At 41.3% G+C, this 144,179-nt stretch overlaps 2 protein-coding genes across 2 annotated transcripts; one reads left to right on the top strand and one right to left on the bottom strand.

Moving 5' to 3' along the window:
* Positions 1-79,503: 79,503 nt before the first annotated feature.
* IFTAP (intraflagellar transport associated protein) lies at positions 79,504-135,580 on the bottom strand. The gene is given in 8 exon segments (XM_087854754.1): positions 79,504-82,295; positions 82,297-82,407; positions 83,424-83,563; positions 94,437-94,503; positions 96,075-96,146; positions 97,772-97,929; positions 118,987-119,142; positions 135,448-135,580. Coding segments are annotated over 7 exon segments (837 nt in total). The 5' UTR covers positions 119,120-119,142; positions 135,448-135,580; the 3' UTR covers positions 79,504-82,139.
* A 339-nt stretch (positions 135,581-135,919) lies between these two features.
* Positions 135,920-137,712, top strand: RAG2 (recombination activating 2). Its single transcript, XM_045808683.2, has one exon. It carries the CDS (start codon positions 135,920-135,922, stop codon positions 137,501-137,503), a length of 1,584 nt encoding a protein of 527 aa, XP_045664639.2. The 3' UTR covers positions 137,504-137,712.
* The last annotated feature ends 6,467 nt before the right edge of the window (positions 137,713-144,179 follow it).

Here is a 144,179-nt window from a genome sequence, read left to right as displayed (position 1 = left end):
CAATACCCCCACCAACCACAACTTACCAACAGGGTATAGAATATGTGTGCTGCTGTTATATCACCATGCCTATTAGATACTATCAGTCTAGGATATATTAGAGTGGTCTGGTCTTCGAAGATCTGTTTCCAAAACCTGAATGCACCTGGGTGGATTGAATATGTCACTACCCCCCAAAGCTTCTAATTTAAACATTAATATAGCTTCCTACCATTTTTAGGGTGAGGATCAGTCTTCACCAGGACTTTCAGAACCTTCTAGAGTCTGGCAACCGAGGCAGTTAAGGAATCTTAGTTACTCACAACAGACCCACTCTCACTGGACAAGGCAGGAAATGGATGTACAGGAGGGAGATTCAGTCAAAGAACATCTGGGAGAGACGAGGAGGAGGCTCCACAGCAGCAAAGAACAGCCAGCTCGCCCAGACTGCCCCACAAAGTCCTCCTTGACATCACCCCTCACATGCAGACTGCCCAGTTCACCCCTGCCTTGCTGAGCCTGGACCCTAGAACTTCCTCCGGCGCTGCTCCTGAAAGCTGCTGCCACTGCGGCCACACTCACCAGAGAATGGATGCTGCTGACAGCCACAACCTCACCTTGCTCTCCTCTGAAAAATCGCACTGGGGTGGTGCCCCTGACGGCTCGAGCTTAGAACATGGCTGTGTCCCAGCTGCATGGGACGTGGGAAATGGGAATTCTGATGTCTCCTTTAAGAAGGCAGAGTGAGTAGCGTGGAAAATTCCCTCGATGTAGAAAAGATGACCAAAGAGCATGGACAATTACAAACTTGACAAATGCCCATTTGCTGCACTGTGAAACACTCCAGCTTCGCCTGCCCTCATCCTTAGCACTCCAGGCTTCTCTCAATTACTCAAAACATGACCATACCTCCTTTAGTAGAATAATCCCCACCCCCCAGGGATGTTGCAAGCTAGTCCCTGAAATCTGTGAACATATTGCCTCCCAGGCCAAGAGCAACTCTGCAGATGTAATTAAGTTAAGGACCCTGAGATGCAGAGGGTATCCTAGATTATCCCGGTGGGCCCAGTGTAATCACAATGGAAGCGGGAGGGTCAGAATCCAAAGACGTGACAAGCTGTGATAACAAGCAGAGACTGGAGGGACCACGAGGAGGGGCTGTGAGCTAGGAAACACAGGCGGCCTCTGGGAGCTGGGAAACACAAGGCACGGACTCCCGCTGGAGCTCCTAGAGGAGAGCAGCCCCACCAGCACTTTGACGTTACCCCATGACAACCATTTCATACTTCTTACATCCAGACTTAAATAAGAAATTTGTATCATCGTTTCAAGCCACTGAGCTTGTGGTAATTTGTTACAACAGCCATAAGAAACTAACACACTCCTGCCATGGCACACGAGGTCCCCTCTGTCCGGAGCACCTTCCCTCAGCTCCCCCTACTCTGTATCTCAGCTCCTTTATCCCTCGGGGAAACTGCCCCTAGCCTCCCAGACTAGGTCAAGTTCCCCAATGTCCTTTCTTACAGCCCATGAACTTGTACCTTACAGCACTTACCGCAATTATGATTTTATGTTGGAGTTACTATTTAATTCTCCTCTCACCAGGCTGTAAGCTATCTAAGGACAAGGACACATCTGGTTTTGCTCACCACTGCATCCCCATCACCTGGCACACAACAGGTGCTCAAGTAGTATATGCTGAAAAGATGGACGGATCTAGCACACATGCTGTCAACCTGGCAGCAAAGCATTTATCTTGGCTTCAGAAGCTGCTTATTCAGAAAAAACAAATCTAGACATAGCTTCTAAAAGTAACATGGCAAAGAGTAAGCATTCAAGAAACACTGGATGGACGGACACATGGATGTATGTAGCCAGGGATGCATGGATGGCTGCGTGGACAGACAGAAGGATGGACTGCCCTAACAACCACATGGACATTTATGAATGTTGCTGGAGGATTTATTTTACAAGAATAACATTTTGATCAATAATTGCCCAGATTATAAAACAACGAAGTCATGGAGATATAATGTGCAGACATGGTGACTACAGTTTATAATACTATTATTGCATATTTGAAAGAAACTAGGAGAGTGGATCTTGAAAGTTCTCACAAGAAAAAAATTTTGCGAGTATGTATGGAGATGGCTGTTAACTAGACCTACTGTAGTGATCATTCTATAATATATACAAATATCAAATAGGTAGGATGTACACCTGAACTAATATAATGTTGTATGACAATCAGACTTGAAAAAAAAATAGATGCTATCCTTAAAACATGACCTTGAATACTAAATGATACTCCACTCCTGAATTGCTCTCCCAGCCTGTCATTCACTCACTGAACTCAGAAAACCGTTACTGAACTCCTAGCATGTAGTAAGCATTTCAGAGACACCAAGAAAAACAAGACAAAAAGCTCCCGACCAGTGAAATCACAACAACACAGTCTTCTAGGGCAACATGTCTCATCCTTCCCTTCATTTAATCCTCACATACCCTATAAAAGAGATCATTTCCTGCCTTTGCATCAGGTTGACAGCCCAGCCTCGTGGACGCCCTGCTCTGGCTCCACTCAGATGGAGAAAGCGGGATATACAGGATGTTATCAGTTGGCATTTTCCAAACACTCTTCTAACAGGGATATAAAATTGTGACTCACTTCGTAAAGAAGCCTTGCCCTTTCCTAACAAAAGGACTGTTTTGCCTTATAGTCCTTGAGTGTCTGTATCACAGGATCCTTAGCTCTTTCTAGAACTTTCCTTTGCTGGCAGCTACCACTCTACGAAACTGAGATACAAATATTGTCTTTTGTGCCCTTCTCTCTCCTCTAGTCCCCCTCCTGATGCTTGTCTGCGCCTGTGCCCAGACACGTGATCTATATTTCACTCCTGGGGGGCTTAGGGAATTCTCAAGGGTTATGACTAACAGTCTCTTAGGTGTTCATCCTTAAATTTTCTAAGATGTCACCAAACATTAAAGTTCTTCAAAGTTAAAAGAAATGAATGGCTAAGGATGAAAATTTAGGCATGATGCCCGATGAAGAGAAAAATACATTTAAAGGCAGTAAGTCTTCCTCAGTGCCTCAAATTATCTCCCAAAGGTGACCACCACTTCCAGGCACATCGATGCACTGTCCACGTCCCTAGGAAGCCCAAGGCTGAGCTCAGCTCTTGGCAAAGAGGAAAGACACAATGGGGCACATGCTAGGAGCTTAATTACTAACTGGTGACTTGCTAGTGACAGAGATATATGCAAGCAAAAACTAAGAGCACAGGAGAAGGGCAGGGTGTGGCACTTTGAACCCCCACCCAGAGCCACATCTCGTACTGGCGGATTTTGTGAGCAGCTGTGGCCTTGAGCTCTGCGGGCTCAGCCTGGCTTAGGGTGCTGGGGCTGGAAAGAGTGGCCAGCTCCAGAGGCCGTCCTCCAAGTTCCTGGAATGCTTTATTTTCTTTTCAGGGCTTTTATAGCCAGATATTGAAGATACAGTGTGAAAATGAGACTCTATCATTTTAACAAGGCCTTTTTAAATCTGGAAGGAACAGCCCCATCGATCAAGAAATTATTCTCATTAGTCACTTTCTACCCTATTGCCTCAGGATTATGCTAGGCTGCCAGCAGAGATGTAGGGCCACAATTAATAAAATATTATTACAGATAAAGGCTGCAACCACAGCGGGCACAATTAAGATTCACACACAAGCGTGTGCACATACCCTTCCCCTCAGCATCTCCAGACTCCACAGGAACCCTCCATGTCTCCAAAACTAATCCAAAGGAGATTTTAAGCCCACTACTGGTTTGAATGTGTGAAATCATCTTAGCAACCCTTTTACGAAAGAGACCCAGAAGACACCAGCTGAGTATGATAAATCAGAAACAGCACAATGTGTAAGGACCTTGGGCTCAGAAATTAGACAGAAATGGGTCTGCATTGGGTGTCTCCATTTACAAGCTGTGTGACCTTGGATGAACTACTTGACTTCTCTGGGCCCTGGTTTTCTAATCACTGCAACAGGGATAATCATACTTACTTTGGACAGCCGTGGTGGAGGTTAGAGAAAAATGTATTTAAAACACATATCCCAGTGCCTGTCACTTAATAAATGGTAGCAATTACTACTGGTAATAACGAGCACTGGGGAAAAATGAACATAGCTGTGCTTACTCCTCTCCCTCTCTGCCCCTCTCCCTTCCCCCCATCCTCCCTCCCTCCCTCCCTTCCTCCATTTCCTCTCTCTCCCCCTGAAGTTGTACCTACCACTGTCCTACTGCTATTTTTCCCTCCAGATGCCTACATGACCAGTCAGTCTCTCAAGAAGAATTTATCAACTCGGACCAGGTGCTGAGCAATAAACTAGGTCATGTTCAAGACACCATTATTACTGTTGTCAGCAATAACTGATTTCAGCTTTCTGACATAAATTTGGCTGTTTTGTGTCCTACTGCCATCAGGGAGCAATCTTACAATGGGGATCCTTCCCTCCCTAATGGAAACATTTGGGGGAAGTGGGAGGGCATCACTACAAAGTGGGCATAGAACAGAACAGCTGGAAGTGGCCTCCCTAATTGGCAGCTTCCCGTATTATGACAGGTTTGAGGCAGATTATGACAACAAAAAGGACACATGCAGGAAGTGACAGACAGCACTTCCTTGGATGGAAGCTTCTGCAGGATTCCAGATGTAGCCACTCCCTTTAACCTGCGTGTTCATAGCAGCTCCAAAGTACCCTTCTCAGGGACCTCCAGGGCCATAGATCTTTGTCAGTTTGGCTGCCAGGTCCAGCTCTACAGAGGCACCTGGGGAAGACAAGACAGCTAACGAGAGCAGGACAATCAAGGGGAAAGACAGCTGGGCTGGGGGCCAAGCGGCCTAGGGTCTGGCTCCCATCCTGCCACCAGGGGAACTTCTGACAAGTCCTCATCCCACTGAAGGTTGCAGTTTCCTGCCAGCAGAAAGGCTGTCCTGAGCTCTTCACCGCTCTATGAGAGGAATGCTGTCATGGGTGCTCACTTCGCTTACCTGTAGTTTCTACTTTCTCTACACTGATATATATATATATATATATATATATATATATATATATATATATATCAAGGGGGGGTTGGAGGGGTAAATGTAATGTCCGAGGGTTCTTCTGATATCACTCAGGTCTTATCCACCCTTGAACTAATACACACACATACACACACACACACACACACACACACACACTTGAGAGGTGGAGAGATAGAAAAATAACTAAAATACTAAACTAATATTTTTTAAAGATTGATTGATTGAGTTTAAAGGGGGGAGGGGCAGAGGGAGAAGGAGAGAAGCAGACTCCTCACTGAGCGCAGAGCCTGATGGGGGCTCAATCTCATGACCCCGAGATCATGACCTGGGCCGAAATCAAGAGTCGCCCACTCAACCAACAGAGCCACCCACGTGCCCCCTAAACTAATATTAATTAGGTACTTCCTATATGTCAAGCACTGTGTTAGATGCTTACATTCATTATCACATTTAATCCTGCCAACATTGCTGAGGAAGAGCTGACTGGACAAACCTGCTGTTTGCTGCCGGCATTCATTTCCCCCTGCCTCCTGGTAACAGTGCTCTTACTGACCCATGAGAAACCAAGATGGCTACATGCCTCGCCATCTTACCCCAAATGGTTTTGTGGCATTGGCCTCAGCCCCAGCAGCAAAAGTAGATCTTGATTGGCTTCATTGGTCAGTATATGAATCCTGCCCTCACCACAGTGACTACTTCAGGGGCAGATGAGACCTGAGCAGTACAGTCAGAAACCTCAGGAAATTTGCCAGGGATGTGGAGATACGGTCTCCTTCTACCCTGTGGGACTTGAACATAAGTGTGTGGCCCTATTATGTGCTGTCAGACATTTTGGACACATTCTTCCAAGAGCAACTGCTGAAGAAATAGAGCCAAGAAATAAAGAGTGACAAAACCAGGGATTTGAGATGCTAGATCAAGCCTTGCCTGAAGATACGTTTACTCTTGGAATTTACTGTTTAAACAATTTGATTTGAATTGTTCAGTTTCATGCAACCAAAAGTATCCTTTCTCAATGTTATTATTATCCCATTTTACACATTACAAACCTGAGTCTTAATGAGGCCAAACAACTTGCCTTTGGTCACACAGTAAGGAGGTATCAGAAACATCACCTGAATCCAGGTCCATTTGGGTTCAAAATTCCAAGCTTTTTAAGCACTCCACTCTGACACTATGAAGTAGTAGAAACTAAAAACACCTTGAAAGTGAAAATGTTTACAGAATGCAACTTTTTAAAATTTCAGGAGTAGGTTCAGAATTGTAACCTCAAACCCCAACTGAAATCAGTTTTCACAACAAGAAACCTACCCATCACACTGATCTCATTTGGCTGTTCAACAATGACCATCAAACACTGGGCAGCCCCCACTCCAGTGTCCTGGTCACTGTTGCAAACAGATGTTATCCTGCCCAACCTGGCCCCTCCACTCTCAGCATGTTCCCATCTTCTTAGTCACTAAGAAATCGAAGACACTGGGTATTATACCCCTCAGTTTTCCTCTTAAAATCCATGCTGGCTGCCCCTCACCTATCAAGTAAAATCGAAGTTCCTGGTCTGATCAACATTCATTATTAGCCTGCAACTCATGCAAACCTAACGCTCATATTTTAAGCTAAAAGGAAGTTTTGTCTCATACAACTGGGAAATCCAAAAACCAATCTTCTGGAGAGCTGGATCCAGGGACTTCAACAACATTACTGGATTCTGTCTGTCTCCCTCCATCTCACATCTTGTCTTCACCCCACAGGCAGACTCTCTCCAAGGGGGACCCAGCCAGTGGCCACAGACCCACCCCCTTTCCAGTCCATCTGCTGCAGAGGAAAGAAAGCATCTCTTACTCAGTGAACATATATCAATCTCAGAGAAGACTTCAACTGGTCTTCTCCCTGCTGTGTGCCCCCCCCAAACCAATCACTATGGTGGGCAGAAGTGGGACGTCGTTACTGACAGTGCCATCAGGGCCTCACAGAGTTGGACATTCGCCAAGAGCCAGAAAATGGGCAAAAGAATTACAGAGTGATTAAACAAAAGTCTACTGGGACCTCAATCTCCTCCGCTATCCTGACAATCTCATCTTCAACCCTCAAGATGGGCATCGTGGAGATGTTAAACATCACACAGTCTCCCCTAAGTTACGTTAGTTCTCATCCATCCATGTTTTGGCATATACTATCCACTGCAGGGAGCCCCTCCAGTGCCTGGGGAATGCCCAGTTGAGATTTTTTCCTCCAAGAAGCCTTCTCTGATTTCCAATGAAAAGTAATCATTCCCTCTTTGGGGGCACCTTTGTCCCTGGCACGTGCTCTCATTGTTGCGCTTCCCACACCACAGTCTAATATTTTTCTTACATGTCTGTTTCCCAACAGACTCTAATGTCTGTGGAGACAGAGACTGTGATATCCATCTTATTCCCAAAACGAAGCAAAATTACCCACACAGAAGAGGCACTTATTGTTTGCTAAATGAATAAGTGAATTAATTAATTAACAATGAATAACTCCCCTTGGGGAAAAAATTAGCATGGTTGAAGATAAGGAACACTGGACTGGGAACTAGGGAATCTAACTCCTCAACTAGTTCTTCACTTACTGATTATGAGGCCTCGAACGAGTCATTTACTACTGCTGACTATTCTGTGCCTCATTTTTTTTAAAATTTTATTTATTTGACAGAGAGGAAGAGATAAAGAGGGAGAGAGAGAGAGCACACAGACAAGGGGAGGGGCAGAGGGAGAAGCAGACTCCCCACTGAGCAGGGAGCCCCACAACATGGTGCCCTCGATCCCAGGACCCTGAGATCCTGACCTGAGCCAAAGGCAGACACTCAACCGACGGAGCCACCTGGGTGTCCTGTCGGTGCCTCATTTTTAACACAGAATAATAAGATGAGATCATCTTCATAGGATCTAAGGATCAGGATGCCACCAAGGAAAAGGACAACTTGTGAAAACTTTCAGGGAATATTAGTGACTTACAGAATCTCCCTCATGAGGGTGAATAGATTCCTTCAAAAATTTAGGTAGTACTGGGTGGTAGGAGTAAATGGATGTTTGTTTTTTTGTTTTTTTGTTTTTTCTTTTTCATTTTAATTGTCACTACTTTCTAAACTTTCTACACTGCCTATGCATTCCTTCTGTGGAAACACTTTCTGAAGAGTAAGGTAATCAGTGAAAAAATTACCTGCCTGGCAAAATAGAAATACCATGAGATATTCAGCAAAAAAGAAGGCTCTTCCCATCAGGACATGTTAATTTGTGGTAGGCTGAATAACAACCCCTTCCCCAATATGTCCACATCCTAATGCTCAGAAGGCGTAAGCCTTACCTTCTACGGCAAAAGGAATTTTGCAGAAGTGAGTAAGGATCTTGAGAGGGAGAGATTTTCCGGGATCAGCTGGAGGAGCCCGAAACAACCAGAGGAGTCCTTGTAAGAGGGGCACAGGACTGGTCCAAGTGAGAGGAAGAGACAAAGTGATGCTAGCCGCACAGACTGCAGGGACGCACTCTGAAGATGGAGAGGGAGGCCACAAGTCAAGGAACACAAGTGGCTCCTAGAAGCTGGAAAAGGCCTGGAAACATGGTCTCCTTCTTAGAACTTCCACAGGGAACTCATTTGACATCAGCTCAGTGAGACTGATTTCAGACTTCTGAACTCCAGAACAGTAAGAGTGCAAACTTAATTTTAAAATAAGCATTTCTTTTATTTTTAAATAAATGTTATTTAACCTGCTAAATTAGTGGTAATTTGTGATGGCAGCCATGGAAAATTCATATGTCACTCTAGACAAAAAGACTAACCAAAAAAAGAGAAAAAAAAGGAAAAATTATCGCTATTTTCCAAATTTGGGAAAGGTGAGAAAGCTGAGCTCTTCAACTATATAAGGGATGAAAGGAAGGAGGATGAACGTCAGTACTTTCATTCTCTCAGCAAAGTGATGTGGGGAAGAACTGGACCAAAATGAAGCCAGAGAAATCCTGATTGGACATAAAGAGGAGCCTGCTACTAGTCAAAGTTGGTAAGAACTAGAATGCATTTCCAAAGGTGATCGTGCAAAAATTTCTTTAATGGGCTTCTTGAAGGAGAGCCCCTAACTGGCAACAGTTAGGAATTTAATTAGATTTGCTGGAAGGCAAAATGGTGCCCCTGGGCACACAGTGCAGTTAGAAAAGGCTACAAGTGTGGGACTTCCGCTGGGAGGGCTGGGGAGCCAGGGATGCCTGTGGTTTGAGTAGATATGTTTCTAGCACAGGCATGGAATCCAAGGGCTTGCATAAAGCTGACCTGGCTTGTGGTTAGGAGAGGAAGTACCAGCTACGAGAAAATGACCACAACCAAGACCAGGGAGAGTTTAGGATGGTTTGGAGGGACATCCATAACTTATTCAGACGTCTGAGTACATCCATGTGTCAAGAACAAGCAGTTCAGTGTGAGCCCATGAACAGTGTCCTATTAGTCAAGCACTTGGGCTTTGAGGTCAGACAGTCCTGAATTTGAATGTCAATTCTGTCACTTCCTCACTATGTGACCTTTAGCAAGTTACAGCTACATGCTTCAATTTCCTCCCCAGCATATACTAAGTACTTATTCCATTAGGCTTAAATGAGATATTACACATAAAGTAGAATGCCTAGAAAACAGTAAGCCTTCATTAAAGAAATAGTTACTATCTTTTTTAGTTAGGTGTGGTCAGACCCAGCGGTGAGTTAGAGCAAAGTAAGCAGACAAGAGTGTCGGGAGTGTAACATTAAAGGCCCAGCACAGCAGAGGAGTCCACAAAGCAAAGAGAGACCCCAGGGCCAGGAAACAGGCAAGTGAGCAGCACCAAAACTGCAGCACCCACTTCAAAGCACCAGAGTCCTGGGAGGACTCGCATTTGAAGCACTTTGCAGTATCACCTACAGCTGCCCTCGGCTTGGAAGAACAAGGTGGGGATTGAGAAGCAACTTGCTAAGGAAACGAGTAGACCCAGTGCCGAAATGAGGCTGTTCTGAGGGCTTCCCAGGCTTTCTCATTCCGCTTTCATCTCTTTACCAGGAATGGCAAGTACGTGACTTTCATGCCATCATTTCCTCTCTTCCAACGCTCGCTCTTTTAACAAATATTTATGTGCTGTGTGTGCAAGGACCTAGCAGTAAATGCAACACCCATAAACAAATCCCTGCCCTAACAGACTCTATAATCTAGTCTCACAGCAGACGTCACTCATCAATGAGTGGCATACTGTCCTTGTGAGCCCCAAAGCCCCTTCAAGTCCTTCTCAGTGCAATCCAGCTCTCCAAAGAGCCACTGCCAATCAATTAGAGTTGGGACTTAAGACGAAAACTCACTCGCATTCCAGCTTTGAGCTTCTGTGATTGCTGGATAGACACACTGATCCCTTCACAGGGGTATGTCATTGTCCCACAGCCTGGTGCTGACAGGGAAATGACACCCCAAAAACAACAACAACCAGTGTAGACGTTGAGAATCTGATGAAATGACTGTTTTGACTACTAGCACTAAAATGGTCTTGCATATTTCACTGGTTATTACACTGATCTAGGCTGAACTGATGAGGGCTTTCTATGTCACCATCCCCATTTTGTCCATTGCATTTATGATGTCTGATTTTATAGCTCCAAACCCAGCCTTCATTCCACTACTTCACCTCCCCCCAAACACACACACACACACACACACACGAGCTTCAGCAAGGAGAAAGACAGAATGGGTGTACACATGTACAGCTGGTGGCCACATGACATCATGGGAAATCATCCATGATTCGGTGGAGTCAGTGGGGCCAGCTTCTAGACACAGCTCTCCCACTGACTCACTGTGTGGCTTGTAGATATTTTCTCATCTGAAAATGGGAGTAATAAAATTCTTGCCATCATAATTTTGCAGCTTGTCTCACAGAGTTCCTTCAAGACTCCAATATGTTACAAATCCAGACTTCTAACGGCCCTGGTAACACTCAGGTGCTAGGAGGAAGTAAGTCACCTCCCGCCTCCTCACTGAACCAGAGGGACCAGGTGCACTTCAATGGTCACTATCCAGGTGGACGCTGAGCATCCCCCAAAGACAGCCCATTAAGGATCTGTTTGTCTTATGGCATCAGAGGGAAAGACTGGGCCAAAGAACATTTTAACATCCCTCTCAATCTATGAAGAGGTAGGTCCACTATTAAGCCACAGAAAAGTAAAAGAGCAGCGTGGTTCCTGGACAGCAGATCATAGGAAGTAAATCTGTGACCCCATGGTTCTACTTCCTTGTGAAACCAGCTCTCAAGCTGAGAACCTCTGACACCACAATACATGCCCCAACCTCCATGTGAGGATGCAATTCTGTTTCAGAGAGGAGGGGTAAGGCAAGGAGGCTGGCCTGGACCACGGCTTCCTGACACTCACTCCACGTCCAGACAAGCAGACCTGCCATTTGATTTTGCTCCTCTGTCTTATCTTTTCCCTCTTAGGCTTAATAAGAAACTGTTTCCCAATTAAGCCAGAAGGCAAAATAGAATAATATAAAAATACAGTGGCCACTAGCCACGAGTGGCTATTTAAATTAAATTTAAATCGAATAAAATTAGGTATTTTCTCAGTTGTACAGCTCAGTAGCCATATGTGGTTAATCACTGGACAGCACTGGTCTAGACCCCCCAGGAGTAGTGAATGTAATACATATGTATTTCAATTGCTTTACAATGAGCTATGTTTTTATTAGAAAAATCGGTGAAAATAAGGAAGACACTCCCCAGGCACAACAAGAAATATTGTTTAAAGGGAAGTGAAATTTTAGGAGAAAATACCAACAAAACAGATTAGGAGAAAACTGTTAATATGCTTCATAAATTAACCTAAGTGCTAGGAAAACCTTAACAACAGATCATTCAAGGTAAAGAAATTAAATGACAACAAAATGTATGAGATGATCATCAGCATATCAATAATTAGAAAAATGAAAATAAAAGCAATGAGATAATTTACATGAAGCCAGCCAGTTACCAACGTGGTTTTTACCAGGTGATGACATTTTTACAAAGTAGTATATATTTATATGGGATCATGCACATAAAATGTGAGATAGATTTAGAAATTGACATTTTTTTCCAAAAACAAAGGCTTAAAGTGTTTTACAAATTTTCTTGTTATGCTTTCAAAGGATGACCATGCTTTATTTTCCTTTATCATCAATATTATTTCTGTATTAAACCTCTTCTTCACAGCCAACAAAATCGAAAGGAACAAGTCTGCTAAGCTTCTTCAAGAGCTTCTTAAAGCTTCTTAAAAAGAATGTGGGATAGTTAGCATGCATGAATGTTCTGCTGGGGTGTTTTTCTTCTTTTTCTCTGGACTTTCACATCCCGTCCAAGTTGCACACACCCACTTGCCTATGAGAACATACTTGGTGGGCCGCCTGGGTGGCTCAGTCATTAAGCGTCTGCCTTCGGCTCAGGGCGTGATCCCGGCATTCTGGGATCGAGCCCCACATCAGGCTCCTCCACTGGGAGCCTGCTTCTTCCTCTCCCACTCCCTCTGCTTGTGTTCCCTCTCTCGCTGGCTGTCTCTATCTCTGTCGAATAAATAAATAAAATCTAAAAATAAATAAATAAATAAGAGAACATACTTGAACTTGGTTGAGAAAAATAGTATATTTTTGATTCATGGAATTGATGAGTCCAAAAATGGGTCTCACTTCAGGTTCAGTTGGATCCAGAGGATCAACTATATCTTCAAGGCTTTTTCTTTCCAATCCTGCATCAGTTTCCTACTGGGAATGTTGGAGCATTCTCTCCAACAATGATCTTCCTGTACACAGTCAGGAGGAAGATCACCAATGCCCCATTTCCCAGTACCCCTGTTTAGCAATCCCAGTGGAAAGGGAGATTTTTATCTCCTACCTTCCATAGATTAATTCTAGGTATACAGTCTGTTTGGTCCTACGATCTCCTGCCCCCACACTAGGACCATTTAATTTCCAGGGCAAGACTGTCCTATCACACAACACCAGGGGGCACCATTCACATTCAAGTCTAGATCAGTGGTGGCATTTGGAGTTGCTACAGTTGTGCTGCATGGTGACCCTGTTCCCAAGGATAGGCTATTATGAACCTGCATCATATAGTACCCCTGTGTCCAGGAGGGCAGACTATGTTTCCAGAAGAAAGCAAATGATGGGAAAACATTCTAGAGAGCCAAAATAAACCCATAATCCACCTCAATGTATCACCCCAGAGTGAGAAGAAATGAAAATTCCACACCAACCCCCCCTATGCCTTGTGTCTGTGAGTAGGATGGGGCAGGGGAGGTAGACACCGCACTCTCTCAACCCTCAGAAGAAATCAGTATGTGTCTGCGAGATACTACAATGAGGAGTCACCTTTCCTTTAAGGAAACAAGCACACACACACACACACACACACACACACACATACACACACACGAAAAACCTTCCGCTGATTTGTGATACAAATGACAAAATGCAGCCCACCTCTTGAAATATGGCTAATGTCTGCTTCAGAAGCCACTTTCAGTCCTGAGAACATTTTTTAAAGAGTAAAACTCTAGAAATAAGGCACAAAGACTGGCTCATGTTCACAACATCTCACCTTTTCCAATTCTCAACTCTGATGGACTCCTGGGTTTCAGGATGTGCACTCGAGAACCTGTGAATTAACCCATGCCAACCCACTCCAGGGGCTGCCCTGGCAGGCCACTGGGGAGGCAGCCGGGCAAGTACAGGCCACATCAGTGCAGCTGCTCCCTCTGACCCGCACAGTCAGCCCCTCCCGCTGCCCCCAGCTCACCCACAGAGCTGCCGGAAGAGGTCGGCAGGCAGGGTGGGGGCAGGCACCCTCCTGCGCTTCCCATCACCTGCAGCCCATCGCTCTGCAGTTAAACAGTGTCTTGTCTTTGCTCCTCTTTGCATGGTGCAAAGAAACACCTGAAGCATGTGTTTAAAAATACAGCTTCCTGGGGCTCCTCTCAGGCTTCATCATACAAACATCTGGGGGCAGAGGCCCAAGAATCTGTATTTGTGCTTAGTCCTCTAAGTTGATTTTGATGCAGGGCAAAGAACCGCTGTGATCACGCCTTTGCTTGGCCCTTGTTTGAGACTCAGGCATTATGAACAGAAAATAAAATCTCAGAGCCACTCTAAGCCAGGCGTCCCTCCGGGAACTCTTTGCTGACTTATATCACTATTTCCTGCTGGGACCATTTACACTCTCCGAGCCTACTGCAAGCAACAGTCACTGAGTAACTGAGTAACACAGCTTTTGTTTATGTGGGCTGTACCTACTGATGTGTAAAATATTAGCAATGAAAATGGAGACACTTTAAAATATTCAATAAACTCTTTACATGTTCACATTAATAAGATATTTTCTAAAAAATAACTGTACTTTCCAGAATTTAAAAAAAAAAAGGGTGAGAAGAGTGACACTGACATTCTCAGAAATCTTTTTAACATGTGGTTTAATAGAAGACAGCTGGCTTCTTATATTTGCTTTTACATTTAATCTGTTGCTATATCATACATCATGTTGCCTCCAGAAAACGACACTGGACACTCATGAGAGAATGAGATCAAGAAAAGCAAATAATGGTTTAGTATTATTAGGAAAATAAGTTTGACCTTATGAAGACCCTTTTGAAAGGTCTTCAGGGTCCCCCGGTAGTCCCCCGATCACACTGTGAGGACCCCTGGTCTAGCCCATTCCACACCACATCCCCTTCACCTTCACACACATGCTCATTTTTCTAATTTCAGTGTTTGTATATTTTAATGTCTTTTTAATTTTTACAAATGTTTGACTTGTTTCCCTAATCACGTGTGTGTGTGTATGTATGAAATCATTAGCTTTCAGAAACAGAAAGCTACTCAAGCTAGTTCAAACCAAGGAAGATTTCTGGTGAAGTTACAAGGAAATTTCCCAAAATGCCACGTGAGAGGTGCAGCTAGGTCCCCACTGTGTTTCTTCCTAGACTTCATGGCTCTGCAGGTGGGTCTACTCTCCATTTTGGTGTCCTCTGCAAGGCTCTTACTCTCTCAAAGGTAGGTTTGGGTTACCATAAGGTTATCTCTGATGAACCTTAGAGTTCCAAGTCTAACAACTTACTAGCGAATCTTGATTTTAAAATCCTAGATGAGAAAATTTGATTGGCCCACTGCGAAGAAGTTCCCAGAAGGAGTGGTGTAGCATTTCTGATGTTTTATTTATATCCATAGAGGAAAAAGCCCACATTGAGGACCACACAAGCAACCAAATGGTTCTCAGTTCAAAGGTGGTCTAATTAGAGCTCATAAACCAGGCTTATTGGCGCATTGGGCAGTCCTGCTCAGGTTGTGTAGTTTCACATAGAACAGAGTATGTGTGGCAGAGAGGTAACGGGCATCCCTAACACAGACTACCAGCACTGTTCAGTAGAAATATCATGTGAGCCATGTATGTAATTTAGAAATTTTTCATAGTCACATTTAAGAAGCAAAAATAAACTAGTGAAATTAATTTTAACATATCTTAACCCAACATACCCAAAATATTATTTCAACATGTAATCAGTATTAAAAAAAAAGCAATAATGAGAAATTTTACATCCTTTTCTACTACAGTCTTCAAAATCAGTGTGTATAAAATACATCCTCAGTGGTACACTAAAGTTTTCATCAGAATTACTTGGATCTGTATTTAGAGATCACAAAATTTATGATCAAAAAAGCAAACCCATGTACCCAAGATGTTCCAGACATACTTAGAACTTCCCTGGTAGCTGAATCAAATACCAGTTTTAAATGTTTAATTAATCATAACATAATGCAATTAAATTAAAAATTCAGTTTTTCAGCTGCATTAGCCACAATTCGAGTGCTCGGTAGCCACACGTGAGTAGGGGCTACATTCATACACAGCAGGTGTAGGCTGAGTGCCAGTGCCTGGTCTCTTCCATTCTTTCATCCCTCCCACAGCTGGCAGAGACCTGCCTGGCAGGTATGCCCAACAAGCACTGGGGATGGAAGCTGTCCAAGCAAGAACCGCTCGAGTCTAATTGAGGAAGGACCCTTAAAAGCTGCATGTCAATGATTTTCTTCAACAAATCACATCATTTTAAATTCATTAAAGAACCTTGTTAGTTAAAGGACTCCTACTGTGATTTAACTCATTTATCAAATAAATCACCTCTCAGTCATTCATGTAAAAAAAAAAATTCTTATATCAAGTTTAACCAAGGCACAGACATACAAAAAAACCAACTGAAGGCCACGCAACAAGTGAGTAACCCGAGAGGCCATAAGTCACATTCTCCACCCTCATGAAGCTGAAGTGAGTTTTTGCAAAAGTCCTAGACAACCTGAAACAAAAAGGTGCAATTTCTGGTTCTGGTGGCTGATACTGGCTCCACTGCAGTATGCAGGTCCCGCGCCCGCCGTGAGTGGGGCTGGAAATCATGAACAAAGGTTGGTAAGTGAGCTAACAGCCTTAAGCTCTTTCCAACAGATGGCACTGTAATCAAAAGGACTGCTCCATGATGCCACAAATCAGATTTCCACAAGGATTTCTGAAATCTGATGCCTTTACATCTGCCCATTATATTCGGAAGCTGGCCTATTATATGTAGCCCATTTTGACTGAAGTGAATTATTTAAAGCCTCCCTTTGCTCAATCAAATAAACACCTGAATGTTTAGTGATAGCCAAACAAGCTGTTCCTTTGTTCCTTCCTTCATTCATTTATTCATCAAACCCTCCTTGAGTGCTATCAAATGGCAGGTGCCAAGCCAGCAGGCTAGAGACACAAAGAAAAATAAGAAAAGAGCCTGCCTGTAGGAGTGCACAACCAGTTAGGAAAATCAGACATACACATAAATAACTACAAAATGGTGAGATTTAGTACTGTGAGAGAGAGGCAGTTCTGTCGGGAAGATGGAGACGAGAACTGAGGAAGGTTTGTGCATAGAGATACCCTTGAGATAGGCAAGGAAGGTAGAGAGCCATCGCCAGACAGAAGTAAGAGGGGAGTGGAAAATGGACATCCCTGCAATGGTTACAAGAGACAAAGTCTCCTACGTGGTCTTCCTGCCTCCACCTGGACCCACCGTGATCCAGTTACCAGCCACACAGCTACAGGCATGATCCTTGTAAAATGTCCATCAGATTCCATCACCCCTGATCTCAAACTTCCAATAGCTTCCTCACACACCTGGAATAAAATTCAAAGTCCTTGCCATGGTCTAAGGACCTCACATGATGGGTCCCTGCTATATTAGAGACCTCCTCCCTTCCTTCCATGTTCCCCAGGCTCATCATTTCAGCCACACTGGCCTCCTCGATGGTCTTCAAACATGCCAGGCAAGCTCCCATCTCAGGGCCTTCATTCAGTGCCTTCTTGAGCAATCCTACATAAAAGAGAACTCTCCTCACATTCTGGCCCCTTGCTCTGCTTTATTTCTCAACACAGGACTCAGGACTATGACATTAGATCACATATTTAGCTATTCACCTGTGTACCGTCTGCCTTCTCCCTTAGAATGTAAGCACCATGAGGGCAAGAGCTTGTTCACAGTGGTATCACCAGCACCCAGCAGATGCCTGGCACAAGGCAGGCTGCCCAAAAGAATTTATAGAACGAATAAATAATTGAATGAGGTGAAGGAAAATATGCACATTTCAAAATGTTGCAAATACCCCACATGATTAGTACATGGGTGGGGAAAGTGGCAGGTAGGAGCAGCTAGGAAGGGATAGGTGTCAGTGACCTGGTCATGAAGGGCCCAGAACTCCTGGCTAAGGGTTAGCACTATATTCTGACAACAGAGAGCCAGTAGAGCTTGTGAAGGAAGAGGATGACACAATCACACAAGCTGCCATATGGTGGGGAGGGACTGTAGGCAGAGGCATCCAGTTTGCTCATCTGTAAAATGGACATAACGACATCATCCTGGTCCGCGGCTACCGTGATGACTGAGGAAGCTGATGCATCCAAAACACGGAGCACAGTACCCAGCAAGAGGAAGCTACCGATAAATGGTATCCATTACCACACGGAGGAGGGAAACTTGGAGGATGATGCCCCCACTTCCGCTCAGGTGACTGACTGCTTGAAGCGTGGTGCCTTTGATCCTGATAGGATCTACAGAAAGAAAAACTCATTTCTGGGAACAGAGAATAAATCCTATTTTGGGCAAGCGCAGTTTGAAATAGCTGTGGGATATCCAGGTGAGATCCGGTAGGCAGTCTGATATAAAGGTCTCCAGCTCAAAAAGGAAGTTTAAACCAAAGATAAAGATTCAGAGAAATCCTTTACCTTATGAGCAATTGTCCTGGTCGCTTATAAGCAAACCCTGAATCCAAAGTACTCAAAGGAAACTCACCAGAGTAAAAAGCCCCAACAAGAAATCATCTTATTGAGCTGAAAAGCAAACTACTGTTACAGGAATTGACTCCAATTCTGAGCCTCTCAGTAACTCCTGCAAACGTTCACAGAGCCCTCTTTTGCATTTCCTCCAGGCACAGGGAAAAGAGTTTCAGGCACTCAGGCTTTTACACATCCTTTTCCAAGGCCTTCTCCGCTTTCCTATTTTCCAATGTGCCCCTGTAAGAAAGAGCTGAATAAGCTCCGAGAGTCTAAACATTACAGCTAAGAGACCTCTTAGCTTTGAAGGCACTTTTTTTTCTGCGCTGAATGATGTTTAAAACTACTGCTGCTTCAAGAATCTGAGCACACACGCATGACAAATGGTCTAAGGTGCAGAGGGGATGGGAGTCTGTATCGAGTTCCCTGGGGCTACAGGTTTAAGAAGACCAGGAAGAGCAGAGATGGAGGCGGCTCTGGAGCTGGTGCAGAAAAAAGCGGCTTGACTCTGTGCCACCGAAAGGACAATGGCTCTAGGGCCACATATGCATGTGTGCATTCACTCAGTCATTCAACAAACAGCTACTTAGTACCAAAACTATGTGCCTCCTGCAGGGGAAGCAACAGTAACCGAGACAGACCTGCTCTCTCATGGAGCTTTGTGCCTCATCTCCTGCTTCCCAGACCCGCAGGGATACCTAAAACACAGATACTCCTTGTACTTTCTTCATTTTCATTCTTTCAGTCAACAAAGATTTATGGAGGGTGCTGTGCTGTCTCTGGGGTTACAGTGTTGGCTGGGATTTGACAGTTACAATTCACCTTAAACAACACGGTGAGATAAATACAGCATGCCAGGAGTGGTTGCAGGAAGGGCCCTGTGATAGAATAAGTTTCCACAAATTTTTTTGAGATTGCAAACCCCCTCAGTGAAAGAAAATGCCTCTGTCCCCTCCCCTTGAATCTGGCTGGTTCTGGGACTGTGCTGACCGGTAGAATATGCCAGAAAGGGTGCTTCACCTAGGCTTTAAAGAAGTGGCAGTATCCTCTCTGGGAATGCTTGCTCTAGGGGAAGCCAGCTGCCATGTGATGGGCCTGGCTGGCCTCAGACTGCCGTGCTGTGAGGGAGCCCAGGCTAACTATGTGAAGAGGCTGTGGGGAGAGAGAGGCCCAGTGAGCTCCTGTTCTTTAGCCATTCCAGCCAGGTGACAACACTTAAGTGAAGAAGCTATCTTGGATATTTCATGTGGGATGGTACTTTGGTCTGAATGTTTCTCTCTCTTAAAATCCCTATCTTGAAATCCCAATGCCCAATGTGACGGTATTAGGAGGAGCGCCTTTGGGAGGTGCTTAGGTTATAAGGGTGGAGCTCTCATGCATGAAATTAGCATTCTTATGAAAAAGACCTCACAAAGCTCCCTAGTCCTTTCCACCAAGTCAGGACACAGCAAGAAGGAAGCAGCTATGAACCAGGAAGAAGACCTTCTCTGGACCTCGCAGGCACCCTGAACTTGGACTTCCAGCCTCGGGAACTGTGAGAAATGACTGTGTGTGTAAGCTGATCAGTCTGTGGTACTTTGTTACAGCATCCCAAATGGACTAAAACAGATGAAAGTGCCTCTCCGAGGACGGGGCATTTAGTCTGACACCAGAGGGATGAGAAAGATTTTAACATACAAGAACCAAGGGGAAGCACATTCCAGGCAGTGGAAAGAGACATTTGAGATCCAGATTTGGGGAAGTTCTCGAGGCGTTCAGGGCGCTGGGATTCAACCTGTGCGGCAGAAGCACAGGGAGCAAGGTCAAGAGCTAAAGACTGGACTGACAAGAGGACAGGGACAGATCGGGAAGGCCTTGTCAGCCATGGCAAGGTATTTGAGTTGTGTTCTAAGTAGAAAGGGAACGCCTTGAACAATTCTAAACATAAAAACAACATAAGCTATATTAAATTTTTCAGAGGATCCCTGTGGCTGGTAGGCTAGTTTTGTGGGTACCAGCTCCATGCCTTTGATCACTGCTATAGTTCAGTATTGAGAATAGTATATACAGAAGGTGTTCGAAACACAAATGTTAAATGAATGCCTTAATAAGAATAGACTGGAGAGGCTAAGAGTAAATAAAGGGAGACCAGCAGGGAAGCCATGCAATAATCCAGGTAAAAGACAGTGGCCATGGCTGAAAAGAAGAGGGAAGTGTTGAGAAACAGCCAGAGGTAGAAGAGTCTTCAAGACTCAAGTTCAGGCTCTGAGATGCATCAGTTCTATGACCTTGAGCAAATCAAACTCCCCGTGCTTCTAATTCTTCACCTGTAGAAGCTTCTCCATATAAAAATCTCTAATTCACATTGGTGTAAGAATCTCATGAAAACATATAAGGAAAGCACTTGGTCAAACTCTGTGTTGCAAACTCATGTGAACAGGCAGAACTATTATTACTCCATTCTTTGCCTAATGGCCTGATGGATTCATCAGAAACACAGTCACTGGTTTTCACCACATCTCCTAGTTTTCTAGAGTAGTGAGTACATGAGCCCAACCCATCTGGTCTCTGAAGCTGGCACCATGATTCCATGAGCCACGCCAACTCCTGAAGCTCCTCACCATGGTCAGGAGAAGCCCCTTTAGAGCTTCCATTTAGAGCAGCAGTGCTCAAGTTTTAGCATGCATCAGAAGCTCCTGGAAGGCTTGTTAAAATCTGGACTGTTGAACCTCACCTCTAGAGCTTTTGATGCGGTCAATCTGGAAAAAGAACCAGAACTGGCATTTCTAACTAGTGCCCAGGTGAAGTCAACTTTGAGAACTGCCTTAGGTGAGCATATACTCAATTGCCTTTTCTGCTTGGAGGGTCTCCTATTCTTCCCAGATGAGATTCCCAGGAAAATTCAAGAACCAAAAGAAAAATTTTGCCCAAGTTTCCTCCATATTTCTTTCTTTTTTTTTTTTTTTAAGATTTTATTTATTTATTTGAAAGAGAGAGAGATCGAGACAAAGCATTAGTGGCAGGGGGGAGGGGGGAGAGAAGCAGACCTGCTGAGCAGGGAGCCCAATGCAGGACTCGATCCCAGAATCCTTGCATCATGACCTGAGCCAAAAGCAGATGCCCAACCAGCTGAGCCACCAGGCGCCCTCCTCCATATTTCTTATTATGAGATTAGTTATTCTTGTTTTAAACAACTGGTATGTTTTAAAAGCATGAAGCCACCATGCCTGGCTTCAAAACTGTGTTGCGTGACCTTGGCCTAGTACCTACCTTCAAAAATCAATGTGGGTATTAAAAGTTAATACATGCAAAGCACTGAGAGCCGCAGCTGGCATCCAGTAAGCACTTGATAAATGCTAGCTGTTAGCATTATTATTCCAAAGTGTGACTCATGTAATTGGTTGTTTTATGGTTTTCACATAAAAACCGATAGAAAGTTCAGCTTCACCTCTGAAAAATGTATAGGACTGCACAGCAAGCATTTCAGGAACAAACCTCACTCCCAGCTTCATCTCACTTTCTAACCTACATTTTTCTTAGGATTCCGTTTCCTCACTTTGCTTTGTCTTATTGAATTATCATATGATTCTCTATACCACGTTCTTAAACAAGGTGAATCCTGTGCATAAAAAAAATAGTTCTCCATTCATTTACGCAGCTTCTTCATAAATAATCAAGGTGTTTCAGGTTCAAGATCCCTACACCCCAACTTCTTTGGCAATCTGGTCATTATTGTTTCACATTTTCAAGCATCATAAGCCCCCAGTAATAAACCAGACATGAGGCACAAACATAAAAATACAGGCATGTACACTTATCCTCCCAACCAACTTTCTGTCCTTTTGATTCTTGCAATGATGGAGAGTGTGCCACCCAGCTTTCGTTACCTTTCTCTTATGAAGACATGATTGACCTTCCACTGATAAAACAGTCTTTCCGTTGTTTTTATGGCATTCACTCATTCAAGAAGTAGCTGAGTGTCTAATACATGTCACACATTGTGCAGGGCATTAGGCAGGTGATAGTGCTTAAGACACTATCTGTCCTCACGGAATTCAGAATGTGAAGAGCAGACCCATAAACAGGTAGGCTATTACCATACTGCAAGACACACGCTATGAATAAAGGTCAGCGACACTTGCTGAACACTGGCTACATGCCAGGCACTGTGGTGTGCATTTTCACGAATGATCTCTTTTATCCTCACGCTGACCCTATGAAGCAAACACTGCCATTTCCCTCACTTTGTAGCTGAGGACATGGAAGCACAGAGACTACAAGGTCGTACTGTAAGAGGCAGAGACAGACTTCAAAGTCAGGCAGTCTAACCTCAGGGTCTGCACCCTGAATCTCTCTATTATGCTGCTTTTCTGCAATGTAACATAAACAACAATTGGACGAATAAAGGTTTGAGGGAACTTTGGACCCAGTAATGCAAAGAAGTAGCACTGGACAGAGAAATCTAATTAGCAAGAAGAGAGAGGGCAGGACCCCTGGCAAAGCAGGTTAGGTGGCAGAATTAGGGAGCATTCCTTGGCATGGAAGCATAGGTTGAGGAAGGCTGAGTAAGTGGCCTCTGGTAATGACCCGTAGAGCCTTTGGAGGCTGACCACTGTAGCAAACTGCAGTACCAGCCCCCGGGAGACCAGTGGGCCCCACACGGGTAACCGTTTTATGTAAGGTTCAAAATCAGCACTTTCCATGGAGTTCATTGACAGAGCAAGGACTGTAAGACCTAAGGCCTAAAGAGGCACTCACTTCCAGGCCTCACACGTGAAAGAAGAGAATGGATTTTGCAGACAGGCATTGTCTGAGACTTCAGTGTCTATGGTATTCTATGCTATAATGCTGGACTTGTGACAGATATTAATTATCTTCCAAGTCTAGATTAGGGTCCTGTTCCAGCTACCTATTGCTACATAACCTACCACCCCAAAGCTAAGTAGTAAAATAGCCACCATTTTATGAAGCTCACAAGTTTGCAAGTTAGGACTTTGTGCACACCAGAGCTGGAACGGCTTTGGGGTAGCTTGAATAACTGGAGATGGCCAGAAGATTTGCCTGGGGCCACATGTCTGAGGCCATGGTTCTGGATTCCAGTTGAATTCCTAGGTTCTGTTCTGCATCGTACAACCTAAGTTTAAAATACCATAGACAGCTTCTTCGCTCAGTATTGGCACTTAGCAGAATGGCTGAATAGTCAGAGCTCACCTGGCAGCTCTCGCCCCAGAGCCTCTCTGCGTGGGCCTGGACTTCCTCACAGCATGGCAGTCTCAGAGCACCCAGACTCCCTACATGGCAGCCGGCTCCCCTTAGAGCAAACATTCCAAAAGAGACTCTGCTACTTCTGTAAAGCCTTGGTGAGGCATCACGTCTGCCATACTGCACTGGTCAACACAATCTCAGAACCGAGCCAGATGCAAAGGGAGGGGAAAGAGACACTTCCTATCAATGGGCAAGAGGGTCAAAGAATTTGTGGACAAATTTACTTCATCACAGGACCCTTCCTACAGACTTCACTGGTACATTGCACTTGTCTCACCATGACCTGTAAACTAAATTGTAACTGCCAATCTTAGCATTATAACCCCAGAGGCCAGCACAACACCCTCAAAAAAGTTCTGCTGAATGAACAAATGAATGGATGACAATTAAGAGGGTTTGCCTTATATTTTAGATATCCCAAGGATCCTGAGAAACAGAAAACAAACTACCCAGAAATATTACTTGAATGAAATCACTAACATTTTACCCAGGAAGGTGCCACAGAAATGTGTATTTATACTTATACAAGTATAATAGACACATTTTTGTACAGATAAATATGGTGGTTTTGTAGCTGCATGAGAAAACAAAAATAATTGTACTATAATTGAGTAACTCATTGTTCATATAGTGCTTGCCATGTGCCCAACGTCATACTAAGCCCTTCACAAGGATTACCTCAGTACAGGAAGCTGAGCTCTGTTTTAGACCGAACTGACACCCTATCCCTAAATTCACAGGTCGAAGTCCTCATCCCCACTACCCCAGAATGTGACCCTAACTGGAGATAGGTTCTTTAGAGAGGTAACCACGTTAAGACGAGGTCATTATGTGGGCCCTAATCCAACATGACTGGTGAAAAGGAAAGTATGACATAGAGGGAAGACCATGTGAAGACACCCACCTACAAGCCACAAGAGAGACCTCAGAGAAAACCAACCCTGCCAACACCTTGAGCTCTGACTTCTACCCTCCAGACCTGTGAGAAAATTAATTTCCAGTGGTGAGACCACCCAGTCTGTGGCACTTGGTTACTGCAGCCCTACCAGACTAATCCACGGTCCCCGAAGCCAGGGGCAGTACCACCATCAAGCAGGATGGGACCTCACCTCACTCTCTGCTGAATGCCTTGGGAATGAAGGGAGGGTTGTGGTTCTTCCCTAGAAGCAGAAGAGAGGACCGTGGCGTGCAGAAGGAGATACTGGACAATAAAAAGAACCTCAGAGAGCCATCTAAGCTGTCAGAGCAGAGGGAGACAAGAAAGCACTCCCAAAACATCAGAGGGTACCTGTGAGCTGAGAACTAGATGACTTGAGGACATTGAGTTTTTTTCCAGCATAATGGGGAATGCTGCCAATAAAACTTGCTTCTACAAAAGAAATAACTTCACGGTTCCACCTTGGAGTGTCAAGTGCCAGAAAGCCAACCCTGCCTTGATATGGGCTCAGGGAGGCTTGACCTTCCCCTGCCACCACCGGCCCTGTGATGGACCACATGAAGCAGGTGATTCCACTCCAAAGGGGAGGTGGAGGGGAAGCTGACGGTAGCAAAGGAATATTGAATCAGGTTCCTGTGGCTGCTGTGACAAATTACAACAAATACGGTGGCTGAAATACGGAAATGTATTCTCTCACTGGGCTGGAGGCCAAAAGTCCTCAGTATCACTGGGCTGAAATCAAGATATAGGACCTCTGGAGCCTCTAGAGAATCTGTCCCTTGAGTCTTCGGCCAATGATGGCTGTTGGCATTCTTTGATTTATGGCTGCATCACTCCAATCTCTGCCTCTCAGTCACATTGCCTCCTCCCCTCCTGTCTCTAGGTCAAATCTCTCCCTGCCTCTCCCTTACCAGGACACTTATGATGGCATCTAGGACCCACCCAGTAATCGAGGATAATCTCCTCATATCAAAGTCCTTAACTTCATCACATCAGCAAAGACCCTTTCTCCATTTGTAATGTATTTTACAAATATAAAAAAATACATATTTTATAACACAATCCATTTGTAACCCTAAGACAATATTTACAGGTTCCAGGTAGGAACCTGATATCTTTGGGGGCCATTATTCAGCCTACTACAGACATTCTCCACTTCTGCCTGGCAAACAATATTCCACCAGCTCTGGAAAAGCCACTTTTGAAGCTGGTTGGGATGCCCTTCTTGACACATTTCTCTATCTGCATATATGTTTGGCGGAACACCAAAATGCTAATTTTCCTAATGATATGATTCTAAACATCTTTCACTCATATTACATCTTCCACCTTTTAATTATTTATCACTGGCAAGTGGGCTCTAGGATGCAGCTCACTGTGTATACCAAACACGCTCAGGTATGCAAAGAGTTGCAACTTTTAATAAAGGTTTGCAGAGAGTTGCAACTTCTTCTTATGTTCGAATTCTCTGCAGGCTCCTCCTGAAATACACAGAAACTCAAGAGGAAGAGTGAAGGTCAGTCTGGCACTCCAAAGCCTGAAGCAGCAGGACGGAGAGAACACCGTAGGTGTAATTTTTAGGGCATCAAGATGTGTCAGAGGGTGCTATGTCCATTTTACCAAAGCTAGCAACTACGCCCTCAAGTAACTTCTTCCCCCTTATGGATCTGGCTGAGGCTGTTCAAAAGAGGAACTCGCAGGAGAAAGGAAGAAGTCATTCTCAGGACACAGTGGACAGACTTGGTGACAGTCAGATGCAGACAGAGGTGACTGGCAACCTCCCAGCTTCCAGCTCCTCTTTCTCACTCCCCCCCCAAACAAGAGTAGCCCCCGGCCAACCCCCAGAGGCAGCAGCTCCCCGATTTCTCTACTGGCCTCCTTCGCTGGGTCACTTCAGCAGCCAACATGCATCGGCCGTGTGATGTCCTGCAAGCTGCGACCTGCTCATCTGCCTCTATCAGGTTCTGTGACTGCTTCCCTGGTTCTCCGACCCTCCCCCCTCCACACTTTCACTTCCTCAGCACCTCCCACACTGTGTCAGCTCCAACTGCTGTGGTCAACCCCTTGTTCCCACAATACTTTTAGTGGCCCAACTGATACACAGGAGATGGCTTTTTCCAACCACAACTCAGCTTGTCAGTTAATGAACAAGTAGTATTTCTCAAAGTTTAGTCCAAGACCCTCCTACACTGGAAATACCTGAAGAGCTTTGTTTTTATAAAGATTTTATTCAACCACTTGACAGAGAAAGAGAGAGAGCGAGCACAAGAGGGAGAGCAGCATGCAGAGGGAGAGGGAGAAGCAGGCTGCCCGCTGAGGAGAGAGCCCAGTGCAGGGCTGGATCCCAGGACCCCAGGATCACGATCTGAGCCAAAGGCAGACGCTTAACCAACTGAGCCACCCAGGCACCCCAAGAGCTTTTTTTTTTTTTTAAGATTTACTTATTTTAGAGAGAGGAAGAGAGAGAGAGCATGGTGGGGAGGGGCAGAGGGAGATGAGAGAGAAACTCAAGCAGACTCCGCACTGACACGGGGCTCGATCTCACAACCCTGAGATCAAAACCTGAGCCAAAACCAAGAGTCTGCCGATTAATAGACTACCCCATGCAGGTGCCCTACCTGAAGAGCTTTTTAAAAATACAAATTCCTGGGGCGCCTGGGTGGTGCAGTTGATTAAGCATCTGACTCTTGATTTCAGCTCAGGTTGCGATCTCAGCCTTGTGAGTTCAAGCCCCGAGTCAGGCGCCATGCTCAGTGTGGAGTCTGTTTGAGATTCTCCCTCTCCCTCTGCCCCTCCTGCTGCTTGCACTCCCTCTCTCTCCCAAATAAATAAATAAAACTTTTTAAAAAATACATATTCCTAGGCTCCCCTTTAGACCCAAGACTCAAAATCTTAGTCACAGGGCCCGGGATTCTGCATTGTAAGAAGTATGCCAGGTGGCTCTTGGGCACCTACAAGTTAGAACAATTATGTTATTGCTCAGATTAAAAATTTTTGAGATCACTGAAAACAGTAGTTCAGTGTACCTATACTAATGGTATATGCGAAGAAATATTATGTTGCACTAAAATTTTAGGTTGCATTTTCACAACTTATATTTTATAAGGCATATTACTGTCATTGATGAGAGGCCCCCAAATCTCCACCTTTTCGTAGGGAGCTAAGGCCTGGTGTAGTCCTAAGCGCAACAGTCTATTTCCTTATTCATGGAACCATCACTGGCCACTTGTCATGTGCTACAGACCGTATGAAGACCAGGAGATAATTAAGAGCCTCTCTTGTCCTCGTGGAGTGTACGCTCCAGTATGGGAAATGTAAATTTGATACCATCTCACATTTATGAGATGCTTACTATGTGACCATTTACATGCATTGCTTCATTAACAACCCTTTAACAAGTCAGACTCTTACTAAAGTCATTCTCCAGGCAAGAAAATTGAGCTTAACAAGCTGAAGCCCCAATGTCAATAACCCCCAACTCCTAACCTCTGTGCCTTCCTGCATCCTGCAGAATAATGTAAGCTGGGCACGATTTACAGGCACCTCAGGTGTGAGGGCTGAAGAGTAAATCAGAATGGCAGAAACCATAAAGTGAGGAGGAACAATTTAAACCATAAAGTGATTTTGGAACAATCTTGAAATCACCCATATCTCTTCCACCGCTTGGGATTTGATAGTTAGAAGGCAGAATTATTTCAATGCCCTACAAATCTGTAGATAAATGCTTGATTCCTTTTGTTAGGAGAGAGAGAGAGCTCTGTTAAGATGTCCTGACAATCCTCTCTGTTCCCCTATTGTATGTAAAAGTTACTTTAGATATTCAGAAACCTGATGCCAGCCTTGACTGTAGAAGGCCTGAGGCAGTAGGAATCTGGAGGAACTATTTGCCTTGCTTATCTAGGTTTTGATATGAAAACTCTTCCCATTAGGGAAGAAAGGTTTTGTCCTGCCGAGAAGGTACTTCTGTGATTGCTATAAACCTGGTCCAAAGCTCGAAACATTACACTGCTCTCTCCCTTGGAGGCTCTTGACATTCTGATAATAAAAATTGCCAGTTATTATGAAAAGGCTTTTTCCTTGTATGAGAGGTTACTCTGGAAACTCCAGTCAGCCATGGCTGTGAGAAGGCTCTCGTCGGGACTGTAGGAATAATCATGAGGTGTTAACTAAGGTTTCCAATCGTGGCACCCAGATTCCAGTCGTAGCTGCTACGCTCCTTTGGAGCTGCTTGAGACTCCCACACTGCCAAATTCCCAGGAGTGTCCTCAGAACCCACGACACACAGCACACCCGGGCCCTTCCTAGCTGAGCTTCTCCTATTTCCCATTAACAAAACAAGTACCTTTGGAACAAAATATTTGGTGCAAGAGACCCAGATTCCCTGTTTCCCTGCCAAACACCTTAGTATAAAGTTGGTTACACAGTCCTGATCTCCACCTGGTTCCACCCTCTGACAGCTGGATCTTACCCTTTCTTGTAGATCTCCAGTGCTGGTCTTGTTCATTTGTTCCTTTTTTTAATTGAGAGCATCCTGGAATATTATTGATCTAGACTGCTCCTCCCAGTATCAAACACTGTCTGAAACATGCCAAAGATGGCAACAGCCTTCACATCCTGAGCCTTATCCTCACTCAGTGTGACCATGCTGGAGAGTCCCATGAGACTCCGGCATTTCAGCGGGCACATATTCCCAGAATCTCCTCTTTCCCCTTCATCTTTCTTTCCCATTTCATTCTCATATGCCTTTGCTGGAAATACATTAGTCCCTTTCAGTGAATGTTTGACATTTTAACTAAAAGAATTCAAAGTAGGGTCTTTGCTATGAACAGAATTGTGCCCACCCCCCAACAAAGTTCATATGCTCAACTCAAATGTGACTCTACTTGGAGATAAGGCTTTTAGGAGGTTAAAGGTTAAACTTCCTAAGGTTTAAGGTTAAAATTCCTAAGGTTAAATAAGGACTTAATCCAATAAGATTGGTGGCCTTAGTAGAGGAAGTCGTGTCTCTGTCTTTCCATGTACAGGCCCCAAGGAAAGGCCATGTGAGTGTACAGAAAAGGCAGCCAACTGCAAGCCAGGAAGACAGGTCTCACCAGAACTCAACCCTGATCTCAGACTTCCAGCATGCAGAACTGCGCAAAATTAATTTCTGTGGTTTAAGCCACCCAGTCATGATATTCTGTTATGGTAGCCCAAGCTGACTAAGACAGTCTTATTCTAAACTACAGTAAATTAGGCTGACAAAATATACCTTGATGGGGGCTATAATACAAACCAATATCATTCAGTGTTGAACTAACCCAGCACTGAGGGTAGGAAATCTTTCCAGAAGAAATGATGTCTTAAAGCTGAATCTTAAAGGATAAAAGGGTAGAAAGTGTCTTCAAAGAAGTGGCCTTGAGTGTGCATAACTCAGAGGATGAGAGAGACCATGGTTTCACTAAGCACTACAAGTACTTCAATATGGCAGAAGAGGAGAGTGGAAAGAACCGAGTGGCCAAAAGTGGGACTGACGATATTAGCAGGGATAGGTTGAGAAGGCTTTTCTGGCCATGTAAAGAAATCTGCAGGGGTGCCTGGGTGGCTCAGTTGTTAAGCATCTGCCTTTGGCTCAGGGTGTGATCCTGACGTTCTAGGATCAAGCCCCGCATCAGGCTCCTCCGCTGGCAGCCTGCTTCTTCTTCTCCCACTCCCCCTGCCTGTGTTCCCTCTCTCGCTGGCTGTCTCTCTCTCTCTCTCTCTGTCAAATAAATAAATAAAATCTTTTTTTAAAAAATCTGCAATTTATTTTGAAAGCAAAGAGATACCACCTGAGGATTTTTAAACAAAGGACTCACAAAATAGGAAGTATATTTTAGAAAGGTCATGGGAATAAGCAGCATGAACATGTCAGGGGTGCCTTCGGCAACAGCAACAGTACTAATTCAACTAATATTTATTAAGGACTTATTATAGGCCAGGAGCTTTTCTAGATACCAGGGATAGAGAAGTGAACAAAACAGACCAAAAAACAAAAAAAAACAAAAAACATCCTGCTTTCATAGCACCTGAGTATGGAAATACAATTCATAAATAAAGAAATATATAATGTGTCAGATAGCAACCAGAGTCCCGGATAAGTGTGGGTGAGCAGGTTATGGAGAGAAGAACTTGCTAGTAAAATGGCATTTGAGCAGAGACCTAAAGGAAGTGAGGAATAGACTGGTAGAACCTGAGGTCAGACCACCTCAGGAAAAAGAATAGTAAGAAAAAGGGCCTGAGGTACAAGAAGGCACATCCCAGAAATAGGAGACCATGACGGAGGCGGGGAAAGGTGCAGAACTGATGCCAGAGAGGCCAGCTCATGTGGCTTCTTGGGATATACTCAAAACCCTCAATTCTTGGGCTGCCAGAGCATTGCTAAGGCCCATGAAAAAGGACACAGATTATAAATTCCGTCCCATCTCTATGCCACACTTTGGACCCAAAAGCAGCTCTCCTTGGATCCAAAGTCTCTCTTGAACAGTTCTGCCAGCTACTGACCACAGTCCCTCCACCAGATTTCTCACAACAGGTAAGTTTTCATTCCTACTCCACTAACCAGAGGAATTTAAACCCAATCCAAGGAGTCCAAAGGAAACTAGTACTAAACCATCACTTCATTTATCATGCTCCTTGTTTTTCCTGCCCTCAACCAAAATTCCTCCTTCCTTTCCCACATCCACACCCGCGAGTCTGTAAATGCCTGAGAATACAAATACTTAGAAGAAAAAATGGAATTAGCCACACCAATGGTTTTCACACACCTCCCCATGAACCGTGCCAGGAGGTGAATTTTCACTAAATCCTTAGGGAAGTAAGAAAAAAAAAAAAGTGAAATAGAATGGGTTTTCATGAAATTAAACTTAGTCCACTTAAATTTAGTTTGGGGGATCTGTTTTGATTAGCTATTCTATCGACCACCAAATACCTTAGCTTGTAATACAATAAAAGAATATTTCTTACTGTGCTGACAATTACGCTATTGTCTTTCTTCTCAAAACCCACCTTTTCATATTCAGCTTAATGGTGCTCAGCAAGCCACATTCTTTTTCCAGCTGTGTCCTAGAGGTTTTGCCAGGAGAGAGCACCGCAAGGAGATTGCAAGACTGGTCGAGGACTAAGGGACCAGCTCTCTCGTGGACTGGTTTTGTTTTTTCGTCTGCGTTTTTGTGGGTTGTTTTGTTTTGCTACAACTACTAATGCTACCTGAGCACCAGTTCCTTACCTGCAGGCTGCACTCGATTCTGGAAGCAGCTGATTCCAGTTTCCACTTTGTTTCCGTCTTTCCCAAAATGAGCCTCATCAAGCTCCCAGAGATGTGGACGCCGCTTCACCGACCAATGTCCCCGCCTTGGGCTCTGAGTTTCAGCTCTGCGCTGGCTGACGTGGAGCCCAGTGAGATGTTCTGGCTCGGCAGTGGCCGTCTAGGCGCACAGGCTCCTGCCACCCTGAGACTTTGCCACCACTAGGGCTTCGGGGCCTCTGCGGAACGCTCAGCATCTGCCGCACACGTGCGGAGGGTGGCGGTGGATTTCCGGTGCAGGACAGCACGCGCTGAACCTCACTTCCGCCTCGGCCCGTGGTCCACCTGCAGGGCAGCTGGGAAAGGTAGTCCAGCTTTTGTGGCGGGCGCCGCAATGTCCTTCCTACACTTGCTGTGAAAACCTCCTTTCGTGAATTAGGGTGCTAGTAGAAGGTAGGTTTTCGTATCGGTAAAATAAGAGGTTATGTCTCCCAAGCCCCGGCGTGCAGTAAGTCAGTGAAATCCACAAGGTTGAGAACCACCCTCCCGGGATAACACCCGCTCTCACTTGCCTTATTTATGCTCACAGAGAGGATCTGTTTACTTTTATTTCCAAGTTTTACTCTTCCTTCCTGAACACAGGGATGCATAAAACTTCTCTCCCATGGTATGGAAAATCTACAATCATAGGTCATCCTTGATTTCTAACATCAGGGTTATAATTGTTCTTTAGTGAACTAGTATATTAAAGGTTCCAGATGAGTGTTGAAACTGGGACAGCATTGGCCAAATTCGTTGAGCTCCCTAGAAGAAATTTTCTATTTAAAAAAAGAAGAAGAAGAATACAGAGTTTAGAAGAGGCTCTAAGTTCTGTACTCGTTTCTACCTTTTGTTAAACTTGCTTTCCAACTGGTTAAGTTAATGTACTTACACTTGGCTCTTTCATTAATCTTTGCAAATTATGGAATGTTTTGCATAAATCTCCACCTACCCATAAATTGCTGTTGAATCCATATTAAGTAAGATCACTGTAAAGATATAGGTCATCTGACCTTTAGAAGGTGACACTGATTACAAGGCCCTAAGGATATCAACCTCATGCCTACAAAATGAAAACAAATTTCATCTTCAGTGCTATTTCTATTTTTTTTAATAATTGAACCAGAAGTGTTCAGGGTGAACAGACAGAACCCTTAATTAATGCAGGAAGAATGTTTTAAACTCAAGCCAGGACTGCGGGAGGTAAAGAGGCAATTAATAGTCTGTCTCTCTCTCTCTCTGTCTCTCTCTCCCTCTCTCTCTCTTTATATTCATAACAAAAACATTTAAGAGGAAAAGCATTATGCCAGCAGGGTTTTTTAAAGACAACTACTTTTTTTTTTTCTTTTTCTGTAACTCTTGCACATCCAGGATGAGCTAGACTGTGACTGACTATTGCTGGAAAATCTTAAGTTTCAACCACCTCGTGAACATCGAAACCATTGCATTAAAGACCTCCAGAAGCCTACTGCTCTTCCATTTTCCCTCTTTTCTTCAAGAAGGCGTCAACATTCACCAAGTCACTGGAGCTAAAAAAACTTAGAATTGTTGTTGGCAGCTTCTTGTGTATGATATCAGTGCACGTGGCATTGCATTGTATGTATTTATTATTACCCTCGCCTCTCCTTCCAGCTACTTAAACACAGGAACCCTCCCTTTCTTGTTTTTGGATCTCTAGTGTTTAGCATGGTGTTCACACAGAGCAAATACCAAGTAAATGAATTTTAGTTCTTCCTCTTCCCTTCCTCTTTATTTTTGGTCACCAAGTCCTGCTCATTTTTTTCTCTGAAATGTCTCTTGAATCTATCCTCTCCCCCCAACATCTACACCCCTGTCACTCTCACTTGGACTTTCCAGAATCTTCCATTGACTATTCTCTCTGACTCCAGGCTCACCCCCTCCTTCTCCTGCCCTCCCATAGAGGTGCCAAGTTACCATTCTCAAACACAAGTCTACTCTAGTTGTCCTTTTGTCTAATACCTTCAATTGTTCCCTAGCACCTGGTATGGGGTCCAAATTTCTTAGCATAATTCTCAACACAGCTTCCCTGCCCAAATTCATTTCCAGAGACTTGCCCCCGTGTGTCCTAAGCTCGTGCCATTCCAAACAACTCATCATTTAATCAAGATATACTCCTTTAGGGCTCTGTGTTTTGCTCTTTTCCCTTTTCCATTTAAAATGCCTTTTCTACTCTCCTCAGAAAGTTCCTATTCATCCATCAATGCTTAGAGATTCTGTTCTTCCACTAAAGTTTGTGCCTCTCAAAGGTAGGGACCGTGTCTAATTTATCATTGTACTCCTGGTGCCTAATACAGTTTCTGAAACCCTCGGCATCAACAACTCTTTGTGAATAGTAATTGCCAACCAGTACCTAGGATTCTTTAGTGTCCCGATATCCTAATTGGTATCTTCACTTCTATAACGGCTGCATTCCTGCTCTTCAGAACAGCTCCCCAAACATATTATTTTAGTACAAACTGGAAACCCTCCAGAACCTCTGCTCAAAGTCACAGACATGATACCATCCCTTTTTAAGTAGCTGAAGAAAGTGGATTTACTTATTTGAAAAAAAAAATAGCTGGTGTGATAAATCTGAGACAGCACAAAGGTAGTCCCTTTTTGCTAAAGATGATTATGATAATCTCATCTTGACTAAGTAATTTTCAAATCACTTCTATATACATTATCTTACTTGATGACATATTGACATGGCCGGGTAATAGTCAAATTCATTAGCAAGGAGTCATTTGGACTTTGGCATCAAAATGACAGAATCTAGCCCCAGCGCCTCCTCCTACTAAATATTTGGCCTTGGGAACATTACTTAACCTCCTTAAGCCTCCTTAAACCCGTGTTTCCTCACCAGCAAACATCAAGATAATGACAATAAAAATAATTATTGTTTGTTCAAGGAAGTTCTTTTGTTGTTTTTTTGACAAAATTGCATACATTTAAGGTATACAACTTGATGTTTTGATATGCGTGTACATTGTGAAATAATCACCACAATCAAGCTAATTGCCATGTCCACTACTTCACATGGTTACCCTTGGTGTGTGTGTGTGAGTGTGTGCATGGGGGATTGAGAACACCTAAGGTCGACTTAGCAAATTTCAAGTACACAGCACAGTATTGTTGCAGTCACCATGCCTACACCAAGCACCAAAAAAGAATTATCCAGGGGTGCCTGAGTGGCTCAGTTGTTAAGCGTCTGCCTTCGGCTCAGGCAGTGATCCCAGGGTCCTGGGATCGAGCCCCGCATCAGGCTCCCTGCTCCACTGGGAGCCTGCTTCTTCCTCTCCCACTCCCCCTGCTTGTGTTCCCTCTCTCACTGGCTCTCTCTCTCTCTCTGTCAAATAAATAAATAAAATCTTTAAAAAAAATAAATAAAAAGAATTATCCACTTCTCTACAGCTGCAGTAGGAAAACAAAGGGGGGAGCAGAGGTAGCAACAAAATAAGAGTATAGGTATGAAGGCAACTTACAAGTCAAAGGTACTTCAGAAATGAATGGAGGTGCTGTGACAGAAGCAGGAATTTCTGGAAGGGTGGCACATTACTGGCATTTAATTGTCCTGTTCCCAGTATTGGGACTGCTCATTTTCCTCCTTGACAATCAGCCCAATCCTATGGAAAAATGAATAGGGCCCTAGACTGTGTTTTCTTGTGGACACAAATCACATGATAATCATGTCTGTGTCCACATAGGAAACCAGCACGATACAGGAAAACCCTCCCAAATCCAGCCTTCCTCACTCCATCCCCCTAGGATCCCTAAAGTGGGCTCCCTCTTCGAATTCAACTGCCTTCTGTGTTTGACTATTTGACCTATTTTCTCCCCTCCAGACCACATGGATTCTACTTCCCTTCCTCATGGTTTTACTGAAAGCCAATTAACGACAACTGTCCCTTAAAATAGCAGATTAATTAAAAGAAAAGTTGTTGCTACAGGCATATCATATGTCAAGTGAAGATCCCTTTTCAGGAAAGCTCTATAGCATGCTGTCCAATAGAACTTTCTGCAAGGATATTATCTTCTCTGTCCGGTATGACAGCCACTAGACACATGTGCATATCGGGCTTTTGAAATATGCCTACTGCAACTAAGGAAAGAGATTTTTCTATTCAATTTACTTTTAATAAATTTAAATAGTCACATTTAGGGAGTGACTACCATATTGGACAGAGCAACTCTATAGACTATTACCCACTTCTACTAATCAATGCAGTATAGACTACTCAAAATTGAGGATCTGATCTCCTAAGACAAAAGAAGTCAACTCGGAGGAGGCCGGTCCTCTGAAGGCATGATGACATGTAGATCTATAGCCCAAAACCAAATATTTCTGAAATTTGCTTTCAGAAGAACAGGAAGGCCTGACTCTCAAATTGGCCCCGTGCCGCATTATCATTATTCAGTTCAAGCGTGTAAAACAATTACTCCTCTATCAGTTTTACAGAAAGATGAACATTTCAGTGGCAGGAGAAGTCCAGAATTGACTGCTGCAATCACAACAAGTCCCTAAAGAAGAAATTAAACATCAAGTATCACCCAAGGAAAAGCAAAATAATTTCTCTGTTCTTTCTCCTTCACAGAAACGTATCCCCAGGCATGCATTGGCCTGGGAACTGGAGTGATTTGCTTTCCTATGAAGATCAATTTGCTAGGGAAGAGAGGAAGGTGACAAGCTACACAAGACAGGTAAAGAGCAAATGCCAAAGCTTTGTGAGAAGGCAAGTGCATGCAAAGGAATGTGGGGCTTGGATCTTGAGAACAATAGAAAGCCCTTGGACTACACGGAGCAGGAAGAGCACGGCCTTCCATTTTTTTTAAAGATAAGCTGGTAGTTTGATGAAATGTCTCATTTTTCAGCTCATAAAAGATGATGCCCAGAAGTCACCTAAGGGCTTAAATAGACCAAGGAGGACTCCACAGCTTCATCCCTATAGAACTTCAGGCTGCCAACCCCTCCAGGAAAGACTACATTCAAAACCTATTTTGGAAGCGCCGCAAACATGATCAAGTCCTCACACACTCTGCCAAATGACCATCTGTCTTTACACTTGCCCGTCCTGCGTGACGCACCCCAGAGTCCACAGGGGTCAGGCTTGAACTGGACCGCTACCCAGCGCCATCCTGTTGTCACATAGGAAAAACTAGTATTACTGGAATTTATACGTTTTTAAGAGAAGCTGAAAACATGAGGCTTTTTTCTTTTAAGATTTTATTTATTTATTTGAGAGAGAGCGTGCACATAAGCAGGAAGAGGGGCAGAGGGAGAGGGAGAAGCAGACTCCCCACTGAGCAGGGAGCCCAGACATGGGGCTGGATCCCAGGACCCCGGGATCAATGACCTGAGCCGAAGGCAGACACTTAACCGACTGAGCCACCCAGGCACCCCTTAAATTAAATCTCTACTTTTAAATGTTTCACTCATGTTTGTTGTTTTTTTTTTTAGAAGACCAACTGGGCCAAACAAAATCTCTCACAGTCCGCACTTACCCCATCAGCCACCAGTTTGTGACTTTATCTCGGGGTGGCACCTGCATGGCCTTCATCTATCCATGCATTAATCACCCCTGACTGATAGCCTTTCCCACTGAGTCTGAATGCACCCTCAGAATCCATCTCAACACAGTCCTCCAAGGGAGAGGATGTTCTAAGATATTCAGAGCTGTGGCAGTTGAAACTTATCTGCCATGTATATTCTAGCAGTGACCAATGTGACTCCACAGAAACGTGAAGACATCACAAAATGCCCTCAACGTCCCTCTCCTGCCCTCTCTTCAGGAGAAATTGCCTTGCGGCATGCTCACACAAAGGCCAGACTCTCTTGGTGCCTGTTTCTGTTAGCGCATATCGTGTTCCGGAGCCTACAAACGATGTACTCCCATTTCTTTTGCAGCCTGTCTCTACTCCTGACCTTTTAAACGCCACTGCAGCTCAGCTAAGTCAACATCTTTTTCTTCTTCTACTCAATCTTGGCCTTCACCTCTCCTCGAAACTTTTTTTTTTTTTTTTTTTTGTAAATCTCTACAGCATTTCCTTAAACACCTCGTCCTGATTAAAAGCAAGACCTGGACACTTTTCTCTGCATAATTCTCTAATGTGATAATAATTGATGGAAAAGACTTTTCATACACTGACCTCAGAACTCAAGTGCAGTGAGAAGAATCTGCAAGGCCATGCTCTTCCTGCAAAGCGACTCGCCTTGTTTTCACCTGCGTTTCAATAAATGGAAGAAAGAGTTCCCATTCATTCCAATTAGTTAAAAAAAAAATCATTTTCTCATGTAAAATTAAAGCTTAGCAGGAACCTCTCTTTGGGAAGACATGAAGCCGAACACTTTTAATTTAAGCCAAACAAGCGCATTAAGAAGATGTATTTCTCTAGAGCTGTAGTCCTTCAGGGTCCTTGAATGCCAGTTATTGGCTTACTTTTTAGCCCAAGTAAAAGATCTTTTTGCTGCTGTCTTTAAGGATCACCATTAAGAAAAGCAGCAGCAGTTACCGCATTATTGAGTTTTCTTTGTCAGGGGAAGAGGGAGCAGGAATTATAGTCTCAGATCCTGGACGGCGGTGGCATTAGTTCGCTGGGGCCACCGTAACCAAGTATCACAGATGGAGTGCCTTAAATAGCAGGAGTTTATTTTCTCACAATTCTGGAGGCTAGAGGTTCAAGATCAAAATATCAGGAGATGTGGTTTCTCCTGAGGGTCTTTCTCTTCGACTCGAGGATGGTTGCCTTCTCCCTGTGTCTTCATGTGGTCTCCCCTCTGTGTGCGTCTGTCCTACTCCTTTCTACTTACAAGGACACCAGATGCAGTGGAGTGGGGTCCACCCAAACGATTTCATTTTAACTTAATTATCTCTTTAAAGACCCTATCTCCAAATACTGTCACGTTGTGATATAGTGAGAATCAGGATTTCAATATATGAATTTGCAGGGGATGGGGGGAACACAATTCAACCCATAATGGGGATCCTGAGGATAATGTATATTAGAGCAGAGTGTGTGTTTAGTGACGAGCAATAGAAACAAATTCCTGCCAGTAAGTAGCCTGAGCAGCAGCAACAAAAGAAAGAAAGAAAAAACTCTAAGGTAAGAATATAATCATGACTCAAGAAGGGACAGGAACCAAAAACGGAAAAAATCTCAAAACTTGTCCCCCTCCACTCCTTCTGGTAGTAGTTTTCTTCTCTGTCCACATACGTCCTTTTCCCTCTTCTCATTCCACAGGATAGAAAATGGTCCGTAGGCTTCTAAGCCTACACGAGACAGATTTTACCATTTATCCAGATGAACTGGCTAGAAAAACCAGCCCCGATTTCCAGGGGAGAGACTCTGATTGCACCAGCTTGGGTCAGGTGTTCACCATGGTCCAATTACGATGACCCGGCGATGTGGTCACCTGTTTCAAACGTGGCTGTTCTGGGCTTACCACTGTGAACTGGAGTGATCTTGATAGGAAAAGGGGGCGGGGACGTAGGGGTATGCGATCATGGCAGATGCTCTAACACTTGTCGCTGCGTGGGTAAGGATGTTTGTCGCCTGTCCCACTCTTTTTTGCCAGACCCAAGTGCGTATTGCTCCCCTGCTAGCTAGCCTAGCTAGCTATTTCTCCTCTTGACATGTAGACAAGAGGTAACCATAGCAACTGGTTGTACAGGTAATTGCTATAAAACATTGCCCAGGGGTTAGAAAGCCATGGAGAAACTGATCCCTACATTCGACCAGGGCATTAGTTCACAGCTAAGGTGAGTTTCTTGGCTCCAGAACAATCAATGTTTTACCTTTTAAAAAAAAAGAAAAGTGTGTGTGCCACAATTCTGTCTGAAAGCTCAGGCATTGAAGTAGACCCAGGAGATGCAATTTCAAACAAGACTCACCTTTTCATTTTCCAGGTCTGTGACTTGGTTAGGTCTCAGTGCCTCTAATCTTCTTTGTTATCTTGGCTTCAGCTGCCCACCATTTCCAGAAGCAGGCTGACGGGGAACGACCCAAGTTTAATAACACCACCCTTAGATCTAAAAAGACAACATTCCTTTAAATGTGGTCAGTTCACCCCCGAAAGGACCAGCCAGCCTGTTAGGCATCCCAGAACCTGGGATGATCTCCCTCTTCATTAATTGGCTCTCACCTGGAACTCACAGACACAAGAACAATATCCTTCCCTCTCTTTCTCTCTTCTAAACTAAATATAGAATTGCAATGACTCACTTTGGAATTGTTGAGATAAAGAAACAGACATAACCTAGGGTTTTAAGAGCTCAGCTCCTCTCTTACCAATAGTTTGAGAGATGGCTCAGAAAGGAGCATGTCGAGGTTCAAAGCCCTGCTCTACCACTTACTAGCTCTACCTTAGACAAGTTATTAACCTCTCCGAGCTTCACTTTCCTCACAGAGCTGTCATGCTCATTAAATGAGCTACTGAACCTAAACTGTTTAGAGTTATGCAATTTATTGCTATTACTAATACTACTGTTATAATATCAAACATGGCCTGAAGGGATGACTAGGGTCAGTCTCAGACAAAACACAGGGACATTCCTTCTGCATTCCCTACTCAGGGTGCTCTGCTCTCCTGCCTCCTGCCTCCTTTTGTTTTCTTCATCATCCCCAGCACCCAAGCATCTGGGAGCCTCCTACAAACCTCCCCATCACTACCCACCCCGAACTCACTCGGAAGGTAGCAGCACTCTCTGAGAGTCAAGTCTGAGAGGCAGTTCCATTTTCTCTGAGAAAAATACCTTCACTATTTTCTGTTTCCTTTTTTTTTTTTTAGAGCTTTTTTCTTTTTCTCCCACAGTGTGCACACATCTATAGCCAATGGAGTTATGCCAATTGTACCGAGCAGTAAGATGCCAATCTCCTTGAGCTGCCCCTGCCCTCTATACTCACGCAGCTGAGTTTGGACCCTCTCATCTCTCATGGACCATGACATCAGCCTTCCTACTTGGTCACATTATCAATACTTTAGCCAATCCACTGTCCATCGTGGTAGGAGTGAGCTGGACAGTAGGTAGTCAGGGCCAGGGTCCCCAACAAGAAAATATACAGTCAGGACAGTTAAGATAAAACAGCACTGACATCCTGTTTTGCAGCTTAGAAAGGACTGCACTAGTATTCTGCTTTTCAGGCTTTGCAGAAATGCCTTCTGTAAGATGTCCTAAAATAAGAAAATTAACCACAAAGCATTTGTCCCCAACATGGGCAAGGGGCACTTAAGACATAAGCCCCCAGATATCAGCAATAAAGGCCATCAGCACGTAGACATTAACCTACTAGGCAGACAGATACGTGACCAAAGCCCTGATTGGCACGACTCAGCACACCCTGGTTGCTTAAGATAGCTCGTCAGAAGAGCTAATAAAAACCCCTAAACTTAGAAACTCCAAGGGAAACCCTCTCAGGTCCCCTCCCTCTCCAGGAGTTTTATACTCCTGCACAATAACCTTTGCTGCCCGCCACTCTTTGGTCTACCTCTTCATTCTTCCAAGGGGTATGACCAAGAAATCCTGCAACAATAGTGCTGACATAGGCACTTTCTAAACATTTAATTTAATCACAAATTAAATATTTTTCCACATAAAAAAACATTTAAAGATCCCTATTACCTAGAGGTATATTCCAAAATTCTTGGCATGGCCCAAAAGCCCGATTCTAGCCCCAACCTACATTTTCAGTCTAGTCTCCTACCATTTCACTTCCCTATAGCCCTGCATTCTAGCCACAGAAAATCAGGATCCATTGCCATTCTGTGTATTGTATTTTTCTCCCAGCAGGAATATTCCAGCCTTCTACTTCTCCACCTAGTTAACTCTTACCCATTTTTCAAGCTGCCACTCAGCAGACATCTCCTCTAAAAACTGTCTATGGGTCTCCACAGAAATAATCAATAATGCCCTCCTCTCTATTCACATAATATGATATATATGACAAAGTGCCCTAAATACTAGTTTTCTAGACTCTCTCCCACCTTTAAAAAAAACCACTCTACTGAAATATGACTGACATATAAAAAGTATAAAGAATTCCTACAACTCAATAGCAAAAAACAAAGAGCCCATCTAAAAAATGAGCAAAGGACCTGAATAGACATTTCTTCCAAGAAGACATGAGAGTGGCCAACAGGTACGTGAAAAGATGCTCAACATCACTAACTATCAGAAAAATGCAGATCAAAACCACAATGAGCTATCACCTCACACCTGCTAGGATGCCTATCATCAAAAACAACAAGAAATGACACGTGTTGGCGAGGATGTGGAGGAAAAAGGAATCCAGGTACTACATTGGTGGAAATGTAAATAGGTACAGCCATTAGGAAGCAGTATGGAGCTTCTTCCCCTATTTTACTGTAAGTTCTTTGAGGTGAGGAATCATGTTTTATCAATCTCAGTACTTCCCTCAGCATCAAGCCCAGAGGAGAGTATGAGCTGTGAGAAAGATGTGATGAATGAATGAATGAGGGAGGAGGAAGATGCTATTCTTTACATACAAAGATTACATCACTACAACCCAACCAACAGACTCACTTTTGTCCATGTTTCCCAACATTGGGATGGCTTATGTGGATATGTCCACATTTCCTCATCCTTGGTACTCTAGGCCCAATGATTACAGAATGGCTGAGCGAGAGCCTTCAACAGTCTCTGACTAGGGACAAAGCCAACTGGCTCTACCCTTGAAGAAAATTCTGATCTTGGTCTCCTCATCAGCATCATACACTCCCCAGCTGAACCCAGGCCCCTGAATGAAGTTAGCTTACAGCATGGTCTGGCAGTGGGGTCAAATGTAAGGACAAATCTTCTCTAACCTGCAATAAAACAGAAAAAGCATGTGTGCCCCATGTCAATGGATGGAAGACTCCCTCCCTCCCTGCCTGCCCCTATCTGCCTTCCTTCTTTTCATACAGAATAGCAAATGTGCTGGTATAAACTTGAACATAACAACTCTGGTGGTTGATTAAACTCTTCATCCTCATTCCCTTGCTAATCAACTACAAAAGCCTTCAAAACACACACCAACCTCAGAAAGGTTTTATCACTTAATTACTATAAAACAACCCCACAGGTTAATGCATGCTTGATCTCAAAGGAGTGGCAGTAACCATTATGTTATTAATATCAATTGCACAGCTAGGAACAAGTAGAGAGAATTCAGGCCTAGAAATATGGCACAAAGTCTGATTTAATGGGATGTGCTGCTTGCCCCCATGACACTACTCCCCAAAACTCAACCTACCATTTTGCTATGGTCTGAAATTCTGGAACCAGAAATGTATTCCTTTGGGGTTTTTTTTTCCTGTTGAAATGTAAATAGCATATAGATAGATCACATATCAAATATGGTCAATCATTTATGCCTTAAATAAATCTAAATAAATTCAGCCATTTTTCTAGGGCACTGGTGTTTACAGAGGATTGAGAGAGAATATGGGGAAGAAGTGACCTGAGTAGTTAGGGCAGGCTTATCATCATGTATTGAAAACAAGGCTGAAGAGGAATGAGGGTCTGAGAGAGCGATCCTACGTGTTTCACACATGTACTTCCTGCTTGACATTGATAAAATCGTATGTAGGCAATTGTATGGCAATAAGAGGCTGAGGGGTCTGTCGCTCACATCCTAATCTGCAGGGTTGAGTTACTGAAATCTGCTGCCTCTAATTTTGCATCGCTAGCATCCAAAGAATGAGGCAGCGGGAATTCCAGCTCAGCGTTTCATGTGTACAGTGTATGTGTTCCTGACGAGCTCTGGGTCAATAACTTTTCATAAGTCAAATCACAATACAGGCACTCCAGGAGAGAATTTGTGAGATCCTCTTGAACAGTGAATGTGTCTTGACTATTTTGTATAAACGCATGCTTTTTTACATCAGGCTTGCTTGCTAAAGGAGGACACTCAACAGTGTATGCTACATCTCCCTCTGGAAGGCAGAGCAGTTAGAACTCTATGCCAACTACTGATTTAATTTACAAAATGCCTGCTCTGGTGGACAAGGTTCTGCATGAGGGTCCTGGTGATCTCAACGTGCCTGTGTGGAATGCACAGGATAAATATGATTATCCCCAAACTGGTGAGAGATCTGCTTACCTGACAAGTTGGTGGAGGAACGAGCAGACAGACTCTTCTCTTGGGAAACACAGAGGATGCCAGGAACCAGATAAGAGAGTCCTTATAGGGACTGGTGCCTATCATAAGAACAACTGATAAAAATGTTTTGAACAAAAGCCTCAGTGTCATTGAAATAGTTCATGGAAACTCAAGAATCATGATGTCTACCATTGTGTCACGTAAGGTTAGACACTCAAGTTTCTTCCAACACGGGTCAACAATCTAAAGAGTGCTGTGCATAGAAAAACACCTTATATCTCAACAATACAACTTGGTTTGCACATGATGATCCTTAAGAATATTTTCACAAACAAAAATAATTGGCTTAAGGTGGTACCTGGGGGCAAAGTGAAGCATGCCCCCAAAGAACCTGGAAACAAGGGTGCCCACTGACAGACAAACCCAATAAAGGGATCACTGAAGAGGAGAAAGGAAAAAGTCCACCAGAAACATAATCAATGATGTTGGCACATTGGGGCCTCACCTGGACCCCAAATAAACGTTCCCCAAAAGGAATCCGTACCCCTTTGCTTTGAATCTTCACTCAGCCATCTACTGATTAATACCGTAGCTCGACACCCAGAACAGGGGCCACCCAGGCACACGCGGGAGTTTTCTCTTGTAACCAATCACATTGGCATTCGAGTTTATTCATGAATCTTATGTGAATTGACTGGTGAGTATTCACTGCTTTAAATTTGATCAATTCTACGTATACCGATAAAGCCCAGTTTCTGTAGTCCATGGACAGTGGTACATTTACAAAGCTGCTGCTGCACTTTACCAAGGAGACTTTCTATGCCTCTCTCCTTTCCTTTCCCACTGATCTTCTTCCATTCTTCCACTGTTGTTTAAAAAGCTAATTTCCTTTAATGGTAGGACTCACAGTATCTACCCAATACCAAGAGAGCTAGTTGATCCCTTTTAATTGTGTGATTAAAAACCGTTCGAAATGATTATGTAGCAGCACTGGCAGAGATGCAAGACTAGACTTGATGATTTTCAATAACACCAAAGCTTAAACCTTTTTAGTGCCATAGTCTCCTTTAAGAATCTGAGACAAAAGCTACGGGCCCTCTCTCCAATGAAATGCACAGTCACAAGATTTGGAGTTCGGGTGGTCCCATCTATAGACTGCTACTTAAGAAGCCTGACCTCATGCAAACCTTTCATTTGTAGATGGGGAAACTGAGGCTCAGTGATGGGAGATGACTAACTCGAGGATTATCCAACTAGTTACAGGCAGACACAGAATGAGGTCTTTAATATCTTCAAATCAACGTTTGTATGACCAGTTATTTTTTTACTTTAGAACAAGGCATGTGGACATCTAGTAAACACAGTCATATGCAGAAAGCAGTCAGTACATTCTGCTTGGGCACCAGCCTATCCTGGGACCTGGAAAGGGACCTGGAAAGATCTCCTCACCCAGCCAACCCCCATTCTCTAAGCCACACTGCATGGAGTCATCCAATTCCTGAGGCTTCATTCGTATTTTTTTTTTTTTTTAACGGGGAGCTGAGGGAGGGGAGCAGAGCTAGCCAAGCCAATCTGGAGAAGAACCCAGGAATTAGCAGAGCTTCCTCCAGTAACCTGAGCTACATGATACAAACTTCTGGTTTGCCCAGTGATTTCAGTCAAACAAATGTGAGATTATGGAAAGAAAATAGCCAACTTTTAAAAACTAACTAGGCTGGTCAATGAAAACTGACCATCTAAGGGACCCAGGACGGCTTCCCCTAAAGCCATTCCTCTGTAAAATATTAACTAACATGTCTTCGAGCTTTTGTATTTCATAAAGTGCTTTTGCGTACAGAAATCAACTGCAAAAGGAAAAATAAAAGGGAGGGGAGGAGCAGCAAATCCTTCACATTAAATGCTTTACTTCCAAAACAACTCTAAAATAAAGACCTCTGTTTTTAACCCATGAAGAATCAGACTCAGAGTAGTTAAGTAATGTACAAGACCACAAAGTAATGAGCAGATCCGGGATCCAAATCCTGATATCTGAGTAAAACCCTATTTTATAGATGACAGATTAAGGTTCTAGAAGGGTAAGTTGCTGCCCTCATTCATGCAGCTCCTGAGTTTTGGAGGCTGTATGTGAAAACTCACGTCTTTACGTCCTACAGCAAGCTGTTCATTCCATGGAGTCGGTGTTTCTCAACATAGCATGCGGAGCACCTGCGTGAGAATGACCCGGCTGCCCATTGTTTGAGAAACACAGGTCTTGAGTAGGGATTCTCAAGGAGACCAACCGCATTCACCAAACCTGGGAATTTGTTAGAACTTCAGCTCCTCAGGCCCACCCCAGACCTACTGAATCAGAAACTCTGGGGGTGTGGCACCCAACGCTGTTGGACCAAATGGTCCAGGTGATTTAAGAAACACTTACGCAGTTGGCATACTTTTCCTTCATGCCCTCCATAAAAGAAATTCATTTACACCTTTTCTAGAACAATTCTAACACCTGGAACCTCAGCTGAGGAATCATCAAAAGGTATTCAGTATTCACTCTAAGTCCCTCGAACTTCGCAGGATTCCAAACCCCGTGGCATTTCATTGCACCACATAATTCATTTAGCCTCTTTCCCCCAGACACACTCAGAACTCAGGGGGCTCAAGAATGGTTCAAAGAACTCAACCCTGAACATGTCCTCTGAGATTGCTTCCTACTAAAGAGGAAAAAGATTCCCAACAATATCATTTGCTTGAAACATTTCACAACTCCCAATTTTTTTAAAATTTTGTAATTTTTATTATTTTTTTTTAATAGAGGAGCTTATATTAGAAAATAGAGTTTCCTCCAAGAAAACCAGCAGGGTAGGTTGTAAGGCTCTGTTTCGGAGCTGAGCTTGGCAACATGGTGTTGGTATGTGGGCCTTTCACAGTTTCCTTATTTCTTGGTGGGTGGTTTGTTTTATGACACTAAATGTTCTTCTCAAACAGGTGTTGGCTGGATAGAATAAAACTAATTAGTTTGATCTTGGGGAAAACTGAGCCTATATGCCTGGAATTCAGACTGTGTCTGCATTTGTTATTTGCTTGAATTACAAGCGAGTTCTAACAAGGGGTGAAAATGTATTACTTTTCCTGGAGTATGCTATATTTTATCATGGAAAACACAATCAGTGGTACCAAATACAAGTATAATGTTCGCTGGTTAAACCAACACCGTCCTGCATCTCCCAATTTATTGCTTAGCAATTGAATTTACCTGGAGCCCAGCTGTGGGTGAAGGTTTTGCAAGGAATGATGCAACATTGCCACCATGTGGTCCCCAGCTAAAAATGGCAGCGGCAGAAAGAAGATCCACCCCCATTAAAATAGATGCACTGCTTCCCAGCCCTCCCTCCGTGCTTAACCTTTGTGTTTGCAGCTCAGAAATCAGCTGGATAAGGAGAGGCGAGACGTATTTCCGGATGGACACAAGGCATTAGTCAGACAGTGCAGTAGTACTGGGTAATCAGCTTACCCTTAGGAACTCCCATTTTCACCTCTTGTTCAATATATTCTGTTCTTTCCCTTCCTTGTTCCTTTCTTGTTAGTGGCTATTATAGGACTCCAGCTTAATCGACCTCCGTGCCATTCCTGAATCTCAGCTGCTGGTTATTTAATTCCCTCCCCCACCACCACACACACCCAGCTCAAATCAGAGGCCCCACAACCCTTTGGATCCTCCAGGCTTCACAAAGTCCGTGCCCAATCATTAGGAACCAAATCTTACCCTGGTCTGTATGAGGGAAAGGAGGAGGAAGACGCATAAAAATAGAAAACTCAGAAAACTTTAACAGTGATCCCACCAGCAGTTAACCTGCCTGTTCTTCATTTCTTACCGTTTTATGAATCATGTGGGAGTTTTGAGTTAGTACAAATATCAAAGAATCTCACAAGCCGCCTATAACTTTAGGAGAAAAAGAATTATTTTTCCCAATGAATCAAAGGCCTACATTGGAAGCTTATTTATCTGCAAAGAACAATTCCAAGACTTGCCTTAGGGCTCCAATCCATCATATAATGACTCATAATCAGCCAGTGAAAACCTTGAGCATGAACCATGTGCCAAGTATGTGTTACAGGTAATAAGCAAAAAGACATGGCGCCAGCTCTCATGTTGCTCCCCATTCGGGAGGGAAGACACATGTTTAAGAAATCATAGATGAGGAGCACCTGGGTGGCCAAGTTGTTAAGCATCTGCCTTTGGCTCAGGTCATGATCCCAGGGTCCTGGGATCGAGCCCTGCATAGGGCTTCTCTGCTCAGCAGGAAGCCTGCTTCTCCCTCTCCCACTCCCCCTGCTTGTGCTCCCTCTCTCGCTGTGTCTCCCTCTGTCATAGAAACAAAATCTTTTTAAAAAAAAAAAAAGAAGAAGAAGAAGAAGAAATCGTAGGTGAGATCTGTTCGACAAAGGAAAAGTACAAAATACAATGGTTGGATCTTCTGGGGATTTTCTCATCTTTCCCAAAGGAGGCAGTATAGGACAGCCAAAAGAGCATGGCTTTTAAATCAGATCTAGATTTTAATTCAAACCTTCCCACCCATCCACTGGGGACCCGGTAGGGCACTTAAACTCTTGAAGCCTTGGTTTTCCTAGCAATAGAATCAGTGCATATATCTCTATTTCGTGGGGGGATAGTAAGAGGATTAACTGTGACATTGCATGCGAACATGCACAAATTCTTGGCACCGGGTAATAAATGGTAGCCCCCTCCCCGACTTCAACCAGCATACTTCTGATGATGAGAGTCACTTGATAGCACTCCCTCGAACAACTTCACCTTGCAGCTAGATAAAGACTGAAGGCTAACTGCATATTTACCCAAGACAAATCTGGTAGTCCCATATTTTTACAGGTATCCCCATTTCATTAATAACCCTGTTGCATGCCAGGATCTGGCTAGGTCTTCATTGTCCATGTCATTTCTCATTCTCAAAATACTTGGCTATTTCTAATTCTTAAAATACTTGCTTTCAAAGCTAAATACATGCACGTGCACACACTCCTAGTATCTGGAAAAGTGCATTATTTGCAGTGGAAGATGGAGATCTCTTTCACTCCCATAGTAAGGCTGATAGCTTTAGTGTTTCCTTTTCTAAAAAGTTATTCAAAGTGGCTTTTATCCTCATGCCTGGAGAGGAGTTGGCGCTGAATGTAAATTGAGACATTTGGGCTGACCAGGAGAAGGCAGTGTAGGGGATTGTTCTATGGGAATACGCATATTTGTTTGTTTGCTGGAATCTGCTTGCTAGCAGCTCTGGTCAAACCTCATGCCAGTTGTCCCAGGCTCCCAGACCCCCTGAAGCAGCTGGGAAGCTTTTCTCCCACATTCTCTCCACGTTGGGAGGCTCTGCCTCCTGCTGACACCTTTATAAGCGAAGTTGGGAACTTACCGAGAAAGCTGGGAAATATTCATTCCTACAGAATTTTAAGAAACATAAAACACACACTGTAGCAGGATCAATATTCACTTACACTATACTCAGCTGTACAAAAACAAATAGCCTTTTTATTCCTCTGTAATTGATCTGGCTTCCCTCACAGGCCTGCACCCAGTCGATGGCAGGAGAAAAAAAAAAGAAATGACACGTTTGTCCAGCCCAGTAATTTAGCCTCTGCAGGTATCACGTCTCTGCTGGGATAACTTGGATAATGCTCAGTGTTTCTGGGTCTGATCCCCTTTTTCCTAGGATGCCACCTTCGAGGATGGCAAGACCCATGTGGCTTATGTGACCTCACAGGGACAGAGGGGAGATGGCTGCTGTCCTCAAGATGTGGGTTGGACTCTGCTGCCGAGGGCTCAGGCTGGGCTGACCCCTGGATGGAGACCACTGAAGTGTGATCCTATGCCCTGGATATTCTGCTGGTGCCTCTGTAGTCTGTGGCTGGCCTGACAGTCTACAGACTAGCCTGACCTCAGTTCTTGCTGGCACGGTGGACACACCCCTGAGGCCTGGTGGGGGAGCCCTGACCTGCTGTCCTCAGCAACACTGGCTCCCCTGCCCACTGAAGCAACCCCTTTCTGCCAAGCTCCCTAGTCAGGCTCTGTAATTGAGGGCCAACTCAGTGGCTCGCCCTGGGGACATGAGGAATTCTTAGGTTCCTTTCAGCCGTTTGAGAATTCAGGCTGGTTTAGAAAAGCCAGGCCCTCCTCCATCTAAGCAGGATGTGTTGACGAGCGCCTTCTAGTGAAGATACCCGCGGGTTCCTGCAAACCCAGAATCAGCCAGATACACCAAGAATCCCAACTCCACTGCAGGTGTCACACACACACACACACACACACACACACACACACACACATACTCCCCAGGTCTCTAGGGCTCAAACCCAAAAAAGAGAAATTCAAAACCTTGCACTTTCTCTGCAAAGTATTCTCTTTCTGGACATCAAGTCTTTGCCCTACCTGTCCAAGGCAGAGGGAGGAGCCTCTGCATGTGGAAATCTCTGTGCTTTAATCCACTGAGGCCTCCTCTTGATGTGGTGCATGGGGGGGGGGGGGAGAGTAGGAGGGGCTCAGGAAACCTTATCCTCTCTTGACAGAGGCCTTATCTTACTGCAGAATAAAAAATACTACTCTATTTTTATTTTATTTTTTATTATGATATGTTAGTCACCATACAGTACATCATTAGTTTTTGATGTAGTGTTCCGCGATTCATTGTTAAAAATACTACTTTAAATACCAAACCCAGAATATTAACTTTTTCCCTTTGCATGCCTCTGGTCACCCCTCTAAGAGATTAAGAGGATGCCTCAGTAATCTAGGGTGAAGATTATGCATAGAAAAATGCAAAATTGAGTTAAGACAAATTTCAAAACATCATCCTGTAATACTGCCCCAGCTCTTCTGTTAAATTCTCCAGATCTTTCCCGAGTACCTGCTACCTTCCTCAAGATTAGGAAAAGTACTACAAGAAGTACAGAAGACACAGAAGGCATGGTCCCAACCTCAAGGAAACTTCAATCTAATAGTAAGAAAGTCTCTTGAATAGTAATAAAAGGTAAGACCTGACTTGTCTGAATGAGTGGTGAAGTCAATAAAAGCTCTAACTGGCGGTTCAAAAGGCACTCTCTCGACCCCCGATTTCCCTTCCATTTCTGCTATTGTGAAGTTCTTTATGTTTTTAATCTCTCCGCTGCTTGAAAGCAAAGCATTGAAGCAAAGAGAAAGCCGGCAACTGCTGGAGCACATGTCTGCAGAGGACCCTATTGCGGGGAACAGCAATTCGCTGGGGTAGCAGCTGAGCGGCTGAGGACACTTACCCAGCATCAGGTCTGCATATGCAATTTGTGCCCATGATTATTTTGATTACTTCACGGGTCACATAAGGCTTTACCAAGCAAACAGCCACTAATTAAATATTATGCAAAGTGTCTCCTTCCCGGGCAGTCTTCTATACGTGAACTAGAGTCCACAAAAAGAGAAGTCTTACACCGAGTGATTTTGACCTGTCTGCTGGTATGGTAGAGGTGGATTTTTTCTTTTAAGTCAACTTTGGTAGATAGAAGACTTAAAGGGGCAGAACTAAATGTCGCCAGGAGTTACCCTGGCTCCTGTGTGTGTTTTCCTTGGGCCTTTAAGGTTAGCATCAACATGTCGTAAGCCAAATAGAGCATGAAAAGTCACATTCGGAAGTCAAAATATCTTCTACTGAATTTTCCACAGTTGTTTTGAGGATCACTTAAGATTTCCACCAAAAGGAAAAAACAAAAACAAAAACAAAAGCAAAAAAAAAAAAAAACCCGAGACGAATAGGAGACCTGCTGACAGCTTCCCACGGACAGATGGGCAGATAGGAAGAAGGGAAGGTCACTGATCAGTCACTTCCACAGAAGGTTTTCTACCCTAACTCCGGTCATCACAGACTCTGCCAGTTTTCCTTACACCCCTGCTCGATGATCTACTCCATCAAACACATCCTGCAATTGTCTCGATGTCCGGGTCCCTACCCCACAATGTCATGCTATGAGGAAGTGGGACATTTGGGAGGTGATGAGGACTGGATGTCGTTCTGAGGGCGGGGTCCTCATGAGTGGAGTGAGTGCCCTTGGAGGAGTCACAAGAGAGCCTGCTTCCTCTCCTGTGACCACGCTGACCCCGCTCCATGAGGATGCCGTGGGAGGTGGGCAGTCCGCAACTGGGAAGAGAGGTCTCACCAGAACCCGACCTTGCCAGCACCCTGACCTCTTCCAGTCTCCAGGACTGTGAGAAGTGAATTTCTGTTGTTCACAAGCTCCCCAGTCTGTGGGAGTTTGCGAGAGCAGCCCAAACTGAGACAGAGCCACACCTACCCCCTTACCAGGCTCACCGGGAAGGCCAACACCTCCACACCTGCGCGATGGCCTCGCAGGCCAGACTGAGCAGTTCGGAATGTCCTCATGGAAGGAGGCCGCCCCCTTCTCGGCGGGCCTCGGGGCCTGGCGTCTCTGGCCTTCCTTTTAGATTCTTCATAGGTAATGCTCAGCACACTGCTGTAGCGATTCTTCACTCATGGGGTAGCCTTTGATCCCCTCCTTCTGCTTCTCCAATTCCCTTAAAAGACCAGAGGCAGATGATCCATGCAGCTCACATCTGTAGTAAGCAGACCTTTTTCTTTCAAAGAATTTTGACTCTGTCGGGCTCCTGCTCTGCCGCTTCCTCCGTCCCCTGGCTTAGGATCCCTTCAAAACCCTCCGCGGTCTTCCCAGCCCCAGGCCTTTCTCCCAGAGCTGCTCATACTTGCTTCTCCATTCCAAGTCCTCCCTTTGCAGGACTTTCCCCAGAGCATCTAAGGCCTCTGTCTGCTTGGCAGCACGTCCGTGTGCGGGGGGCCACCAGGCAGAGCTGGACATCGGGGCACCCAGGGGAAGGTCTGCCACATGAGCAATTTCCCCTCCTAAGAAACCAAGTGCCATCAGCTTCACTTCCAGGAGGCGGCCAGTTTGCATCGTGAATTTGTCTCAGTGGCCAGGGGAGCCAATTTAATAGGGCTGTCTTTCGGGAATGGGTCAAATTTGAGGTATAAAAACTATTTGCTCAGGGCAGGCTCTTTAAATGAGAAAGTTCTAAACTGCTCCAAAAAGCCCTCCTGGGTGCTGTGCCTAGAACACCAACAAAGCCTCTGAATTTCTTCTCTTGGAGGTCCATGGAGGCGCTGGCCCTTGCTGAGAAGGGGGGGAAGGGGGAGGGTGAGGGATGTCAGCTCACTGCCCAGACTGCTCCTGGGAATTCAGGAACCCAAAGAATTCACTTCCCACCTCCCCTACGGCTCTTCTAGCCTCTGCTGCTGTTGCGCTTTACATCCTCAGGTGATTCCAATCTGCATCCAAAATTGCAGACTCATGAAGAATAGATTTGTTCCCCAGGAGAGAGCCAGGTGAATTGAAGAGGGGGTGTATGTAAAAAAAACTTACGCAGTTGTCTCATTTCTCCTGAGCTTGGCTTTTATGGTTTTACTTAATTATTTTGTGATTTGCCAGAAAATCCGGCAACTCTTCATATATTAAATTAGAGAATGCACTCTACAGACAAAAGAACATAAATGTTGGTTGTTGGCCTTTTTTAATAATGTTTTTGCTTTTGTTCCCCTCTTCTTTGCAAGTTGTTAAGATCTGACTATCTTGGTAAAGGTTCATCTAACATCTTTGTGTCAGACATCTTCATTTCTTGCCACTTAATTGAGGTTAACATGTGCTAGAACAGGTGACTATTGTCCAATGCAGAGTGCAGCTGAATTTTACTTGAATTATATTTTACTTGAATTATAATTCAAGTAAGATAAAATCCTTTGCCATCCCCACATCCTGTTCATATGACCTGCTGTCAACAGTTCTCTGCAAAGATGCGCAGGCTTCAGGGAACCTCAGGAGCTTATGAAAACAGATTGCTGGGTGCCTCCTCAGAGTTGCTGGTTCAGTAGGTCTGGGTTGGGATCTGAGAATTTGCATCTCCAACTAAAATTCCTAAGTGATGCCGATGCTCTTGTTGTAAGGGGATTCAAAATAAAAATTAATTCTCCTTGAGGTCCAGAAAATGGAAAAAGACCTTCCCTCATCCCCTTATTCTTTGAGAGTCTACCTTTAAGAAGTAGTCATTGTAGGTAGGCTCTTTCTCTGCCTCTTTGAAATACATGTAAATCTTTTTAAAAGCTAAGCAAGGTTCCTGCCAATTTTACAATCCAGAAATGTTTCCTCAAGGCCCAAGAAGTCATTTCTTTAAAATGTAATCATCAAAAAAGATAGCGCCCCATCGCAGTTTCCTGGAAGGGTAAGAGCCTAAACTCTTGGATCTGCATTACAAACCCACCTCCTGTCATAAAGATATTAGAAATTTACTTGTCCTTTGAATAAAGACACCTAGCAAACACAGATGGTCATCCCAATTGTCAGGCAGATGTGGGATGAACTGTGTGTGGCAAATAGTGCTGTCACATCCTCTTACTTGAGGACTAGTTATCATTTATCTTGAGAACATGTATGTAGTGGGTTGTATCTGCTTGGCTATATTAAACAGTGAGTTTCCTTTCTGTCTTTGTAATTTCTTAGCAGATAGCCCATGATGCACATCACATTCTAGTTTAATACTTTCTCAGTTAAAAAAAAAAAAGAAAGAAAACCTTTCTTTTATCTTTGTGGAGAGGTTTCTGAATTGCCAGGAGGTTTTGTTTTTCCTGTGGGCTTTTTTTTTTTTTTTAATGTTCCAAACTCTCTATTTTGAATACTTACCATGTTTGTGATTTCAAAAGTATTTTAATATTATACCATGGAATTAATACAAAAATTAAACATATCTGAATGCTATTTAGTTGTCTTGGATTAACATATGGGAATTAACTATCAGGAAGGATGGATCATTCTGGAATATTCTGGATAACCTTCAACACGACTGATTATTATAGACCTTGGTTTCTCCATCAGAACAATGAGGATTATGTAACTTATGTTAATCAATTACAGGTTTCAGAAGATGTTTAAACATCTCCTCAGTATGTCCCAAAATACAGTAAACTTCTAGCTTAATCACACACCAACTGTAGATAGGCCTTCCTATCGGTAAAGCTTTCCTTCTTTTGAAACTATGGTTCTTCTGTTAGGGGAAAGACAACAACACGGTGCAGGAATTATCCAGTGATTTACAAGTAGTCAGGATACAAAAAGTGAAGAAATGGGTCATGTTGACATTAGTATAAACCACCACCCTACCTCATCACATTATCTATTGTATTTTTATCAGCAAAATATTCAGAGATTTGCTCATTAGGATTGTTCAGGGTTTTTTTAAACTACACAGTAGTTTTAAATCCTAGAAATAAATACTTTCGATACTTTATTTACATTTAAAGAATGCCACAGCAATGAATAATGGCCTCATAACAATGATCAATAATACTTTCTATTACATTAAACCTTTTATCAACCCTAAATTCAAACATGGCCATGCTAAGATAACTGTGAGCAAAAGAAACAATAAGCTATCTGGTATCTAAATCCCTACATTAGGGGCACCTGGGTGGCTCAATCAGTTAAGTATCTGCCTTCAGCTCAGGTCCTGATCTCCAGGGTCCTAGAATCGAGCCCCGCATTGGGCTCCCTGTTCAGGGGGGAGCCTGCTTCTCCCTCTCTCCCACTTGTACTCTCTCTCTCTCAAATAAATAAATTAAAAATAAATAAATAAATCCCTACATTAAAAGTCATGGAGGGGCACATGGGTGGCTCAGTCAGTTAAGTATCCAACTCTTGATTTCGGTTCAGGTCATGATCTCAGGGTTGTGGGATCGAGTCCTACATCAGGCTCTGTGCTGAGCATGGGGCCTGCTTAAGATTCTGTGTGTCTCTGGGGCGCCTGGGTGGCACAGCGGTTAAGCGTCTGCCTTCGGCTCAGGGCGTGATCCCGGCGTTCTGGGATCGAGCCCCACATCAGGCTCCTCCGCTATGAGCCTGCTTCTTCCTCTCCCACTCCCCCTGCTTGTGTTCCCTCTCTCACTGGCTATCTCTATCTCTGTCGAATGAATAAATAAAATCTTTAAAAAAAAAAAAAAAGATTCTGTGTGTCTCCCTCTGCCCCTCCCCCACCCTCTCCCACCTGCTTGAGCAGGCTCTGTCTTGAAAAAACAAACAAAAAAACCAGTCATGGATATACTATTTGACTAAACATTATACAGACTTTACAAGGTGTATTTTGTTATTTATATCACTTAAACCAAAGTTAATTTTAGCAATTTAGTATCTACTACTAATCACAGAAAAAGCCCTGAAACTCCTAAGATCCCAGGGCCTGAACAATTAAGACCATGGGTTTGAACACAGGGGAGAAAAAACAGACAGGCAAGCCAAGAAACAGACTCTTAACTATAGAGAACAAACTGATGGTTACTGAGGGGAGGGGCGGTGGTTAAACAGGTGCTGGGAATTAAGGAGTGCACTTGTCCTGAGGAGCACCAGGGGTTGTACGGAAGTGTTGAGTCACTAAACTCTACACCTAAACTAATATTACACTATATGTTAACTAACTGGAATTTAAATAAAACTTGAAAATGCAATGCAATGCAATGCAATGCAATGCAATGCAATGCAATAAAATAAAATAAAATAAAATAAAATAAAATAAAATAAAAAGACTATAGATTTGGAATCAAACAGATCTGGTTTTAAAACCAGGATTAACAATTGATTAACAGTGGGACCTTGGTCAGGTTACTTAGCCTCGTAGCAGAGGTTCCTCAGGTGAAAGTGAGTTGAAATCAGGGGAGCTACTACCCTCAGTAAAGAGCAGCCACTAGTATTGTTGGAGAACTGCTCCATCCAGCTGTGTCATTCAAAGGTATCAGAGTTCCCAGCTTTGTAGTCACCGATGTCCCTGTTCATGACCTTGGTAATTTGTTGTTTTAAAGAAAGAAAACGGAAGTTGCCAAAATGCTCTCACGAGTTGTCATACAACCAAAAGCCAATAAAACTCAGCCTGGCTTCCAAATAAGAAAGAGACGCTTTGGTTTGTCCCTTTAAGAAATCAGAATTCTGGGGCGCCTGGGTGGCTCAGTCAGTTAAGCCTCTGCCTTCTGCTCAGGTCATGATTCCAGGGTCCTGGGATGGAGCCCTGTATCGGGCAGTTCTCCCTCTCCTTCTGCCCCTCCTCCCTGCTTGTGTTCTCTCTCTCTCTCAAATAAATAAATAAATCTTTAAAAGAAAGAGAGAGAGAAATCAGAATTCTGGATCCACCACGCAGCCAAAAATAAAATAAAAACTCAACTGCAGCTCACTCCTATCAGCGAGACTTATTGCTTTCAACCCGATTTATCATTCTATGGTACAAATCAGCATCACGATAGCATGTTTCAAATTAATTAAAAGACATTCCTTTCCATCCAAGGTATAATCAAGGCAATTTACTTCCAAACATAATCAAGAAATTATGTAAAGGAAGATTAACCATATGAGGAATTTTTTCATGTGTGAAGTTAATTGATTTTCATATTTTTTTAATGTTTCAAATAAGGATTCTGAAAGACTGGGTTTTCTAAAATATCTCAACTCAGCAGAGTTTTGAAATACTTCTTCAAAGGAGATCACACTTTTCACCAGAAAGAGCTCCCAGGCTGTGGGGGACACTGGGGCACTCAGTGAATTCGTCATGGGCCTGCAGCAGCTGCATTCAGGGTTCCTGGAACTCTCGGTCAGAATTCCTTCTGAATACGTCGGAAGGGGCAGGCAGAACAAGGAAAACATATCCTCTCAGGAAAGCTTGGAGCTACCTAGTCGAACAGTCCACCTGGGGGCAAGACCCTTAACAGCTCTTAGAATGGGGGAATAGCGAGGGGGGAAAAGCTGCTGGCCAAGTTTGCTCATCTCTGATTCTCTGGGGCAGAAAAACAAAACTGTTCACCTGCAAAAATCAGGAGGATTGGTACCCTCTACTGAGAGCCAAATAAGAGCCTTATTTAGACAGAAGACACAACTGCCATTGCAACGGGGATTTGAAAATGTTTCCCTGGTCCCAAATCTCAAGCTAGTATTTCCATAGCCCCTTAAATTTATTCCTGAGTCACTCCAGTGAACCCCCCCTCTGACACAAATATTGCAGGAGGGCAACATTATGGTACCATGAGCAGTCATCATGCACGTTTGCCCATTATCTTCACGATTAAGGATCCTTTTTATTATAGCCTTCTACACACCTCTGTGGAGTCCATGGATTGAAAGATCTTGCCAATCAAACTAATAGCATTTATTAACAATCCTCTGTCCCCTTTTTTTTTTTTTAATTAATAAAGGACAAAGAAAATGACAATGTGAGCTGTGGTCAGCCCAGAGCTACCAACATCACTAGTGAGTTGATATAATTCCAACCAAAACCCAGTAAGAGTGGTTCAGAGCCCAAACTCCAGAACCAGAGCACCTGGATTAGAATCCCAGTTCTGCCACTTGCCAACTGTGTGACTTTGGGCAAGTTACACAACCTCCCTGTTTCTCAATTTTCTCATCTGTAAAGCTGTTAGTAATAATAGTACCAACCAGTAGGGTTGTTAGACTAAACGTGTTAATACAAAGAACTTATAACACTGAAATATAGTAAATGCTAATTTGTGCTAGCTTTAATTTTTTTAACAACTTTATTTCTAAAAATATCTCTAGGAAATATTCCTAGAAAATTGTGTTCCTGGATGTTTGAACCTAAGTGAAGGACTTTACATAAAAGTCTTATAAAAACTCACCCTAGAGCTCAGTCGGTTAGGTGTCAGACTCTTGATTTTGGCTCAGGGTTGTGATCTCAGGGTCACGAAATCAAGGTTGTGAGATCAAGCCCTGTGACTGGCTCAGCACTTAGCATAGACTCTGCTTGGGTTTCTCTCTCCCTCTCCCTCTGTCTGCCCCCTAGCTCGTGCTCGCACGCTCTCTCTCTCTCAAATAAATAAATCTTTAGAATTTTTTAAAAAAATATAATAACTCATCTTATTTTCATGTGACTCTCACCACTGTAATTAATCATACCATTGATACCATCTCTCTGACCCAGGTGAGGTGAAAATAAACACAAGTTATCTGTAAGACTGTGTCAGTAACACCGTTAATCATTTAATCTCTAGATCTTTTAAAATGACTATTACTTCATTCATAGTAAAGTGTTACTAGGATGTACCCATTGTTTCTATTCCCCCTATTTTATTTGGACACTCAAGATATGATCTTTTGTCTGATAGAAGACAAGCAGTTGGAAGAGGGGGGCAGTAATAGAAAGGCAGGAAAAGTCTGTTGGTTCGATCAGATTTCTGGGAAAATAGGTCAAAATGTCCTAACTGGTAAACTATGTTACTATGCCCAGAGAAAATGAAGTATACAGTAATCTTGGCATAAAGAAAGAACTCTGAAAATGACAATGGTCCTATCTTTCTAAGTGCCGATATGGATAACTATCCAAAGGGTGAGAGAGTGGAGCTATGCAATCCCCATACCAGCCATCCTCAGGGCCACCAGCACTTGGGAACAGACTCTGTAGGCAAGACACCCCCGCCCCTATCAGTTTCCAATACGGGCTGTGTAATCTTCCCTACTCCACCCCCCCCCCCGGAAGTCTTAAGAAGCCACTCTGTGGTTTGATTTCCTCATTTGTAAAATAAATAAAATACCTGTACCTACTTTATAGGGTTTTATAAGGATTAAATGAGTTAATGGATGTAAAGCTCCTAGACAGTGCCTGACACAGATGAAGTGTTACATAAGTCTAAACTACTACATTTATTTGTAAAATAATACAGGTTCCTAGGCTTTTCCCCAGTTTTAGTGAATCTGAATGTGCGAATCTCCCCTGGGTGGTTCTGACGTGGGGCAGCTTTGGGAACTACAGATTGGTGACTTAATTATTATCTTAAATGAAAGTACCATTTGCTATTTTATTTAAAATAGCTCCAAATGGGGAGCACCTGGGTGGCTCAGTCAGTTAAGCGGCTGCCTTTGGCTCAGGTCCTGATCTCAGGGTCCTTGATTGAGTCCCGCATCAGGCTCCCTGCTCAGCGGTGAGCCTGCTTCTCCCTCTCCCACTCCCCCTGCTTGCGTGCTCTCTCTCTCTGTGTCAAAAAAAAAAAAAATACGTTTAAAAAAATCTTTTAATAAAATAAAATGAAATATCTCTAAATGGGTCAAAAGTTACAAACTTCCAGTTGTAAGATAAGTCATGGGAATGTTATGTACAGCATAGTGACGATAGTAAATAATACTGTGTTGCCTATTTGAAAGTTGCCAAGACAGTCGATTTTAAAAGTTCTCATCCCAAGAAAAAAAATTGTAACTCTGTATGGTGATGGGTGTTAACTAGACTTACTGCAATGGTCATTTCACAATATATACAAATATCAAATCATTATGTTATACACCTGAAACTAATGATATATGTCAATTTTACCTCAATTAAAAAATGTTTTTAAAGAAACAAGACACTTAACAGGAAGAAGGAAAAAAAAATACTCCAAATGGCCCAGAAACAGAAATATGAGACAGTTTGATGGATCTAGACCAGCAGTTCTAAACTGGGATCAAACTTTGCCCACCCCCCTCACCCCGTCCAACCAGGGCACTCTTGGCAATTTCTGGAGGAATTGTGCCTGTCATAATTGGAAGGGGAGCGCTACTGGCACCTAGTGGGTAGAAGCCAGAAATATGCTTAAACATCCTACAATGCACAAGACAGCCCCAAAAGGTCAATAGAGCTAAGATTTGAGAAACCCTGATCTGAACCAATGCTTCTCAAATTTTCTGTACATACAAATTACCTGGAGATCTCATTAAAGTATAGATTTTGACTCCGGAGATTTAGGGTGAGGCCTGAGAGTCTGCTTTTCTTTTCTTTTTTTTTTTTTTTTAATTTTAATTTTTTTTATTATATTATGTTAGTCACCATACAGTACATCCCTGGTTTCTGCTGTAAAGTTCGATGATTCATTCGTTGCGGAGAGTCTGCTTTTCTAACAAGCATCGCCGGAGAGCTTGTTAGAATCATCTCAAGCTCCACCCCAGATCTGTTGGATCAAGCATCCTTATTGTGACAGTTTCTCTAGAGGACTTGCACGCACAAGAGAGTTTGAGAAACAGTGCTCTAAAAAATCCAATCAGATTCATACTGATCCCCCAAAGAGAAAGCTATTTTTCAGACATTGACAAAGAGTAAGATTGAACCTTATTCTCTAGGCAATTTTTCTTTCATTTAAATATGATGGAGAACTGTAGGCATCTCATTAGATGAGTCCCTGTGTTGGGTTATTCAGACATTCAGAGTAGGTCTTAGTCAAAGCCCCCCAGATTGTAGGGGTGTCCTGGGAAACTGAGAGGAGAGGGAAGGACAGAGAGAGGCAGGAAAGGGAAGAAGGGGAAAAAGAAAGGAGGAAGGAGAAAATAAAGGAAAGGAGGAGGGAGGAGGAGGAAAAGAAAGAGAGAAAGAGGAAAGATAGGGATGGGGGAAGAAGAAAGAAAGAAGGAAGGACAAGAAAATGAGAACTCAGGGTTTGGGAGATGCCCCACACAAGATTAAACAAAAAAGTTTTCTTTACTGCAGGACTTCTCAGAGCCTTTGATGTTCTAATGTGCAATTTGACATTCAAAGGAATATATTTTAAACACTTGACCATAGAAGCTGTTTACTATAGAGTATCTCAAGGCCTTGAGGAACTCACCTTTGGAAATGCTGGTCTAAGTAAACCATTCTATTTACCTGAGCATGGAAAGGACTGCCATGTCCTCTTCCTGGACCACTCAACTCCTAGGGAATTTGTACCCCTTAGGAACTAGAAGAGGCACTAATAATAAAAATAGCAGCTACCATTTTTATCAAGCACATACCAGACACTGTGCTAGACACCGATATGCATTTTCTCTGGTCGTTACAACAACCCTGCAAGGCAGGAATTAACTCTATTTACACCATAGGAAAAATAAGACGTGGAGACACTGAGAAAATTGCTCAGATCCACGCATCTTAGTGAAGCTCAAGGTGCTCACTCAGCTCCATTTGATGAAACACTGTGTTTTGTGGCACAGGGATAAAAAAAAAAACAAGAGCCCCCCCCCCCTCCCAATTCAAATCCTGGCTATGGACATCTGTTCTCCTTGAAGCCCCGACTTCCCCTTTGCTAGTAAATGGCCTCGCCTCTGTCTGGATTTCTAACCCACATCTCTCCCATCCTTTTACAGGCTCACCCATCTTCCTCTTTCCCACAAATGAGCCCCTGGGATGGAGACCCACCACCTGGGAGCTCAGGCTCACTCTTAGATTTCCCAGGTGGATTATGTCACCACGTCTAGCTTGGGAGGACACCCACCCAACAGATGAAGGCATTGGCAGATGGACAGCTCCTGTCTGGGGTGAGGACACCTCACCCCATTCAGTACCGAGTAAACTCTGGAGATTTGGCATCTGTTGTCACATTAGAGTAATAGGTGGTCCTCACACTGGACTTGACTGGGCAGCTCACCTTGTCACTTGATCCTCTGAGTTCATTAACCCTCCCCCCCATCAGATACAACATCTGTCTACAACATCCCACTACTGAGTGATTATTCTGTACCAGGCACCCTGCTAAGTGCTTACAAGTACTACCCCTTCTAAACCCAACAGCACCATGAAGTAATATTACCCCCATTTGAAGAAGAGTAAAGTAAGCATAGACGGTACATTTTTCACACAATCCCCTAATATGTGCCAAACTCAAACTCTGCTCTTCCTGACCCGAAAACTCATCTTCTTGCCCACTAAGTCCTGAAGACCCTAGATGAAACAGTTAAATGCTCAGAGAATCCTACTAGAAGTGGATTAAAGAGGGGGCACAGACAAATGGTGTGTGTTGCCTGCTTTCCTCGTGAAAGGCACCTCATGAAGTTTTCTTGGCAAATATTTCCAACGACAGATGTGCAAACTGAGGAAGGCTGCTATAACACGCAATTGTATTTTTCCAGCCCAAATTTACCACTAAACAGGACTTTGGTTTATGTCAAAACAAGAGGCTAAAAATGGGTGCACACGCTTTAATTTCACAGAGATGTGGGTTTGTAAAGAAAGCTCATCAAATCACAACACTGAAAAATGAGGACTGTGGCAAACCACGCACAGAGCCTTGGCCCGGTTTGGGGTGAAAAGGACCATCGAGGGTCCTTTACCCTGGGCTTCGAGACCCTACAGGCCTTTTTCCTCTCAAAAAATATCCTTAGGATATCAGTTACTTCATCTGTAAAATGAGAGAATGGAACTAAACAGTCTCCAAGTGCCTTCCAACTCCAACTTTTATGTCTCTCTGAAATGGCAAAACCAATTTCAAAAGGCCCATCGGGAGCGCCTTATAGAACATTTCTTGGAAGGAGATGTAGATAAAATCAGTCCTCTCCACACATAGGTTTTCCATCATCTGTTCATGCTCAGTTTCCTGCTTCCCTGTAATGTGGACTCCGGGAATTCCCAGACGTTTCTTGTCTCTCCTTTTTAGGGACCCACAGGGGTTACACACAAGACAAGAGCCCTGGACTCCCCATAACGCACTTGTGATGGGGACAAGCCAAAGTTGGAAAGAGCAACAACCAGCTCTATTTCCCTGCAATGCCTTCCACCTGTCATGTCATGTCATGTCACATCATGTCGCCACCTGTACTTCTGCACTTGGAAACACAATGACATTGTCTACTGGCCTCCACCAGTGCTTCTTAAATATCTGGGGAGAAAAAAACAACAACACAGTTTTGTTTGTTTGTTTAATTTCCCATCCATCTCAGATGGATACTTTATAAAATAGAATAAAAGCAAATTACTGGGGGAAAAAAGGAAGTGCTGCTCGGATGTCACAGCAATTTCAAATTGCAATAAAAGTTTCTAAATGTTGACTCTTCATTTCCAAATTTGTCTTGCCGCGGACCTGTAGCAAACTGCTCAGAACAAACAGTTCACAGAACCACACAGGACTGCAGCCCACACAGAGTGGTATTGCCCTAAATCCCTTTTCAATTCAATTCCAGACGTTTATTAGGCCATTCCGATGTCTGTGCTAGGTGCTGTGGGCACCAATGATATTTAGATGACTGGCTTAAAACCTCTTTCAGATGCTGAGATGAATCCGAATGAGGCTGGGCCAATTCAAAGTGAGAGTGTTATTAAATAATCCACAGGTTTTAACTTGAAGAGAGGGAACATTGCATGCGGCTTGAGAAATATCACATCCAAGTCAGAGAAGATGATGTTTAGTAGAGAACAAAACCGATAATATCATGCGGTGCTGTGTTTGGAAGTTCTAGACAAATCCCAACCCCCTATCAACATGTTACTCTTTATTCTGGCTTTAACCCTGGGAGGTTGAAAGAGAAACCTGTAAAGTAAAAATTTAAGATTCAGCCTCAGGGCCTCCCATCCACTCACCCTGCCTACAGCTGACCCCTCACCAAGTCCCCATCAACTCTGCCTCCAGAACAGGTCCTGAATCCTTCCACCTGCCACCATCACCTCCTACCCAGATTACTGCAATCCCAGCCACTTAGCTGGTCTCCCTGCTTCTTCTCCCAACCCCATCAGGCAGTATTGATCTTTTAAACTATGAAGCATATCAAAGGCCTAACAAGCAACCCAATGGCTTCCCATAACACTGAGATGAAAATCCAGCCCTCCACCATGACCTACAGTCTCTGGATCCCCCTACCTGTCTGATCTCATCTCCAACAACCTTGGCATCCCCTCTTTACACTCCAGCCACATGGGATTTCCTCGGGCTCCTCTGACCACCGAGTCTGTTCCCCCTTGAGAGTTTTAGCCTAATGATTGGCTCAACCAGGAAGACACTTTCTCCAGGTCCCTGCAAGCTGGCTCTATCCTGCTGTTCCACTCCCAGCTCCCCTGAAACCCCCTTCATGAGGTATGCCCTTCCCACCTAAATGCTCTCTGCCACTTCACCCACACTGATGCTCCTCGTAGCATTGGTCAGTAATAGGCATTATGTCTTATTCCCTGCTTTTGCTACGGAATGCCAGTGTCTTGCCTATAGTAAGCACTCAATAAATATTTATTGTCTGAGTTGCTATTTAGTATGAAAAATAACTAATTCGTTTAAAAAAAGTGCAGTAAAAGAAGCTGAGGGATTTGTTTGCTGACTTACTTGAGATTTAATTACACGGAGGATTTTGATGAAAAGAAGGAAAAATATTGTAGTACATTATGGTGCTAATGTGTGGGAGTTTTCATTGTTTACCCCTGTCTCCATCCTAGGGTTTTATTAATGAGCCACTATCTTGTATGTGATCATGTATTACAATGAGTTCCATTTGGTTGTGGGTCAAGATAAAATAGCACAGTGTAATTTAAACAAAACGATGTTTGCTTGGTGAATGGCAGACTTATTTAACATTTGCTTCCTTCTTTATGCACGTCAGCCGTGCACTCCCCAACTTGAACAGACCCAGCCTCCCTCCCATCTACTTATGGATGGGGGTAGATGAGCCAGCTGCTCAGCAATCCAATGTGACCTCTGAAAAATGCAAGAAATCAAGGTGGCCCCTCAAACAGCCACTCGTCAAAGACTCATCACCTTGCCTGACAGCCTTTGAACGATCATGGGTCACTTGACAGCCACCTGTGCTTTTCTGAAAAGTCGGGCAGGTATTCACCACCTGGTGACTTCTCAGAAGCAGCTCCATGTGCCAAAGCAGGGCACTGGTCCCAGAGAGGTGGCATTCCCCTCAACAGACAACCTTCAAAAGATGGGCAGCCCCTTACGCCCACCTGTGTTAACTGTCGGCTGCCCACAAGAGAGGGTGCAGTGGTGGGAATGCCCCTGTTATCTTGGGCTTTCATCGCTGTGGTAGAAAGAAGCTGCTCTTGTGGGCTGAGAGGGATGGATTTCAAGGGCTTCTTTGCCTTTGAGGTCAACCCTTTGTTACCACATGGTGAACACGTGCCATCTGTGGTCTAGCAAAGTGTCCAACAGGGAAGCAGGACAGGCTAAGAAAATATCATAATACAGACAGAAGGCAGAATACAAATGCTATTTGCCATCTATGCTACATAATCTAGACGAGCCATCTCTCCTCAAAAGAACATTGAGCTCAACTTCTAGAAAGTTATAAAGCAAGTCATTTTACTTCTGCTCTTAGCTGCACAATGTCAGGATTTGAAGCAATGGGTCTAGCTAGTGTAGCACCTGGTCACCCCTGGATTTCCTGGGACACTGCATTGACTTCCCTTTCCTGTGTCAAAATGGGCCACACTGTGATGTTATAAAGTATATATTCGTTCTTTTTTTCCTTCTCCCACATCTCACCTAAGATGATGCTGGACATACGGTAGACACTCAAGTGATACTGAGTATTTTCTTAATATTTTCTATTTTGATCACTTACTGTTTAAAATGTAGCAACTGTCATATTTTGGGGAGATGAACATGGCAGCCCACTTTTTGCTAAATGTATTCCATTCCTCATTCTGAACTATTGTGATGGCATTAGATTGGTTATTTATGTGATATATAACATATTAGAGTTTAATTTCAGCATGATGCGAAGTGATCCCTTCAGGTGCCATCTGTGGAAAACTCTCTGTGATCCTTGCAAATTGAAGACAAGGACTGAATAGGATATAAGAGACTTGTTCGGGCTGACAAATACAGCAACCATTACGTAAGTGAAGACCTGTTCCAGAAACACTAGGACCAGCACTGTACACAGGCACTGACGTGTAAGAAGCTCACATCTTTAGTGTTTCTGCACACAGAGCATCTCCAGGCCAACACCCCAGAACCCTCTGCAACTTGCATATATTCTTCTGTTTGTCTTCAACTGCAACCCCTTCTCCGGAGTTCTGTGCACCTGCACACGAGCAGCCAGGTGCTCAGCTGCTGGAACACAAACCAACAAGCGACACGTACCTCTCTCTGTTACGCTTACACTTGGTGGATTGGGCGAAGCAGTACAGACGCTACAGGCCAAAACAACAGAAAGGAATCGAGTTCACTAAAAACAAATGTTGCATGGTTTTTCTCCTGAAAAAGGTTAACAAACTCAATTTCAGCAAAACAAAAAGGCCCCACAGACTAATCTGTGGAATTTGTTGACATGTGAAAGGAAGTCGGATTCCCAGCAAAATAACATGCGTACAAGGACATAGAAAATACACACCAATCTGCATCGATTACAGGATGACAGTAGAATCAAATGATTTAAAGAGAGGCATAAACTATTCTTGAGGAACTAAAACCTCTTCAGGAATCAGTTGACTTTTATTTTCCAAGACACCGACATTCTTAAACCCAAGGACTTCGGAAACCATTTTTGCAACGGCATCTGATACCACGGTTTCAAATAAAAATGCCCCAGTCTGGGTAGGATTCAAATCCTCCCCAAGTTCGCCCATCCTTGTGGGAGCGGGGATGGAGGGGGAAGAAGAGGAGAATAATTAGTGGGTTTTTTTCTGCCTGGTTGTGAAACACCCTAATGACTTCAAGCGTCATTACCACCCCTTGCACAGAAGCCGTCCTCTGAAAATACTTTTCAATCTAAACTAAAATTGATGCTAATTTCTTCTGAGAATATAGCCAATAGTAACACAATTTGGAGAGTTATTGGATTTACTTTTTTAATCTTAACAGGGATGTCAATAGTCTAAGCGCACAAAATGAAGATAATTCACTGGCATCTGAAGTGGAACCAACAACGAGAAAACTCTCTGGAAAGATGGCACATTTTGAAAGACATGAAAAGTATTATAATTATATATCATGTGCCATAACCATTATTACTGACTTGCCATTATTTTGATACTAAAGTGTCCTCTTGAACTCGTTCATGCAAGATTTACTTACATTCGAATTATATTGTTGTGGTTTTTCCCTCCCAACTTTTGTACTGGATGGAATGACTTTTTCTAATTGTTATCTCAACACATCAACATTCTGGCCTTGCTTGTACAGATATTTTGCATTCATTTCTTTACCATAAATTCAATGGGTTAATAAATCATGACATTAGTTATTTGTTTCTATAGCAAACTGCAGCAAAGAAGGCAGACACTAGATAAATATTAGTTGAATGAATAAATCTTAATTGATCCATTTTCAGGGCACTCAACCTGGATTTTGTCAGTCAATGACGCCAGTGATGGGAACCATAATGTTCCAGAGACAGCGCTTCCTAAAGACGCAAGCATGATGAGATTTGGTGCTTGCCCTTGGGGTTGGGAGGGAATCATGTATACAACTAATACAAGGTGGAATGTGACAAGTACTAACAGCGTGACAGATGACGTCTGGGTTCTGGGGAAGATGAAATGATACCCGGGTGGGAGAACGAAGTCTTCATGAAGGAGGTGAACTCTGCGCTCAGCTTCAAGGCTGAGCAGAAACTCAATGGGCAGAAATGAAGGGGGACCATCCAGAAAGAAAGAACAGTTAGAAGGGAAAGCATGGAGGTGGAAGGAAACATTTCGCAGCCACATGTGGTCTGTTTCGTTTGCTTCGTGGGGGTACATAGGCAGGGGCCTCGAACGCTAATTTGAGAAGTTTTTAATAAGTAGACAATGAGCAGCTAGAGGTAGTTTTGGAACAAGATAAGCGCCATGAAGATTGATATGAAAACAATATGTAAAACAAGCCGCAGTGGAGAGAACAGAGGCAATTAGAATCTAGCTGGGAAGGAAGAAGGCTTCCAAGTGAATAGAAGTACAAAACGAAGGCCTGAACAGCAAGCAGGATACAGGAGAGGGAATGGAATCAAAAGGTAGCACAGAGGCGAAAACAACAAATCCTGGCAACCAATGCGGTGCCACCAACAGGAACAGGAACATCAGAAACGGAAAAAGGAGCCGCTTTAGAGGATGCGGTGCCTAACACATGAATGCCTGGAACACACTGCAGGCCAACAGCCAGCGATCCACCACCCTGAGGCATCTCTCCCCTCCCTCAGCATCAAGGATCCTAGAACAGGGATCCTAGCCACCACGTGTCCACACCTGAGTCTTCCTACACACAAGAGGAATATCTAAGACCCTCTTGACATCTCACCCCATTTCCTATTGCTCATTCATTCAACATGGTAAGTACAAGTGCTTCCCATCAAGAAGCACTCTTCTCAACATGATCAAGGGTAAGACATGCCATCTTCACCTTCACGGTCCTGATGGTCTTGTCCCGATGCAACTCTTGGCAGAGCAGGATGTGTTTTCTTGGTGTTTGCCTTTTGTTTTGTTGTTTGTGGGAATGCTTTTACTGTTTTATGGATTTAAAAATAGTATAAAATTCAAAAAAGAAAATAATACACCCACGGTGATAAAAGATGTGGATGATAAAGTTGAAAAGAATCTCAGAAAAGAGAGCAAAAAAGAAGACAGCAGGAGAGAAGGGAGTACAAAATAGGAGAAGAGGGAGCGCATTAGAGGAGCAATCTAAAAAGTTCAACATCTGAAATATGGACACTCTGGGAAGAAAGAAATGAGGAAGAGAATAATCAAAAAAATTTTCAAGACAATTTCTCAGAACTATGGACATAGTTTTCTTTTTTTTTTTTTAAGATTTTATTTATTTGACAGAGCGAGAGAGCACAAGCAGGGGGAACAGGGGGAACAGTAGAGGGAGAAGGAGAAGCAGGCTCCCCACTGAGCAGGGAAGCCAATGCCTGGCTCGATCCCAGGACCCTGAGATCATGACCTGAGCCAAAGGCAGACGCTTAACCATCTGAGTCTCCCAGGCGCCCCTACAGACATAGTTTTCTAAACCAAAAGGCTACTGAGTGCCCAGTATCAAAGAATGAAAATAGACCTGTCAATAAACATCATTCTACACTGTCAGAAAACTGGGGATAACAAGATTGCATACATTTCCAGAGAGAAAACCATGCAGAGGCCCTTCACAGCCCAGCCCTGCATCCCCTTCCCTCCAGGCTCACCCATCCCCAGGACAATACAGCCCAGCCCCCTTTCCACCCATCTCCCCTCAAACCTAAGTCAGACCACGTCCCTCCTCTGTTTAAACCCTTCTGTGGATTGCACTGCTCTCGGAATAAATGAAAATATAAAGGGAACAGGGGAATTGGACTCTAAGTCACCTCTAAAGTTTGATGGCTCTCAGGAGCATCAACATTGTTGAACGAGTGGATAAAAGATCCTGCTTTACAGACAGTTACCAAAATGGGACTTTTCCTCTTCCTACCTCTCTCTCCGAGGTTTATTTTCCTTTCCCTTCCCTGTTTGGCTTTTGTCATCAGGCCACACTTTTCAATGCAGATCGCTGGCAATACCAGTATCGCATGAATTGCTCCTGCATGGATCTTTCATGGAAGAAGTTGTAACAAAATTTCAAAAGAGCAGTTGAGAAATGGGTGAAGTTCCCATGTGAACCAGGATTCTCTCAACTCTCCACGGGGTTATGGTGAGGAAAAAAGAAGGCACACGTGGAACATGGAACAGTTCTGTTCAGTCAAGCTAGGTGTCCCAAATTTGCATTGGCCATCAGATTAGCATGAGTCTAGGAAGTAAGAACTTGTACATTCCCATATATAAGTTGATAAGGTGTATATAAAAATTGCTCAACATTTGTCTAACCAAACATTTGATGAAATGGACCTCCAGGTTTTTCAAACTAATAAGCTTATACTTTCAGGTTGGATTCATTCAGTAAATATTTATTGAACACCTATTTTACTCCAGCCCTTTTCATCAATAACAAGAATAAGTCCCTACCCTCTTGCAGCTTATGTCCTCCTGGGAGCATCTGATAATAAACAAGGCAAGGTGAGGGGATGCACAGTGACAGGGTGGAGGTTGTGAGACAGGAATTACTTTAGATAGGGTGGTCAGAGAGAGACTCTAGGGAGATACCTTTCACCTGAGACCTGAATAATGAGAGGATCCAGCCATACAAAGGCCAGGGGAGACCAGGCAGAAAGAAGAACAAGAGTAAAAGGCCTGGAGGTGGAAACAAGGTTGAGTGTTTAAAAAATAAAAAATAGCAACTGGTCATAACAAAAACTGAGAAAGATAGTTCAAGATGGGATCGGAGAGGTAAGCAGGGGCCATACTATGTAAGGGCTGGGTAGGCCAAGGTCAAGAGTATGGATTTCCCTTCACATATGGAGAAATATTTTTCTAGAAAATTCTTAATAAGACTTAAGAATATGACTTAATAAAATGCTATTGTATTCACTCACCATCAACTGCCAAGAAACAAACAAATGAAATGAATTTTTTTTCAACTATCTTTTTCCATGTTAATTCGACCTTACAATCACTGAACGCATATGGAAAATTTCTTTTTCTAAGTGAGAATACAGTTCTATCACGTTCGTGGCAAAAGAAAAGAGAATTCTTGATGAAGGTGTCAAGGAAATCCAAGATGATCTGACTATTTTTTCCTCCTTGTGCTACTCCACAACCGATGGATTCTGAAAGAGTACGATCGCTCAGCCTGCCCCTACCCTGAAGACCCTGGCCTGGCACGGCAGGAAACTGTCTCTGTTCAAGCCAGTCTGTGTTGCCACTGCTGCATTATTGCAAGGACATAGTTTAAGTGTTCACGTTCTTCCCTCCCAGTCTGGTCTGCACACGCAGGTGCTTCTCCTTATCTTTTGCTCTTTATTCGTCTTACCTCGGATGCCACTACCTAATCCAGGTAAGCATGATCCATCAATGGAAGTGCAGGCTTCTTCTCGAGGCATTTGGTTAGGGTTTGCCAGCCAACATAAGACAAACCATTGACATCGACTCAAGGGATCCACGAAGCTGAAAGTCACGGAGGAGCATTTGCTAGTTAGGGGAAGAGAGACGGTACAACTGAGATACAACTAGATCACTCAGAGGCTTTAAGGAGCCCATTTTCCAGCGTCACTTTTGCTGTAAATGCACAATTGCCCCCAAATAATGCGAGAATCAAAATGCCAAAAGGAATAAAGCCAAAACCTAATGCAGCAGCTACACAGATAGAATGCTCAGCAGCAACGTCCTCCCCTGCCATGTAGCCTGGCTGGTTCATAAAATTCTCCACTAAAGTGTAGTTCTTTTCAAACACTTAGAAAGATAGTTGTGCTTCTTTTTTTCTATTATAAAATTATTTAAGTCCATAAAATTGAGATGTCTTAAAAATGGTGAAGTCTCTTCTTCATTCAAAATACCAAAACGCTGCATATATGCTGAGACGAGAGAGTGCTGGTCTCGTGAACAACTGGATCACGACGTGTTGTCCTCAAGCAGTGTGTACATAGATCATGTGCTAAAATCTTGTCTTAACCTCACAGACGCTCCCTCCTTCCCACATGGTCCCAATCAATAATCCTTGCTTGTTCTACTTCCAAATCTTTAATCAGATCCATGCCCTCCACCTCCACTGCTTTAATTCGAGCTCTTATCATCTCCCACGCAAACTATTCCAACAGCATCCAACCAAAAACTCCTACTGCTTGCTCCCGAGCAAGCTCAAATGTCACCCCCTCGATGAAGAGTCCCCAGCTCTCCGTTCGTGATTAAATAACTGCACTCACTTTGCCCCAGTAGCTTTCGGTGCACACCACTCTTCCAACACAGGCTGCCCCCTACAGCAGGGCTGGCAAAGAGAAATATGCACGACACGTGTGGAATTTTAAATGTTCTAGGAGCCTCACTAAAAAGGCAAAGAGAAATCAGTGCGTTTTAATAATACGTTTTATTTAACCAGATAGATCCATAATCATTGATCCATATCATTTCAACATGTCATCCACACAAAAAATGTAATAAGAGAGTCTACGACTTTTCATCTTAATTCTTCAAAATCCAACGGGTATTTCACACTTCTAGCATATTTTAAATTAGGTACTAAAGCTGTCATCAAAAATAACTGATCTGTATTTACCTGTCATAAAATTTACAGATGAAAATATAGATTCCCATACCCGCATTGTTCCAAATGTACACTTGAAAGTTTTATAACTGTATCAAATATCAACTTAAAAAAAAAAAAGACTTGGGCCCTTTCTTTCTTTGTCATTGGCATACAGTGTATCATTTCAGGTGTACAACACAGGGATTTGACATTCGTAGACACTGCAGAATGGTTACCACAGTAAGTCTAATCACCCACCATTTGTCACCTTACAGAGTTAATAGAATGTTTTTGACTATATGCCCCATGCTGTACATTACATTACCTTTTTATTTCACATCAAAGTAAAATTAACATTTAAAAATCAGTCCCTCAGTCATACTAGCTACATTTCAAGTGCTGAAGAGCCACACGCCGCCAGTGGCTATTATATCGGACGGCGCAGCTCTGCTGTAATTAGTTATGTATCTGTCTCCGAACTAAATCAGACCACGTCTAATTTACTACCTCTTCCCCATTGCCTAGTTTAAGGTCTGGCATGAAAACGGTGTTTTATGAAAGTTTGTTGACTGGATAAAGAAAAATAGATGTGGAAATCACTTGACACTATCACATTAAATCAAGAATGTCCTTTGTAAGGAATATAAGTGGCACACGCAAGCACAGGCCTGCATGAAAACTCATTAAGCCTATGCACATTTGACTTGTTACTGATTCCTTTAATAATGAAAATTACTTCATACATACTATTCCCCCTTTTTCTGAGCCTTCACTCTTCTTTTCTCCCTCCATTAACACATTTATGGGTATTCTTCACAATGAGCACTTCTTAAGATGCTTCCACATTCTCCAGTTACCTTCTCTACCTATGTCTGGCCTTCTTAAATGATATTTTAAGCTTCTGGAGACAGACACCATTCCCTGTACTTTGTAACTATCATCACACGTGGCTTAATGGTAATACGAAAGTGCAAGAATTTAATATATGACATATAATCAATTCTCAGATGCCTTCTTTTTCAGCGGAGCTTTTCCCGATTGATCCTAGAAGCCCAACCTCTCAGCATGCACATTCACACCCCAGTCTCTGGATAGCTGGGACCAGTGACCTCCCCACACCGTCAGTTTATCTCTGTGTGCTGCAGTGTTTTATGTATGCGACTGTCCTTCACCCCCAAGGAGGTGGGACGTTGTTTCCAGTCTTCGTTGCAATACCTCACATTTTCTAGTTGCTGTGCTCTCATCACAATGGACCCTTCTGTTCTGGGCCCCGTGGGTACCCTGGCAGGATGGCTGAAGCTGAAACAGGCACAAACCAGGGTATCCCGGGGCACTCTGCACCCAGGGGGTGCCCTGGCAGGGTGCTGGAGCTGAGGCAGCCTGAGGGCCAGGAGGTCCCTGAGCTCTCCGAGCAGGGGGGCCCTGGTGGGATAGCTGAAACTAAAATGGGGTGCTGCAGGGCAGGGGGCTGAGGGGATGGGCAAAATAGGTGAAGGAGAGCGGGAGATACAGGCTTCCAGTCAGGGCAATAAAGGCACCTCCTAGGGAATATAGTCAATGACAGTGTAATAGTGTTGTAGGGTGACAGATGGCAGCTACACTTGTGGTGGGAGTAGCATAAGGTATAAACTTGTCAAATCACTCTGTTGTACACCTGAAACTAATGTAACATTGTGTGTCAACTATACTCAAATTAAAAAAAAAAATTTTTTTTTAAATGGACCCTCTGTAGCTGTTGCTTTCTGTCCCCATTTGCCACCTCCATCTTCCCCCACCTGTCATGGGATTCAGCAACACATGACAGAGGAGAATCCTATAAGCGTACGGATCTCTTTGGTCTTGTTAGTTACACCTCCCTCTTGACAAATAACGCTGATCAAATAATGCACAAGAAAATTTCGACAAAGGGAATTATAGTAGGTTTACCTTTTATTCTAATGTTGCTTGCATAACAACAAAATAAACGTTAACACAAAGATGTCTCGGTGGATCAGCCGTGGGGTTCCTCTAAGTCTGGGTTGGCGATCTCTCTCGTTTGCTGGGATAGCTCTGTGATCGCATCTATCTCTGCAGGAGTGAACTTGGGGGTTAGCATCACAGCGTCATAATCAAATTCTTCATCAAGTGAGAAGGGCTGAACTTCATCTCCGAGTATCTGTAAAAGGTAGAAGGAGAAAAATCCTATGATCATTGTAAATGAAGAAAAAGTTGAAAACATAAACTCCCTATTAATATTTAATTCAACTTTTTTTAGACTTCAGCACTCTCCGCTGATTAAGGTGTTTTTAAGTAAAGGAATAAATTCAATTATTCAATTTGACCTAATTTAAGTCTCTTAATATGCCCCATTTGTACCATCCTGCATCTGAATGAATATCATTAACTAATTCCGCCCACGGCAAGAATCAGAGAGTTTCTCTTGCACACATTCATTACATTTTCACCACTTGTAGTGTTAGGGCTTGAGGCATATAGAAAAACTAAGAGTTACATTAAAATGTGAGGAAATATACCTTGAGATTTTGATCAAACTTCAATACACCTTCACCATTTTAAAAAAGACTTTTATCAATAAAACGATTTTCAAAGATAAAAATACTCTACACTTAAAGTACTTACTTCTTCAGATAATATCTATAACTTCCCAGCCAATAACAGTGGGAATTAAAACCCATGGTATCACCTCAAAAAGAAATCCTCCAGGATCTCTTTCTCCTCCCAAGAATTTTAAAAATATTACAGAATTTATCTACAAGTCAGGGTAGCTGCAAAGTGGCACAATAATTCTGTACCTATTTATTCATAATCTGTGAGTTTTAAAGACTTCCTAAAGGAAGGTAGATATTTTCCAATAAACAAAAAGAAAATACCTTAAATCACATTGTATTTACCCCTTAAAGAGCCTCTCTGAAAGCAAATGGTGTGTGATATAATGAAATTATCTGACACCTCTATGTAGCTCTATGATGTGTATGGTGATGCTAAAATAATTGAAAACTATGGTTTATGGAAGAATGAAAAAAATGCCCTGAAGCTATAATCAGCTTTAAATATTCTTGCATCCAAGATTATCTCATTGAATGGATTTTGCAATGTTCTTAAAAATAGACCATGTAGCTGAGAAACTATGTGGGGGGGGGGGCATGAAAAGTAGACATCTCCCATCTGTTTGGCAAGTTGCATCTTGTAGTTAGGTGTGCAGTGCTAACAGCAAACATGCAGCCATCTACCATCCTTTCTAAGCAAAACCAGCAAGAGAGCAGACTTCAGAGACATGTCATCTCCTCTTTACTTGAAACCATCTGCGTGCTTTCCTGACACAGGCAATGATGGGAGCTGCCACTGAGTGAGTTCTCACCTTGTGTCAACCCCAGTACAAGGAACGGTGTGGGCATCAGCAGTCATCTTCAAACACCCCCTCTTCTGGAGCTCTGAAAGGTTAAGTAACTGGCCTAAGGCTGTACAATTAGTAAGGGAGAGAAGCAAGATTGGAATCCCGGGCAATGGGCTTCAGATAAAGCTTTATCTTCTCAACAAAAACACCAGCAAAAATCAACCTTGAGCTTTTCATTAAGCCAAATCATAGACAGCTCTTGGGGAGAAAAGACCTTTTCTAACTAAGCTAAGCAATTCCCATAGCTTATCGTAAAGAACATATCCAAGGCTCCATGTCACACCATGACTGTCTTTAAAAGAACTGGTGTACACAGGAAGCCAATCCGTCTGCAGAGTAACCGATCTGTCCATTTTGGTCACTTTCTAAGATTACATTTATGACCACAGTGAAAGAGACAGAGTGGTGATATTGTTAAGAACAGCTCAGATGAAGAAACATAAACAATGACACAATATGTTCATTTCTTGAACATAAGCATCCTTGCCATCTCCATCTCTACTCAGTAGTAAGCACCATGGCTGGCAGGCCCAGCCACACCCCAACCTGAGCTGATTCCAACAGATCCTGGGAAAGGACCAGAAGGAGGCCCCTCTCTACCAGTGCGTCCAGTCTGATGGGATTCTTGCTGCCCTTTTATGCCTGATTTGAGGCCTGGCATCCACTTGTCAGCCAAGTTTCAGGCTGAAAGTACCCATGGGGGCCCATTGCACTAGGAATTTGAATCTCCACCCCCAGGCCTCTAAAACCTTACCTACGCCTTACCAGCCACTCTCTAGATGCAGTCACTTTGCTTTCACCCACCTCCTTTTGAGGCTAGAATGCAGTTTCAAAAGAGACAAATCTCTTTGCTGGGCTAAAATCCCAGTGATACCAGACCATCCTCCTCACATTCCCTCTACACAACATAAACAACGCTTACATTCCCACCTCACTCCCCTTTACCTGTTCACTCCATAAACATGTATTGAGCGTTTAACATGTATTAGATGGGGAACAAAAGGACGAAAACAGCAAAATCTGTGTCCACAAGGTTTCCTCACTTCAGGGAGAAGTCAGAGTATATGAACAATTTCCACATCGTGTGTTGTGCTCTCCAACAGAGAAACGCAAAAAGGGGTTGCAAAAGCACAGAGGGGATGTGCCGAAGCTTACCTTACCCTCAGCTGAGCATTGCCACTCTCCAGAAAATCCTACTTGGCCTCGCCACTTAACATCCCAGTCATGACCCACCTTGTATTAGCAACCCAGACAGAGTACAGCTTGTGTGTTGGACTTCTAGACTCTCTGATAAGGGCTCACTCCCATGGCCAACTTAGCTCTACATATGGCCCAACCCATCACCTCCTTGTTCCTCTCCCTTCCCTGAGGTCCCAACATACCGTGCAGCTGTAATATCCAACATTATGGTACGAAAGATGTAGAAGTTTATCCTTAAGTGGAAAATTCTTATTTTCCTTTAAGTTTTTTTTTAATACACTTAAGTTTTTTCTGTATTATAGAGTATGATTCCCTTAATCGGTCATTTGGTGTTAACCGAAACAATAGGAAGGAATAAAGTTTTTAGCTAGTCAATAATTTTGATGCCAACACAAAGGTTATTCATTTATAATACACTTAGAGTTAAAAAATACCTAAAAATATACATTTCTTCACTTGGAAACAGGTTATTAATGACAGCTATTGTTAGATTAACTCCCTAGACAATCAGTTCAACGCTGAACTATAAAAAGCAAGAAACCAAGAATAGCAGTAATTTCATATTTGCAATGCCAAAATGTGATGCTTCTCAAGACATTTTAAACCACGTGGGGGTAGCCCTGTAATGTGGCTAGTACACCCCTGATTCAAAATGTCAGAGGGGCAGCCTCTGGCAGTCATTCAGTTACTTTTCATTCTTTCCACAAACACTGTGTTCCTGTGAAACTCTAGGCATTGTGCTAGATGCTGAGGATGCAAAGATGAAGACTTGAATGGCAGCACAGAGAAAGGAGATAGATGTATAAACAAGTCAGTATAGGGGCGCCTGGGTGGCTCAGTCAGTTAAGCATCTGCCTTCGGCTTAGGTCATGATTCCAGAGTCCTGGGATTGAGCCCCACATCAGGCTCCCTGCTCAGTGGGGAGCCTGCTTCTCCCTCTCCCTCTGCTGCTCCCCTCTCTCTTTCTCAATTAAATAAATAAAATCTTTTAAAAAATAAAATAAACAAGTTTGTATAGTAAAACAGAATAAATACAAACAGTAAAGTTAGGGGGTGATGGGAACAGCGAAGAGACACCTAACCTCACTCACGCTGTAAGGTCTGGGGAAGGAATCAGAGAGGGCTTCCTGGGAGAGGTGATACCTAAGCAGAATCTTAAAGGATATTAGTTAACAAGGTTGAGGCAAGAAGAACTTTGCAGATAAGAACTTTGCAGATAACTTCTAGTGAGCAGGCCAAGGAAATCAGATGCAAAGTTTCACATGTGAGGATCTGCAAGTAGTTAAGTGTTAAGGTAGAGAGAAAGAAGCAAGAGACAAAGATGGTGCCAGATCATGATAGTCTTACATGCTGTTTATCCTAGAGATGATGAAGTCACTGAAGGATTTTTTGAAAGGGAGGTAGATACTTGGTCATCTATGCATTTCAGGTTAATTCCTTCATTCATTCAAATTTTAACTGAGCACCTACAATGAGGCAGGTGCTGGACAGGTAGCTTTGTACAAAACAGAAAGATGCCCTACCCTCTTGGAGATTATATCTAGATCAGTTACTTTGAAGAGTAAAAACGAGTAGATGTGGAGTCAGGGATACTGGTTAGTAGCCTGCTGGAGCAGTCCATGCAAGAGATAATGAGAACGGGAAGCTAAGAGCAGAGATGTGACAATATCAGAAAGTAAAACTGGCAGCACTTGATGACTGATTTGGATATGGAAAGGCAAGAATGCATGAAGGGAAGCAGGTAAAGAAAGACAAGCTCAGTTTTGAACATGTTGATTTGAAGGTACTCAAAGGAATCCAGATAGAGATAACAACACGCAACTGAACGGGAAACTGAAGCTCTGAGAAAGGTCTGAAGCTAAAGATACAGATTCAGAGACACAAGCAGAAAAGGTAGTAATCTAGAGATGAAAATGGATCCAAGTATGTAAGTGGGAAGAGGTTTAGCACAGAACACTGAGCAACACCAACTCATAAGGGACGGATGGAGGGAACCCCCCAAAGAAGACATGGAAAGAACAGAGAAATGCACAAAGAATCTGAGGAAAGCAGTAAAGTGAGAACCAGTGGACCACGAGGGGCAGGCACAGTAGAGCGATCCATTAAAATAAAGACTGGAGGGGTGCCTGGGTTGCTCAGTTGGTTAAGCGTCCGACTTTTTTTTTTTAAGATTTTATTTTATTTATTTGACAGAGAGAGAGAGAGCACAGTAGGAGGAATGGCAGGCAGAGGGAAATGGAGACACAGGCTCCCTGCCAAGCAGGGAGCCCGACGTGGGGCTCGATCCCAGAACCCTGAGATCATGACATGAGCCGAAGGCAGACGCTTAACCGACTGAGACACACAGGCGCCCCCACCATCCAACTCTTGATTTCAGCTCAGGTCGAGATCTCAGGGTAGTGAGATCGAGCCCCACACTGGGCTCCATCCACGCTGACTGGGAAGTGTCCACTGGGATCTGGCAGCTACAGAGTAACTGGTACCTTTCTTCTGAATATATCCAGGCAGGTGACTGGAGCCAAGGACGTTCTGCAGTACACTGAATGAGGAATGAGGGGAAAGGAAGCAGAGTCAACTAGTAGAGTCAAGTCTAATAGTTTCTGAAGTCTACATGAGAACAGAGGGAGAAGAATAGACAGTAGCCCAAGAGGGCCCGAGGTAAAGAGAAGGCTATTTTTCCTTTCCTTTTGTTTTACTTCATTTCATTAAGGATGGGAGACTTGAACATGTTCACATGTTGAGGAGAACGAACCAATAAAGAGGAAAAGACAGAATGACCCTGACCGTGGTGTTACATGAGAAACACACTCTCAGTGGGTAATGAGGTTTTTCGTTTATTTATTTGTTCATTCAGTATTTATCGCATGTCTACCACATGCACAGCACGGAACTCGGCACTACCTCCCACTTTTTTTGCTTTTTAATTAAGTAAGCTTATGAAGACACACATTGGTGAGTTCAGAGCCCTCCCAGACAAGGGCCACATATGTAATCCAAAGTACATGTACACTGCAATTCAGAAGACATCACTGCGATCTTCGAAATGGCAGCTTTTAAAATACAGTAAAGCTGCAATTCTATGTATGTATTTCGGCTCTTGGCTACTACGGCACACGCTGGGAATTCTCTTCCTTCGAGTTAGGTTCATTTCAGGGTTCTAAGCTGTACGACTCCAAGGCTTTGGGATTACAAACTGAAATTCTGATTTATTTCAAAGAGAAGAATTTGTGCAATGGAAAACCAAATCCCGTGCTACTAAAAAGAAAACAACTGTGAATTAAGTTATTAACTTGTTATTTTTGCCTAAGGAGCTGAGAGAAATATGTGGATTTGAGGGGTCTCATTTCAAATCTAATTGAAATCTTTTTGTAGCCTCTCAGGGAATAGAATTTGCACACTGTTAGAAAACGGCGAGTTTCCTTAAAATTGCTCATGTGACTTATTCAAAGAGAGACCCTGTTACCAGAGAAATCATTTTCATTCATAGTACCACACAGGCAAATTAAAGAAAACAGAACTAATGCTCAAATCAATAAGAGCAGCATTTAGCTGTAGGCTATCTTACAAAGTAATATAGTAAATAAACCGTCTTTATAGGTGAAAAAATTTAGAGTCCCATTACGAATTGGAAAAACAGGAGATCTCCCATTGAAATACCACAAAAGTTTCTTCAATGATTTAGGGGTGGGGGAAAAGGATGAGAGGAGGAACACACAATTTTTCATCTTCTTAATGTAGATTCTTTTTGATCTATAAAGCTGTCACAAAATTCATCAAGACAGAATTATTAAGGCAAGAAGTTATTCACAAATGGAAAAATGGAAGATTCTTGGCAAATGGTTGACTCTAAGGGGAAGATGCACATGTATAAAACTCCAGCGATAAAATTAGGGAAAAAATTAAATGGTCTAATCTGTATCAGGAAGTCATGGCCTCTTCTTAGGCTATTAAGAGGAGGTCAAGACATCCAGGATACATTTTCATCTTTGAGACTGATATCACAGAAAGCAGCTACCATATCTAGCCCAAAATTGCCCCTTGGTTGGTCCTTACAGGACATATTTGCTAGAAATTGATTATTATGATCTTTTACTGGCAGTGAGTGCTTTAAAATAAGATTGATACTGTTAAACCAAGATGCAGTTGATACAGTATTAGGATTCTAGACAGTTCTGAAATGTTTCTCTAACAAATTGTGGTTAGAAATAAAAACCCCAACCAAGATATTCTAGGTATTCAAAAAACAGCAAAAGTTCTTCATCTCTGTTTCATTAAGTTTGCCAACACAGAATTTGTTCATATCATTTTGATTCCAACATTTAAAAATGTTCACATTTTCAGGGGAGAAATTGATATTACTTTTAAAGATACAATCATATACAAGGTTTTAACCTGCATTTTTACTGGCTACTTGATGGATTCTAGGAATCACTCAGTTTTTTAACCCATCAACAGAAACAATTTTATAACAATTCCTATAATGGCACTAGGTGCCATGACCACTGGCTGGTCCAGCAATTTGTATAGTCAAAACTGAAGTCAAGAGCATGAACAAGTCTTTAAAAGAAACTGATTCCTGCCAGAAATAACACTGCAATTTTAGTTTCTTATTACTCAGAGAAAGCAATCTGTAACTCAAAGAGCACATTGAAGAGTGGCTGTCCCTACCAGTTTATCTGGTAACCAATTCAGGGGTTTAATATAAGCCTGCAAGCATCCTAGACACACTCCTGTGATGTCTGTAAACAAAAGTTCTATGAGAAAGAGGCAATTTAAAATCGAAATGTATGGATTACCTTTGATTGAATGACTGCTTCCGTAACAGAATATCTTTAAGTGACAAGACCAGTAGTACCTGAATAATCAAACAAGCAATCCCTAGGGGTTTATTAGGAAGCAATAATAAAAAGCCCTTCACAACTTCTTGTGCCTGATATGCTTTTATGTTGGGAGTAAGCAGGGTGATCAAGGTCATGACCCAACACCACCAGCAGCCTTGGTTCATGTGCGTTTGTAGAGTATATGCAGAAGAGTTGCAGACCATGACAAAAGCTGACTTTCTAGATGTGCCATGGGACAGTACAGGCATGGCAGAGATCCCACGCCCTGACTGTGAAGTGCTTGGCTAGATGACACTTCCCAGCGCCCCCAATGGCTGGACAGGAACTTGTGACTAAGTGGTTGCAAGTGGAATCTGAGCAGAAAGGAAGAGTCCTGAGTCCTAAGCCTTGGGGAAACATGAAGCTCCCATGCTCTTCTCTGCTGCCCCTCCAGGTAGGATAGTGACCTGAACTGGAACATTCACAAGAGGACAATGTCCTAAGGCACAGTGGAGATCCAGAGAGAAGGAACCCGGGCCCCTGATGACCCCAGGGAACAGAGCAAATGCTCACTTTAAAGGCTTTCCATAGGTGCTGGGATGGCTCAGTTGGTTAAGAATCTGACTTTGGCTCAACTCCTAATCTCAGGGTCCTGGGATGGAGCCCCATGTAGGGCTCCCACTCGGCGGGGAGTCTGCTTTTCCCTCTCCCTCTGCCCCTACCCCACTCCCTGCTTATGTGTGAGGGCTCTCTCACTGGCTCTCACAAATAAATAAAAAAATATTTAAAAAAAATAAATAAAGGCTTTCCATAGACTGTTATATGAGAGAAATAAAGTTCTATCTCCTTTCAGCCACGGACTCACTTTTGGGATTCTCTATGGCAATAGCTGGGCCTTATCTTAACCAATACAAGATGTTTATAGGACCCTGGAAAGAAGAGTAAAAAAAAATGGCAGGTCCAGACAAAAAGAGAGAATCTATTGCATAGTCCCCAGATAACACTGTCCTGTAGCATAGAATACATCATGAAACAAAAATAGTTTCCACATAAAAACATAATTGCTCTGTGTTTAAAAAGCAATCTACACATTAGAGATAGATGGCAGCCAGAGGGACTCAATTAAGCAACATGAATTCTAAATTTTCCCAAATCTAAGAAAAATAAAAAAGTACAAGATATAGCAGCATTTCTCTGAAAGGACAGGTTACGAAATCAAGGCAATTTCAATACTGATTGAACCAGCTATGGAGTACCTCTTCCGTTTGTCTGTCTGCTCCTCTCACAGAGGGCCCTGGCTTTACCGCAGGGGCGAAGGGCTGGGCCACAGAAGGAACGTAAGAAGGGACGCAGGTGAAGATGTCCTCCTCCACTTCTCCTGGAAGCAGCAGCAAATCTGTTGGATACAAAACGTTTCACTTGGCAAAAGGTCGCCAAGTTCACAACTGACCTAAGTCACCTACAAGCCTATAGTAGTCAAAAGAATGAAGTAAAAATGCTCAAGTGAAGTAGGTTCGTTTCACAATGCCTGTCCTCATTTGGGGATTTACCCAAGGGATTCCCTTTTCCATAAAAAAGACGCCATTGGTGCATTTATTTTTATCTTCCTGTCTCAAGGTCACATTCCATCCAAAAGGTCGGGAAGGATTGTCTAGGAACTGTTTTGATCATGCCTCTCACCCCCAACCCAATTTCTACCTCTATAGGAAAATAAGGCAAGATGTTACCTTTGCCTCATTTTCCATATTTTCCCGAGGGATGGGAAGAAAGGAAATGAAGTGCTGAATTCATCCTGTAACACTGTGGCAATATTTCAAAAATATATATATATTAAAAAACAGTGATGCCAGAAGGAAAGAACTTTAACTTCCAGAAGAAAAATGAAGCACTCTGTCATATGCAGAATTCATGATCTGATGTTCGAGGCTGCAAACAACAACTTGTTTCCAGCTTGTTTAGCACCATGACAAGAATTCAATAACCAATCTGGGTTTTCTGATCTGTCCATTGTAAGTGGATCTGTTGCCTTATTTTTGCGTGTGTGACAGAACATGGGGGCATCACCATCGGATCTTCCATAGCTTTCTTTAAGGGGGACGTAAAATAAAAACAAATAGAAGCACAACAGGCTTCCTCGTCAATCCAAGCTTTCATAGGACCAGAAGGGCTGCTGGAGCTGGCTAGTAACTTGCAGCTGGTTCAGGACGATGCTGCCTGCTACTCAATGATGATCCTAATGAAGACACTAATTAAGTTCTCAGTGGAAGTGATTAATTAACAACAGGCATGCCTTGGCTGTTGCCAATGGCAGCATGTATAGGGAGATAATTAAGCAGGTACTGATATTCAAAAACTGAAACTTATTAGAAATATGTCTCTCACCACTGCAAATAACACCTTCACAAAACACATTAATTACAAAATTCTTAGGACTCCAGCAATAGAACGAACATAGCCTAGAAACTGAATCTGTGTGTGGGTAGGGGTATCGTGAAGAAGATACTTCCACTATGATTAATTATTGGAACCTTAAAATACGACCTAATTAGCAGAAATAAAAACAATAGTCAACACTTATATGAGCTGCCATTTATAGGCATCAATTCAGTTCATCCTCCCAACAGCACTATTACTTCCTGTTTCACAGGCAAGGAACTCTAAGCAGGGAGAGTAACCGCACTCAAGGGGCCACAGCTGGAAAGTGTCAGAGCCGGGAAGTCTGTCAGCAGAGCCCGTACTCTGCCCACAACGTCACATTATGAACTTCTTTTAAACAAGCAATTTCATTACACAAATTATTTAAGTTTATCAGATTAATCGAACTCAGAGCCAAGAAATGTCACTACCACAGCACATTAGCATGGTTAGGCAGTATTAAGTACACTTAAACATTTTATACCCAGAGAAGTAATATTTTTAAACTCAATAAGGTTGATGGAAAGATTGGCTCTCTGATATATCTATTCATGAGCTCAAAGCCAACTCCCTCATTGAGCTCCCTGGTGTAACTACCTAGGACAGATACCAGCCTGGTCAGGGGCCTGCCAACAACAAAGGCAAAAAGAGAAAGGTTCTGGCCTCTTTGTGCGAAAATCAGTACCTATGAGACCACTGGCTGCCAGCGCAGACATCAGTTCAAATGTGAATCAAAATCAATTCTGCTTTCAGAGCTATTTAAAATCTGATTGACAATATTATGCATCGAGGAGGACAACTCTCTAATTCCTATGCTGAAACTCTTTGCCTCCCTGATATGTTTGCAGAGAAGGTAGGATTTTCAACAAAAATGGTTTCTTTCATAAAGATTCTACTGCCATGGGAACAATTCCCTCAAAACAGTAAGATTCAGTTTCCTCCACACTTTAAATTCTTGTCATTTGTTTCTTCAGTGTAAAAGCGAAATGCACAAATGCATATTCACTGATGCCTAACACAGCACCTGACACAGAGCAAATTCTCAACAAATACCTGAGACAGGAAATGAAGTCCCCGCATCTCACCTTTTAAACTGAACAGTAAGTATCAAGAGTCTACTTACCAATAGGACACTGTGGATGAAGTAAACTATATACAGTCCTTACCCTCAAACACTAAATTCTGTTACAGGGGTAACATTTTCACACATAAAATCAATCTGAGAATAATCAAGAATAAAATTGAACAGCTTTAGCCCTAAAGAGGACAGATTTATAAAAGAGTGAAACTAATACGTACAGGAATAGTCTGGTAAGGCGTATTTTATGAAGAAGGCCACCTTATCTTTCAGCCATTTTAAAATCACGTGTAGGTTATACACATGTGTTAGTTATATACTCACATGCTCTCAGAGAGAAAAATGATTGTATTCATTGATGGAGTGGGGGGAATGGAATTTCTGAAGTTCTGTGTAAAATTCTCCAAAACTGAAATGCTTGATGTAACTTACTCTGATCTTATTAATTATTGTTTCTGAAACAACCAAAGGCCTTGTTTTCATCTTAACTAAATACCACTATCTTGGCTGATGTGCACTGCAGAGTCAAGCCATCTCTCAAAAGTGAATCTTCACGTGGGATGGCAAGACTGGTTGAAAACATTCCAATCTCTTCTTTCTCAACTACATGATAAGAATTTCAACATTTACAAACTATGTGTTTATGCCATTTGTCTTTCCATATTAGGTCAATAATCACAAGTCAAAGTGATAACCACATAATCTAATACAACATTAAAAAGTAAGCAATCTACCTGACATCTCATAATTTAGATAACAATATTTAATCTGCCTGGCATATTTATAAACACTAACCCATCTGTTCCTTTGTTGCCATGTAGAAATGGCCAAAATTTTCTGTAATTTTTGTCACTCCCCAAGACCAAAAAGAATACAGATAAGAACTGCTTTGGTAATAAGGCCTCTTCAACACATAGTTTTCTGCTGTGATAGTCCATCTCACTGGTTCTTGTTCTTAAAAATTTTTGAAGACTCCAAAGAGCTTTTGTTTATGTGGGTTATATCAATCAATACTCACATATTAGAAATTAAAACTGACAAATTTACAAATATTCGTTTATTGAATCATTGACAATAATACCATTATATATTAAAATAAATATTTTTATGAAAAATCTATTTTCTGAAAACAAAAAAATGGGGGAAGAAAGCACTGTTTTACATTTTTTAAACGTCTTACATTTTTTGAACATTTTAAACGTTTATATTTTGTAAACGTCTGCCTCAAGAGAAAAAAAGCTAGGTTTTATATGTGCTTCTGCATTCAATTTTGGAATATGCTGTTTCAGTTGAAGTCAATGAAGAAAATCTAGTCTCACACAGAAATGAAGTTGGAAAAGAGAGGAGTACTTTAATAGTCTTTTTATATAATTGTAGATCTTTTTCTTTGATGCTATACCAGATCTTGACAAATGACAAAGTTTTTAAAAATAGTTTCAATGTGCAATCTGAAACCATTCCAGTGAATTTCTCATACTGTTACATTAAAATTCATTGGTCTATCTTACACATTGAATGGATCTTTCTCCTATGCATAATTGTGTAACACCATAAATTGGTCATGTAGAAAATACTGGTTCACTGTTTTATGTAGATCTTCCAAATGCTGACCCATTTCATTATACGGTATAAAGATCACATTAGTTAACATCACCAATTTTATCAGAAAAGTCATTAAATATTGGGAAGCTGTCAAGCTCACAGTACTGGGTACAAGTTTTCCAAAAATGAATTTTCACTTGATCCATTGCCAATTTTATCATTAGCAATGAACATTACCAGTGTCTCTCTTGAAGAGACAGGCTTATTTCATTCTGAGAACTATAGTTTGTCATTCTTTCAAGTAAAAATGTTGTTCCATGAAAGTAAGGGGGGGAAAAAAACTAGCTCAGCATACCACTCAATCACCCAAGTGTTTTTCCATGAGACAACCACAGTATTTCAGAACGCCCCAGAAGTGCTGTGTGCATACTTACAATTTTAGCACACAGAACATTAAAAAAGGTGTACTCAAGAATCAAGATTTAATAAAATTAATAATTTTTACCACTTCATCAAGAACATTTTCAATGGAAAATAGCACCCATTTTATCTTTTTTTAAAGATTTTATTTATTTGTTTGGGGGGGTACCAGCAGGGGGAGGGGCAGAGGCAGAGGGAGAAACACACTCCTTGCTGAGCACAGAGCCTGACATGGGACTCTATCCCAGGACCCTGAGATCATGACCTGAGCCAAAGTCAGATGCTAAACCGACTGAGCCACCCAGGTGCCCCTCTAGCATTCATTTTAATTACAAATTCATGACCGTGAAGATTACAATGACTACTAGTACAATTTTGTGTCACAACCTTGATTTGCACTGAGCTACCAGCATCTTTACCCACTTTGCTTTTGCTACATCAGTACAAACACCAGCACATTTGACATCCAGACCTTGGGGTTTCCCTAGGAGTTCTGAGACCACATCCCCAGGGGTCTGCTGGTCTACCTAATATCAGTCTAACCCACTAAAAACAATAGTAAAGCTGGATACATTACCAAAAAATTAACTACTTAAAGGCATTGGTGAGCTACCAGGGCAGCCCAGGACTTGAGCGGCCAAGATCCCAGAGAGATGGAAAGTACTGAGAAGTGAGTCCAAGAGTCTAAGATGCTTTTCAACTCATGGCATTTACTGATTTGCAAGGAGAAGCTGAGAAGCCGAAATGCAAAGATGAGAGAAGTTAAGAGGCTGAGAAGTTTAGCAGAATTACCAACAGAATCACAGTACTATGAAGACAAAAATCAGAGTTCAGGGCCTCCAAGAAGGTGGTGCTATGATTTACCTTGAAGGGCTACACCCTAGGAGTAAGCAAGAACTAAAAGTAGAGTAGCCCCCACAAGGCCTTAAATCCAGTCCTAAATCAGCCCAACCCCAGACTGGATGAAGGTGATCTATTACTACTCTAATTGCTAGCAAAATGTTAAAGAAAAGCTACACTAGAAAAAGATAACATCATCCAGACCCTACATATTTTATATGCTACGTTCAGCATTTAAACAAAAATTACAATTTGTATACAATTACAGGTATACAAAGACATGAAATCAAAAGGAAAATGAATAATATAAATGGACCCACAGGAGATCCCAGGTATTAGCATTATAAGACATGAACTTTAAAATATCTGATTAATACATTCCCCAAAAAATACATTAAAAATGGAGAATATCAGCACAGAACTGAAATCTCTCAAAACAGATATTCCAGATCTCTTTTAAAAGCTAAAATAACTGAGAGGTGCTTGGGTGGCTCAGGTGGTTAGGTGTCTGACTCTTGATTTCGGCTCAGGTCATGATCTCAGGGTCATGAGATAGAGCCCCACATTGGGCTCTGCACTCAGCAGGGAGTCTGCTTAGGATTCTCACCCTCTCCACCTGCCCCTTCATGCCCCCATTCTGTCTCTCAAAAAAAAAAAAAAAAAAGCTAAAATAACTGAAATATTGATGGCTGTACCAGAAGACAGACAAAATTAAAAAAAAGAATTAGTGAACTGGAATATAGATGGTAGAAAATATTTCTTTTTTTAAAAAAGATTTTATTTATTTATTTGAGAGAGTGTGCCCTAGTGCGGGGTGGGGGGGGAAGCAGAGGGAGAGAGAAGCAGACTCCCTGTTGAGCAGGGAGGTGGCCATGGGGCTCTACCCCAGGACCCTGAGTTCATGACCTGAGCTGGAGGTAGATGGTTAATCAACTGAGCCACCCAGGCGCCCTGATGGTAGAAAATATTCTAACTGAAGCAAGAAAGGAAATTAAAAAGGATGGAAAATGCGGAAAAGAACACAAAAGATAGATATATGGGACATGGTGAAAAGTTCAAGGCACAAGTAATATTTAAAAAGACAAGTGTTGAGAATTTCCCAATACATATAAGAATCTCTACAAAATCCAAACAAAATAAATTCAAATTAAATAATACCAAGGCATAGTGAAATTACTGGGGAAACAAAAGAGAAAAGTATAAAAGCAGCCAAATAAGAGGAAAAATACATTATCTTTGAAAGAACAACAACCAGATTGACATCTGGTTTTCAACAGTTTTTAACAATTAACATCAAAAAAGAATAGAATATCATCTGTAAAATACTGAAAGAAAATAATTACAAACCTAGAATTCTCAACCAAGCAAAAATAGTGGGCAATGAAATAATACAATAATAGTTGATTAATCTAAAATAGGCAAGAAATGAGAGGGGGGAAAAGGCATAAAACTGGCAGGACAAGTAGAAAACACAAAGCTATAAGATACCAGGTTTAAAGTCAAAAGTGTAAATGAACTAAATACTCCCAATAAAAGGGAAAATTTTAGAACGTGTGTGTATAGATGCATATATGTAAACCATATGCTGTTTCAAGGGACACATTAACTAACATTTATTTTGAGGAAAAAGATGCACAATAAATAAAAATGGAAGTGCAAAAGGAGGAGAAGATGGGGAAGATGAAGGAAGACTTACTTCATTGGGTTGGGTTTGCATTTGACAGTGATAATAAATCATATCCCTCTATCTTCAAGTATAGAAACAAAAGAGAAATATATACAGAAGTCAGAAAGATGAGGATTAAAACATGAGCTTTACAACTAATAGAGCTGAATTTGAAAATAGAGCTTGTCCTGCAGTCACAATTAGGCTTCTTATGTATCAAACTTTCCTACAAGTCTAGACCTCGGGATCCCACCTGACAGAAAGTGCACACAGCTGACTCGGATCCATCCAGGTATAAGAACTGCTTCACATCACCACTAGAGCCCTTCAAGTCGGCCCTCAGAGAGCAATGCGTCCAGATATCTGCCTAGAGATGGTTCCCAGCCTCACCTGCACAGGAGGATCACCTAAGAAGCTTCAAAACAGACACACACCAGACTACTGAAAAAGAATCTGCCAAGGCAGGATCCAAGAAATCTAATTTCTTTTTTAAGTGATGCCACTGTGTCTCTAAGTTTGAGTACCACTGAATAAGGTAGGTATGGGCCCCATCTTAAGTGTGTCTACTATTAGAAAAATGGCACAGACAGAGAGGAGAAGATCTATATCTTCCAAACAGCATGAACCCGAAAGAAGAAAGAAAGGGGCTGATCCATAAATACATAGTTTCTTTTCTCAATCTCTGTAAGTAGATAAAGCCTTACATTTCCCTTAGGGAGAAACAGACAAAGGATTTGGAAAGGGCAGAATTATCTTCCCAATTCTGTGCTCTTCTCGGGAATGGAGCAGAAGTTTCCTTGCACAATTGTGAGGATCGGGTGACAGTTTGCCCTTGTGGTTGATGTGGCTTTCAAGCTGGGCCTTCATAGATAGATAAGTTTGCACATACAAAAATTGGAGGAACAGGGGGAAAATTGGAGGAAGAGGGATAAGGGAACATTTTGAAGGAAGGATTTTTCTCTCTCAATGTTTTCAGTGATCTTCTGGGCAATGAAAGAATGATTTTTTTTTTTTAAGTAGACTCCACATACAGTATGGGGCCCAGCATGGGGCTTGAACTCAAGACCCTAAGATCAAGACCTGAGCTGAAATCAAGAGTCGGATTCTTAACCCCCTGGGCCAGCCAGGCGTCCCTGAAAGAATGATTTTTAACAGTACTAAATATAAAATAAACAAAAGGCCTAAACCATAAGTTGCCTGAAATACGTGTTTCTGAGCTCAGGACCTTCAGCTACTCATGCTTTAGATCTCAGGCTCTCAGAGAGCTTTCTCTGATCCCACAGACAAATTTAAGTTCCCCTGCCATATGTTCTCATGAGATCTAGAACAATTTATAATCCTCTATTAGTGATTATCTGGTTAATGTCTGGTTAATGAGTTCAATGAGGACAGAAGCTGGATCTGTTTATCCTTCATTAGATTCCAGGCTCCAGTCATAGTTGTTACATGTCTGTTGAATAAGAGTCCCAGGCCATTCATTGGCTGCAAAAGCTGCTTAAAGTTGCAGGTAAGGAAATAATTTTTTTAAAAAGAGGTGACTGATGCCTTCGTTAGAATTGGGAGTACCAGACAGCTTGAAAATGAAAATTAAATAAGGCTGGCAATCTTCACACAGAGGTCAGTCATCTGTTCTCACCCAACACAATCAACCACAACACAAGCACACCCACCACCAGTCAAAAGACCTGTATAAGATGGTATGATTCTGAGAATAAGACCTCAAAAGACTCTCTTCAGTCAACTGCACTCAGCCAGAGCACAGGCTCGGCCAACTGAGGGGAAAAAATAAATAAAGACGTCTAGAAGATTCTTCCTGCTCTGAGGCCTCAGCATAATAACTAATACCTATTCCAATAATCATTTTCTGGATAACAGCCTGGGGCCTGACAGTCACCATCAGGTTAACTACCCTACCTTGAATTCAAAGGAGGAAAAAGTGGTTAACTTGATGTCAAATAAACACGGGACACCAAACTTCGTGGCAAATGTTACCCTCAGACAACTGCTCGGTTCAGCTGCATTAGGCTGGCTCCTGGGAAAAGCTGTCTCTGCCTGGGCCACCAAAATGATAAGCCGAATCCTGGGAAAGAATCACGCTCCTGAATCTTGGAGAATATTTACGATAGCAAACAAGGTGAACAAATAAAATCAGTGATAGAAAAACAATACGCGCTCTCTTCCTTGTTGCCCTGGGCAAATCTGTTGCTTAAACAATAACAACAGGATCTCATCAGTAAACCTCTCAGCTGCCAAAATTATACAAGCAACTTGCCTATTTAAAATGTCACATTTCCCATCGGATATAAATATCTGCTGTCTGCTCACATTCCTGAAGTGTAATACAAATTAGGCCCAAACTAAAATTCGCCTTGGCACAAACTAATTTTTTTCCTTTCAAATGACCCAGAACTTGCATTATACAAATTGTGAAGCCCTGGTGGTCTTTTCAGTAATTGGAATAGATCATTGAAGCTTGGGTTGCTTTTCAGTCCAGACTGTCCACATTATTTTACACGTGGGATGGGCTTGACTAGCTCATTCAAGTCTACGGAGACCTGGCTCAGCCTCAGCAACCTCTTATACACAAACGCAACACTGCCTGTTACCTGATTGCTGGAAAAATCATAGTAGTGAGATGTTTTTATGCTGTTTTTTTAACTAAAGAAATAGATCTGGTAATAAAAAAAAAACACAACTTGAAACAATGTTTAAAGAAAACAATGTGAAAATAATGGAAAAGGTAAAAAAGGGCATTTGAAAGACTAATATAACCATAATCAGATTTGTTGCCTATGTAGGTTAATGCCAATATACAGACTTTCTCACTAATGGCAGGGAGCAAGAAATGTAAGCCATGAAAAAAATGCCCAACCCGTACACTTTTGCGCCTTCCTATAAAATTTAATTTATATTGCAAATGTACTACATGCAGACCAGAACCATTTGTCTCCAAGTGTCTTCCACAGACAACTATATCAGAATCCCCCGGGGTAGTGGTGAAAAATGCTGTCACCAACGACCTTCTGAATTAGACTCTCTATTAGGAATAGGCCAGGATTCTGCATTTTCAACATCTCTTCCCCCAAAATAGTGTGCTTGCTCTACAAACTCAGCTTCCTGATAAGTCCTTAGCTATCCCTTCTGAACCAATCTGACCCCTTAAGCTGTTCACATAGAGAAATTCAGAGCTGTCTGGGGTTTTAAAGTTAAGAGAACCTCTCCCTGAAGCATGTGATTCCTTTAGATCTCTGATCTCACTTAAACCAAGTAAGTAAGGAAAATATCTGTGCAAAGTCTACTGGTTAATAGAGTGCATGAGAAACAATCCCTTCAATGGAGTAATGTAATGTTTGGAAGCCAAATAAAAATGTTAATTGCTTCCAATTACCAAAGCCTCTCAAATTTGGGCAACCAGAGAAGCCAGAGCCATCCCCAAACCAACAACACCCAGCACTGTCACTTCTGTGTGATTATAAACAAATCACCTTCCCCAACAATCATCACAGTCACCCATGTTCATGATTACCTAAAGACTGTAAACAACAATTCAACACCAGCAACCAAACCGCAAAGGGAAACAGCCCCTTCCCTAACCTTCAATATCAACTTTGAGATACTCTTGCACATTAAATTAGGAATGAGAATTTTCAAAACAAACAACTCTAATTTTGAACATATTTCAAAGGTCTTTTGAGCAACAAAGGATACTTGTGTTTACACGGTAATGTTAAGCAGGAAAGGAAAAAGGCCTCATCTGCATAAACATTAATGGACTAGCATTAAGCTTCTCCCAGCCCAGTTCAATTGGGAAAATGCCCCGAAGAAACGTTTACAGTATGTCTTTAGACTTAAGTGTTTGGCTTAGATATTTCATAAATATTTATAAAAGTAAAAATTTTGATTTTATTTTTTTATTTGATGATGAATTCTGTTATTTTTATGATCAATTGATATGTTACCTATCACTCAAAAATAACTCAATTTACATGGTGCCTCTGAGAAATAAGGGTTTGACTCAAATGGCTCTACTTGAGAAAATTATCCAAAATTCAACCATACGGGGGAGTGGGGGAAGGTACCTTTATTTCTTTTTAGACCAAAGACTTTACAACCTTCAACAGGCTTTGACCTTTCGGCTGAAATCTTTGTTACTGAAAAAGAAATTGCCCGACTGTAGTTTTCCCTAAGTCAGGGAAGGTGCAAGTAGGGCCTGCCAAAAAAAAAAAAAAAAAAAAAAAGCCGTCTAAAGTCTTACGTGTAGTTTCTGGAAAGAGGTCAAGCAGCATAGAGAGGAAACAGAAAGCATACCCTTGCTCATTTGGGGCTGAGTCTCTTCATCCTCCTCCAAATCTTCTAAATCTAGGAAATTGTCTACCTAGAAAAGGATTAACATCATTGTTATGTATATTAGACCTAAAGAAAAAGTGCAATCAAGAATCAATGAATCCACTTCCACAGCATTCAAAGTGAGCAACTGAATCCACTTTTCTCATTAACTTTTGAGTCCCAGCTAAAGGTCTTTGTGTTCACTGTACTTTCCCAGAGACATCTGAAAGAAGCAGTAAATTTGGAAATTGGCCTGGATTTTGTAGGCACCATAGTAAGATCTCTATACTGAAAGGGAAAGAACAGTCTGAGGAGTTTTTGAAAAGGGACTTTGTTCCCAGATTCTCTTCGGGATATATACCACCACCGCGACAGTCCAAAACAGTGTCTCTGTTTTTTGTTTTTGTTTTATTGCTTTTCCTTCTCAAGCAAATGATGGTGGTGGGTCTGGCTATTACCATAATGGGCTTTTCACTCTAAAGAGTCAGAGAGAAGAAACTAAAGAAAGCAGAAGAGAAAGGTTCATTTGAGACAAAATCATCTTGCCCCAGGTAAATCGCAAGAGAGGTGAGCATGACCAAAAATCAAGTGTTCTCTCTTTCGAGCAAATAAAACCGAAAATTACTTCAAAGGTAAAAAGCAGAGCAAATGACCTTTGCAGACACAATAGCAGCATTTCAATGAAAGACTATTCCACGTGGAATACTGCTTTCCCCAGCAAGCTGACAATGAGACATTTCAGATTAATGGAACAGTAACATTTCAGACACGAACTAATTCCTCTCAGGTGAATATCAAAGAGTGTAAATAAGAAAATGATTTCACCACCGGCACAGAGGAGACCTCGTAAAGTAAAAGCATAATGTTGAAATGCCTTTTACGTTCATGACCTAAAATGTATTCATAACAAAATACCATAAAATTACAAATTTAGATCTCATAAGTGGAATTCAAAACATAGCCTGGGTCCTTCTTCCCCTAGCTGTATGTCCCAGACCATGGCTCTTACATATGACTTAAAAATGGTAGCTTCCATTGCTTATAAGTACATCACTGCAGTTCTTTCCTGGCATCCAAGAGACAGCAAAAATTTATCTTCCCCACAATGGTTTCAATACCAAAACTGTTACACTGTCATTTCTCTTAATGGTGTATGTTCAGGTGACTAGAGTCATGTTTCTCTATTGAAGTACCCATTCCATTTGCTAAGCTTTGAGGAAGAAAGATCCGGAACCCAGCCAACGGAGCATAGTTTAAGACATTTAAACGTCAATTAAAAATAGATAGATAGATAGATAGATAGATAGATAGATAGATAGATAGAGAGAGATATCTATCTATACCTATCTCACCTCTCTTGCGATTTACCTGGGGCAGGATGATTTTGTCTCGAATGAACCTTTCTCTTTTGCTTTCTTTAGTTTCTTTTCTCTGACTCTTTAGAGTGAAAAGCCCATTATGGTAATAGCCAGACCCACCACCATCATTTGCTTGAGAAACAAAATCTGCTGAATTCTCTAATTTTGTATGAGAGACAGCAAATGGGTCCTTCGGGATTTTTTGTTTTGTTTTTACTTTTTTGTATTTTTTGCCATGGCAGAAAATTGAGTCATGCTTTACCTTCACCTTTCCTGCCCAAGTCAGATCACCTTGAAAGGAAATGCCAACTTTTTGGCCTTCATCTATCACTACCTGAAAAAAACAGTGAGGACATCGTGATTAGAAAATGAAACAACCAAAAATAAAGGAGCTGATCTTGTAGCCCTTCAGGCAATAAAACTCCTCTTCCGGTTTTTGTTAATTAGCTATGCATGATGCACCTGATCCACTAAACCATAGTAGTGGTCAGGGAATAGTTTTCAGGAGGTCTGACTTCTACTTGTGCCTCTAGACTCATCCACAGTATAACCTAGAGTAAATTACTTAACCTCAGTTTTCTCATGTGTAAAATAGGAACACGCCCCACCTCATTACCCCACCTCCCGTCCCATCCCAATGAACCCTCTCAAGGACAAACCAGAGAATGCTAATACAACATTTTCAAGTGATTAGGAAATAATATCATTGAACAATTCTCTGCCTCTCCACATGCTGGTTAAAGACTCAATAGAAAATATAATTCCAATTGCCAGTGATTGCCAGTAGAAAGTGAATCCTCTAGGGGAAAAAAAAAAGTTCTGGGGGTGCCTGGGTGGCTCAGTCAGTTAAATGTCTGCCTTCGGCTCAGGTCATTATCCCAGAGTCCTGGAATCAAGCTCCGTATCGGACTCCCTGCTCAGCGGAGAGCCTGCTTCTCCCTCTCCCTCTGCTGCTCCCCTTCTTTGTAGTCTCTCTCTCTCAAATAAATAAATAAAATCTTAAAAAAAAAAAACGTTCTGGTCCCATAATCATCTCATTGGAAGCAAGTTCTAGAATTAAAGAAATGTAGGCCTCTGCCGTATATAAACACTTTTCTAACACAGAGACTTTTGTTCTGTCATATGAAACCACAATCTTATATACAATTTTGTCCACAATAACACAAGGAAGACATGACGAGCTAGAAAGTAGAAACTCAAATGTTGTAAAAAGTAGAACAGCTTCCACTAGGGTTCCTTAAGAGTTAAAAACCACAGCTAAGGAGAATATGAATATTGTCTAGTAAGTCTTAAAGATTAGGAAGAGAGCACCCAACATTTAATGACTAAATCTTGGAAAAAACAAAATAACAGATTTTACTTTAAAAGATGGAATCCAGAGCTGATAAGAGAAGCTCCCATTTTACACAGAGAATTATAAAAAGGACAAATAGAGGACAAGCTAAAATATGTAAATAATTTGAAGAATTTTTAGATGGCAATTCCTTAAAGGAACTTAAAAACTTGGGGCTAACCAAGTTACCATCATAAACACTGGCTGCTGTAATCATGAAATGTAATGATGATTTTCGGGGTGCCTGGGTGGCTCAGTCAGTTAAGTATCTGACTCTTGGTGTTGGCTCAGGTCATGATCTCATGGGTCCTGGGATTGGGCTCCACATTGGACTCCGTGCTCAGTGGGGAGTCTGCATAAGATTCTCTCCCTCTGCCCCCCCCCCCAACTCTCGCACTGACACATACTCTCTCTCTCAAATAAATAAATAAATCTTAAAAAAAAAAAAAAGAAAAAGAAATGTAATGATGATTCTTAATGAAGTTTCCCAACAGTACTCCTTCTAGAATTAAGAGTCTCAGTTACTGATCCAATAACTGTCCAATGATTCTTGTTTTCACAGTTTTCTTTTTAATTCATAAAGAATGCTTTTTTTTCCTGTTTCTATAAATGTGCTATGGTATTACCTGTTCCTCTTCTGAACATTGTGATGAAGCACGAAGAAAGATGGCTTTATTTCTAAGATGATGATCATTTGGTTCATTTCCACGAGTAAATTTTATTGAAGGAAATATGTTTTCTGAAGAATCAGTTTCAAATGCTCCTCTTTTGGTCACATTATCCTCTGAAATGATAAGTTACATATTAGAAAACATATGCCACACTCAGCCTAGTTTATTTTGCATTTCCTGAGGGTCTTTCTTTCAAACAACAACAACAAAAATTGCTCTTCAAAATCTACAAGCTGAATGCTTGAGGTACTGAGCACTCTGAACTTTATAAAATTGTTTCTAAAAATGCACAGTAAGATTACACTATTTCATTCACTTTTCAACAAATACTTATTAAGTGCTTACTATATACCCAGCACCGTTCTCAGCCATTGCTGAAAGGTCAATAAAGTACAGTATTTATAAAACTCTTAGACATTCTCTCATTTTTTTCTAAATTTGAGGGGAGGTTTTCCTTATATGGAAGCAATGTATGGGTGATTTTGAAAAATTTCTAGAGAAAAAATTAAAATTAGAAAACCACTCATAATCTTACAAAACAGAAAAGCTATAACAATTTTTTCAATGGCTATTTTTCTCATATTTTATCTGTGCGTCCATATACTTCAAAAAAGCAATGTTCGACTATTCTTGACTATTTAAAGCTATAAACAATACCTTGGTACTAAATCTATGCACATTCATGACTATCTTCTTAGGATAAGGAAAGTCTAAGATTAATCCTAAATTAAGAGATTGAGAAAATTATGATAACATGACGCCATTAACAGAAATGTGGGGTATAAATTCTGATAAGAGTTAATGAATTATTAAGCTTTGATCATGTTCATTTCAGGTACCAAGAGAAATTGTGAGGGAAATATCCCAGAGGCAGCTGCAAATGTAGGCTAAAATGTGGGAGAGATACCGCAGTTATAGGTAACTATCTGGTAAAAATTACACTGGGATAATGGTTTAAGCCATAAAATTGTTTTCTATATTAGAATTAATAATCAGGGTTAACATTTATTGAGTGTCAGATACTCTTTTATGAGCATCTCATAAATCTCATTTAAAGCCCACAACAACCCTAGAGGTAGGTACCATTAGTATCCCCATTTTACAGATGAGGAAACCAAGGCCTACAGAGAGATCAAGTAACTTGTTCGAAGTTACACAGCTGGTAAATAACACAGTGGGGACTTGAACCCAGGGCTTTTGACTCAGAATCCACACTCCCAGCAACCACAGTGCTATGCCACATACAGTAACACAGCAAATGAGGGCAAAGGGTCCTTAGGGAACAGAGGAATGAAACAGAAAAAAAAAAAAAACTCCAGAAAAGAGACAAAGAAGAAAGTTTACAATAGCACAAGAAGAACCAAGTGTGCACAGTACGTTCCAAAACCAGAAGTGACTTGCTGCAAATGACAATAGCAAATGCAGGAATCTATGTAGTGATCAACAGAAGAGTGATAAAGGGAGTCAAAAGAGGCCAAGTGGTACAAATTAAGCTGTAGGCAGATTGGAGAACCCTGTTGCATCCCCTTATGGTACTCCACCATGAAAAAGCTCCAGAGCTACAAGGACTGTCTAATCTGTGAGCTTTGTAGGCAGGTATCTGACTAAAGGGGTTAGGAGACAGCCTAACCCAGCCCAGTGGCCATGCTTGTTTCTCTTGACCTATTAGTTGCATCAGAGTCATGAGATTCTTATTCACAGCCTGGTGCAACTCCAGAGTCCTTTGCTCCCTTCTCCCCCATCACTGGCAGAGTTAAGACTTGTAGGGGTATCTACAGGACATTAACACAGGAATACTGTTGGAGCACAGAGGTAGGTAACCTAGTCTATAACAAGTTATTAATACTCAATAAGCCAAAGAGGGAAAGCACAAATACTGACCGCATCACTTTCTCTTTTAAAGGGTTGTATTAATAAATAAAGCACAAGTTCAGGCCAGCTCTCCCTACTGACTCCTGCACCAGCATCCATGACTCCTAAATAGCTTCCACTGGGAGAGTAGAAACTCTGATGTGAAGCACTAGCCTTGGCAGCGGGCATGGGGGGCAGGGGGACAGGGAGGGGGAGAGTGAGTGAGGTAGTGGAGGGTTGCTAAGAATACTGCTGGAGTAACCAACCAGCACTACAAAAGATCAGATAAGTGAGTTAGAGATGGTCTTGGGACTTCTCCTGGGCTTCTTCCCCTTTTACAGCCACAGTCCCGGGGCAAAATCAGCCCCAGGGCAAAGATAAGCAATGGTAGCAGGGTGGAGTGAGATACATGTAGAAATGCTTGGAAACAGGAGGAGTTAATCTGAGGAATGAAACAGTTCCTCAAACTCCATCAAAGTTAGAGGCAAGACTTCCCATGGCTGCCTGTCATTTCTCAGTGCACTGTTCTAAAAGAGCGGGAACAGTTTCCCCTCTCCCTGCTTATCCTTTAAGTCTAGCACAACCTAAATCTACTATTGACTAAGGAAAATACTATGTCCCAGCACACTACTTTAATAGTCTATTGACTTAAAAACCCGAAAAAGCACAGTGATGTCTGGGAGGAACAGATGCTCTGTAAGGACAAGTTCTATTTATTCTCATAATCACTCCATGTACGCCTCTGCCATTTCCAATAAAACACCCAGGTTATTTGACAGATAACCAAATGAAACTTCTTCAAAATAAAAAGCAATATATAACAAAGTCCCAACTTCCGATGCTGATGTTGAACTGCTGTTGGGGTCTCCGATATAACAAAATATCTTGTTCATCCTTTTAAAACTTCCTTTCGTAAACAGAAAGCTTTCATTTTAAAAATACAAGAAGATTCAGAAAAGAACCTGTTCTCTCTGATGGAACCTACAGTTCAAGCCTCCTTCCTGAACCTTGAAAGTAGTTTCACAACAATATATACTCTATCACTCCAAAGACCCAGAAGTGCTTCTCATAAAGGCTTTTATCATTTTTTGAAAAAACAGCAAAAAATAAATCTCGTGGCAGAATAAGATAGGAAAAAAGTTCTTTTTTCAATATGATAATGTCAAAATGGCAGATGCTGGCACAGCCCAGAATCCAAAGTGGCCTAAAGCCTGATCAGACAGCCAGCGGCTGCCTCCCAGAGTTATCCTGGTGGCAACCCAAACGTGCCACCCAAGTGTCCGTCTCATCTCCTTCTGTTTCTGTGTTCCATCAAGTCCTTTCCCCCCTTTCATCTTATCCCTAATGTTCCTTGCTTTGAAATAAGTGTCAGACATAATACACTTTAGAAATCTAGCAGCAATATTTCAGAGCACAAGTAGGTTACTGAGACCTGAAAGAGAGTTTCTTTGGACATTTCTGAGTCAAAACTTCAATGCGGATGAAACAAAGGCTTTTTGTTGTGGGGTTTTTTTTTCCTCCTAAAGGTTGCATTATTCTGAAGCAATGGAATTTCAATTTTCTTTTGATACCAAACAGACAAGCTTCCAACAGATCTCCCTTACAAGGCCACCAACTAGACCTACCGTGTCTAATTTCAGGCCAAGGAAAAAGATTTCACTCCTTGAAAAGGTGGAAACCACAGATACCTCGATAAATTAAACACTAATCACATAGTGATCGTATAGCTTCCAGATGAAAGTGATTGCTTTCAGAGAACTCCATTTTGAAAAAAAACATTTTAAAAACTCAAATTTGTCCATACAAAAGCCAGACTAGACTAGAGGCCACGTGCTGAGAAGCTTCACCGCCCTGGCAGGAGAGTTTTCACAGATCATCACAACCAGCATCGGAATTCATGACCAAATCCTGACAGCAACCTCGAGTATCTTTACTTCTGCACCATGGTCAACAGCAATATAAATCAAGAACATGTTCTCAGTCGAGAAGAGATATTGACTATGTTGCTAGAAGGAAAGAAAAATTCATGGGGGGAAATTCTGGGCAACACTGGGTAGTTGCAAAAAGCCCTCTGCAAAGAGAATACCCCTATTCTCTTTATAAGCAATCATGCTTATAACAAGGTTGGGTACTTTGAAAGTCAGGGGTGATTTTCACATTGTATTCCTAGCTTAGAGCAATGTTTCTCTGGACAATAATATTTGCTCTTGATTTGTCCAGCCAAACTACTTCACTCCACTGCTTCTTGATCACACGCTCCTTGGTATCTGGCCTCCCCTGGAGCAATAGTCGTTAGGATTAAATAAGCAATTTAAAAACCAATCAATCATAAATCAGAATAAATCCAAAGAAGCTAAATTCAGCAGACAAATGTTTTGTCTAAATTCCCTTTGCAGTGCTCTGAATTCCAACTGTTTTATGTTCTTCTTTGAAAGGGCATAGGGAGGAGAGGATTACCTCAGCCTGGCCAGTCAGGAATAATTGTGCTTTCCCCGAGGCTGGATGATAATTGACTCATTATTCACAGTCATAGCTCTCAAGCTGCCAAGACACAAATGCACAACCCTGGCCTGGAAAAACGTGTGTCAAAGCCCAAGATGAGGGACACAACAGCAGTAAGTTGAAATTTTTGAAACATCCAGTTTTAGGTACTCACAGAGAGAAAAATGTGAAGAGAGTGTAAAGTGGCTGAAAGTTGATTTATGGGAAGAAAATCTGAGTGGCAGTTGAGTTATGCAATCCATTCAATCTGAAAAGTTATCATTCCCAGCATCAACTATATGCAAGGTGACAAAGATGGGCAAGACCCAGTCCCTGCCCTTACAGAGTTTACAAACTAAGAAGTTAAGCTAGGTATGCCAACCACCAAAAGAGAACACAACTATGGCAGACAATGGAAGGGAGTCCAAAGTCAGAGAACGGCAAAATCACAATAGGTTTGGGAGAATCACAAGAGGCTTCACATAGGCATGGAGTATCTGAGCTGGGCTTTGAAAGACAGCAAAATTTCAATGGGTGAGCACTGCTGAGGTTATCCCACAGAGGGAAAATGACATGAGCAAAGCCCCTGAGGAAGAGTCACAAAGTATTTAAGAAAGATGGGAGCACACGTTCAGTGACACGTGGAAGGGCTAATATTTGGAAGGCCTGACCAAAACTCTATAGTTTACCTAGGCCCTTGGGAGTCACATTTACAGCTGTGTTCTAAGGCGAGGAAATGGGTAGAATGGAGCAGAGTAGCTGAGACACTGGAGTTAGCAGTAGAAAGTAGAGGTAGTAATCCAGATAAGAACTAAAGGGACCCTCAGCAAAGGATTTCAGAAAGGAAAAAAGAGCTCTCAAAGGGAGTTCTTTTGTCTCTAAGACAGAACTGAAGACACTATCTCCAAGTGGTTATATTTCCTCCTTCTAGATAACTCAGAATATTCACCTTATCTTCCCACTGCAATCTGTACTATTCTTTTAATTTAATTTGGCACACCCTAAGTTACTTTAAAAAAAAAACAAACAATCCCTGTGAAGATGGAAGTAGATAATACAGCATGCTTGCAACCTGTGAAATGGATTACACTTTGGTGCAAAGAGGCTACACATGTCACCCCATGAGATAAGCTCACCTTCCCAACGAATTTAGCCAAGGCCATAGAAAGAAGGTGGCCCGCAGTCGCAGCAGATCCCACACATTTGAGCACAGCTTTACTTAGCTCCCAGAATCCTTAACGGCTGCTGCTGACACTGTCTATGCAAGGTACGATCTCGCTGAATCCAAGAAGTTCCTTTCCTTTTGTATCACAATCCTTACCTACTTAAAACTTTCAAGTCTATGCACACATACTTTATTTTCTCAGTAGGAAATATTAGGAGAGACAAACAGGACTCTCCTCGTTCTTAAGCCAAATCCAGAGTCACAAGGCCATACACTCACCTAGTGAAGAACTTACAATACAAATCGAAGTATCCATGAATAGTAGCTCTACCTCTCCATTACTGAGGTATAATTTACAAAATTCACTTATTTTAAATGTACAATTCAATGATTTTTGGTCAACATAGAGTTGGTCAACCCTATATCCCCCACCAGCACTCAACCATCACCACAATTAAATCTTTAGGTCATTTCCATCACCCCAAAAAGGTCTTTGGGGCTCATTTGCAGGCACTCCCTGTTCCTACATACAACTGCAGGCAAACCACACCACTCATCTACTTTTTATAGCTACAGATCTGCCTTTTCTAGACATTCCATATAAATGTAATCATACAATATGTGGTCTTTGTGCCTGACTTCTTCACTTAGCATAACATCTTAGAGCTTCACCCATGTTGTAGCACGTATCAGTACTTCACTCCTTTTTATCACTGTCTGGATAGATCCCATTTTGTTTCCACCGGTGAATGGACATTTGGGTGGTTTCCACATTTTGTACCCCCTTGATTCTGATGTTGAGTTTGATCCAAGGACCACCATTGCTAACCCAATTCTGAGCAGTGCCACAACAGGATGAAACCAAAACAAAAGACAAGGTCAGAGTTTCAACTTCCCTCCACACCCAGACAATGGGAAGAATGCACATACTCACTGAGGCTAAAACTCTCTGATCACCTTATCTCCTCACATGGTCACAGCCTTAGCATGGGGCCACTCTATCACATGGTCCTGTTTTCTTCAAATTTATCTGAAATCACCTGAAACTACCTTTCTTATTATTCACTGTCTACCTCTTCCAACTAAAATGTAAGCAGGGACCTCTCTGTCAGGAAATTACTCACAGTTCCTGAAAGGCAAAATACCCATTCTCCACTCCAAAAAGCACGTAACATTTAAGACCGAACGCAGAGTGATGCTCAACCCATCAACCAGTGAGTTCACTGCGTGCTGAGCTGAAAGACTCGAGGAGTTAAGAAAGTACAAGACGTGGCTTCTGCCTGTGAGAAACATATAATTTATTCTCTTAAAACTTTTACTCACTCAAAGGCACAACATTTTGCATATCTTTCAGCCAGCATTTCCATGTCTAAGAATTTGTCCAAAAGAAATAATTAAGTATGTGGGGAAAGATTTCACTACAAAGCCAAAAAGGTCTAATCTAGTCCCTTGAAATTTTTTACTTAATCAAGGCCTTAAATTTCTGCATATCTTTGAATTTCCATGAGTAAAAATTTATCCGAAGGCCATAAATAAGAAGGGTACAAAGATATAGCTATTGAAAAATAAATAAATAAGGCCAAAGGCATTACTAGGACCTACAAGGCTATCCATAGCCATGCATCATCTGCCCCACGACCTCCATACCCTCTGACCTCAGCTCCCCGACTCACCCTTGCTCCTGCCACTCTTGGCCACACTGACCTCCTCACTGCTCCTCAACCAGGCCAAGCGCTGCTGTCACCAGGCCTCCACACTGGTTGTTCCCTTGGCCTCAAATGCCTTTCCTTCAAGAATCCACAGGCTTTCCTCCATCAGCTCCTTCCAATTTTCATTCACATTTTACCTTCCCAAGGAGGCCTTATCGCATCACTCTACATAAAAATGCAACCCTATATCCCCCACCAGCACTATGATCCCCACATCCTGCTCTGTATATTTTGTTTCTTTACCACAGCAGTTACTATCTCCTAACACAAATATTTTTCTTATTTATTATGTTTACTGTTTCTTGCTCTCTCCCCCTTCTAGGATGCAAATTCCCTGAAGGTAATGACCTATGTCTCTTTTGGTCATTTATGTGAGCAGCACTTGGCACATAGTAGGTGTTCAATAAACATTTACTGAATGAATGAGGATGTGCAATGTAACATCATTTATAATAGCCAAAAATTGGAAATCACTAAATGGCCAACAAAAAAGAGAATGGTTAAATAAATTATAGCATATCCACACAATTGAATACTATGCAGTCTTTAACAGTTCTATTAAATTATCATACTTATTAATTGGGAAGTTCATAATTCATTATGTGAAAAAGCAAGTTACAAAAAGTATGTATAATATGATATCACTTTTATAAAAATTATAATAAATTTGCTGAATATATAAATGAAATATCACGTTGAGCCCTTACGGTAATTTGGTACTGTTAATACAAATAAATAAACAAACATAAATATGTATGTGTGGGTTTTGTATATATAATTATTTAATCCTAATAAAACATCTGCAAGGTAGAGGTTATTATGTCCATCTTACATATGATAACACTGAAACTCAGAGATTTAAAAAACTTTCCCAAGAAGACCTCGTCAGGAAGCAGCGGAGCTCAGATTCAAATTCTGGTTGTCTCTAAGTCCCATGAACAATTCAGCAAGGAGGTGTACACCCACGGTTTATCTCTAAGACACAGGATTACAGTTTTATTAATTAGTTAACTGGATATAGCTTTAGCTGTATGAAACAGACACCTCAAGAAAGCGTGGCTTAAATGGGATGGAAGTTTATTTCTCTCTCATGCACTAATAGAGATGCAGATAACCCATAATATTATGGTTATTCTGCTTCACAGAATCATTCTAGAACCCAGGCTCCTTCTTCCTTTCTGCTCTGCCATCCCTAGGGCATCACCCTTCTCCAACATGGTCCACGATGGTGCACAACACAATCTTGCTCCAGGCAAGAGGATAAAAAAAAGAGAAGAAAGTGTGTACCTCTGTTCCCTTCTGTCATTAGTGAAGGCATAGTTTAAGCTATTATATCAAGGAGGTACCAAAACAGAGCAGCTCAAATAAGAATTTTGTTTCTCTCTCATGTAACAGGTTAGGGCAAGTGGGCAGGCTCTTTTCCATGTGATGGTCCAGGGATACAGGCTGGAGGGAGGCTCTGCCATCCTCGGCACATGGCTTCCATCTCTGTGTCTAAGGACTGCTCTGACAATTGCCTATTTTCAGCCAGGGGAGAAGGATTAAGAGTCTAGGACATGTTTCTTAAAGATATTACCTACAAGTTACACGTATCAGTTCCCCTCACTTCTTACTGGCACAAACTTAGGCAAACAGCTATACCCAGCTGCAAGGAGGCTGGAAAATGTTATCTTTATTCTGAGGGACCAGGGAGCAGCTACAAATGTTACTGCTATAGAAAGAGTGCATTTTTTGTTTTCCTGTCTGTGTGTGAGGGTGTGTGTGTTCATGGCTCTTTATTTTCTAACTCTCCCACCATGAACAAAAAAACAAACTTATCTGTAGAGGTGAAAAACATTTTATCTAACCAAGTCTTTTTGAATCTTTAATCGAGGGAGAATACCTGTATGCATCTCCTTCCTTCTTAAAAAGTCATTCCTAGAAATACTAAGAAAAAATACATACACATACATAATATTTCACATTTACATTTTTTATATTATAGACTCAAGGTTCTTTTAATATTCAACTTTGATGTCCCTCTTTTAAGTCCTAGTTACCTAATCATAAAATGTTACACTTGAATAAGTCTCTAAAAGTATCTTCGTGTATATAATATACAGCAAAAAAGGTACCAAAGGCACCAGGATTATTGGAGGCGCATTTCCTAGAAGTACAGGCGACAAGATGCCTCTGGTCTCCCGACACTGTTGCCTGTGCACTTGCCAATGGCAAAATGCTCATAAAAAACACAGTTCTTCCGGCAATAACACAAGTAGCCAGATTTCCCTGTGATGGAGTAACTCTGGCCTGTACACACATGCTCTATAATCCTTCAGGCTTGGGACAGAATGTATGCTGAACCAAAGCCCACTTTAAAATTCCATAAGCAAGTATACACTAGCCTCTGTATCAGAATCAGCAAGATCACGGTAAAATTATTCTTGTAATCCATCATTCTTTTTTACTGTCAAAATGCCTTTTAAATAATACAAAATGGTGACATTAAACAAAAAAATTATGGTTAAAGTAAAATAATGGTTCTTACCATCTGGGCAGGGGGTGCAGACAATTTCATGAAAGCTGTGGACCTTATTCCTAGGAAAATGCAATACATACAAAAGCAGGGAATTTATTGAATACACACATCTCCCCATACCTCTCCTCGATCTCATTCAGGGTATATTTCTGAAAGTTGGTCCAGAAGTCAAAGGCTCCTGGTCCGTACACTAGCACTGCTGAACCAAAATTTGGGGACTGATTCCCCAAGAATCCACATTTTAATAAGCATCTCCCAGGCAATACCTAAGGTAAGACTCCCAAGTAAAGATTCCTTAGAGTAGAACGTAAAAATTGAGAACTAAAAAGAGAGAGGGAGGTACAAGCTTCTCGTTATGGAATGAATAAGTCACAGGGATGAAAGGTATAGCACAGGGAATAGAGTCAATGGAATTTTAATAGTGTTGTATGGTGACAGATGGTAGCTACACGTGGTGAGCACAGTACAATGTACGGAGTTGTTGAATCACTATGTTGTATACCTGAAACTAATGTAACATTATGTGTCAATTATACTTCAATTAAAAAAAAAGATGTAGTATGGACATCTTTGTCAAAGTATATAAATACCTTTGCCTACAGGTTCTGTGTAAACATACTATTTAGTCTATCCACCAGAGGCCAGTGTAGGATTACTCCCTGAACTGTGTAGTCTTACACTATACAATAGACACTATACATAGACACCACACATTATATACCATACAGAGGTGGTTTTGACTCCATCAAGGAACAAGATGTGGACAGTTAACACTGTAAATAATATTTTACTTTTTTTATATTGTAGACTCAAGATTTATTTAATATTTCACCTTGATGTTTCTCTTTTAAATCATTACTAGTCCCCATAAATAAAACTACACTGGAGTACATCTTTAAAACCTACCAAGTACCTTCATGTATATTTCATCGGATTCACATCAAAACCTATGAGACACACTGAGCAGGCAGAATTACCCCTGATTTACAGATTCAGAGAAATTAAGTGGCAGGCCTGTGGTGTCAAAGAATTAATAAATGCGTGGACCAGGTCTTCTGAATCCTAAGCTCAAATAGAACCCCTTCCATTACACTGGCCCTGCTTGCAACAAAATGAGAAATGTAAGGGCAATACACTAAACTCTTCATAAAACTAAATCCCATCAACCTAAAAAATTTTCCTTAACCCTGAGATTATGCTCTCCTTCTGCCTGCCCACACAATGATACATTGACTTAAGACAACCTCTTTTATTCATATAAGTTGGAGAAAGTCAGGGAAAGTGATTTTTTTTCTATCTCTTTACAAATAAATGCTTTTTAGGAGTTTTCAAACTTTATAAGGTGGAATAACATCTTCTGCACAAACTCGTAATAATCCAGGACTCATTCATTGGCATAAAGCATTAAGGCAATGCAAGAACACACTTAAATTGTACATGTCTTTCACATTCCCTCATTTTTTTTTTCAGGGCACTTCAGTGCATCCCTCATTAAAAAAAAAAAAAAAGGATAAAGTCAAAAAAGGAGAAAAAGCAGTCTGAAAAATCCACTGGTCTAATCATTCTGATTGCTCTTTTTTAAACTCATATAGAGGGTTTATTCTAATCTAAAACTGAGTCCCCCTTGGGGCGCCTGGGTGGCTCAATCATTAAGCATCTACCTTCGGCTCAGGGCGTGATCCCTGCGTTCTGGGATGGACCCCCACATCAGGCTCCTCCACTGGGAGCCTGCTCCTTCCTCTCCCCCTCCCCCTGCCTGTGTTCCCTCTCTCTCTGGTAAATAAATAAGTAAAATCTTTAAAAAAAAAAAAAAAAACTGAGTCCCCCAGACCAAAGGCAATATTCTGCTTATTGTTTTATCAGCACTATGTGAAAAGTAGTTAGTATTAGCTTACCAACCCCTCTAACTATACAGTCTGTTTGATTGCTAGTGTGCCTTCACACATCTAGAGCATTTGAAACACAGAGCACACAGAAATAAGAATGACATATCAGACTAGGGACTCTGTCTCATTCATCTTATATTCCCAGATTTTAGCTCAATGCCTAAAATATAGCAGGAACACAGTCAATACCGAAATGATCTCAACATTTGCAAGAAGAACAGCATTGACACTTTTATTGGGGACTAAGTGTAATACCCAGAAATTAGATGACTGGTTACAAGTCACACAAAGCATAATTGATGGAGAAGAGAAGGAAAATGTGGCACTTGATCCACAATCCCTTTTTTCTAATCAGCAATCCATACACTATAAAACCAAATGCACAGGCAGGCTAAGGCCAAAAAACACATGAAAATGGTATGATTCTTCTCTGTGCTAAAGAAGCAGTGGGCTTCAAGGAGAATGAGCTAAGTGGTGCCACTTTATCTCATCTGGAGGGAATCCAAGTAGGAGGGGAAAAAAAAAAGACACTAACAATCTCAAACTAGACAGACTGTGGTTTGATTTTCATACAAAGAAGATATGAGTTTGATTGCGATAAAGTTTCCTGTTTGTATCCCTTTGGGTTTAGCTGACCATTTCAAAGAAAATATTATTGTTCTATGGTTGAAAGATTCCAGATTTGAAAGCCACTCACATTTGAATACAGACCCATTCAACTGAATCAAAGGACATAGTCTTAAGACCACCTCAGTTTCAAGCTAAGTAATTTACTCTTTCTCTTCAAGTGTAACAGTACATTTAACAATGATGAGTAGAAATAACGTCTCAAGTTAAAGACAAATGCATACAAAACAACTGTGCACTCACTCAATATTGTTTTCATCAGCCACTTAAATGCTGATGTGACCATCTTAAAAGTTTATTTGGCCACTTAGCAGTTTTCTGCTTGTATTTTGTAAAAGTTCAAGATTCCATTTCCCTAAGAAAATTAACTTCTCTCATTTGTATCCACACACGAAATATATATGATATATACATGTTCAAAACATATAAAGAAAATCAAAGAAAATTGCTCTTTATTTGTATGACAACCAAATTACAAAGCTCATAATATTTTATTTCACTGAGAAATAAATTTATTGCAACAAAATACTATGCATTAAAACACTGCCAAAAATAAATTTAATGGTTATAATTCAAAATGTTGTAAATACTTAAACACATTTTCTCTCCTTTATCCAATTACACCTGAACTACAGCAGGCACAGAAAACAAACGATTATCTATGGACCAAACATTCATGGGTAGACTATGAATTGTAATAACCGCAGCTGAACATTTACACTAATATATCTAAAACAAAATAGCTTAATCAATTCAAAATGCATCATAATCTGAGGGGGGAAATTTCCTTCCACCACTGAACCAGCAGTTTTCTGTGTTTCCTAATTTGTCAATTTGTTCCCTAAATGTAGTGATTTAGTGATGACAAAAGGAATAGAGAAACAAATGAAAATTGCTTAATTACAGTTTACAGATGTTCCCCCAAAGAGAAAGAAGAGGGGACTGCTTCTGGGGCAGTTTCTTCCATCAGGCTCTGCTACAAATGATTTCACTTTGCTCAACACTTTTCCCTCCTTCAGCCTTCTAGGTGATATTTGGTACTGTGTTTTGACAAAGAAGTCACATACATACGGCTACTGATAGAAAGACGATATTAAATCAATATAAAACCATGAACTTTTTTCTTTTTTTAATCTTTTCAGCAATACCAAAAAAAAAAAAGAGTCAGTGAAAAGCTTTGACAGGGCTTCCTTATTCTCCCCCTTGGGCTGCCAGACTAATGAGTGGGGGTTTTTAATGGCCCGGTTGCTTTCATTAGCCGGTCCTCCTAGGATGCCTCCTACTACTTTCTCTTGAGGTTTACATTCCAATGGCCTATGTCTTAAGTCCAAGGAAGGTTACTGCTATTTGCTGGGCTGTTTTCCACTGTGCATGCACTTCACTGTTACACTCACATTTGCAAACGTGCCTTCCAAGCTGCCTTTTTTTTTCTCAGTGTGGCTAACGGAAAAAAAAAAAAAAAAAAAGGAGAAACAGAAAGACACTGCAAATGGCCTGTGAACTAAAAACACCACTCAATATTCAGTAGGGAATTAAAGTGACTGACAACAACTGCGCAGAAAATGTGGCGTGTATGCCACCTGGAAGCAGAAAGCCGGGCCGTTCGTTTCCAGCTTCCCCTCTGGCAGGCAATCTGCCAGTTGCAAGGGTATCAAAACAATGTTAAGCCCGCTGGTCTCTGTCTAATACTCCACTGAAAACAACCGCAAAAGGCTACACAGCAAGGATTATTTTTTGTTGTGGTGTTTTCTTTTATGAGAGAAAGCTGTTTTTATGCTCCACTGAAATTCCTTTCCTGCTCTGAGATTGGTAAGAGGGCCAGCTGCTTTCTCTACTTTTTTCTCTGCGGTATTTTTCTACAGTAGGTCTTAAAGGCATCCTTCAGATTGGGAAAAGACTCTCTGTACCCCTATGGAAGTTTAAAGATGTGTTTTTCTGACGTTCCAACTCAAAATAGCTTTGGGGACCAAAATGATATGTCAACTTCGGAAGTGTGTTGTTTTATGCGCTGTCACTACTTTCGTTTTTAATTACATTTTCTAGAACTTGTCAAGTACCAGCAGTGATATTCCTTTGGCTGAACTGACAACTCAAAACTTATCAGTCTGGAAGCATAAAGCAAATCCCAGCCCAGGATCCTAAGCTCTTGACAGAACAGACGCTCACTAAGGAAAGAAACAAAAGCCTCCTGAAACGAGAACTGTGTACCTTTGAACAAGTCCCTCGGCCTCTGTGGGCCTCGGCCTCTCCCGGGCAAGACATGTGTGACTCATCTTTGACTCTTTCTCCCTAATCCTCTGTCACTCACTGGTTGCCAAGTGCCGTCAGGGTCTCATTAGCCTTCCCTGCTTTCCGTGTCCCCCTCTCCAGCCCTGGTCCATACCCCCCCAGGCATATTTCTGCTCAGGTTCCTTGCTGGGCTCCCTAACTCCAATTATTTCTCCCCTGGTTCTCAAAATTAGTGGTACAGCCAAATTATTAGTTAAGAGCCTTATGAATGTAAAAATTCCTAGACCCCCTTCAGCATAGAGCCTCTCATCTAATAAGCCCAGGATAGTGTCTGGAAATTTTTAGTCTTACACAAGTGTTGTTTTGTTTTAAGATTTTATTTATTTATTTGAGAGAGAGAGCATGCTAGAGAGAGAGAGAGCACAAGTTGGGGGTGGGTAGCAGAGAGAAAAGCAGCCTCCTTGCTGGGTAAGGAGCCTGATGTCGGACTTGCTCCCAGGACTCTGGGATCCTGACCTGAGCCAAAGGCAGATGCTTAACCGACTGAGCCACCTAGGTGCCCCTAGTCTTACACAAGTTTGACAGTACAAAAGTTTTTTCTGATATTCAGCCCAGTTTAAGAATTACTGATCTATAGCAGTGCTGCCCAGGAGAAATATAACATAAGCCACAGATGTGATTTTAAATTTTCAGGCAACCACATTTTTAAAAGTTTTAGAAAGTGAAGTTAATTTTAATAATGTATTTTACTTAAGCCAATTTTCCAAAAATTGTCATTTCAAATGTAGTTAAAATAAAAATATTATTGAGATATTTTACATTCTGTTTTCATACTAGGTCTTCAAAACCCTGGGCATATTTTGCATTAATACCGTATCTCAATTCAGATATGAATTTTTCATCAGAAGTATTTGATCTGGGGGCGCCTGGGTGGCACAGCGGTTAAGCGTCTGCCTTCGGCTCAGGGCGTGATCCCGGCGTTATGGGATCGAGCCCCACATCAGGCTCCTCTGCTATGAGCCTGCTTCTTCCTCTCCCACTCCCCCTGCTTGTGTTCCCTCTCTCGCTGGCTGTCTCTATCTCTGTCGAATAAATAAATAAAATCTTTAAAAAAAAAAAAAAAGAAGTATTTGATCTGTATTTGTAGTAGTCACTCCCTCTTCCACAAGGAATTTGTTCCAAGACCTTCAGTGGATGCCTGAAACTGCAGACAGTACCAAGCCCTATCTATACTGGTTTTTTCTAGTACATACATACCTACAATAAAGTTTGATTTATAAATTAGGTACAGTAAGATTTTAACAACAGCTAATAATAAAGTGGAATAATTATAACAACATACTATAATAAAAGTTCTGTGAATGTGGTCTCTCTATCAAAATCTTATACCGTATTCACCCTTTTTCTTCTTGTGATGATACAAGATGATAAAAAGCCTACTGGAAGAGATGGAGTGATGTGAATGAGGCAGGAACTGTGGTGTAGCATTGGGCTACTATGACCCGATGATAATTCAGAAGGAGGACTATCTGCTTCCACATCCTGGTTGACCACAGGTAACTGAACCCACGGAAAGTGAAACCACAGATGGGTGGTAGGGAACTACTCTACATCTCATAAAATTTACATTTGAAAAAGTTGATTCACATAGCCAAGCTGTCCCAAATACATTTAAGTTTTCCAATAACTGAACTGAGTAGCAATATTTTTATTTAAGCTTAAACAAATTAAAATTAAATGAAATTTAAAACTCAGCGGGCAGCACTAGCCACATTTCAAGTACTCAACTGACAGCCACATGGGCTAGAAGCTCCATATTAGACAGGTGGACCTAATGATCACATCATATGGTAACTGCACATTCCTGAAATTTGCAATGATGATAGAGGGTTGGCATAGCTCCTTAAAGAACTAAATGTGAATAAAGTAGAAAATATGGATTAAGCTCTCTCGTGATTAGAGTAATCTCAGAAGATTACTAAAATCTAAGAAAAACCAAAACCTATTTAGAGGTTTTGAAACTCTAAGAGTTTGGAACAATCAAAGGCCAGACCACCACCAGTTTATAAAGCCACAGGCATTGGCCATTTTTCCTGAATGTTCTACCTCAGGGAGAATTTAATTCTTATATTAACAAGTATAAAGGGAGAGGAAGGTTGAGTTGATGGGATTTTTTTCAAAGATTTATTGAAAGAATAATAAAACGCTAAAAGCACAAAGTATTGCAAGCGAAATGAGAATAGCATAAAGAGAACTAGAAACGAAATCACACATCAAAATCAGAAACAAAATCTTTGATCTAGACATAAGAAAACAGGTTAAAGTAGATAAATATAGCAGTGCACAGAAAGCTGTTATGTGGTAATACAGAAACCAGAAGAATCACTTAGAAACTGGATCCTACGTGATTTAAGATTAAAAGGAGAGAATGAAAAACAAAGACTTATTTAACAGTTAATCATAAAATCACAGTAGATTCATTTCAATTTCCAAAATATTTTAAGTTAAACAGTTGGTAAAGTGGGTAACTTTAATGAAAATTAATCATGTAGCCTGAAGAACAAAATCAGAAAAATAAGAGTGTGTGTGTGTGTGTGTGTATGTGTGTGTGTGTGTGTGTGTGAGAGAGAGAGAGAGAGAAAGAGAGAGAGAAAGATTGAGAATTGGATGTAATTACTGTAAACTCCCCCCCTGAAGTTTCTACTATATGTAACAAAATGGACTTGAAAAGATTGAACGTCCATTTCTAAGTCACTGGCTTCTTAAATATATAATTTCTGTGTGACCGCAAGGTGAGTAGTAATTAACACTCTAAAAAATGGGAGCAGATGGCTCCCAAATCAGATCGCGTGGTAACCTTGGTGTGGAAGGAAATTAGAAATAACTCTCACTCTTACTAAAACAAGGCTACCTCTCCACCTCCACCATACATTATTTAAAGAACAGGTATATTAGTACTAAAACAAATGGAAACATGATCCAAAGGACAATCAACAATGGAGGCATTTTTAAATCTTTCAATTTGGCTCTTATCTGTCAAAACTTCCTGCACTCTATTTTACTTTATTTTATTTTATTTTATTTTATTTTATTTTATTTTATTTTATTTATATCTTAGGACTCAAGGCAAGTTTTGATTCAGTGGTTACCACAGACTCACCACGGGCACCCTCTCCAACGGGTGGATTATACTGCGCTCCCCACCCAAGTAGGGGCTCTATGGCCCCCCCATGAGCTCTCACAGAACTCTGTGCTTTTCTCCATTATGGTACTTATCACACTAGTATAATTTTTTTGTCTACTTATTTATCTTTCCTCCTCGAATATGAGTGCTTGAAAACACAAACTATATTTTTGGATCCTCAGTGCCTAAAACAATACATAGACCATTAGGAGACACAGAATTAATGAATGAATAAATGAATAAATGCATTAACAGAAAATCAAATACGTTTTCACATCTGTGTTTTTATAACTTAAGCAAATGATAGAAATATGTCAGACAAGGAGGGAAAAGCACATTTTTCCTTTAGACGGATAGTTTAGAAAGACCTATAAATTAATCACCTTCACAAAGAAACTGAGATGCCAAAGACTGAAACTTAGCCTCTTATCTTTACTCACAATAATATCAATAATATAATAATATCTTCACCAATAATGCATAAAACTAAAATCTGCACACTGATTTTCTAATACAGATCTTATGACTTGGGTCTTACTCTCTTGAACTGATGACACTACTGAGAATTCAATACATCAATATACAATTATATACTGTTTAAAACAAATAACTAATGTGTCTCTTTAAACATTTTGATAGAACACTGTATTTATTATCAAGTATGTATCATGGTTTAAAAAACCAGAGTTGCTTTTAAAAAAAAAAAAACCTTCAAAACATGATCAACATCAATGTACTGGAGCAAGAATTTGCTACAATATTTACAGCTTCCAATGATTTTCCAACAGTCTGAAGCAGTAATGTGAATTTCTTTCAATCAGGCTATAGTTTAATTTTTTCCGGGGAAATATTTTTAATAGGATTACTGACCCTTTTAACACTCCTGGAAAGAAAATGAATCCTATAAGCATTCTGGCATATAACTATTATAAAAATAAATAGAACAGTCAATCAGGGGAAATCGTAATAGACTTGAGAAACCAAACTTAAGAAATGTACGTGAGCGTGTGTGGTGATAACCATTTTCACGGAGAGAGGATTCTATACATCAGCGAAATAACCGAGCACACCAAGACAGATGAAGGGCTGGAAAGAAGGGGGAAAGTTTCAAGAAACAGCTTTCATGTCTTCCTTAAAACAGAACTAACCACATTTACTTCGACCAATTCTGCGGGCTATCACTCGACTCCTAGGCTGTCCCTAAGTGCTGTTTGATTTTTCAGAAGGTACTTAAATGTTTCAGGGGGGACAAGGACGCTTACTGATTTAAGACACATTTTTGCACTCACAATTCTTTGCGCTTTAAGAGGAAGTTTTTCAGGTCATTAGTTTATAATGTGAACTGGCGCCTGGGGATATTTTGAAAGGAGGGAGAAAAAAAAGGGTGTGCTTGGAGATGCAGTTTATGTGACTTGCATCATCTATTTCAGCTCAATTTGGGGCCCAAAACTGAACTCGCAATGAAGTCACCACATCTGCAACAGTTTCTCAGCATGTGATGACCTTACGGCAATCTGAAAACAGAATATACCCCTTACCCTCAAAACAAAAACATTATAACCTCTTTAAAATATTCAAGTGCTTGCAAGAAGTTCTTACTTTTTCAGAGTATGAACATAAAGTCAGCTTTACAAGTAATTTCCAAAATAATATGGATTATCAAAATGCCATTGGCATTCAGAATGTATTAATCCTGCTAGTTTTAGTCTTGCTTCCAAAACTCCACCCCAACCATTCACACTGCTCTGTTAGGTACAGAGAGCATGGAACAAAATCATTAGGCTCAGAGAGAGCAAACATCTTCCCAAACCCAAGTCCATAGGCCAAAAGATGATTTGGTCATTAATCAAGATTAATTTGATCCACATATCCTTTTTTTTTTTAAAAGATTTTATTTATTTATTTGACAGAGAGAGAGACAGCCAGTGAGAGAGGGAACACAAGCAGGGGGAGTGGGAGAGGAAAAAGCAAGCTCCCAGTGGAGAAGCCTGACGTGGGGCTCGATCCCATAACGCCAGGATCACGCCCTGAGCTGAAGGCAGACGCTTAACGACTGAGCCACCCAGGCACCCCTGATCCACATATCCTGTCAAAACAGATCATTCACAGCCCCAAAGTAAACTAGCTATTTCCTAATTTTTCCATTAAGTGTAAACAAAAACATAGTCCACAGTTTAAATTGTAAACAAAACAAATATCGATATTCCAACTGTCTTGCAAAAGAAACAGGGTAGAATCACTTTTCCTTTTCTTCATTGTAAATACCCTTCTTACACATTTGTTAAGGACACATGAATCATGACTTGAAGTCATCAAGTCAAGTATCTTGAAAATGTCATCACCCCAGGAGATTCTGAAACTCCCTGTTCTCAATCGGGTACATATTTGAATCACCAGAGAAATTTTTACAAAATACGGATTTCTGGGCCCCACCTAAGATTCAGAGGGGGCCCCAGAATCACCATGCTCTAAAATACCCTCCAGTGAGTCCAAAGTGCAGTAAGGTGGAGAACCAACTGCCTCACAAATGTGGATCAATGACCCACAAAGGACCAAACTGAGAGCAAGCCAGTAGCAGGCCATTTGAAGCAGAACCCAGAACAAACTCAAATGCCTACAGGTGCCACTTGGGTCAATGAAGCAGGCAAGGTGTATATACACATTTTTAGAATGTGTGAGTGCCAGAGGGTGTGATAAACAGGGGGCTCACAGGACAAGGGTTCCCAAGCTCAAGCTGCTATTGCCATCAGGGAAATAAGAGGTAACAGGTCTTCTCTCTTAATCGGAAAAAACAAAACAAAACAAAATAAAACCGCGAGTCGATATTTTTACGTAAAATTTCCCAACTTTTCAATGTTGGCTCAATTGAAAAAACACAAGACACACAATGAAACACACAACATGGGCCTTAGGCTTCAGTTAATCATCTCCCATCTAAAGGTTTGTTTCCATTCTACAGAAATTCTAGCATCATCGTCATATCAAGGACAACAACACAATATCTAGCATCCATTAAGTATTTATGTGTTAGCCACTATGCTCAGAGTTTGACTTGGATTAACTCAATTAACCCTCATCAACCTTTAAGGTACTATTATTACCCCCCTTTACTCAAGCCCCTCCCCCAAGGTCACATACCCAGCAAGAAGGAATGCCAGGATTCAAATGGATACGGTGAAACTCTACAGCCTACACTATGCTTTATTTCTTTAAAGTTTTAAATACGCTTTAAAAAACCTCCACTCTTTGCAGTTACATTTCTTCAAAAATAAAGGAATTATACAAAATGATTTCTCAGGTCCCTTTTAATTCTCAAATGCAATGGTTCTGACTCCATAATACAACTCCTGGTTGTATAAAAATGTTGGTATTTACATGCATAGGTCTCGAACACCTGATTAGCTTATCAAAAGAAATGAATGGATGCTTATTGCACAGTCTTTCTGAAAAGGCAGCAAAGACATAAAATTATAATAAAATTCTTTATCTCTACTGCTGTAGAAAGTTTACTTCATTTTACCTTTTGAAAGATGAGTAAAAGTGCTCAGAAATTCTTCATACGTTTGTTCATGGCAATTAACAAACTTATCCAAGACTTCTTCAATTAATTGATCTTCATCCATGATGTCCAATTCTGATATCTGGGCAGGCATTCCTATTCACGAGGCCACTTTATCTAGGAGAAAAAGAAAAACATGAGCTAGAGAGATTTGTGCAGTACCAGCCTCTTTGAAAATGCTGTAGAAATCTGCAGAAATTCAAAGTCTTTCAAGGTGAGATGGACTTCAAAGAGTATGTCAACCACCCATCCAATGACAACGATAATAGCTACTATTTATTAGCTACTTATTTAGCACTTACTGCGTATCAAGTGCTATTCTGAGAACGCTAATGTTAACTTCGTAACAATCCGAGCTCAGGTCACAGAGCCAGTAGGTAGAAGTAACGGGTTCTAGAGCTGGATCCTAGAATCCACACCCACTATGCTTTTCACTCTATCCACTGCATGACACTCAGCCCCCACCGTGTACTATTGTACTATTGCTGCCCAACAATTGACTTGTCTGTGCTTCAACACATCCAGGGACTAGGAACTCCAAACAGTCCAAAGAAACCTTTGGATAGCTCTATCAAAGACCTCTTTTAAATCTCTCTCCCTGTGCATTTCCCCAACTGGTCCCTGAGCCCCTGAGATCATACTGAATCATGTCAATCCTACTAATACAGGACATCTTTCCAAATATTTGAACGAGCCTATGCTGTCCCTTCTCAATTTTATCTTACTCGCTTAAATTTCTTTTCCAAAACCCAGCTCAGAATTCAGTTTCTCTCTGAAGGCTTTAGCCTTTTATCTCCCATCACCACAGAGAGCTAATCATAATTTCTCTGTGCTGCCTTTGTACTGTGGCTACTGTTCCACTTATCGTATTGTATTGGAAATAGCTGTGTACACTTCCATGTCCTATTAGACACAAAGCCCATGAAAGGCAGGGCCCCTGTCTTTTCACCTTGTATCCTGAACGTTTAACAGCTTAGGATGTGGCATACAGCTGGCAGCCAATCGATATGAAGCTAAAATTATTCATTTGAGCAGGTACCGTAGTCAAATACTGCTAGAAGCTGGCAAAACTTTCAACTAAACTTGCCCAATTATCTCACCTGTGTCTTACATGACATAGCTTCAAGTGTTTCCATCCTCCTGCTCAATTCACCTGGAAATGATTTCATACTGCCCGCATCTCCCTTTAAATTATCCCATCCAAAAATGAAGCCAAGACCCCAGATATGGTCTGGATCCAGTGAGACTGGGCTAACTCTCACATTCTAAATATTGCACCTCCGCTATGTAGCTGCAGTGCATTCACATTGCTGGTAGCCTCTTCACATTGTCAGTTCATTTAACATACTGCTAAATGCCTGTCAGCTAAGACACAATGCCTCCATCCTTGCAGCTTGAACTTTGTTTTTCCTTGTGATATTTCACCTTGTTAAATTCCACTCATTCTGTATGAAATATCCTTCTTGCATGGCTTTGAGAAATTTACCATCTACAGAAAGCTGAAGAGTAATTACTGCCTACGTAGTCAGTATAATTCATAGGGGATTATAAAAAGGAGGGGGTTCTCGAATACTGTACAGCAGGAAAAGAAAGCACCAAGCTTCTTCTATTTTTCCAAAACAAGAGTAAAATTTTGTTACCTGTTATTAACTTTATCTATTTGGTATTTACCAAAAGTTCGGAAAGACACAAAAATGTTTTCATAAGATGATGCCCAACGTCACTGGGGGGCAAGACCTGATCTGAATTAACATGGAAGTATTTATGGCTTTTATTTATTCTACTCAGTGTGACTACTCATATGTTTCCCTGAAGAAATGTTAACGGGCTTGCTTCTGAGGTGCTTTCCCAGACCCCACTGGAGATTTTGTGTCATATGTGGTATTATCCCTGATTACCTTTCTAAACTCCAAAAAATTCTGAATTCTGAAACACATCTGACCCTAAGGGTTTTCAATAAGGAACTGTGAAATCTACACACACGTCACAGGATTGCTATGAGGATCAAATGGGCACACATGGCCCCTCAGAAATGTCAGCCATGATGATCGTGATGGTAACAGATCAGCCTTGGTACTCTGTCCTTTGCCTACACAAAGACGTGCTTTGACTGTGACCCCTCTGACTCTGAAGACACTGATGTCACCTGAAGATAAACAAGATAAGCCCTCATGCTTTACACCCCTAGATAAAAACATGGTGTTGTAGAAGACCAAAAACCACAAAAAATAAAATGGAAATAAAATGAAAGTTTTCAGTGTCGCTGTAGATGAACTCAAAATGAAAGAAACTGTTTCAAACTATTTGTACCTGAAAATTAAATACAGGAAAAAGCATCAGTTAGAGTTTATGCAAATTTACCTGTAACACTGCCAGGCTTCAGCAAGCCGAAGTTTAATACATTATGCTGCAGTTGCTAGATAAAAAATAATAAATAAATTCGAAGGTGGCTATTATTTCACTGTCAGGACATGTACTTAATTACAAGAATGTTAATGTCAATCTGCTTTTCCAGAATTGGACCCCAGCAAAATTCCAACACTGAATGACATCAATCTCTTCCTCAAACCATCTTGGGCAATCTACTTCAGCGAGCAAAATACCAAACAGAAGCAGCCAGGTTGTGTTTTAAATTGCTTTAAATGTCTCCTTGTGGATGCTTTAAAAGTGATAATAGAAATTCTTTTAAACTTCCTTTCCAATTCTCGAAGTGGTATTTTTTGAGGTTTTAGCCTGAACACATCCCAGTTCTACTAAAGGGAAATAATTAACAGGCTATGCACAGCACACATTCAAACTCCTTCAAGGCCTTTAATTTTATTTATGTGGTTATCATCATACAGGAGAGGAAATGTTTTTTATTGACTTTTTTAAGACTTTTGGAAAATCCAGTTTCATAAACTGTCATTATTTGAAGAGTTTAACAAATACCCACCTGCAAATTCAGAACTTTCCTTATCTATAAAAATACAAATAACCTAATGCTAAAAGTCCCTAGGGACTGACAGAGCAGATAATCATTTACCAGACAGTGAAGTGGTTTATGCAAATCCTAGTGGTTTTCTAGAAGGAAGCAATGCTTTTTCAGTTGCCATTCATGTATATTTGTGTTTTTATCATGAAGTATTTTTTCTAAAAGAAAAAAAAAGGGAGACAGAGACACTTGCCCATAACAGGGTTGTTTTGGTTTGATTTTTACGTTTTAAGGCTTAGAGCTCTGCATGAAAGACCCAGAACACATTGTGACGCTAAGTAAATGTGTAGGAATATTGACCAGTAAATCACACACAACACTTTCACAATCACAGCAGCTAGAAGGAAAAACAGGGAGGATGTTTTGCTCTGCTGGGACTATTAAATTTCACAGGAAGACCACAGGCTTGGTTCTCTTCCTCTCCAGTCACTGAGAGATGGAGAGAAAAATCACATAACCTTCCTGGAGTCCTACTTTCTACCACTGAATAATGAAACTAACAACCACCCGAACCAGTTAGGTTTCTGTGCTCTCTGAAAGGACATTATTATGAAATACGGCATGTGGAATTCTCACCATGGATTTAGCACATCTTTGATGTTTATCTTCAGATCTCTGCTTAATGCAACTCCCTAAACAAAAAGCAACTTTCAGAGGCAAGAGTGGTTAAATCTTCAGAAACAAGTTGCCATGAGCTAGTCTCCTCTCAAAGTGTGTAACCTGCTTTTTAACAGCACAGAGAGTTGTGTGTTGGTAAAAATAGGGTTGTCTCTTTTAAACTGTGAGGTTTACTGCTGATATTCTAAAATAATAAATAACAGATTTTTAAAGAGTTGTGCAGAGGCTGTCAAAATCCACTTTCTCAATTTTTCATAGTTCTGCTCAACAAGAATCTCCTGCTGTGCTGAATGGTAGGATGGAATATTATCAAAAGAATTCACCTTGCCTACGGAAATGAAACCAGCAACCTTGGTACTTCACAGGATGGGTCTCCTTTTATATTTTGGAAAATGGGCAAATCTCCAAGAGACCAAATTACATGGCAAGTGTACAGATTTATTTATGTGACAGAAGAGACCCAGTATAAACTAATTTCCTCTTCCTTGACTGAACTACATCTATTTTGCATACTCTAGTATTTTTCATGTCTTTTAGATCATATTAAAAAGAGAGAAAGAAATCCAATGACTGAAATTGTCACAGATTCTCAGGGTTGAGAGAAAGCTGAAGGTCATCTAGTCCAGCGATAGAGAATAAATAAATAAATCTGGGAAAGAAACTTTAGGGAGGGTTTTTGTTAAGTAATGACTATTGATGAGGAACAGTAATGTGGCTCTCATGTCAAAAGTAGTAATGACGTGCTTTTGACTATGAATTTCAAGGCACACACGAAATCAGCAGGAAATTAAGGAAAAGGCAACAATCTCACCCAGATGGGTATACCCAGGCCCCCAGCTACACTCTGTACCCCATAACATACAAAACACCTTGAGGCAAAGCAAGGCAAAGCAAGGCAAAGCGTGTGTGTGTGTGTGTGTGTGTGTGTGTGTGTGTGTGTGCACGGTAACTCCTCTACTGTGTTTTATCAGGATGAGATAAAAACATACAATTCTAGTATCAAAGAATACGCTGCACTTCAAGTTGTAAACTTCTCCCAGTGAACCTTTCCTAACACTTAAGTCACAGAATTCTTCATTGTCACCAAAATGTTGATGGCATAAGCATCTAGACCTCTATATAAAGACTTCCCCAGGGTACCTGGGTGGCTCAGTCAGTTAAGTGTCCGACTCTTGATTTCGGCTCAGGTCATGATCTCAGGGTTGTCAGATTGAGCCCTGCTTAAGATTCTCTCTCTCCTTCTCCTTCTGTCCCTCCCCTCTTCCTCTCCCCCCCTCCCTTCCCTCTCTGAAACAAACAACAAAAAAATAACAAAAAAACACCTCCTCTAGGTACACTTCTCTTTTTTTAATAATGATTTTTTATTATATTATGTTAGTCACCATACAGTACATCCTTAGTTTTTGATGTAAAGTTCCATGATTCATTACTCGCATATAACACCCAGTGCACCATGCAATACATGCCCTCCTTAATACCCATCACCAGCCTATCCCATTCCCCCATCCCCCTCCCCTCTGAAGCCCTCAGTTTGTTTCCCAGAGTCCATAGTCTCTCACGGATCATTTCTGCAGTGAATTTTAAAGGAAACACTTGAAGTTGGGAAAAGCTTGGGGTTTACTATTAACTACATAACTTAACAATGACAGAAGCTGTACTGTCATCCATGTGAAGGTTTTAGTAGTAGGCCTGTCTCAGCTATATTTTTTTCCTTGACAAAATCTCACCGTGAGGAAAAGAGTAAAAGGAGATACCCATTCTAAAAACTGCATCTAATAAAAAATGTGGGCTAAGTACATGCTTACCATGAACACAGATACCACAAAAGCTGCCTTAACAGAAACAGATCTAGCTCCTTTCCTAAAGAGGATTATAATCTATGCATTCTATACAGGACTCCATCTTTGGAACAGAAATGACTCTGATGACCCACGTGGTGATTATTTTTAAATTAGAGCAATATGGAATGGAGTGAAAGTATTTTCAAATGAAGGCTGTAATAGTTAGTAGGAACAATAAAAACATCTCAAGGCAAAATAGTGGATTTTATAAAAGAAACACGAAAAAATATATAATCTTTAAGACATAGGACTAGGCAAAGAGTTCATAGGCTTGATAACAAAAGCATGCTCTATAAGAAAAAAAGTGATAAGTTAAACCACATCAAAATTAAAAACTTTATTCTGTGAAGGATTTTGTTAAGAAGATCTTTCTAAGATCTTCTTAAGATCTTGTTAAGAAGAGGAAAAGAGAAATCATAGACTGGGAGAAAATGTTTATAAATTACAAATACAACACAGGACTAGCACATAAAACATTTAAAGAACTCTCAAAACCCAATATGAAAGAAAAATCCAAATAAAAAACCTAAAAATATCCACAGATATTTTACCAAAGAGGATATATAAATGACAAATAATCTCATGAAAAGATATTCAATATCATTAGCCATTAAAAAAATATAAATTAAAACCACAATGAGCTATCACTATACACGCCTCAGAATGTGTGAGAAAAATCACCAGAAAAATCGTGAGAACATGAAATGCTGGCAAGGATGCATTAAAACTGGATAACTCATACATTGCTATGATTCAGCCACTCTGGACAATAATTTGGCAGTTTCTTTCAAAACTAAAAATGGACTTACCATAGAAACTAACAATTTCACTCTTGGGTATTTATCCCAGAGAAATAAAGTCTTATTCTCATGCAAGAACTTGTATATGAATGTTCATAGCAGCTTTATTCATAACAGCCAAAAACAGGAAACTACCCAAAAGTAGTTTTGGGCGAATAGTTAAGCAAACCCTGGTACATTCATACCATGGAATACTACTCAGCAATAAAAAAGAACTATTAATTTATGTAACAACTTGGATGAACATCAAAGAAACTGTGCTCAGTGAAAAAAGTCAATCTCGAAAAGCTACATACATACTGCATGATTCCATTTATGTAACATTCATGAAACAACATAATTATAAAGATGGAGAACAGACTAATGGTTGCTGGGATTAGGGATGGAGGAAGGGTGGATGCGGATATAAATAGGGTACCACGAGTCTTATAGCGGTGGTACAGCTGAGTATCTAAACTGTGGTGGTGGTTATACAAGGCTACACGCATGATATAGTTGAACTATAAACACACACACACACACACACACACACACATTAGTGTATATGTAATGGGTGAAATCTGAATATGTTCTGTGGATTGCACCAATATCAGTTTCCTGATTTTTATATTGTACTACAGATACACAAGATGTTAACACTGCAAAAGCCTGGAAAAGGGTGCATAAAATCTCCTTATACATTTTTTTTTTTGCAACTTTACGTAAGTCTATCCGGTGATCTGTAATTATTTTGAAGTTCAAAATTTAGAAGCAGGGGGGAAGAGGAGCAGGAGAAGAAGGCTAAGCCAATTAGGGCAAAAAAGATTTAAGAAAAGAAAATTATCACTAAAAGTGTACCAAGAATGCTGGAACTCATGCATGTTGATTGTTTTCCCCCCTGCAGAAAGCTCTGGGGGAATGGGAATAACACTAATCTATAAAATTACATGTTTAAGCAGAAACTTTCCTCTTGAAAAATTTGCTGCCCTTCCCAGCTCAGCCATCCAAGCTACTGTAATGAGGTTTCTTGAGGCTATCATTCATTAAGCCTTGCTGTTCATCAGCAGATTGTATAAAATCAATTTTATTTCCCCAAAATATACTCTTCCTTCAAGCTGTTTAAGTCAATCCAGAAATGTCTGCATTGACTCACCGAGGCAGGTCAACTATTAGACTGTTTTCAATTGCATAGTTATTAATCCATTAAACAAAGAAAAATGCAAACAGTTAAGCATTCAAACTTCCTCTCCCCACTCACTCCCTATTGTTTTTTAAACACTAGATTGCCAGTGGACATGGAATCTGAAGGATTTACCCATAAGACAAATTTCAGAAAATCTACTATTTTGGAAATCAGACTTTTTTTTCATTACCCTTTTTGTTTATTCCCTTTGTAGAAAAAGTTCAAGTTACGGATGATCACAAGTAAATACCCTATCTTCACCCCCTAATAAAGCTCCGAGTGCATTAACTCTAGACTAATACATTTATCAAGAAAAATGTTCAATACACGTCCTTCAACCACATTCAAAACTGATCTCCTATCTTCAGAAATGTAATCAACTACATCAGTGAGTTATGAATGATAACAGTTAAGTCTTTCATTGAACTTTTTTTTTTCAAGGACCCTAATAAAGCTGTGAATCCAGTAGAGACAGTAGAGTTCCTGAATCAACTTTATAGCTCTATAATCATGCAATAATATTTCAATCATAAGAGATTTTTTAGCTTAATTGTAATCCCACCTTCACATGGGATGCAATGTCCTATTAATGCTTGTGTTTTCTCTACTGTGGAACAACTGTAACACAAAGGCATCCGCTCTTAATTAAAGTTATTCCCCCTCTCCAGCTTTCTGAGCCTGTCAGCCACCTGCACAGTGCACAGCACTTGTACAACACCAGAAAGCTTGCTTTAAAGCAAAATCCACGTAGCTAGTTAGGAGCAGGTGTAGACAAACCCAACTAAATCAACTCTGCTTGCAGAAATTCATTTCTAAGTGTTTCAAAATGCCAGATCTTGCTAATAAAATCGACCTTTTCATTTGACATTCTCTTAAAAGAAACAGGATTTTAAAGATGCATTTCCCAACTATTTTTTATTCTAAATTCCTATGACTGTGGAATAATATATGAGCTTTAAGAGGTATACAGTGCTTTCTCAGCTTCCAATTAATCTCAGCATTTTATTTGCAATGTTGCCTTAATGTATACAACATAACACACATATACCAACATGGCTTCTACAGCCGAAGATAGTAACTAAGAAACACAAAACCCCTCCTTCTTTAAAAATAAAAATTTTTGAAGTGATGTTTTTTCTAGTACAGCATTGTAAATCACCTCTGAAATTTTTCTCCATTTTATTTTACAGGAAAGAGTCCACCTTAAATCACAGAACAATGAGACATAGGAAAATACCAGTCATTCCAGTCAGGGGGCCATATTTAATTAATTGCCCTAAATAAAAAGTGACAAGTCACTTGTCATGTTCTTCTCTTGACAATCCATCATACTAACTGTAGATTGCTTCCTTCCATATATTTCCCCTTCCTTCCTCTTTTCTCCTTTTTGCCAGTTTCAGTTGTAGCTCCCATTATGAGATTCACTCAACAACACGTCAATACCTCCTTTTCCTATGCTATTTATATTATTTCCTTAAAAATCAGCCACTTATTTAAAAAGTAAAAATTGTCTATTCCTATCAGAATGCTATGAAAAGTTGTCATTGACACTTATTAATTCATTAAACCACCATGTAATTTGTTTCCCCATTTATAAAACAGGGGTGGAAATGCTTGAGAGTCACTCTGCACAAAAACAGTCATGAGTTCACACGAGTGTTTCTTCCCTGCCTCCCCTCAACTCACCATGTATACACACCCCTGCAGCTGTGTTACCCTTGTGATGTGGTTTAACTTCTCTGGCCTTAAGTTGTTTGAATGTAAAACTAAAGCGACTGGACTTGAAGCTGTCTTCCATTGCTGGCATTCTGTTTTTCTCCAATTATGCTTCCTAATTGTTCAACTATTATGTCAGTACAGCCTGTTACTTTTATCCCCCTACTGTTAAATAAAAATTATTTTATTCTGGAATTGCACTGACTTGCATTCTTTAATTATCTACTGTTTTTGAATGTAAGGCAGGAGAAATCAACATATTTCAGTAAACATTTGAATTTGATTCTGCCTCAAGGTTTAAGAATGGGCTGAGTAACCTATAATTATGATTTCTTGGTGAACTTTTAAGAATTTTAAGGGTGAGTGTAAGGATGTAAAGTTGCTTCGTCCTATTACCATGTATGTCCCTTAAAAGCAAGCCCTGTGTCTGTGGTAATTTTTCTAATTCTCCAATGCCTCTGTACATAGTGGATGATCAGTAAACACGGTTGATTATTTCACATTTAGTTTCTATGCTGAGCACTTTAGTAGACTAGGATCTTGACTGAGATCACTGCAAGTTCAATGCCCTCCTAATGGTGTGGCAAAGGCTGAGGGCTTAAAACCCATTTCCAAATGTGTTGCTAATTTCCAGTTGCTTCAAGAAACACATAACCCATTCAGCAACAAACTGCCTGTTGATGTTAGTAGTAAAACACAAAGGCGAAATACTTGCCTAAACATACCCATGGTTTCCATGTTACATTTCTTATTTCACATTTACTGTGGAGATATCCAATATGTCAACTTTATGGGAGCTGTCATTGATGCTGGAATTTCAAGTACTATAATCATTATATAACACCATAAACAGGTTAGGGAAATAATCCAATACTCTTTTTCAGACGAAGAAAAAAAAATCATCATGGAAGTAACTAGAAGAGATGATGATGCTTTTTCAAAGGATGGACCTACACTTCAAATGATGAAAACCAGCCAAACAACTGAGCTACTCATCAGTTTTTAAAAAGTCAACCCTGACAATATATCCTAAAATTTTGCAAAGAATTAAAATATTCATTTGTACAAATATATTTATAGTATCATCATCATCAGACAAAATTTACTGAGTACACTCTTCTATACCAGACACTTTATATCCTTTAAACCTTACAAGAAGGCAGGTATCATCTGTTTTAGAGATAAGGAAACTGAAGCTCGAAAGGATCATTTAGCTAGTAAGTGGCAGAACTGAGACTCAAATCCAGACCTGTCTACCTTTGATTGCACATTCTATCATCTAACCTACATGGAAACTGATTAAATGACCAACAATGGTGGATGGTCAGGTTTATTATGTTACATTTACCTACTGGAATTTAAGGAAGTGATTAAAAATTTTAAAGGTAAAAATAAAATATACATTTTATAGTTGTATATGAAATGTTATATTAAAAAGATAAAACGAAATTTAAATGCATTCTCATTATAACCAGGTAAAATGTGTATATATTTGGATAAACACTGTAATAGAGCACAAATCAATAAAAAATTTTATGTTAGGTGATGGGATAATGAGTGGTATATATCTTTCCTGAAGTAACTGTTTTTTATGAATTGTTTTAAAATGAAATCAGCTATAGTAATCAAGGCAGTGTGGTATTAGTGAAAGAATAGATAAACAGATCAATAGAACAGAACAGAGAACACTGAAATAGACCCACATAAGTACAATCAACTGATCTTTAACAAAGGAGCAAAGGCAATACAGTAGTATAGCATAGATGGTCTTTTCAACAAAGATTCTGGAACAACTGGATCTCCACAAGTGAGAAATGAATCTAGCCACAGACCTACACCCTTCATAGGAATTAGCTCAAATGGATCACAGACCTAAACAAAACAAAACAAAAATGCAAAACCATAAAGTTCATAGTTCATGGGAATGGCAACAACTTTTTAGATACAACACCAAAGGCACAATCCATAAAAGAAATAACAGATAAGATGGGCTTACTAAAATTAAAAACTTCTGTTCTGCCAAAGACACTGACAAGAGAATAAAAAGAAAAGCCATAGACTGGGAGAAAATATTTGCCAGAGACCCATCTGATAAAGGACTGTTATCCAAAATATGCAAAGAACTCTTAAAATTCAACAATAAGCCCTCAGTTTGTTTCCCAGAAACAAGAGGGGAGGGGGGTGGGGGAATGGGATAGGCTGGTGATGGGTATAGCATGGTGCACTGGGTGTTATATGCAAGTAATGAATCATAGAACGTTACATCAAAAACTAGGGATGTACTGTATGGGGACTAACATAATAAAATTTAAAAAATTATTAAATAAAAAAATAAATATCATACAAATGATCATACAAATATCATACAAAAAAAACCAAACGTCATACAGTTGTAATCATAAAGTTTGTATCTTTTTGAAATTGGCTTCTTTCACTTAGTCATATGCATTTAAGTTTCTTCCATCTCTGCTCATGGCCTAATACCTTATTTCCTTTTTGACACTGAATAATATTCCACTGTCAGGATGTATCACAGGTATCCCTTTACCTTCTGAAGTATATCTTGGTTGCTTCCACATTTTGGCAATTATGAATAAAGCTGCTTTAAACTTCTGTAAAAAAAAAATCAACAAGAAAACAAACAACCTGATTAAAAAATGAGCTAAAGCTTTAACAGACACCTGACCAAAGAAAATATACAGATGACAAAAAAAGCACATGAAGAGATGCTCCACATCATATGTCATCAGGGAAATACAAACTAAAACAAGGAGATACCACTACACAGCTGTTAGAATGACCAGAATCCAGAACGCGGACAACACCAAACGCTGACAAGGACATGCAGCAACGGGAACTGTCATTCATTGCTACCAGGCTCTTTAAAGATATTATCTGACTTAACCTTTTTGCAACAATCTTTTGAGGAGACTACTTCTATTATTACCCCATTTTAGAGACAGAGAAACAGAGGCTTAGAGATTAAGATGACTCCACTGGCAAATGGCAGAGCTGGCAAAGAAAACCAGGTCAGTTTGACTCCAAAGCCCACTTTCATAATCATTCTGCTGTACAATATTACACCACAGCTCCTGATATAAAGTTGGTAGGAGACCTCCAATAATTAGAATGACTTCTGAGCTTTGTGTTAAAAGAAAATGAGACCATTGAAGAGCAACAAGATCAAAATGACTGGCATTGGTATTAGTGGTCTCTGCTTTTGGAAAAATAATTTACCATTGGATTCTTAATAGTATTATTTAAGTCACAGCAAATATATTCATTTTCTTCTACATTTTTCTAAAATGTTTTTAATAAAAATATGAATCAGGTTTCAGCCAGATTTTTTTTTTTTGTCTTTACACATAGTGGATTGTGTTTCTATTGTTGATTGGTAAGGAAATAGTTAAATCTTGAGAGTATACCCTGGTGGATATCTCCCTCAACCATCTAAACACAAGAAAAAAAAAAAAGGTCACAGTCAGTTACTCCCGTTAGATCAGTGTTCACTGGAACATCTGTAGGCACATATACACACTCTCTTTACTGTGAGCCTTCTGCGTGCTACGGTCAGAGTGGGCAGTCAGTGAATCTTCCCCAAGTGCTGACATTTAATACCTGGTTTAGCGTCAAAGATTCAGAGAGGGGCGAGCACCCCTCTGGCCTTCAGGTAGGTCCAATACCTTCATTTCTACCAAAGCTAAAAGATGGGCACCCACGTTTGTCAACTTTCAGGGAAAGACGATGCTCCCCTTTAGCAGCGTGTTAGTTACAGATGGATTGGGTGTCCAGATGGGGAGGGCATGCTGTAAAATTTGGAAACTATGGGGCTTTCTGGTGTCAGGCTGCTGCAAGGATTCAATTCCTGTAGCATCAGAGCCCATGTGTTAATCTTAGTACATAAATGCTTCTCTGGCATAAGTGTCAGAAAAAAGACCTAATCCTGCCTTCAGTGCCAGCAAGAAAATCAAATAATGTATGCCTCGAACCTGATTAGCTGTGCAAGATAGTGTTAATTCATGCACAAAATGACTGCAGTTACATGAGGTTACCTGCTATCTTGGAGCAATCAGGAAAACATGGGCAACGCTGATCAGTAAGATTTAATGCCTCAGAGTACAGTACTTTTCTTTGGAAGGAAAAAGAGTTAGTCCAGACACAGGGAAACTACAAACCCAGACCTCACACCATTAGTCCTCTTTTGATTCTCAACTATGCCCTAGCTTCACAGTGAATAAATGAAAACCTCCCTGCCGAGGAATGTTAGCATGGGGTTGGGAAAATTGTATAAATTTATTGGTCCTCTATTTCTGTCTTTTAAAAAGAATCTTTAATGTGTTGACTTTGAAACTTCCTTCAGTTGAAGAACAGTGTCTTCTTTTTCAAAATCTGCCTTTTTTATCTAGCCTATTTAAAGAAAGTAGATTATTTTAGCTCTAGTATAACCGTTCAAAAACTCTTAAAAACCAAGATGTAACTAATATAGTCGTATTAAGACCATGGAAAATATACAATAGTCTACTCCAGCGAAAACATATTTAAGTTAATAAAGCAAATTTCAAAAACTAAATAAATATGGCAAAATAATGTGAAAACACTTTCGATGTTCCTGTTTATTCTTTAAATACGTAAGTCATCTGGTCATGGTTTAAAATGGGTATTCTAAAAATTAAATGCACAAATATTTGACCTGTGTTACAAGAGGAGATAATTCATCCTAACAGTAATAAACCTCACCACTGTTTTAGGACCCTGAAATCATGAAGTGTACCAAGAGCAGGGTACCAAAGGGAGAACAGGTCATAAATCTTTAGGGACCCATAATAAGCTACAAAAAATGGGTAGTATTCCTTATGCCTTGCCTAAGAAAATGTTTCTGTTAATCTACAGTGATCATGTTTTCACTTATGAGAAGCCAAATTCCCTATGACAACCTTAAAATGAAGCCAACAGGCTACAGTGAAAACTTAAAAAAAGTTTGCTGTTTAAAAGCAAGTGTTCTTGGTGTATGCTCATCCCTTGGGATCTGGAATCCATTACCCCTGTATGGCTTGCTCTACATCCCAATAACAGTCTTCAGAGGTGTTTAAAACAAATAGGCTTTGGCTTCAGTGCTCCCTCCAACCCAAAGTGGACAACTCTTTGACAATCATCACATATGCTGAGTGTAATCACTTACGGTTTTCATTTACTGAACTGAGGGTTAGCAATATTCCTTTTAATTCCTATGGAGAGCATTTCCTTAGTTCCCAGAAGCCTTCTCCTATGTATACTTGGATAGGCCATGAATAAAGAAAACACCCATGTTATTTCATAGGTAGGGCAAGTTGCCAAACCTACAAACCACCATGGTCTGAAGAAGAGACAGGCTTGCTTTCGTGACTTTAGTAATAATGCTTCTCATTCACCACGTCCTTACTTGGATTAATAACCCACAAGATGATTTAAAATATCACACCTTAAGGAATCTCCCAAGTAAACTAAAACTAAGTAGAACAGAACATTTAGCAATTAATTACATCTTGTGTAAGAAGTGCTTCAAAGCAAAAAGCACCCCTCCAACATCTCATTAGACTGACCACAGATTCTAAATGGTTCAAGGAATCTTTGTGGGGAGAATAAAAATATAGAGTCAACTAACATTTATTCCATGCTCATTATATGCCAGGCACTGTGTGTTGTGACTTACATGTGTTATCCCATTTATCCTTCAGAACAACCCAGTGAATAGGTACTAATACGATTCCCATTTTACAGAAAAGAAAGAACGGAGAAAAAATAACTTGCCCAAGATGGTTACACAGCAACTAAGTTTCAGAGCCCAGATCTGGACTCAGACTCCAAAGTCTGCATATTTAATGAGGGGTCAGAGAAAGGGTAACAGAAGAATAAATGAATTATTCCCTGTTATTTAAATTGAACTCACCACCAGCACCTCCTTTGATATGCTTATCCAATTCTCATTAGTCTAAAAAGATAATCAATCTATACCCACTGAACAGATCCCAGACCCTAAATCCCTTCGAACCATCTCCAACGTTATAAATATCATCTGCCATGACTGGCAGAGGTAATTGTGTACTAACAACCTTACTTTTGATAAGTTCAGGCATAATTATAAAAACTATCACGGTGTGCAAAGGCCTGTTCTAAGTGCTTTACATGTATTAATTTACTAATCATAACTAACATCGACCAAGGAGGTAGGTAATTATCTCATTTTACAGATGAGGAAATTGAGAGAGTGAGACATTAAATTACAAGTTCATAGAGTTAGTAGGTGACAGAGACAGGATTTGAATACAGCTGGTCAGCCTTCAGAGTCCAGACTGAAGTACTAAGAGCCATATTCAGAGACACTGTTTCAAACTTTTTGAAGCATATTAACAATTTTCTCTTTAACAGTCACTTATCTGTACTATTTCGTTTCGTTTAACATTTGGTGCCTAGGACTTCACTCTGCAAACAGGGAGTATATTATTAAGGCTCCTGGCATCTCTCTAAGGTAAGTAATGATAATAAAAATGTATCAAGCTTACTTCATCTAGTAAATCCCTTTTTAAAAATACTATAATACTAGTATTAAATCCTGAATAATTCTGGCACCTCTTTGCTTAGTGCCTGCTTACTACATAGTTACTTAAGAATTATTTCAAATGTCTTGGGCTGGAAAGAGAAATCTGAAATACTAGCAACTGTATTTTTTCTAGAGAGAGAGAGGGACAGGGAAGAAGGGAGAGGGTTGGGGAAGAAGAGAGAGAATGGAGAAGGGAGGGAGGTGTTTAGGAATCTTCTCTGCATCGCTGCATGAACCCAAAAACAGGAGCAAGAGCGATTGAGGAAAACAAAGGGCCTCTGATGTGACACTTGCTAAAATCTAATTACAGTGTTTCCACTAGTAAATCACTATCAGGTAATTTCTCCCCTGAACTCCAAGTATTCAGAGACTGATCTTTAGCTTCCGTAAAATAAACAGTCACAGCTTTTGTGACCTCGGTGTCCCCCTCGTCCCACCTACACCCCCCTCCCCGTCCCAGAAACCTAGGAACGCTCAGAGCGGTAACTGAGTCCAGTCCCCCAGAGCGTCCAGGCGGGAGGAGTCTGCAACCTCGCCTCGGCCGGGGCGTCCCTTCAGGCTGCGGTTTCCAGGCAACCCCCTTAGGGCCAGAAGCAGTAGTGCTTCCTATTGGGTCACCTGTTTGAGTCCCTGGAGAGGCACCGGCAACACCCGGCAGCGGGCTGCCTGACGCCCCTCCCGGTGCTGCGACCTTCCCGTAACCCGGATGTTGGGTCTGCGTCAGACACTCTCACCTCCCATTCCCTAGTTTTCCGCCTTGGCTCCCATCTAGTCACTTCGCACTTTGAGCGTCTTTATTCAGAGAGGCGTCCTAGGAGTCTCCTCTCCTGTAGCCACAAAAACTATTTTGGCCACACATCCCATAGAGAACGGATTCCTGGGATATGTAGTTCTTTCTGCTGACAAGCGGGGAATCTGTGAGGAAAAAAGGACTACAATTCCCAGAAATCTAAGGGAGGCTAGTCCACGTCTAAAATGCGTCCCAATTGCTTGGATCCTATTGGGAAGGAAGGTTCTGCGGCTCTTTGCTAACCTAGCTTCCTGGGTTTTGCTAATTCAGTTCCCCTACAAGCTTGTGGAAGAACTTTTTTTTTTTTAACAAGCTTTTTATATGTAAGATGATCCAAATATAGTGATTTATATGAAGAAATATATGTCATTTCTTAAAATTCTTTCAGATAAAAGATCTACACAGGATCAGAAAATATGTCACTACAGATGATAACCGTCAGTAATAACATGGCCTTAATTCAACCAGGCTTTTCACTGATGAATTTTGATGGGCAAGTTTTCTTCTTTGGCCAAAAAGGCTGGCCAAAGAGGTCCTGCCCCACTGGAGTTTTCCATTTTGATGTAAAGCATAACCATCTCAAACTGAAGCCTGCAGTTTTCTCTAAGGATTCCTGCTACCTTCCTCCTCTTCGTTACCCTGCCACTTGCATATTCAGAAGCAGCTTAGAGTCTGAAAAGCATCAATACATCATCCATGGAGGGAAAACACCAAACAATGAGCTTTCAGATAAGATTTATGTCATGTCTGTTGTTGGCAAGAACAACAAAAAAGTTACTTTTCGCTGCACAGAGAAAGACTTGGTAGGAGATGTTCCTGAAGCCAGATATGGTCATTCCATTGATGTAGTGTATAGTCGAGGGAAAAGTATGGGTGTTCTCTTTGGAGGACGGTCATACATTCCTTCTGCCCAAAGAACCACAGAAAAATGGAATAGTGTAGCTGACTGTCTGCCCCATGTTTTCTTGGTGGATTTTGAATTCGGGTGCTCTACGTCATACATACTTCCAGAACTTCAGGATGGGCTGTCTTTTCATGTCTCCATTGCCAGAAATGATACCATTTATATTTTAGGAGGACATTCACTTGCCAATAACATCCGCCCTGCCAACCTATACAGAATAAAGGTTGATCTTCCACTGGGTAGCCCAGCTGTGAGTTGCGCAGTCTTGCCAGGAGGGATCTCTGTCTCCAGCGCAATCCTGACTCAAACAAACAATGATGAATTTGTTATCGTTGGTGGCTATCAGCTTGAAAATCAAAAGAGAATGGTCTGCAACATTGTCTCTTTCGAGGACAATAAGATAGAAATTCGTGAGATGGAGACCCCAGATTGGACCCCGGATATCAAGCACAGCAAGATCTGGTTTGGGAGCAACATGGGAAATGGAACTGTATTCCTTGGCATACCAGGAGACAATAAACAGGCTACTTCAGAAGGTTTCTATTTCTATATGTTGAAATGTGCTGAAGACGATGTGAATGAAGATCAGAAGACACTCACAAATAGTCAGACCTCAACAGAAGACCCAGGCGACTCCACTCCCTTTGAAGACTCAGAAGAATTTTGTTTCAGTGCGGAAGCATGTAGTTTTGATGGTGATGATGAATTTGACACCTATAATGAAGATGATGAGGAAGATGAGTCTGAGACAGGCTACTGGATTACATGTTGCCCTACTTGTGATGTGGATATCAACACCTGGGTACCATTTTATTCAACTGAGCTCAACAAACCTGCCATGATCTACTGCTCTCATGGAGATGGGCACTGGGTCCATGCCCAGTGCATGGATCTGGAAGAACGCACGCTCATTCATCTGTCAGAAGGAAGCAACAAGTATTACTGCAATGAACATGTGAAGATAGCAAGAGCACTGCAAACACCCAAAAGAGTCCTACCCTTAAAAAAGCCTCCACTGAAATCCCTCCACAAAAAAGGTTCTGGGAAAATTCTTACTCCTGCCAAGAAATCCTTTCTTAGAAGGTTGTTTGATTAGTTTCACAAAAGTCTTTCAAATACAAGTGCATCAAATTTGTACACCTATTTTAAAGAATCATAACAATTATGAAAATTATATTTTTATTTTTTATTGAAAATGTCTATGATTTCTTTTAGTCTTATGAATTAAGTGCCAAGAAAAGTGCTCATAATACAATGCTAAATATTTGAAAATCTTTTACTGAAAGGTATCTTAGATGAGAACTTATGACCTGAATTTTTTCATTCAAGGAATCTTAAATACAGAAGAAGTAATAATAATCAAGGTATGCTTATATCCCTCATATGATTTTTGGTTACAAATAAGCTACAGAGTAGTTAAGACAAAGTTAAACTGATAAAGAAATTAACACCTAAAAGAATTGAATGAATTATTTTGCACAATATAGCAACTTGGTGGTTGGCCAAAAATTAAAACCAAGATCACTTGTATCCCATGCTAGTGCTCTTTGCACACCTCTAACTCTAAATTGGGCTCTTGATTATGCCTGTGAACAGAAAAAGTTCCATATAGCTTATTTCAACTATAAGACAGACAGTCTCCATTGACATGAAGAATGAGCAAAGGAATCTACATCAAGTTTATTATATTTTACCAAGTTACCTACTTTCTTCAGAGGATCCCCCCACCGTCTGGTGCACAGATGATGAACCAAGACCAGTCACTTGAACAAATTCTTTGAGAGATTTAATGAAAACTGAAGTCCACTGCCACTTAGCATTCTGGGAAAAGAAGATAAGTGAGAGCACACTAAGAAAGGACCACCAATTAAATCTCATAAAGAACAATAGTATTACTTCCCCCCCCCCGCAAAAAAAAGTTCAAAGGATTTTCTAAAGTTAATAGGTAGAATATTTTAAATGGGGAAAAATAAATTTGTGTGTACATGTATCTAGTTATTATGTGGAGTTTGCTGCCAATGAAACTTACAAAAATCAATGAGCTTTCTAAGGTTCAATTAGATACTTTCTAGAAAGAAAGTTTAAAAAACTGTTCATTTTGAGGCTTTAAAGACATCAACTAATAATCAGGTGATCTTAGAGAAATGTCTTTCCTTTTGGAGTATTTTTCCGGCAAAGCATCTCACGTTAGCCTAAGAGCTTAAGCCATAGCTTTTTATTCATCGGTCTTCCCTGAAAGTCCACAGTGTGGAGGGTACTATGGCCAGATTTAGGGGAAACGTGACCATACAGGAGATAAACCCTTGGAACACAAGTTCGTCTGCGCCAGTTCCATGTCTTAGATACTAAAAGTAACTTGGATAAATTAAATCATTTCAGTAATGTTGCTTATTGAATATTCCTTTTGAACCCTTTACTGTATCATTGCTCTGATTTTTCATTGTTTTTGTCACCTATGTAAAACTAATAAAACATTAAAGTGTCTTCCATTGATATTGATTTCCTCCAGTTATTAATTGTCCCAATTAGGGACAAAATCTTACTATTCAATTTTCTCAGGATCATTCTACTTTGATTTCTTTTTTTCTGTTAATAGGAAGTGGTATACATTAAAACTGAAATATCCTTCATAGAATTCAAAAGAGTTATTTCCTTAAGAGGTAGATACATGCCCTTATCTCAACTTGTCTATAGTGACTGAGTAGCTGAAGAATTATTACCACATTTGTTTTGTAGTCAGTGAGTTTAAGATATGATCATCTAAGAGATGTAATTCTGAACTCACTGGGTTCTACAGTTAAACTCAGATCCCACCAGCATAGCTACTTTTGTGGTGTGTGTGTGTGTGTGTTTGTGATACGTGTATGTATATTTGAGTAAAAATAGGTCTTTTTAAGAGAGTCCATAAGATGTGACATTAAAGATAATGAGGCTTCTGTTCTAATAAGCATATGCAAACATTCAGATGAACCACATTAGAAGAGTACTCACTCCAATGATATACTGCTTTCGCTTAAAACATTTCTTTTTTTTTTTTAAGATTTTATTTATTTCTTTGAGAGAGAGACAGAGAGCGTGAGAGTGAGTGGGAGGGCAGAGAAGGAGAGAGAAAGAATCTGAAGCAAGTTCCACAGTAAGCGCAGAGCCCACTATGGAGCCCACAGCTGCTGTGAGATCATGACCTGAGCCAAGACCAAGAGTTCAACCATGCTCAACCAAGTTGAGCTTAACCAACTGAGGCACCCAAGTGCCCCATGCTTAAAACATTTCTAGGACTCACATTTCAGTCACCTTCAGGGCCTATGGTTCATTCCTTTGAGGAAACTCAACAACTGTCCCTCTTCCACCATTAGAGATGGAGTTGGTTTCTGGAAACAGACAAACATCATCCAAAGCCTAGTAGGGTATAATGCTCAGTGTTATATTACCACTTTAGGTAAAAAAGAGAAAGTCTGAGTACAAGCTACAAGATGGGCTTTCTGATATGGCTTATAAATAGGTTCTAAAGAATAGTATGGAAACTGTTTACACAGAATAATTTCAATAAATAAGGTATGGCTTTCCAAGGTGATCATTTTAAGGTGATCATTTTAAGGGACATCTACAGGTACAAGTGAATTTAACGTGTCAGGAGGAAGGGAAGTGTAAGGAAAAGGACTAGTCTGAAGGCCCTGGGATGAGATGAAGCTTATCACCTTTGAGGAACTGAAAGGTCGGTCTGGCTAAAACAAAGTCAACAAGAGGAGTACGGAGTGAGCCTAAAGAGATAAGCAGGGCCTGGCGCCCTGTGATTTTCATTAGTAAAACAAAGTCACATACAACTCCGTTCACACCGTTTGTCCTGTCCTGTACCCTCTGTGGTGAATCTCCAGAAATGCCAAACTGATTAACATTTCTGGTGAGAGCCCCTAGTTGTCTCGGTACTCAGGGCTTTTGACGATCCCATCTGTTCTGCAGGGCATACCTTTCCTCTTGTGCTTTATCACTCGTGCGAACATCTTAGTCCATCTGGCCCATTCCTACCCACTCTACATCTCAGTTCAGATACCTGCTCCCCTGGAAGACTGCTCTGAACCCCGTCACCTCCTTGATGGTTATAGCACTTACAAATCTCCGCTTATATACTCAGAAGCCCAAGAAACACAACTGTACTTTCTGTAACTCACATTGTATTATGCATCCTTTCTACTATGTGTTGGAAATTTAATTTCAATACATTTAGGTTCCTCCCTCTTCACCCAACTTTTTATCCAACTCCCAGGGAGAAACATAATGCTGAGTTGCCAGGAGTAGAAATGAGTGGGGGTGAAACATCTGGTTCTTAAGGTCATCATCCCTTCTCACTAGCTTCTGCTACAATATCCACACTCCCACAGGGACTGAGATGATCCGCTTAATGATGACTCCTGAGTTGTATCTCAGCCTTAACCACAAGACATCATCAGATTTAGGTCTTGCTCAGCTGCTTTTGGGTCCCTAGTGGGCTCACATGATAAGGAGATCATTCTGCCCCTTCCTTTCCAAGTGTAGCCACTTGGATTATACATACAGCCACACTGTATTATACACTTTCTCTCTGTGAGGCCACCTAGGACTTGTCTGTATCTGTACTACTTTTGGGCATCTTGTGGTAAATTTAGATTGAATAAGCAGCCATTCTAATCCACAGTGACAAGAATTCCACATTATGTATATGCCACCAAATTCCACTCTAGCGTAGAAGGTTACCTTTTGCTTTGGAATTTACCATAAATGATATCACATTTTCCCAAACCTAGTTCTGTCAGGAAACATCTAATACAACATAACAACCAGTAAGTGTAAGAAAAGTGGCTTCCTGATTTCTGAGAGCCATTCCCTTGAATTATCAAACCTGGGAATGAGGGTTGTGGGACCCCCAGATTCATAGCCGACCAGGCAGAACTGTGGGTAGCCTGGGCACAGCATTTATGGCTGGTGTCACGGGGCGGGGGGAGTCTCATGGGACTGAGCCATTCACCTGTGGAGTCCGGACTAACTTTGGGTAGTTAATGTCAGAATTGAATGGACTTATGGGACATCTAGAGGGTATTAGAGAATTGGAGAATTGATCACTGTGGGGGAAAACTTATCAATGAACTTTTTGAAGACAAAAATGGAAAGATGCCTAACCAAGCACTAGGTATTTATTTAGACCCTGATCAGACCTCAGGATAAAAATATGCATACTTGGCCTGCAAGTAACTCAGTGTATTTTGTGAAGGCTGAGATACATTGTCACTATCGGGAGGGGAAAAAGGGATTATATAGAAGCCAAGGAGAAAGGGAACTTCCCATGAGAAAGAAGGAAAACTGTCATGGGAAGAAATGCCAAATTCATGAGAAGATGATTCTATGGCCAAACCTCTCTTCATGTCCTCCTGCCTAGGGCTGACCACAGTTGTCTGAGGGAGTAAGATATGTGAATTAGCAAGCCATGTACAAGTGACATCAAAAAAATGCTTGAAATTGCTAATCTGTCATTTAAATATATAGTGTGACCCTTCTCATTCTTGGACAAGTCCCCTCATATTTAGACCTTCTGAAAGCATTTCACTTGTGTCCCACCCCTGACGTGGCATGGATGGCATCCACTGCTTGCTTAAAACTCTTCATAGATTTCCATTTGCACTGGGGTAGGCTTCAAAGTCTTTACACAGCGCACTGTGTCTTGCATAATGAGGCCTCTGCCTGATTCTCCAAACACACACAACCCTTTTCCTGCCTTCACTCAATCTGCTCCTGCTGGAGGGACCTTCCTTCTGTTTCTAGATTCCACCAGTTACTCTCCACCTCAGAGTCTTCCCACAGGCTAAGTCTGTTCCGGGTCCATCTCTCCACACCTGCCCTCACCTCACTCCTTCCACCCATCTCTCCTTAAAGTTTCCTTCTTCCTAGATGCTTTCTCTGATCCCCCAGTTTAAATTCTACTGTCCTACTGTACTCACATTGCACTCAGTACTTTTTCTTCATAACACCTACAGGAGTGTGTCATGATGCATTTATTAGGCTTACTGGTATTTTAATGTCTACTTCCACCGAGCTCTTTGTGAGCAGAAACTGTCTGTGTTGTTCACCTCTGTATGTCTAGTGCCAAGCACACACTGCCTGTTCGTAGAAGGCATCCTATACACATTTCCTTAAAATGTAGGCTGAGGCACGCCTGGGCACCTGGAAGGCTCAGTCGATTAAGTGTTCGACTCTTGATTTAGGCTCAGATCATAATCTCAGGGTCATGAGATTGAGCTTCACGTCTGGCTCCATACTGGGCATGGAGCTTGCTTGAGATTCTCTCTCTATCCCTCTGCCCTACCCCCGACTCACACACACTCTCTCTTAAAAGAATAAAAGTAAAATAAAGGGTGAAGTAGTTAGAAAGGGTATCGAGAACAATATAGAACTTAGCAGGGCCTTAAAGGGTAAAGAGATGCCTCCTTCCCAAATGTGGGGGTAATATTCAAATACTTGGTCAAAGGGTACAAACTGTCAGTGATAAGATGAGTAAGTTCTGAGGATCTAAAGAACAGCATAGTGAATACAGTTGATCACACTGTATTATACACTTGAAATTTAAGAGGGTAGATTTTAAACACCCTCACCACACCAAAATAAAAGGTAATGATGTGAGATGATGGATGTATTAATTAGATTATGGTAAATATTTTACAATGTACATCAAATCATTACGTCGTACATGTGATATACAATTCTGTTTGTCAGTTATGTGTCAGCGAAGTTGGAAAAAGATAAAACAAGGCAAGGTTAACTGTTAAAAAAGAAATCAGACCAAGAAAATGGTGCGGACTAATGAATCATCGAACTTTACATCAGAAACCAGGGATGTACTGTATGGTGACTAACATAATAAAAAAACAATTAAAAAAAAAACTTTTACTTCACTTAAAAAAAAAAGAAAAGAAAGAAAATGGTGCGGGAGCAGTCCTTCAGGCTCCCTGAGGTGCTGGGATAAACCTGTCACTTGCTGGATCATGAGTTCCTGGAGGATGGGCAGGCTGCCAGAATGGGAAGGGTACTGGGGCCCTCGGGACACAAGCTATTTACCTACAAGTACAAACATATTTCAGTATTTTAAAAACTGCTACGGTTCCACAGAAGCACCAGGTTGAATCTCTGTTCTGAGCAGAAGGGAGCTGAGAGCGCTCTAGCAAAGGTGGTGCTGAGATTGAGATGCTTGAAAATTCATGGATGACAAGGAGGCCACCCAGTCGTGTGAAGGTAGACAGGCAGGACTGAGATTGTGGCGCTGTGGCTCTGCCCATGGCAGGCTGAGCTAAGCGTCTGTGACCATGCGAGAAACGTGGAGGTAATAGCAGTATCCCCTCCAAAAGGATCCAATGAGAAAACCATGGGCAATTCCTTCCACCCTGTTTGCTAAGTGGCAGATGTCATTGTTTTAGTAGCAGTGATAATAGTATCACTGTCATCATGGCCATTAGGAAAGGCACTGGACAAAAGAACCTGGGATACAGCTCAGTGCTGCCACTATCTCTGTGACCGTGGACAAGTCAACCACTCTGATCAAAATTCTGAGTATATGAACATGTGAATTTTCTGCGGAACAGACCCGTATTTTTATCAGGTTCTCAAAAAGAGTCAGAATCTACTGATTTTCAGGGTGTCTGGGTGGCTCAGTTGGTTAAGCGTCTGTCCTCAGCTCAGGTCATGATCCTAGCATGCTTTTTTTTTTTTTTTAAGATTTTACTTATTTATTTGCCAGAGAGAGAGAGAGAGAA

Source organism: Ursus americanus, chromosome 24, assembly GCF_024610735.1.
Source record: "Ursus americanus isolate L20-20 chromosome 24, mUrsAme1.1.p, whole genome shotgun sequence".
Lineage (NCBI taxonomy): Eukaryota > Metazoa > Chordata > Mammalia > Carnivora > Ursidae > Ursus > Ursus americanus.
The sequence above is the reverse complement of the archived record's forward strand: the minus strand, read 5'-3'. Positions and strand labels throughout refer to the sequence as shown.

Bases quoted from the DNA above. Each gene is read 5' to 3' on its own strand.
- RAG2 (XM_045808683.2), top strand. From the start codon at position 135,920: ATGTCACTACAGATGATAACCGTCAGTAATAACATGGCCTTAATTCAA.